Source organism: Pipistrellus kuhlii, unplaced genomic scaffold (genome assembly GCF_014108245.1).
Source record: "Pipistrellus kuhlii isolate mPipKuh1 unplaced genomic scaffold, mPipKuh1.p scaffold_m20_p_5, whole genome shotgun sequence".
In the NCBI taxonomy this organism is placed as follows: domain Eukaryota; kingdom Metazoa; phylum Chordata; class Mammalia; order Chiroptera; family Vespertilionidae; genus Pipistrellus; species Pipistrellus kuhlii.
The window spans coordinates 82,619,656-82,762,952 of NW_023425551.1; the positions used below are offsets into that span (position 1 = coordinate 82,619,656).

Here is a 143,297-nt window from a genome sequence, read left to right on the forward strand (position 1 = left end):
ACCACACCCACCTGCAAGTGCCTCACAGCTGCCCTCGGCGTTCAGCAGCTTGGCCCTTGCGCACGCCCTTGATGATGAGGACGGTCCCAACAATGATGCCCACCAGACCCACAACCAGGCCCAGGCCACACACCACATTCTCTGTGGTCTCTGGGAGGGGGGTCAGTGCTTCAAACTCTGGGGAAATAAAAAACAAAGTACAGAGGCAATGAATGTGGTACTAAGTCAAAACAATAGTTATTAATCAACCAAAGAAAAAGAAGATACAATGATGCATTAAGGGAATTACAAGTTAGAGAGCAAGGAAAGCTGGATAACGGGAGAAGACAAGACCAGGAATTTTAGCCGTTGTTATGAACTAGTGTGGTGACTCTGAGTCCCAAAGGACCAGACATATGCATCACAGAAGGAAACACATAAAATAAAGGAGGTTGAAGGATGGTCCATACCCCAGTGCTGGATAAGAGGCTTCTCCAAGCCCCAGTGCTCCACCTTGCAGTCATAGTAGTCCTCATTTGAGGGCAGGAAGGGGAGGTAGTAGAACTTGCGGAACAGGTGGTCCTGCCTGGGCAGGAAGACTGTCTCTGACACTCCGGTTGTGACGGGTTTCCCATTTCGAAGCCACGTGACATTGAGCACAGGTGGGGAGAACTTGTCAATGAAACAGATGAGGATATTGGGCTCTCCCAGTTCCACAGCTTTGTTCGGGAACACAGTCATCTCTGGAGGTACTGGGGGACACATGACAGAAATTAGCCTCCCTCGCTTAGGCTTGGTCCCTTCCTCTCTCTCTCTCTAAAACTGAAAAGATGACATTGTGCCCGATAACCTTTGCCATAGACTCAGATACCTATCTCTGACATGTTCACCCATAAACTGTAACCATTATTGAGGTAACCACGGACTTCATTCCTGGCTCCCCAAGCATAGATTCGGGGCAATAACTTTTTGAATGACAGGGGATGGCAGAGACAAGATGTGAGATCATCAGGAAATGAAAAATTGTTGGGCCTGTAACATGAGAATTTAGGGCTTGATATGGCAAGATTAGGCCCCTGGAAGGGGAAGTCATTTACAATAACAAAAAGAGCTGAAGTATCTATTTTAAAGCTACGATCCCCACACCTAGGAGTGCAGCGGGGAGAAGTACCGTTGGTATTCGGGGTGTAATTGGAGCGCTTCATCATAATTTCCAGGTTGGCTTTGTCCACAGCGATATTGGCCAATGCACCCTGAGCCTCAAAACTGGCAAAGGTGCCAAATTCTTTCAGCCGCCAGACTGTCTCCCTGTTTTGTATGTCCACGTGGAAGATCTCATCACCATCAAAGTCAAACATGAACTCGCCGGTTGAGTCAGGTTCCATGTAGAACTCGGCCTGGATGATCACATGATCCTCTGAAAGGGTAGAAAAGGGAGTTAGGGTTGGAACAAGCCCAGAGAGATGAGGAACCCAGGTCTGAGAGGCACGTGGGCAGGGGCTGGTAGGCTAAGAGGAGTGAAGGAGTGACGGAGAGTAGGAGTGGGAAGATGAGGCTGGGTGAAGCATCTTGGTGTTGAACAGAGACTGAAGGGAGGAATTAGGGGCATGTTAGAGAGGGTGGACTGAAGGAAATGGACTGAAGAGCCTGAGTCTTGTGAAGCTGTGCTTTGCCTCCAGGTCACTAGCTGAGGATGATCCCACTTTAGAAATCCAGCAGCAGCTCCTAAAAGGTTGGGTTCTGAACTCTGGAATCAAATTAAAGTTTGCATTCTTATTCAGCTATTTACTTACCTAGTGATCTTGGGCAGATAATTTCACCTCCTTACATGTACATTTTTAAATTATTTTCCTTTATGGTTTTGCTTCTTCCATGGGTTTGTTTTTTATTTAAATCAGACAAGTTAAGTGCACTGAGTGGCCAGATTATTATGATCTCTGAACGCATGGATATGGGAGGTGGTATATTCCTTTATTCCAGTGTGCCTGCCACCCTCTGCGGTGGTCGCCTGGGTGAAAGGTATTTCTTCTCAATACATCTTCACTACAGCACAATGTCTGCTCAGGAGATGGTAGAGAACATTGGCTCTTCAGTTCCTTACTCATTTTTCTACTGTCCTGGGGTAATCACTACGTAGCAGTGATCAAAGATCATTGTACGATCCAATAAGGAGGGCCTGTCACTGTCCCAGGGCAGTGAGTTAAATGCAGCTCATATAGGCACACCTGTCCTCCCCCTCCCTTGGGAAGACTGTTACCTTTCGGGGACTTTCCTTTCTGGTGATCTTCCACAAAATGCCATTGTTAAAATATTCTGACAGGATTCACATGCCAAAAAACAACTACGAGGTGTCCAGCTAAGAATCGCTTGAATTTTCTCATTTAGTCCTCACAGTATTGTGTGAGGTTTTCAATTTTACTAATGTTCTAGAAAGATAAATTAAAGCCCAGAGAGGCAGCTTGCTAATGCCTTCCAGACAAGATTTCTTTCTCAACTTAGCCTTACCTCAAAAAAATATACAACTCAGTTTTGCTCTTCTAAGCTAAATTTGACTTACTTCAAATTGTGGTGAGAAGAGAACTCTTCCATCTTCAACGTACTATGCTTCAGATTTATACCCACAGAATACCTATAAAGCATTTCTTTCACTCCAAATAGCGTCTTTCCACAATCCACCAGCTCTCAGAGCTTGTTCTCCCCAGTCAAGATTCTCTCAGCACTTACCTTTGATAGCCCATGATTCCTGACAGCACAGCAGGACCACTGTGATGAAAAACCCTAACACTGTGTCTCCAGTTATGGCCATTGTCTTCTTGGGTCCCTTGATGAGGGTCAGCAGAGCTCAAGAGTGGAACAGAACAGATAGGAGTGAAACAGGGGGACGTAGTGTGAAAAATAGTGTCGGATTGATTAAAATTTAAATCAGTTGAGCTGCAGCCAATCAACAGTGTTTTAAGGTGACTCATCTGTTGCTAAGGAAAGGACTTTTGTAAAGGGTCTGGGAAAGGAGATAGATAAAAGGTAAAGCTCTTAAACAAATGAACACAAAACAACAAAAAATAAGTTTTTGAGAATGTTAGGCAATCACTCACACTTTTCCATCCCAATCCAAGTTCTAGAAGTAGTTAGTGAAAATATAATCAATAAAAAACCTAAAGTGAGAGTTAGAGGCAGATTATGCATATGTGCTGTGACAGCTGGGGAGCTTACTAGTTTCTTACTATTTTAAGAGACAACAAATCATCTAAAAAAGAAGGTAAATTTGCCGAACCGGTTTGGCTCAGTGGATAGAGCGTCGGCCTGCGGACTGAAAGGTCCCGGGTTTGATTCTGGTCAAGGGGCATGCACCTTGAGGTTGCGGAGATATCCCCAGTAGGGGGTGTGCAAGAGACAGCTGATGGATGACTTTCTCTCATCGATGTTTCTAACTCTCTATCCCTCTCCTTTCCTCTCTGTAAAAAAATCAATGAAATATATTTAAGAAGAAGAAGAAGAAGAAGAAGAAGAAGAAGAAGAAGAAGAAGAAGAAGAAGAAGAAGGAGGAGGAGGAGGAGGAGGAGGAGGAGGAGGAGAAGGAGGAGGAGGAGGAGGTAAATTATCAGGCTAAGAAGAATCCCCAAATCTTGCAATATTGAAGGACAGCTTTACTTAAGGAGCTCCTCCTCCTCCTTCTTTTTGTTTGTTTGTTAATCCTTACTGTAAAATACTTTTCCATTGCTTTTTAGAGAGAGTGGAAAGGCAGAGAGAAACATCAATGTGAGAGAAACACATTGACTAGTTATCTCCTTCACAAGCCCCAACCAGGGCCTGGTCCAGGGAGGAGCCTGCAACCAAGGTGTGTGCCCTTGACCAGAATTGAACCCAGAGCCTTTTGGTCTTCAAGTCAACACTCTATCCACTGAGCCAAACTGGCTAGGGTTTAAGGAGCTTCTTATTGCCTCAGGCTTCTCCTTCAGTGTCCTAGACTCCAGTGGCCAGCTTCTCAAGAGTTAGGATCCCTGGCACTATACTATCCTTAGGGAACTCTGAAGGAGAAACTAAGTTTCAACACTCCCCGAAATGGAGGGGGTAGAAATGGGTAGTGATTGCTGAAAACAGTGAACTATGAAAGGGCTACATTTTACCAATCCTTGCCATCTTACATTTGGCCAGAGATGGAGTGGACTGTGGGGGACACGCCTCATTTGAGGACTCGGGTTGGTGAGTAGGCTGAAGTCGATTGGGCAGAGCTAGTTTTACTGCAAGTGATGGAGATGAGCTGCCATTACTCCCTCATGTCATAAGTTCTGATCCAAAGACTTAATTTCGATATTTACTATTGAGAAAACTGGAAGTCAAGACATGTTGGTCTTCATGTTTTTAAAAACATAGTGCAATACAAAAGGAAATGAAAACACACATAGAAAGTGCTGGAATCCAGAGACCTTCAATGAAGAGAGACCTGTAGATGAGGCAGCCCATCAGATGGTGAGCTCCCTGTTTAATATCAGTTATGATACATTTGCCCAGGGTGGACTTTCCCACTGCTGGGTTGAGGCCTTACCCTGCCCTGCAGCTGCCTCACAAATCGTGGGGCACCCACGCCATACACACGGGTGGTCTGATCACATCCAAGGGCTTTGGACATGACACTGACTTCTAGGTCACTTGGAGGAGACCCACAGCACAGCTCTGTCCTGTAACTGTTCAGGACACTTCCTGGAGGCGGGGGAATGGGCCCGAGGAGAGCTGCACAGTGTCCGCCTGCTGAGAGGTGATCCTGTGGTTCAGGCTTTGCCATCTCTTCTTTTGAAGATAAAACCAACTGTGATTTTTCTGTGTCTGCCCTTTGTTGCCCTCATGCTTCATTCTTATAAGTAGCTCAATAAACATATGGTCATCTCAGAGACATCTTACAGAAAAACATTTTACATATCAGAATAACACCTTGAATCCGAGGTGTTGCCCAGCAACTTATGACACTACTCAGACTAAAGCACTTATTGGTTCTCCTCCTGAGATTACTAAATCAGGGAGATTTTGCAAAAGACTTTCGGTTCCCTTTCTCTGCAACAGTAGAAAAGTTCCTCCCTGGACACCACTCAGGATTCCCTGGCTCCTCCAACATGATTGAGGAAGTTTTTGAGGCTCCTGGGGTCTTCATGGTGCATGGACGGTGAGGAGCCCCTGTACTCAGAGTTCAGTCGGGAAATAGAAACCCCGTAGACACCCCCAGGGCGTTTGCTACAGTTCTGCTCTATTTCAGGAAGTTTACCTTCACACTGCTAGGGTTCTGAAGGAGCATAGCCAGCAAGACCTTCCTGACGCTCAGAGGTCAGAGGTCAGAGGCCTGTGGGAGCCACTGCGGACATCTAGCTCCTCGAGAGCCCCAAGGGAAGGAATGTTCCTGAAACCCGGCGACTTGCCAAGACTCCTGTCTGGAAGCCTTTGTGTCCATGCATGAGAGGGCCTCAGCCTAGCTGCCACCCTCAAACCCCACAGCAGCGTGTCCACTGAAACCTGAGGCAAGGAGGGCCCAAGAAATGCCGAGTCCTAAGTCTGTCTCCCATAGCACAGACAAGACCATAGAGCTAAATGAGAATTAAAAAAAAAAAAAAAAAAAAGACTAAATGCAAATACTATATCCACCATAGCTCACTCTGGCTCTCCCACAGCAATAAGCCTAGACCTGAGAAAATACTGAAATATTGTGTGGGTTATAGGTCAGGCCTGGGAAATGAGAACTTTCACATGGGACCAGGCCAAGTCTGGGACCCTCGTGTTTGTGTGGCTGGAATTCTGAGAGCCTCCAGCCCCTTCTTTTTGCTCCCTGCCCTGCCCTTCCCCCTCCAGCACTAAGAACCTTGCTGCTTCTCCTGCCGAGGCAACCGGAGCTGTGGGGATTTGATCTGGGCATTCCTTTCCCAAATCCCCATGTAGGACTTTCCTTGTTCTGTATCTTTTCTCCTCCGATCCTGACAGGAGGCAGAAGCTAGGCGGCTGAAATGAGTCAACAAGTGTGGTGGGGTGGGGGGTTATGGGCCTTCCTAACGGGTCCAGCGTGGGTAAGGGCCGCATGGTGGCATGGTATTTAGGCTCACCTCCAGCTGAGAGGATGATTCATTCTCTCTTCACCTCCACCTGAGACCCAGCACTTTGAAGGCCCGAGTTCTCTCTGCACAGGCCCCAGAGGTTAAAATCGCCCTTCTTTGCTTGGATAGTTTTTGTACATATACATATATACATATGTTTACATATTTTTATATATACAAACACAAACACACACTCTTATTGTGTATGCGCACGCACAAGAGGCTTTGGAAACTCTGAATCCATGTCTCAGAGTACCTGTCCACCAGCCCATCACAGGTTCCATCACGACAGCCTGAGCACAAGAGCACAAGCTTAGCTCACTGACCCAGAGACTGTGACGGGAAAGATTGATTTAAAAATCACAGAAGGTGCCTCAGAGCTGCTGCCTTCAATAGCCTCCCCCCTGGCCAGTCAACAGCCGGAGTCGCTCTCTCGCCCAGCACCTCCTCCTGTTCTTTCCACATTCCGCAACTTGAGAGCTACTTGCAACTTCCTTTGCCATCCTGCCACTCAGAAGCCAGCACGTGCAGAGGAACAGAGGGCATGCCACACAAAGCTGCTTTTATCTTTGGGAAGCGTGCCTGCGCTCACCAGTGAGTCTCCCATTCACTCTCCCGCAACTAGGGAATGGCTTCAGTCACGTCCATGGGAGACACGGTCCAGAACCTTTAAATGCAGCAGTCTATCACAAGGCCTACGCTGCGGGTCTCACCGGGTCGGGATGCTTTTTGGAACACAGAAGGGTTTCATAAGTCCACCTATGTGTGTATTGGACTCAGGGAAGGAGAACTGGAAAAGTCTATTTTAATCAATCCAATTATATGATTTTTGTTTGCTCATCAATTTTTAAATTAAATGCTATTTGATCACACTCTGTTTTTAAGGCACTGTCTTGTTGTATTTTAGAAAACCTGAAGCATACGAATGTCACTGGTGGGTTGGATAAGCCTTAATGAGATTTTTGAGTGAGCTGCAATCCCTGTGTCTGCGATTGCTCCTTCCAGATTCTCACTGGGGAGCTATTTCCCTGTCATTGCACAGCAATGGTAGCATACCACGGGGAGCGTGCTCAGTTTTAGTTAACAGACTATCCTCTAATTCCTTTCACTTGCACAAATATATCTTAATTCAGCAACGAGGTTGTGTAGTTCTGTGTAACAAGGCCCCAGCTTAACTGAAGATGAATAATTCCCCCTTGCTGGGAGTTTGGAGGCAGGAGGGAGTGTTTCTTCTTCCGCGTGCTCCAGCCGGGGTGGGTGCAGAGAGAGGGAGAGAGGAGAAACGGCGGGCGATGTCCGTGGGAAAAGAATGTGTGTATGCTCCGGGCCGCTGGTGCTCAAAGCAGAGATTCCTCTTGTGTGCGCTTTTGTAGGCTCTTCCAATTCCCTCGGGCCTAAACCCGGGATGTAGGAAACGCTGAAGCATCGTTTGTGCCCACAAACCATAGGTGTGCAGAGCATTCCAACACAGCCACCCTTTCCAGCATCTGCCACCCTGCCGCCGGGTCTCCTGATGGGCATCAGGAGCAAAGCTCATTGTTTGCAACCACCCGGCTCTATGGCAGCTAAAGCAAACTCCTGGGTGCCCTAGAAATGATGTCACTGAGTTCCAGGCAAGTAAGTTAGTCTCTTTCCCACATGTGTTGGGGCTAGAGGTAGAATTAAAGTAAAGAGCAGCTCTGTCCAAAGATATCACAAGCCTGCCTTCTACACCTTCTGGACACCCTTTAGTCAGTGGAGAGAGTATTTTCCCATTTGTAAATTCTGCAAAAAGATGTAAGTCCATAGACGTATCTGTATGAATGGCCCTTTAGGTAAAACTGAGGGGAAAAGATACACATTAGACAAACATTATATATTAAAAAATATAAGTCACATTATATTACAGTGAAAGAATGAACATAGAGCTAGCACTTAAGCTGTTTCTTAATCCAGTTTCTCCAAGGATTAAGCTATAACTGGTTTTTCTTAGCGTAAGCCTTACACAGGGGTCTTCGTTAGGAATAGATCTAACTTTCTTTCAAACCATTTTAAAGCTACCTGTGCTTTGTTCCAAGAGTAACATTGGTATTCAAGGCATCAGCCTATTGCTCTTTTCAAAGCATTCAGCATTACAGGGACAAACTTCCAAGTTACGAAAGACATCTACTCGTGTGGGGAAGGTGCCACACAAAACTGTGTAGTGTCGAAGATCATTCTTTCAGAGGAAAGTAGTAAGCTTTAAAAAAGTATGTTTCCATTGATTTTGGAGAGAGTAAGGGAAAGGGAGAAAGACAGAAACATCAATAATGAAGATGATCATAGGTCCTCTGCCTCCTGCCTGCCCCCTACAGGGGATTGAGCCTGCAACCCGGCATGCACCCTGACCAAGAATGGAACCTTGATCTCCTGGTTCATGGGTTGACATTCAACCACTGGGCCACTCTGGCCGGGCAGACCTTTCCTGTAGTCAGGAGGACTTCAGGGGCTGCAGTATGAAGAACTGTCTGTATCCCCACCGGAGCGCGGAGGTTCCTGCCAGCACTTCTGGGTCTATGCAACATTATTGAAATGTTTACCCATTGAGCGAGAGCTCTGCTCATTTCCAAAGATTATAAAAAATGTCTATGCTGCCCTCTTTTACATTTACTCTGTACCAGTGGTTATAATTGAGGGTGAGAAACTGAAAACTTGAAGATGGTTTATTTAATGTATTTGGTTAGTAATCAGGGCTAAGAAGCTGGGTGCTAAACATACAAACCACACAGAAGCTAAGAAGACAAGAAGCATGCATGTGGGAAGAAATGTGAAGGATAAATCACTAGACCCACTAGCTGAGTGGCTTAGGATGAGGAAAATGGTAGAAAATAAATTAAAAAGTACTTAGGTAGTTAAGGTTTTAAGTCTGCATGTCCTGAGTGAAGAAATTTACAAAGACACAGAGGTCAGGGGCTCTTGTGGCACGGATTCACAGCATGGGGCCCTCACAGGACTGAGAGGGAAGTTTGTTGCATGGTTAGAGAAGAGCGGGGAGCACCAGTGGAGGAACGCCACCTAGAGAGCAGATAGGGTAATGCATGAGGAGTGGTCAAGGGAATAACCAAGTGATGACAGAGAATAACAACGTATTTGGAATTTCTTTCTTTCTTTCTTTCTTTCTTTCTTTCTTTCTTTCTTTCTTTCTTTCTTTCTTTCTTTCTTTCTTTCTTTCTTTCTTTCTTTCTTTCTTTTTCTTTCTTTTTTTAAAATATATTTTATTGATTTTTTACAGAGAGAAAGGGAGAAGGATAGAGAGTTAGAAACATCGATGGAAGAGAAACATCCATCAGCTGCCTCTTGCACACCTCTTACTGGGGATGTGCCTGCAACCAAGGTACATGCTCTTGATTAGAACCAAACCTGGGACCCATCAGCTCTATCCACTGAGCCAAACTGGTTAGGACCGTTTTTGGGATTTCTGAAATCTTGACATTTGTAACAACATGGATAAACCCAAATGATATTATGCTAAGGTAAAAAAAAAAAAGTCAGTAGGCCAGGCGCTTGTAATTAGTTTTACTGAAATTTTTGTTTTTGGTGCATTCTTTCTCCCCCACCAATTAAAAATGCTGCTAATAACAGCTAAAACATAAATCTTACTATTTAATTTGCTAGATAATAATTGCCTTTCCTTATTCTGAGAAACCTGAATTTAAAAGAACTCTAGTCCTTTGGCCAGGAGTTGAAAGTGGAAACAGTGGTATCTAAACCTAGTCTCTAACTCTGTGGCAGTAACAGGTGGAGTCCAAGAAGGAGTCCTTTCCAAGCACTAAACCCCCTTCAACCACAAATCAGCCTCAGCAGGGCTGACAGTTGTCTTACTAAGTGTGCTTATAGGCAAACATTCCAAAGGCTCAGAGCAGCCATCTCTTTCCTGGATTTTCTAATGCATAGTAAAAGTGGGACTAGACTTCCCTCTTCTGGTCAATAGGACCTTACAATTCGTTTACTATGTATTTATTTCTTGTCTTATTTTTCAGTTACAGTTGATATACAGTATTATATTAGCTTCATGTGTACAATAGAATGATTAGACATTTATATGTCTCATGAAATAATCACCCTGGCAGCCTGGTAGCCACCTGACACCATACACAGTTATTACAGTGTGTTGACTATACTCCTGTGTTGTACTTCACATCTTTGTGAGTATTTTGTAACTTCCAATCTGTACTTCTTAATCCCTTCACCACATTCACCCAGCTCCCAACCCCCTCCCATTTGGTAACCACCAGTTTGTTCTCTGTATCTATGACTTCATTTCTGGTCTCCTTGTCAATATATTATGTTGTTTATATTCCACATGTAAGTGAAATTACAATATATGGTATTTGTCTTTCTCTGACTTTTTTTTTAACTTAGCATAATATCCTTTGGGTTTATCCATGTTGTTACAAATGTCAAGATTTCATTTTTTATGGCTGAGTAGTGTTCCATTGTATATAACTATCACATCATCTTTATCCATTCATCTATCGGTGGACACTTAGGTTACTTCCATATCATTGTTATTGTAAATATAATGCTTCAGTGAATATAGGGGTGCATATATGTTTTTGAAGTAGTATTTTGAATTTATTTGGATAAATACCCAGAAGTGAAATTGCTGGGTTATACAGTAGTTCTACTTTTAATTTTTTGAGGAAGCTCCATACTGTTTTCCATAGTGGCTGCACCAATTTACAACCCCACCAAGAGTGCACAAGGGTTCCCTTTACTCCACACCCTTACCCACAATTGTTGTTGATTTATTAATAACAGCCATTCTGCTGGGCGTGAGGTGATATCTCAGTGTGGTTTTTACTCGTATTTGCTTGATAATTAGTGATATTGAGCATCTTTTCATATGTCTGTTGGCCATCTGTATGTCTTCTTTGGAGAAATGTCTGTTCAGGTCCTATGGTAATTTTTAATTCACATCATTTATCTTCCGGTGTTAAATTGTATGAATTTCTTATATATTTTGAATACTAACTCCTTATCAAATGTATCATTGGCGGATTTCTTTTCCACTCAGTAGGTTGTCTTTTCCTTTTGAAGATAGTTTCATTTGCTACACATTATTTTCAGTTTGATGTGATCTCATTTTTTTGTTGTTTTGTTTCCTTTGCCTGGAGAGAAATAGCCAAAAAAATATTGCTAAGGGTTTACTGCCTATGTTTTCTCCTAGGAGTTTTATGGTTTCAGGTCTTAAATTTAAGTCTTTATTCCACTGTGAGTTTACTTTTGTATATGGTGTAAGAACATATTTTAGTTTAGTTTTTTTTTTTTTTGCATGAATCTATCCATTTTTTCCCAACGCCATTTATTGAATAGCCTGTCTTTATCCCATTGTATATTCTTGCCTCCACTGTCATTGATTAATTAACTGTAAAGGCTTAGGACTATTTCTGCACTCTCCATTCTGTCCCATTGACCTACATGTCTGTTTTTATGCCAGTACCACACTGTTTTGATTGCCTGTTAGTAAGTTCTATATCAGGTAGCATGATACCTCCAACTATGTTATTTTTTTCTTCAAGATTGCTTTGGCTATTTGGAGTTCCATATAAACTTTAGGATTATTTGTAGTCCTGTGAAAAAATGGCATTGGTGTGTTGTTATGGATGGCACTGTATGTATTTTTTTTTTTCCTCTTCTATATCTTACTAGGGGCCCAGTGCATAAATTCGTGCACCCTGAAAGAAACTGTGGGCAGCGAGGCTGCAGTGACACAGTAGCGGGTCTCAGCCCATCCTCTGAGCCCTTGCCCAGCCCCTCCCACTATCACCCCCAGTCCTATCTGCCAGCAGCCCCACTCCCGCTGCCACCACTCCCAAGCACTGACAGCACTGTCCCTTTTCACACCTGCTGATGATGGGGAGCAACTTGGGCTGGCACCAGCAGCGGGTGTGAGCAGGGCCAGCACTGGCAGTGAGTATAAGAGGCAGCTGCTGGCCCTGATCACCCCTCAGGAGCAGGGGGAGGTGGAGAAGCCCTGAGGAGAGGTCAGGGTCAGCAGCGGCCATTCACACTTGCTGATAGCGCTGAGCAATTGGGGCTGGCACTGGGAGCTGGCAGTGAGTGTGACCACCAGGCAGGACTGTGGCATGCAGGAGCAAAGAATTTTCAGTAACTACCAGATGCTTACCCCATGACAGTGACTGGTACTCTGCATGGTCTGGCACCCTCCACCCCCTGCTCACCTGCTCCACCATTTTGCCTCAGTCAATGCCCACCATGTTCTGTGCACGCCCCCTAGTGGTCAGCACATGTCACAGAGATCACTTGTTTGGTTGTTCAGTTGTTCCACCATTTGCTCTATTTGCATATTAGTCTTTTATTATATAGGACTAGTGGCCTGGTGCAGGAAATTCATGCAAGGGGCGGGGGGGGGGGAAGGGGTGTTCTTCAGCTCTGCCTGCACCTTCTCCAATCTGGGACCCCTCAAAGGATGTCCTAATGCCATTTACAGGGATCTGGCCTAAACCAGCAGTCGGACATCTCTCTGGCAATCCGGGACTTCTGACTCCTCTAACTGCTCACATGCCTCCCTACCTTTTTGCCCTTGGCCACTCTGCCTGCCGACCTGCTTGCCCCCAATTACCCCCCACCACCAGCCTGCTTGCCCCCAAACGCCTCACCCATGCCAGCCTGATCACCCCCAACTTCCCCCCCCCCCTTGCTGGCCTGCTAGCCCCCAATTGCCCCCCTGCTGACCTGCTCACTCCAAACTGCCCCCCCCCTGCTGCCCTGATCGCCTCCAACGGACCTGACCCCCACTGATGGCCTGATGGCCCCCCTGCTAGTCTGCTTACCCTACCACCCACCAGCCTGATCACCCACAACTGCCCTCTCCTCTTGGCCTCTAACTGCCTCTACCTCGGCCCTGCCACCATGACTTTGTCCAGAAGAATGTCCAGAGGTCTCCTGGAAGGTCCCCCATTCTAATTAGCATATTACTCTTTTATTAGATAGGACAGAGGCCTGGTGCACCGGTAGGGGTCAGCTGATTTGCCCTGAAGGCTGTCCCAGATCAGGGTGAGGGTTCCCTTGGAGTGTGAGGCAGCCTGGCTGGGGGACCAGAGGTGGTTTGCAGGCCAGCCGAGCCCCTATGAGGAAAGAGTCCCTACTGGTGAGGCATGGGCAACCTGGGTGAGAAGCTGATGGCTGTTTGCAGGCTGGACATGGACCCTGGCAACCCAAGTTCCCAGACCTTTCTTTTTGTTTTTTTAGTTTTTCAGCTCCTCCTTGATCTGGGACTTACTTATCTGGCATTTATTTATCTTCTATAATTGAAACTTTGTAGCCTTGAGTGGAGGCCAGGGCTGGCCAGAGCAGGTGGGTGGGAAGCTTGGCTTCCTCAATCACCAGGGGCAGCCCAACCCTCCTGCTCACTCCAGCTCTGTGGCCACAGCCATCTTGATTGGGTTAATTTGCATACTTGCAACTGACTGGCTGATGGGGGTGGCTTGTGGGCATAGTGGGGGTATGGTCAATTTGCATGTTTCGCTTTTATTAGATAGGATAGTTGTCTGAGTACAGGTTTTATACTTCTTTGGTTAAATTTATTTCTTTGTCTTTTATTTTTTTGATGCATATTAAGTAAAATTATTTTTTAATTTCTCTTTCTAATAGTTTATTATTGGCACATTAAAATATAACTGATTTCTGAATGTTAGTTTTGTATTATGCTATTTCACTAAATTAATTTATCAGTTCTAACAGTTTTTTGCTGAAATCTTAGGATGATTTTTAAAATATATATTTTATGCCGGGACCGGTTTGGCTCAGTGGATAGAGCATCGGCCTGCGGACTAAAAGGTCCTGGGTTCGATTCCGGTCAAGGGTATGTACCTTGGTTGTGGGCACATCCCCAGTAGGGGGTGTGCAAGAGGCAGCTGATCGATGATTCTCTCTAATCGATGTTTCTAACTCTCTATCCCTCTCTCTTCCTCTCTGTGAAAAATCAATAAAATATATTTTAAAAATAAATAAATAAAATAAAATATATATTTTATTGATTTTTTTTTTCCAGAGAGGAAGAGAGGAATAGTTAGAAACATCAACGATGAGAGAATCATTGATCAGTGACCTCCTGAACCCCATCCCCTTACTGGGGATTGAGCCCACAATCAAGGTACATGACCTTGACTGGAATTGAACTTGGGACCCGTCAGTCTGAGGGCTGACGCTCTATCCACTGAGCCAAACCAGTGAGGGCCTTTGGGTGATTTTTACATAGTATTATGTTATCTGTCAATAATTACATTTATACTTCTTTCCAATTTGAATGACTATTTTTCCTTGTTTGCTTAGTGTGGCTAGGACGTCAAATTGTATGCTGAATAGAATTGGTAAAAATGGACATTCTTGTCTTGTTTTGTTTTGCTTACTTTTAAAATAATTTTTTATTTTTAAATTACATTTGACCTACAATATTATATTAGTTTCAGGTGTACAATCCAGTGATTAGATATTATATAATTTACAAAGTGATCACTTTGATAATTCTAGTACCCATCTAGACATAATTCTAGACACCATACATAGTTATTACAATATTACTGACAATATTCCCTATGCTGTATTTTAGAACCTGGGAGTATTCTGTAACTACCAACTTGTATTTATTAATACCTTAATACTTTTCTTTTTCTTTTTTCCCCATTTTTTATTAAGATATTACATGTGTACATATCTTCCCATTGCCCCCAGCCCCACTCCACTCCTATACATGCCCTCACCTCCCAGTGTCTTGCATCCATTGGTTATGCTTATATGCATATACAAGACCTTCAGTTGATCTCTTTTCTCCCCCACCTCTCCCTAACATTCCCACTGTAATTTGACAGTCTGTTTGATGCTTTACTGTCTCTGTATCTAACTTTTTGTTCATCAGTTTAGAATGTTCTTTATTATCCATAAATGAGTGAGATCATGTTCTATCTTTCTTTCATTGACTGGCTTATTTCACTTAGCATAATGCCCTCAAGTTCCATCTAGGTTGCTGCAAATGGTAAGAATTGCTTCTTTTTTATTGCAGCATAATATTCCATTGTGTAGATGTACCATAGTTTTCTGATCCAGTCATCTGCTGATGGGCACCTAGGCTGTTTCCAAATCTTAGCTATTGTAAATTGTGCTGCTATGAACATAGGGGTGCATATTTCCTTTCTGGTTGGTGTTTCTGGTTTCTTAGGATATATACTGAGGAGTGGAATTACTGGGTCAAATGGGAGTTCCATTTTTAGTTTTTTGAGGAAATTCCATACTGTTCCCCACAGTGGCTGCACCAGTCTGCATTCCCACCAGTGCACGAGGGTCCCCTTTTCTCCACATCCTCACCAACACTTGTCTTTTGTTTATTTGTTGATTATAGCCATTCTGGCTGGTGTGAGATGGTACCGCATTGTCGTTTTGATTTGCATTTCTCAGATAATTAGTGACTTTGAGCTTGTTTTCGTATATCTCTTGGCAAGAGATTCTATTAAGGTCTGTTGCCCATTTTTTGACTGAATCATTTATTTTCCTTTTATTAAGTTGTATAAATTCCCTGTAGATATTGGAGATTAAACCTTTATCAGTAATAATATTGGCAAATATGTTCTCCCATACAGTTGGCTTTCTTGTTGTTGTTGTTGTTGTTGTTGTTATTTTTTAAATAGTTTATTTTGCTGTGCAGAAGTTTTTATTTTATGTAGTCCCATTTGTTTATTTTCTCTTTATTTTCCATTGCTCTAAGAGTGGTATCGGTGAAGAAATTGCTTTGGCATATGTCTGAGATTTCTCTGCCTGTGGATTCTTCTAGTATTTTTATGGTTTCTCATATTCTGTTTAAGTCCTGTATTCATTTTGAGTTTATTTTTGTGTATGGTGTAAGTTGGTGGTCTAGCTTATTTATTTATTTATTTTGGCATGTATTTGCCAAAATAAATAAATAAATAAATTTTCCCAACACCATTTATTGAAGAGACTGTCTTGATTCCATTGTATGTTCATGCCTCCTTTGCCAAATATTAATTAAGCATAGTGATTTGGGTTGATATCCGGATTCTCTATTCTATTCCATTGATCTATATGTCTGTTCTTGTGCCAGTACCAGGCTGTTTTGAGAACAGTGGCTTTGTAATACAGCTTAAAATCTGGTATTGAGATCCCTCCTACTTTGTTCTTCTTTCTTAGGATTGCTGTGTCTATTCAGGGTCTTTTTTTAATTTTTATTCCAGATAAATTTCTGGAGGGTTCTTTCCAGGTCTGTGAAATATGCCATTGGTATTTTAATGGGAAGTGCATTGAATCTATAGATTGCTTTGGGTAGTATGGACATTTTAATGATGTTGATTCTACTAATCCATGAAAACAGTATGCTCTTCCATCTATTTATGTCTTACTCTATCTCTTTTTCCAATGTCTTGTAGTTTTCTGAGTAGAGATCTTTTACCTCCTTAGTTAAGTTTATTCCTAGGTATCTTAATTTTTTTGGTGCGATGGTAAATGGGATTGTTTTCTTAGTCTCTCTTTCTGTAGGTTCACTTTTGGTGTATAGAAATGCCATAGATTTCTTAGCATTAATTTTGTATCCTGCTACATTGCTGGGTTCATTTATTAAGTCTGTTAGTTTTTTGATGGAGTCTTTTGGTTTTTTTATGTACAATATCATGTCATCTGCAAATAAGGACAGCTTTACTTTTTCCTTTCCAATTTGGATGCTTTTTATTTCTTTTTGTTTTACTGCAATGGCTAATACTTCCAGTACTATGTCAAACAGGAGTGGTGAAAGTGGGCATCCCTAACTTGTTCCTGTTCTTAGGGGAAATGGTTTAAGTTATATCTACTATTTGTCCATTGCGAATGATGTTGGCTGTTGGTTTGTCATATATAGTGTTTATTATGTTGAGATATGATCCTTGTATTCCCACCTTGTTGTGAGTTTTTATCAAAAATGGGTATTGGATTTTGTCAAATGCTTTTTCTGCATCAATTGATATGACTATGTGGTTTTTATCTCTCAATTTTTTTATGTGATGTATCACGTTTATTGATTTGCAGATATTGTACCATCATTGCATCCCTGGGATAAATCTTTTTTGGTCATGGTGTATGATATTACTGATGTTATGCTGGATCCAATTTTCTAGAATTTTGTTGAGGATTTCGACATCTATGGTTATGAGGGATATTGGCCTGTAATTCTCTTTCATTGTGTCATCTTTATCTGGTGTTGGTATTAGGGTGATGCTGGCTTCATAGAAGGAGCTTGGAATTGTTCCTTCCTCTTAAATTTTTTGGAATAGTCTGAGGAGGATAGGGTGTAGTTCTTCCTTGAATGTTCGGTAAAACTCTCTCTGTAGCCATCTGGCCCTGGGATTTTGTTTGCTGGAAGTTTTTTGATGACTGCTTTAATTTCTTCCATAGTTATCATCCTATTGAGATTTTTGATTCTTCCTGATTGAGTTTTGGAAGGTTGTATTTTTCTAGAAATATGTCTATTTCCTCCAGGTTGTCTAGTTTGTTGGAATAGAGCTATTCATAATATTTTTTTTAACAATCCTTTGTATTTTGGCAGGATTTGTTGTTATTTCTCCTCTTTCATTTCTGATTTTGTTTATTTGGTTCCTCTCTCTTTACTTCTTGGTGAGCTTGGCTAGAATTTCATCATTTTCAAAGAACCAACTCTTTGTTTTGTTGATCTCTTGTATTGTTTCTTTGGCCTCTATGTCATTTATCTCCACTCTGATCTTTATTATGTCCTTCCTTCTGCTTACTCTGGGCTTTTCTTGTTGCTCTCATTCTAACTCTGAGTTGTAGGGATAGATCACTTATTACCATTGTTCCTTGGTTGTTGTTTTTTTTTGGGGGGGGGTTGTTTTTTGTTTGTTTGTTTGTCTTTGTTTTGTTTTATTTTGCAGTAGGCTTGTAGAGCTATGAACTTTCTTCTCAAGACTGCTTTTGCTGTGTCCCATAGATCTGGGATTGTTGTGTCTTCATTGTCATCTGTTGCCATGATGTTTTTTTATTTCTTCTTTGATCTTTCTGGTAACCCAATCATTGTCTAATAGCATGCTATTTAGTCTACAAGTGTTTGATATTTTTTGGATTGTTTTTATTGTAGTTGATTTATAGGTTTATGCCATTGTGATCTGAGAAAATGCTTGATATGATTTCTATCTTATTGAATTTGAAAAGACTTTGCCTGTGCCCTAATATGTGGTCTATCCTTGAATATGTTTAATGTGCACTGGAGAAGAATGTATATTCTGTAGCTTTGGGGTGGAATGTTCCAAAGATAACAATTAAGTCCATCTGATCTAGTGTGTCATTTAGGAATGCTGTTTCTTTGCTAATTTTTTGTTTAGTTGATTTATCCAGTGGTGTCAGTAGGGTATTAAAGTCCCCTACTATGACTTCATTGCTATCAATCTCTCCCTTTATATCTTCCAGAAGTTGTTTTATGTATTTGGGTGTTCCTATATTGGGTGCATATATCTTTACCAGAGTTATATCTTCTTGTTGAATTGCCCCCTTTAGTATTATGTAGTGGCCTTTTTTATCTCTTGTTATGGCCTTTACTTTGAAGTCTATTTTATCAGATATAAGTTTTGCAACCCCAGCTTTTTTCTCATTTCCATTTGTCTGAAAAATATTTTTCTATCCCGTCACTCTCAGTATGTGTGAATCCTTTGCTCTGAAGTGGGCCTCTTATAGACAACAAATATATGGGTCATATTTTCTTATCCATTCAGCTACCCTATGTCTTGTGATTGGTGCATTTAATCTATTTAAGTTTAATGTTATTATTGACAAGTACATGTTGTCATATTTTTCTTTAGTGTTTGTGCTTCTTTTTGCCTTTCTCTTTCTTCATTTTACAGCAGTCCTTTTAGCATTTTTTGAATTGTTGGCTTGGTGGTGATAAACTCTCTTAGCCCTTTTTTGTCTTTGAAGCCCCTGATTCCACCTTCATCTTTGAGTGATAGCCTTGATGAGCATAGTATTCTTGGATTCAGCCCCTTGCTTTGCATCACTTTGCATATTTCATTACATTCCATTCTTGCCTGGTGTGTTTCTGTTGAGAAACCAGTTGGTATTCTAATAGGAGATCCCTTGTCGCTAACTTTCTGTCTCTCTGGCAGCCTTTAAGATTCTTACTTTGTTTTTGGTGTTCACCAATTTAACTATGATGTGTCTTGGTGTAGGTATTTTAGGGTTCATCTTGTTTTGGACTCTATGTGCTTCTTGGACTTGCATGGTTTTTTTCTTGCCAGTATCAGGGAAGATTTCTGTCATTATTTCTTCAAACAGGTTTTCTATTCCTTGATTCTCTTCCTCTTCTTTTGGTACCCCAAAATATATTTTGGTACCCCAATATATTTTATTGTTTTTTTTACAGAGAGGAAGGGAGAGGGATAGAGAGTTAGAAACATCAATGAGAGAGAAACATCGACCAGCTGCCTCCTGCGCACCTCCTACTGGGGATGTGCCCACAACCAAGGTACATTCCCTTGACCAGAATCAAACCCGGGACCCTTCAGTCTGCAGGCCGACACTCTATCCACTGAGAATATTGTTTCATTTTGTATTGTCCCAAAGCTTCGTTAGGCTCTTCTATTGCTTTTTAAGACTTCTTTCCAGTTGCTGCTGTGTTTGTGTGTTTTTTCCTACCTTGTCTTCTCATTTGCTAATGTGGTCCTCAGTCTCTTGAAATCTACTGTTTAAACCTTCCATTGTGTTCTTTACTGCAGCTATGTTGTTCTTCATCTCCTTTTGATTCTTGATATCATGTTGGTGACATTCTCATTCAACTCCTTATAATTCTCATTGAGTTGTGCATAATTGTCATCTAGCCATTTAAACATCCTTATAACCATTACTCTGAATTTTTTGTCTGTTAAGCTGCTAGCCTCAATGTCATTTAACTCCCTTTTTTAGTGATTCCTCTTTTTCTTTCCTTTGGTGGTTGCTTTTTTTTGTCTTCCCCTGTCTTCCTATAATGTTTTAATTGTAGGTCCAATTGCTTTGCTACCCAGGTTCTTTTGGGGGTAATGTTACTAGTGTAATCTCTCAGTTCTCCTGGTCTTGATAATCTAGTGTACCTCCCTACTTGAGCTATTTGTGTTCTCTTGATGTAGGCCTGCGAGCTTGAGAGGCACAACTGTGGTGTCTAGAAGTCAGCAGCCATGGAGGGTAGTGTCCCAGTTTTTGCTGTCTTGCACCCTTAATTGAAATCATGTGTGCCCAGTGGGGAGTCACAGTGGCACCCAAGAATCGTCTGTTGGGGTGATGGGGTTCAGGGGTTCTGCACTCTGGAAAGGTGTGACTGTGGTGTCCAGAGTTCTATAGTTGTGGGGTGGGCAGACTCACATTTTGCTGCTGCACCTGTGGTGGATAGGTGCTCACTCCCAGTGGCAGCTCATAGGGGCACCAGCAGTACATTTGCCTGTGAGGCACACTGAAGCACTCTAAAGGACCGTGGCAGTGTAGCCACGTAATTGAGGCATCTGTGGGCAGGTCTCCAGGATGAGTGAATTCAGAATTACTACTGCTGAGAGGGGTGGTGGGAGAGTGTGCCCCTGTTTGTCCAAGGTCACACCCAAGGAGAGCTCACAGTGGCTCCCACTAATGCCCTGTGGGTAGATGGGCTGAGGGTGCCTGCATGTTGGAGATTCACATCTGTGGAGGTGCATTTGCAGGCACAGAGCTCTGACGCACTCTGAGGGGTCTGGCACTGAAGTTGAGCAGCTGGGGTATATGTGGGCAGCTATTCAGAAGGAAGGAGTTCAGAGTTTCTACTTAGGGAAAGCACGTCCCCTTCTGTACAGAATCACACCCTGCAGGGGCTCAAAGCAGCTCCACAGAGGACCCTGTGGGTATATGGGATCAGGGTACCCACCCTTGTCTGTGGCAGTGAGTCTGCCAGTGAAGAGCTCTGATGCACTGAAGTTGCACAGATGGGGTGTCTGTGGGAAGCTATTCAGGAAGAGGGAGTTAGAACTTCCACTGCAGGGCCGTGTGCCTTTTTCTGTACAGAATCACACCCGCAGGGACTCCCAGGGGCTCCCAGGTGGTCCTAGGAGTAGAGTGCCCTGGCTGCCTGAGTGCAATGTCCTGTTGAGTTCTACTGGGGAGGGGTGGTTGCACTTACTGCTGTCGAGCAGTGCACCCTTGGAGGTGGAGATCCCAGGGCCTATGGGTCTGAAGTTGGGGCAGCAAGATTTTGGCTGGAGTGTCTGTTGGGTTGTAGGGAAGATCCAAGGCCTCTCTAGGTGGTGTGCTGATGAGTTACTAAAAAAGGCCGTTCTCCCCTTCAAGATGGCGTATGCTGAAGTACCACAGTCTGGGGATTGCCTGCAGTGGTGGTAGTCTCTCTTTGTTCAAGAGAGCCTGTCTGCCAGCCCCTGCTGCTCCTGCGTGATTCAGCTGTCCCTTACTCACTCTCACACACATATCCACACACTCTCCTTTCATAATCTCACTCGCTCACTTCCTCTCTCTCACCTCTGTCCTGCCAGCCACCATCTTCTTCTGCTCTTGTCTTTTTTTTTTCTGATCTTAAAGAAAAGGATTTCAGCTTCTCACTGTTCAGTATAATGCTAAGCTATGAGTTTGTCACCCAAGAGCTTGCTCACCTAGGCAGGCAGTCACCCTCTGTCTGACTCTTACAACAAGCACAGATTTTCCTTGCCCTACCCAGAACCAGGTACCAGGCACCAGCCATGGTCTCCACAGCCCAAATCCACTGGGTTTATTCAAGCTATCCACTCCTGAGCTGCTTCCTCTGCCCTCCCTTGTACCCCACAGAAACCCCTAAAGCCTGGCCTGGGCTCTCCCCGCAGTTCCGCTCCTGCCCTGACCAAAGCCTCCTCCTGCTGCCTCTGAGGCTGTGTGTGGTGTGTGGCCCTTCTCTCTGGAAAGGGAAGTATGGCCTTCACCTCTCTGGGTAGGCTCTCAACGACCTCTGCAGGTGAAAGTCCCACAGGTACAAGAGGAATAATTTGCACAGTGAGCAGAGTGACTCAGCATGACAGAGATTATGAAGGTGTGGCTCTGGTGATGGGAGTAGTGCCCTGGTAAGAAAAGGAGTCCACACTAAAGCTCACTCTCTCCGCTATGGGAGGCCCAGCTGGAAGGTGGCTGTCTGAGGTGAGCAGTAGGCTCTCACCAAGAAACCCACAGGCTGGCACCTTAGTCTGGGCTTCTAGCCTTCAGAATTGTGGGAAATAAATGTGTTGTTTATGCCTCCCACCCCATGCCCAGTCCATGATATTTTTTTATAGCAGCTGCCTGAGAAGAGAAAGAATTACTTTGATCCGTGCCCCCAGGACTCCTGAGGAGCTTCTCTGTTTATTTGAGACTTGAGGCCCAATGCACAAAATTCATGCAAAGGGCTTGGCCCTCAAAGCCAGGGTGGCTTACCTCAGCTCTCTCAGCCCTGGCTTTGTCTGGAAGGTTGTCTGGAAGTTTATCTGGCTGTCCAGTCTAATTAGCATATTACACTTTTATTTAAATTGCAGACCACCAGGTCCAGGTGCCTGGGCTTTCTTAGTGCCACTGCTTACTGACATGCTAAGAGTCTCCACTGTAAAATCAAATTGCCACCAACAATTGCCACAAACTTTTAATGATAAAAAGCTGAAGTAACTTGTGCTCTCCTAAATGTAGACTCCAGGCCCCTGAAGAGATTGGAACACCCTAGGACAGGAGGCCACTGATCACAGCAAAGGCTATTCAAGACCACCAGGAGTTTGTCAGGTAAGCATTCAAAAATATATTAAAAAATAAATAAATAAAAAATAAAGTGGCCTCTTCATTTTGTTGATGATTTTCATTGCCGTATAGGAACATACGTTAATTTTAACATTTGCTAAAATCCACCAATTGACAGAACTCCGTGGACTAAATCAATACAAGGGCTCAAAGTATAATTATACAGGGGGATTTCACTCAGTTTCAACACTGTACCCTCTCTATTGTTTGGAAGATAATTAAATATAAAATAGAGAACAAATTGGTACGCCTTCCTTTAATTGTAGTCTTGCCTAAGTTCCCCATAGTTGTAGTACCCATTAGTTTCAGGTGATTTGTTATTTATATATTAGTTTCAGCATGATTTGTTATTTAGATACTAGTAGCCCGGTGCATGAATTCATGCACATTGAAAAGAAATTAATTAGAAGAAATATTTTTATATTGCTATTCGCTCTTTCTCTGTAAGTATCAACCAAATTCATGATAGACAATGACAGTGGAAACACACGTGTGCAATTGGTGCCAGTGAGAGCTTTATATGTATCATGCATGCCTGAGTTAACTTAGTCATACACACACACACACACACACACACACACACACATATTAGAGGCCCAGTACACGAATTCATGCACAGGTGGGGTCCCTGGGCCTGGACAGTGATCAGGTGATCAGGGCCGATTGGGGCTTGCCAGCCAGGGGGAGGGACCACAGAAGGTTGGCCAGCCATAGGAGGCTGGCTACAGAAACACACTGACCACCAGGGGACAGACGCTCAATGCAAGAGCTTCCCCCTGGTGGTCAGTGTGCATCATAGCAACTGGTCATTGTAACAGTGCTTAGGTTTTTATATATAGAGACTAGAGCCATTTAAAAATAAACAGCACCAAGGACCTGGTGCTGACAAACCAACACTCAGCTTCTCCAAAGTGGGACACAGGCCTCGCCACCACCCTGGAGCAACACTCCACCAAATTGTAGCCAATGCTACCAAGACCCCATGGCACAAAATTCGGCCCACAGCCCAGCCCAGCCCAACCCAGCTCGGAAACAGTCACTTTGGGTGCCAGGTAATGACATCACATAGCAATAACTGGCTTCTTCTCCCTTGCAACTAGCCTCCTTGCAGTTTCTTTAACCCAGAAACATAACTTGCTTTATAGCCAGGTGCAAACATTTTACACTTTAATCAAATGTCTGTGAAGAATTTTCTCATGCCTCATTTCATTTGATCCTCATAAAAGTCCTGAAGTAGGTAAACAGGAGACTTAGTGGAATCCTATTTTCTTTTCATTAGCTAGAAACAGAGATTTAGAAAGCTTAGAAACTTGACCCAACTGAAAAGAAGGAGAAATGGTGGACCTTGAAAATAACTTCAGATTTTCTCACTGTGCAGAATATAGTCAAACACTGCTGCAGTTAAATATTTTACCCTTTGTTCTCCCTGCATAATCTACAATAATAATCTGCTTTGTGTTGATATTTACTGCTGTGTTACTGACAATTACCTGAAAGAGAAGTTGGAGTGCTTCACTGGGCTGGAAAAAGTTTAGCTAAATCAGAACCCAGGTCTAATTCAACAAGTTTATTCTATATCCTATCTAATAAAAGAGTAATATGCAAATTGACCATCACTCCAACACACAAGATGGCTGCCCCATGTGGTCAAAGATGGCTGCCCCCATGTGGACACAAGATGGCCACAACAAGATGGCCAGTGGGGAGAGATGTTGGGAGTGATCAGGCCAGCCGGGGAGGGCAGTTGGCAGAGACCATGCCTGCAAGGGAGGGAAGTTGGGGGAAATCAAGCCTGCAGGGAGGCAGATAGGAGTGGCCAGGCTGGCAGAGGAGGGAAGTTGAGGGCAACCAGGCCTTCAGGGAAAGGAAGATGGGGGGACCCAGGCCTGCATAGAAGAGTAATTGGGGGGGGGGGGGGACCAGGCCTTCAGGGGATGGTAGTTAGGGGTATCCAGGCTGGCAGTGGAGCAGTTATGCATCAATCAGGCTGGCAGCTGAGTAGTTAGGGGGTGATCAGGCTGGCAGGCAGAAGTGGTTAGGGGCAATCAGGAAGACAGGCAGGCAAGCAGTTGGGAGCCAGCAGTGACTCCAATACACAAGATGGCTGTCCCATGTGGTCAAAGATGGCTGCTCCCATGTGGACACAAGATGGTCACCATAAATGGCAAGCAGGGGAGGGCAGTTGGGAAGGATCAGGCCAACAGGGAGGGCATTTAGGGGTAACCAGGATCGGGTTTAAACGGGCAGTAAGACACCTCTCTAGGGGTCCCAGATTGGAAAGGGGGCAGGTTGAGCTGAGGGACACCCCATGCATGAATTATATCGATAGATAGGCCTCTAGTCTATCTATAAAAGGCTAAGCTGACTCACACATGTGCTATACATATAAAGCTCTCACTGACACCAATCACAAGCATGTGTTTCAATCTGTCCTTGTCCATTGTGAATTTTATTGACACTTCTATTACAGAGAAAGGGTGAATACTGATATTAAAATATTTCTTCTAATTAATTTCCTTTCAATGTGCACAAATCCATGCACCGGGACACTAGTAGTGATATAGTCCTCTGTAAATTAAAACGGGGCCTTCTAGGCAATTATATCAAACCTAATTGATAAAACCTAATTAATATTATATCAAACCTAATTAATAAAAAGGTTTATTATATCAAACCTAATTAATAAAAAGGATGATTAGCCCCACTGGTTCTCCTTTGATAGACAATTTTACTTGTTCATAAACTTGGGGGGAAAAATAAAGTGTGCCTCCAAGTGGATGACTGCAGTCTTAATGCTGGAGTTCCCCCATTGAGGCCTCAGACACAGCCCTGATTGTTAACACTCAGTTAACAACCAGCAGCATTTTGCTGAATAAACTTGGCTAACGTGTTCTTTTCAGTGACTGTTTCAATAGCCTCCCAGTTGCAAGTTGGGCTTCCTCGGCACCGCCCCCCTCCACACTGCAGGTGGCTGGGCACCTGGGCAGCTTCACTATGGTGCATGGTCTTTGCAGTGAGATCTTAACTGCATCCATTTTTCCCAGGGCACAGGTGTGACATTACATAGCATTCTCCTCCAAATAAACTCCTCACTTGACCCTGTCACAGGGCACAACATCCAGCGTCTTTACCATTATCTGGGTCCTGGTGATGACACTTTCTCCATTCGCAGACTTGACTTCCAGGTGTAAGTCAGCACCTGTTAGTGCCGCAGAGACTCCTGCGCTGAAGGACATCGGCAACCTCTTCTCAAGCTGCCCGAGGCTTCCGGTGCAAGATGCTGCCCTCATTGGCCTCCCAATATACGTCATTGAAACAACAGACAGACAGCTGTGTACCAGACTCCCTGGAAAATACAGGTTTTTATCCACCCTGAGCCTGTGACCCTCTGTCCTCAGCTGCCCCTTATGCTCATGGAAACTACACATTTGGTCCAGCCACCACGTCCTTCTTAAGACAGGATCCAGCCGGAGCTGGGCCCTCACCTACAGGAAAGGGTGGCTGACTCTGTCCTCAGACCCTGGCCAGATGTCATGATGCCAGAGGTCGCCCCATCCCAGGCCCTTGGCACCTGGGAAGCCCTTTAACTGAGTGAACAGCAGTGAGTGTTCATGAACTATGTGAATGGCACTGCTAACCATCAGACACGACGGAGCTCCCCAAAATAGGGCTGATTTCCATCCTGTAGCCAGGATGTCCTTAATGAAGGATGGGGCCGAGGGAACATCGCACTTGGCCAGAGTTTAGGAAGGCATATTGGCACTGAATACCCTGGCCAACAAATGGCACCATCTTCACATTTATTACAAACTGGTTGGGCCCTTGTCTGAAAATTGCGAAGAACTCTGATAATCTTTTGTTTTACAGATACCCAAAACATAAATCAAAATCACACATCTCTCCACAAACACTAAGACCACAACCTGAGGCCTTACCAAAACACTCCTCATTCCCTTCAGAGTAACTGGCAATAACCAAGACACTCATGCCATTTTCCAAAATACATAACCCTGGGCTCTGGGGCAAGGCATTCAATGGATCATTCATGTGTCTTTGAGGCCCCAGGTAGCCAGTTTAATTGAGATACATAATGGTCTGCTCAGGCAACTCCCTTTCGAATTATAGACCAACAAATACATCCCTAAATGAGTCTGGGTCTTGCCTGTCTTTATAAATTGTTGATCTTGCCTCAACCACGGGGTTGGAGGCCAGACTGAGGATGCAGGCTGCCCTGGAACCCATCAGCCATAGACTGTTCCCTGGGTCAGGTGACTGCTCATCAGATTGAGGGGCCATTTAAGTCCAAACTTCCACCCAAACCCAAAAACCTGGCAAGTGCAGCTGTTTGCGATTGTTGATCCTATTACTAGTTTGACGGTTTACAATCCAGAGGCCCAGACCCTCCAAATAAGCTATTGTTTCAACAAACATGGCAAATGCCCCTCACCTCGAATGTGTGTATGCCCCGTGGGATGCAGAAGAGCACAGACACGAGGGAAACGCACACGGTGACAAAGGACAGCATCTTCGGTTCACAAGTCTTTGAATAATTACAAATATATTACCGAGCCCCATTCCCCGACTACATCACCCGGGCTCCACAGCGCACTCCTGGGGATGACATCACCTCAGGGCAGATCGGCAATCCAAGACCCATTGCCCTGGAGATAACTTCACCCCAGACGTGCAAACCTTTGCCCCCACAATACCCACCCCCTGCCTCTCGCAAGGCAAAGTTAGACAAAGGACAAGTTGGCTCTTCCCGCTTTGAAAGTAGAGAGTCCGTTATGTTTCTCAGCCTCTGCCTGCTTAATCCGTAACCCTCCTACCGTGACTTTCTAAAATAGAGATTGTTGATTTCTCCAGGGGCACCTGCCTCCTGTCAGTCAACCTCCTTCCCCGCCCCTTAGAGAGAGGGCCACACACTACCTTCTCCTGCTACCTCCTGCAGCTTTTCACCACTACCTCTCACCAGGCACCTCTGACCATGACCACACTGCAGCCACTTTCCCCCTTGGTTACACACAAGTGCCACTAATGTTTACATAGTCTTATCCGTTCATACCCTCCAACAACACACCTGCTGGGCCTGCCACCTCACCTCAGCATTCTTTTAACATTAGCAGCTCCACAAAAATAGAGCTAAAGAGCAGAAACAATTTCAAATATTTTCTTGGCTAATGCCATGTAAATAGAAAACCTAGTTATAGGCTGGCCAACAAGGGCTCCTTATACCTCTGCTTGCATTTCTCCTTTCTCCTTTCACAATGAAATGTTTCCTGTGCTTTTTTGGAGCAACTTATACCTACACCCTGAAAGCCACCCCAAAGCTTCCTCACATGGTGCCAGGTAACCGCAGAGCAAATGAAACGCATGGCCGGAGGTTACTGCTGGTCCCGCCGAGGTACCCGAGCCCACATCCTGGGGCGGCAGCTCCTTCCAGAAGCCAACTGGCCACTGTTTCAACCATGTGCATGCTTCTGGTTGCAGGGACCAGAAACAGCAGCATCCAGACTCCAGCCCCGTGGGATGCAGAAGAGCACAGACACGAGGGAAACGCACACGGTGACAAAGGACAGCATCTTCGGTTCACAAGTCTTTGAATAATTACAAATATATTACCCTTTTCTAATTCTTTCTCACAAATTTTATTTTTTGTGTTGTCCACACATTTAGTGGATTTTTAATTATTTTAATTACTTTGGTTGATTTTGTGAATGAAAAAAGGGACTATGTAATAAATCTGAAAAGCTCAGAGACTTAAAGTAGCCTCACAGGGTGATGTGATCATCAATAACTGGGCAGGTCCTGGTGGGAGTCATGCCCGAGGTTTATCCTCACCATAAGCAGCCCTGTGCATTGCATTGTGCATCTAGGTTAACACACCTTTTTATTTTTAATTATGTTCCCCATTCCCTGCCCCCTTTGCCACCCACCCCCAAACCCCAGCCCACTCCTCCCCTGGCCCTCACCACCCTCTGTCTGTGTGTCAGTGGGCTAAGCCTATATGCTCTTTAGCCGATCTCTTCACCGTCTCTCACCCAGCCCCCCTCCTCGCTGACCCCCTGCAGTCTGTTCCATGTATCCGAGCTGCTGGTGCTATTTTGTTGTCAGTTTATTTTGTTCACTAGATTCCACATGTAAGTGAGATCATATGGTGTTTGTCTTTCTCTGTCTGGTTTATTTCACCAGCAGTCTAACCTCCATGCTCTCGAGGTCGAGCTGTGCTATCCCCACAGCTAAGGGTTCTTCCTTTTTTACACCTGCGTAATACTCCATGTGTGAATGTCCCACAGCAGAGAAAGCTCTTTTCCAGGCCCCTCGGAGGCATAACCACCCTCAAGGGATCACATGATCCTGCTGCCTGTAATACTATTTCTATTTACTAGAGCAGTGTTTTTCAACCTTTTTTGGGCAAAGGCACACTTGTTTCATGAAAAAAAATCACGAGGCACACCACCATTAGAAAATGTTAAAAAATTTAACTCTGTGCCTATATTGACTATATATAAAGTAATTCTCTTGAATAGGAATCAAATAAACACAAAGAAAGTATTTTATAATTACTTTATTATGAAATATTAAGTAAACAAAATAGTGAATAATTATAAAATTCTTGTCTTGTCTGCACCTACGGCACACCAGGCAACATCTCGTGGCACACTAGTGTGCCGCGGAACAGCGGTTGAAAAACGCTGAACTAGAGATGTCAACTGTTAACTCTCCGGTGCCCACCAATGTAAAAGAAGTATGCATTGATCCATTTTACTCTTAAATCATAGATATTTCCCCTCCTCCCTTTCTCTCACCTCTTTCACCTACCTATGGTCAATGGATTTCATGCGATAAAATCCATTTACATTCCCTCCTTTATTCCAAATGCATAAATAGAGCTGCAAAACCCCATTCTCGGAGCCCTTTCAGTCTGTTGAGATATTGTTGCTGGGCCTGCCCTCAGTTAGGCTCAAATAAACTAACAAAATCCTAACATTTTCTATAGGTTTGGACACCAACTATTACACCAACTATTCTGTATTTAATAGAAGCATTAAAGCTCTTTATGTTGATTATACTTGGTTTAACATCTGATACAGCAGATCTTCAATGGTACTGATCAGATTTTAGCCGCTGAGTTAGTGAGCACCACTAGCATCGTGTTCTTGTTTTCCATGTTAGTGTAGGATGCCTCAGGCCACAGCAGGATAGTTCTCCCATTAGGAACAACTACAAAAACAATAATCACATTTTAAAATCCCATGTTTAATGGCATCACTGATGACATCAGAAATGTCCAAACCGGTAGAGAATTTTAACCAAGTGTTTATTTGAGCCAAACTGGTGACATTGCCAGGAAGGAAGACCCGAATGCTCTGAGGACTGACAGTTTTGCTGTCTCTTTTGCAAAGAAAGAAAAATTATAGGAAGGGGAGCTGGACCTCCGGGGGTGCCGGGAGTTGGAAGGAGACATGAGTAGCCGCATGCAGAGAGGAGAGGCTTTATTGCAGACCAAGCTGTCATTGCACACACAACAGGCCTACTGAGCCGCGCACACCGGCGGGTCAGCAACACACCTTTACACCAACTCAGACAAACGAGGCTTCTTGGCAGATCGTGGCATCAGTATCTGGGTCATAGAAGGTGCCTGCGCAGTGTGTGCAGTAAAACTGCCGTGTCGTTGTCTTTGCACATGCGTATGGCACATGGGCCTTGAACATCCGGCATTGTCTGGTCAGGGTCCCAACAACACCATAGGAGACTAATGAGCAAAGATGAAAATTTCTCAAGTTCAGTCTAAATACCCTCAGTCTTTCAGGACTGGAAAGAGGAAGACGGGGTCTCCTTGGAAGGCTGTGGAGCACGAATCTCTAAAACAGGAGGGAACAAGCGGTCTGGGCCATACCAGTTCCTCCCAGCACTGACCGCTCACTCACTGGTCGACAGTACCCCTCCTTGCCCAACAGAGGAACGTGAGAACACATCATCGGACCCTCCACATTCATTTACCTGTAATAGCCAGCATAATAAAAACTGCCATTGTATAAAGATACACGTGCATTTGGGTAATAATCAAATAAAAATAACAAAAAACAAAAACAGATCAACAAATAATTTTGTTGACATAAGAAATGTCCAAACCTTAGAGAATTTTTATGAGTTTATTTAAGCCAAACCGACAACATTGCCAGAAAACAAGATGTTAAATGCTCTGGAGAATGACAGTTTGCAGCTTCCTTTATGCCTTTGGAATTAAGTGAAGAACATAAGGAAGTTACTTGAAGGTGGGAGAAGACCAGTGGGGACCGATTACTATACAGTTAACACGATCATGTGCTCTTTTGAGCAGTGGCTCTCAACCTTCCTAATGCAGCAACCCTTTAATACAGATCCTCATGTTGTGGTGACCCCCAACCATAACATTATTTTCATTGCTACTTCATAATGTCATTTTGCTACTGTTATGAATTGTAATGTCAATATCTGTGTTTCCTGATGGTCTTAGGTGACCCCTGTGAAAGGGGTGTTTGAACCCCAAAAGGGTCATGAGCCACAGGTTGAGAACCACTGCTCTTAAGGGTGATCATTATTCACAGGTGTGCTCACCTAGATGCACAAAGCTGTGGACAGATAAATCTTTTACTAAAGAAACGACAGGCCTGGAGTGTGACTGCCCACCGTGACCTGCCCAGCTAGGAACTTATGGTCAGATCACCCTGTGTGGCTACTTTGAGGTTGATTTACACAGAATCCCCCGCTTTTCCTCCACAGCTCTTTTATCGGAATTAGCATAAAAGGACTATAATTATTATGATTAATATGTTCAAATAAAAAATAAATTTGAGAAAATAAAATAGTTTCAAAACATAATTGTAATTAAAAACCCATTAAATTGATACTTTGAAAATAAAATGAAAAAACACATCTCCAATAAAGAGCTCAGTAGGAAGATTAGACAGAATTGAAGAGTAGTAAACTGGCGAACAAGAAAAAAACTGCTACCCTAGAATTCTCTTCAACTATTAGAATGAACGAAATGGTTTTTAGACAAAGGAAGGACTTGAAAGGGTTACATTAACATGTCATTTTTATTAGGTGATCTGATAGTCTTACAAGAAAATCTTTTCAGGAAAACTTTTAGGATTAATAAGAAAATTTGGCAAGATTACCGTAACCAAATTCAGTATTGATAATTGTATTGTTTTAACGATCTATTGATGTATAATGAACCGCCCCCTTAGAACACTATTTTGTTCATGAGTCAATCCAGGCAGGCCTCGGTGTGGCGGATTCAGCATCTGCCGAGGTGGCTCAAGGCTGTGACCCACAGTGGAGGCTGGGATCAGCTGAGGCTCGCTCACTCGCTCACTCCTGTGGCTGATGCTGGTTTGGGCTGACAGGGCCTTCCTGGGTTTGGCTGTAAACACGACGGCCTCTGTGGCTGCCTGGCTTCCTCCCCCGTGGCAGCTGGCTCCGAGCATGGGCACACCTGAGAAAGCCAGAGTGGAAGCTTCGTTTCCTAAGGCAAGGCCTCAGGATTAGTACAGCATCAGGTCCACTCTTTCCTACTTGTCAAAAAATCCCAAACGAAGGGGAGATGGGTATCAATACCACCTGTGGAAGAATCCGGGAGCAATATCTTAAAACAGCCGCATCACGGGTGCTCAGTCTTGTTGCCTGACAGAAACCTGGGAGCCCTGCAGTGACACTGGGCAGGCAGGTAGCTTCTCCTTTCTTGCAGATTCCCAGTGAGACCCAGCGTAGTGGGTACGACAGGTGGAGGCAAGGAAGCCTCCGGCGTTGTCAGATCTTGTCACCACCACCACTGAGGAGACGGGGAGAGAGGTTGGCCAGCTCAGGAAGAATAGCTGAGATCTACTTACCATGCAGCCCACATTTCTGAGAGAGAGAGGGGGGGGGGGGCCTATTGGTCAGTTGCATCACATTAACCTGAGACGACTTTGAGCTGTGACATGACTGGATCCATGGGCAGTAGCCCTGGAGATGGAAAGGGGAGAAGGGCAGCTCCCCAAGACCGTTGGGTAGTGCCCTCTAAACTGACCTGAGCCGATTAGGGTTGAACCAGAGACTCCGGCCCTGGTTGTACTGCCGCCACGAGACTACAGGGGCCCAGAACTGCAGATGAGACTCAGGCAGAGAAACAAATCTCTGCCGTCGGATGAGTGGTAAGACTGTGGTGTACTCACGCAATGGACACCGTTTAGCCTTAAAGAAGGAGGAAGTCCTGCTACACATGACAACATGCATGCACTCACAGGACATGCTAAGTGAAATCAGGGAAGGACAAATGCTGCATGGTTCCACCCACAGGAGGATCTAAAACAGTCGAACCGATAGAGGCAGAGAGCAGGACGGTGGAGTCCAGGGGACAGGGGCAGGGACTGGGAGTTGCTGTTCAGTGGGCAGAGTTTCAGTTCTGCAAGGTAGTTGCAGAGACCTGCTGTGCAGGGTCACGCCTACAGTGCACAATACTGGGTGCACGTTAAAAGTCCTTAAGAGGGTAGATCTCATGGTGTGTTCTTATCACAATGATGAAAAATAAATTAACTGGAGGAAGAGGTGGATCAGAACATATAACTGTTACCAGCAAGAGGGTTATTTCATTACAAGTTACCTCACCAATACCGGAGGCCAGAACTACCCCCCGCCCCAGAGCTTTTATGACCTGTGTGAGACTCTGTTCCTTCAAATGAGAGAGAGAGAGAGAGAGAGAGAGAGAGAGAGAGAGAGAGAGAGAGAGGGCTCTGAACTTCAGTGTGTGCTAGCCCTTCCCTCGCAAGGGAGCTTCAAGATCTGGCTTGTATGCAGGGAGCGCCCACCTCGGGCCTGAGAGTCCTGAGCATGGGCAATGGGCGGAGACCTCGTCTGCCTCTGCAGCCTCGGGCCTGGAGCTCAGCCCTGCCCCCCCCCACACACACACACCAGCTCAAGAAAACGCCGGTGGGGACTCTGGTGTGAATCTGAGCCCCCACATTCCTGCTTTCTCACTCCACCCCTGTGCCACCACCAACATCTAACCTGATTCTAGCAGATATTCCTCAATCAGGTCCAAGACATCTCCTTAGCCTGAGTGAGGAATCGCAAATCCCCCCTGGATGGTGGGGACAGCTGGAGACACTGGCTCACTCGAAAGGACGGAATGTTATTTCACCCAATCCATGGTGCGTGCACAGCTCTCCCTTCCCTGCCAAGTGTGAATGTCGTGGGTCTCTTCCTTTTTCTAGCGGCTGTACTGGGAGCGTTGGGCTAACCTGACCACTCTCCACACGGAAGTCAGAATCCGTTAGTCCCCTCGTACTGTCTGATATTCTCTCCTGTTTATTTTGGGTCCTATTTTGTCTTCCTATAAGCCCTTTAAAAATAAAAACTGACACCTTTCTGAAAGGAAGATATGAGGAATGCTTTGAGAATCCAGATGAGGTCATACTTCTCTAGAGGGCATTTAGGTTTGCTGCAGTCGGGCAGTGAGGCAATGCTGGCCTCAAACCAAGGGACTCCCATCGAGATTGAATCAGTTAAAACGTGACCTCTGTCCCTGTGAGGGGTGGTCTGTGTCTAGCTCATCCTTCCATCTGGACGTCCAGGATTGTACTGAAAGCCCACTTTTATCCGAAGAGGCCCTCCTTTTCTGTGAGCCAGGAATTTAAAACGTGTCCCTCCGGCCCCTCGGACACGGACACGCCCAGAGGATACAGGTTGTGGGTGTTTTTGTGCAACGGGGACTGGGCCACGTGAAAAGGAACAGAAATCTCAGGAGCCCCTGGAGCTGCCGCAGCTTCCTGCTGGGCTTCCCCTCGGACCTCAGCTTCCTCCTCCTGTGACGGCAGCACCGGGGCCGGGAGCAGCCGCTTCGCCTCACGCTTTCTGGCCTCTGCGGGCGGACACGACTCTGTCCCACCTGGTCTTGGACAATATCTTGCTGCTCTTATGCAGGGGAGTGACGCGGATAGCAGCTACGCTGGGGCTGGACACGCACCTGGATGGTTTGGGATGTAAGGTGTGTTCCACCTCCAGGGTTAGCTGGAGACTTCCCTCCGGGCTGCCTGTGCCTGCCCCAACAGCTCCGGGAGCAGAGCAAACTCAGCCTCCTCGTACCCTGGGCCCCATGCCTGTCCACCTGGCACTTCTGCCCCCGCACCTAGCAGGTTTCCCCCTGGATGACTCGTCTAAAGAAGAGACGTAAAAAGCTGAGGCTGTGGACTTGCTTCTGAAATGGAATAACTGCCTCCTTCGTGCTGCCTGTCCCTGGGTCATAGCCTCGTCAGAAGATTGAGCATTCCGATTTCCAGCCTTTCCAAAGGCCCTCCCGTGGAACAGAGCTTCCACAACATTTCCACGATCCGGCCCATCTTTCCTGTTTTATTCACCTGCTGCCGTGTTACCTGTCAGAGAGGCTTTCCCCGCCGTCAGGGGCAGCACCGTTCCTGTCGGACTATCTCCCCACTCTGGGTTCCGTCGTGCTGCTGGTCAGTGGCAGCCACCTCGTCAGTCTCTTCACAGCACGTGGGAAAGTAACGAATCCAGAGGCATTTCCGGTGTCGCCCACATGCCCCTTCTCGTGCAGACAGATCAGTCATTGAGGATTATCCCCGAGGACTCCTCAAACTGAAAATTATCTGAGCCAAAGCTTGTTTGCAAGGACAGTAAATAAAGAAGTTTGGGAAAATCACATTAGCTTTATTAACTATCACATCCTATATAATAAAGAGGTAATATGAAAATTGACCATCACTCCAACACACAAAATGGCCACCCCATGTGGTCACAAAATGGCCACCACAAGATGGCCAGCAGGGGAGGGCAGTTGGGAGGGGCAAGGCCTCCAGGGGAGGGAAGTTGGGGGCCACCTGGCCTGCTGGGGAGGGTAGTAAGGGACAATTGGGCCTGCAGAGGAGTAGTTAGACATCGATCAGGCTGGCAAGGGAGTGGTTAGGGGCAATCAGGCAGGCAGGCAGTCAGGCAGGCGAGCAGGTGGGAGCCAGTAGTCCTAAATTGTGAGAGGGATGTCCCAGACTGGACTGAGGGACACACACACACCCATGCATGAATTTCCTGCACCAGGCCTCTAGTCTATATAATTAAAGGCCTGTGGCCATAACGCAGTCACAACCAAATGAGCAGTGACTCTCGAGGCCACAGGGCAGGGTGCAAGCTATAGCAGCAGAGAGCTACAAGTGGCAAGGGGTGGGGCGGCCAGCTGAGGCAAATGGAAGTGAGCTATTTGTGCCTCTTGTATGGTAATAAAATGGTGTGTGTAGTCTGGATTTCAAGACGTACTGAAAACCCATGTTCAGATTTATGTGAACATTTATGAAGTTACTTTCCACTCAGTTGCTTTTGATATTTAAGATACTAAGTTGTTTTCAGTGTCTTACTGTGGAGTTGTTATAAGCTTCCAACAGTTCCTCTAGGTGTATATTTAAGATCAGAACATGGTCTTTAAATTCATCTATTTTCAATGCCACTGGGTTATGTGACTTGTTTTCCAAAATGATTGTGTCCATTTACTTCCCCTCAGGTTTAGGGGAAGGGTTAGAGTTAGGGTTAGGGTTAGGATTAGAAGTTAGGATTAGGGTATTAGGGTTAGGGTTAGGGGTTAGGGTTAGGGTTAGGGTTAGGAGTTAGGGTTAGAAGTTAGGTTGAGTGTTAGGGTTAGGGGTTAAGGTTAGGGTTAGGATTAGGGTATTAGGGTTAGGGTTAGGGTTAGGGTTAGGGTTGGGAGTTAGGTTTAGGGTTAGGGTTACGGGTTAGGATTAAGGTTAGGGTTAGGGTTAGGGTTAGGAGTTAGGGTTAGGGTTAGGGGTTAGGGTTAGGGTCATTGGTAGAAATATTCTTTTACATCCTTGCCCACAGTTGCTATGTTTTGACTCTTCAATTACTTTTCCAGTGTCCTCTTGGTAAGGAAAGGTTGAGGAACGCTTTAAGCATATAAGTGTTATTTATGGATCTTTACTGTCCAATGTTTCTTCCTGTCTTTATTTCCTGTCCCCCTGCTCCCCAGATAACTATACTCCTTTACTAACTGATTTGTAGGAGGCATTCATGTAAACTGATACCATGTCTTCTAGGGTTTCATACATTGCAACTGTCTTTATCCCACGTGCTAACCTTCCCCGTAGCGAATGATTCCACCCAGCACACAGACTGGCTCTGGCATCCTGCCCCCATCCCAGCTGTGCCACCGCCCTTTTCTCCTAATTCACAGAAAAGCCCTTCCGGTGTTGGCTGCACTTGTCATTTCCATTCTGCCCCGTTTCTCCTTGAACCCACACAAATCTCCTGCAGCCACATCTTCCTCTGAAGCCCCTCTTCCATTGCCATCAGCTTGTGCGTGCCACCAAACCCCATGGTCACTCCTAAGGCAGCGACTTCTCTGTCGAGCAGAAGAGTTTCACAGCTGTTCCCGCCTGCATGCCCAACACAAGCCTCCATGGGTCGCTAAGCATCTCTCCCTTGGGATTCCTGTTACACCAGACGGACGGCCCCATCTCGGTCTCCTGTGCCCAGGCCTCTCATCTTCCCAACCGCCACCTGTCCTAGGGGCAGGCCTCACACTGCTCTCCTGTGTGTCTTTATTCCTAGGGATGTCTCCTCCATGGCCGTAACCCAGTACGATCTTCTGTTAGGTCTCTCTAGCTTACAGCACGGAACTGACATGTTGCCTGTCATTTTCAGTCTTCCTTTTGTTCATTTTCAAAATAGTTTTGGCTATTCCATGTACTTTGCATTTTCATATACATTTTATAATTGTCTATTTCTAAAAACACACACAAAAACAATTGGGGTGTCAATCAGATTGTGTCAAAGAGAATGGTATTTGAACAATGTCAGCTCGTCTATGTCTCTCCAGGTATGAGGGATTTCATAGTGCGTCCCATCAGGTTTTGTAGTTTACTCTGTAGAGACACCACGCATAGTTTGGTTAAATTCATCTCTAAGTATTTTATTGTTATTGTAATAAAATTACTTTTTTCAGCATTCTGCTGCTAGTATATAGGATTATATTTGTTTTTGTAAACTGCCATGTTAAATTCACACCCCCTAGACATTTGAATAACTTTCTTAGGGTTTTCTGTGTAAACATAAAAATGTTTTCCAGGCTGCCATGTTTATTCTTTGCCCAAAGGAGGCAGAAATGGTGTGATCTGCTTGGCCCGTTCAAAATATCATTTTGAGGTATAACCCCAGCTCACTTAAAACTTTAAGGTACATTTTAAAAATGTTTTCTCATAAATGAATGAAGCATGTTCCGCAGCAGGTTTCCACTATTCCCGCTCCCATTCCGCACAACTGGAAGGAAGAGATGGGAAGTTACCATCTGGGACGCGTTGGGACACCACTGTCAGTCCTCAGGCTCAGGGTGAAGTCAGTGTGCCTCCTGGACACCTGGTGCAGGTTCGTGGACAGGCACGCCATCTGGTGGTCACATGCGGGACTGCAACAGTCCTCTTGGCCTGGCATCAAGAGAGCCAGGCACTGTGTGTGAACCAAGGAGATGGCAGGGTGTGGGGGGCGAATACAGGAGGTTTGGTGCGCTGGGGTGCTTTTCCTTAACCTTCTTCCTCGCTACTTTTCAAAGGTTCTCTTACCTCCAGTGTGCCACCTGCCCAGCGATCTCTGTGAGTGCATTTTGGGTCCCAAGAACTGAGCTGATGGCATCACCTGAGTTTCTCTGATTCACAATGAGAATGCTGATGTCTGCCTACATTAATGTTCTTTTCTTATTTCATTTACTTTCTCTGTTGTCTCAGTCTACCTTCTCTCCCAATAACAAAACTGTAAAACTAGATTTTTGTCTCATGATTATATCCTCTCACAACCCTTTTAAGAATACTTTAATGTGAGTTGTGTACATGTACATATTGCCACTATTTTATCTTTGTTTCATTTATTGGAGTGACATTGGCTAATAAAACTATATAGGTTTCAGGTATACGAATCTGCATATGACATTGTGTGTTCAGCATCCAAGTCAAGTCTCCTTCCATCACCAGTTATCCTCCCTTTTTCCCCTTCTACTTTCTCCCACCCCCCTCCTTCTGGCAATCTGTGTTCATGAGTCTTTCATTTTTATTTTTACTTAATCCTTTCACCCTTCTCACCCACCCACTCTCCCTCTGACAGCTGCCAGTCTGTTCTCTGTATCCCTAAGTCTGTCTCCACTCTTATTCCCCATGTCAGTGGAATCACATGGTACTTGCCTTTCTCTGACTGGCTTAGCTCACTGAGCACCATGCTCTCCAGGCCCATCCATGCTGTCACAAAGGGTAAGTTTCCTTCCTTTTTATGGCTGAAGAGTATCGCTACTTTAAAGCTAAGAACATTGAAGCCCCAGAAATAAACGGACTTATCCAAATAAATCAGGTCCGAATCTATAGCAAAAGCAGAATTAAGATCTCAGACATCCTAAGCCAGGGCTCCTTTTGCCATTTACTGGCTGAGGGGTCTTCATTGGGTCACACATGACAATAGCATTTGGAGGAGGAAACACCTGTGAGTGAATCACCTTTGGAAGAAAAGTCCTGAAGGCCAGGCCGTGAGTGTGCCTCTGCTGCCCTCTGGTGGCCGTGTGGGTGCACAGGTCTCCGGTGGCTGGCCCTAAACAGAATGCAGACTCCCGGGTTCCAGTAGGGAATACGTGCAGCGGGTAGAACATTTTCACAAATCTGGTTGAAAAAATTCTGCATTTTCCTATAACGGATCCTAATTTTTAAGTCAAGCGCTGCAATGTCTTACGGCAGAGGAGTTGATCCAGCAGCTTCCAGAAACACTCAGTGGCTTTCACAGGAGTGAATAATTTAAGCCCAGCTCCCCCATGGTTGTTTCTAAGTCCTGAGCAGAGGTGCAGGGTGGCTGTGGAAGGCTCCTCTCATATTTCCGGCCTTGACCCCCAATTCCTGTCACGGCCACTTCGTGCCCCTGATGGTCACTGCTTGGTGATGACCTTCATACCCCACCATCTCTCTCCCCTGCTGCATCACTGCGAGCTGGCACTTTAGGCGGCAATCTTCCATTCCGTCCCTGAGCCTTCCCGGCCGCCTCTTCTTACCCTGTGTGTGTGGGAGGGGGCTGCGGGGGGTGAGGGGAGAGGGGTGGGAGTGGAGGAGAGGTGAAGGGGGTGGAGGTTGTTGTCTTCCCTTTGCTGTGCCCTGCAGCCTTGTGGGGAGGGAAGGCTGTGGGCACCGCTGTCATTCCGGCAACAGAGGGAAGGGGGCGCTGTGCGCCCTGGGGAATGGAGGCAGACACAGGGAGAGGAGACACCAAGGCTTAATTTTTCTCTTCACACCCTCTCCCTCCACAGGGGAAGGGCCTCTACACACTGAAAGGCGGAGGGAACACGCTCACATTAAGAGCAGCATCCTCCGGAACAAAATCTCGCCTTTTGCCACCGCGTGGATGCACCCAGGTCAGACAGGAAAGGCAAAGGCACAGGACTTCCCGCCAAGTGGAATCGAAGGGATGAAATGAACAGACTCAGACTCAGAGAACAGACGGTGGCCGTCAGAGGGGAGGGGCTGGGGGCTGAGGGAAAGGGTGGAGGGACTGAGAGTACAGGTCGGAGATAAATACAGCCTCGGGCGTGGAGTTCAGCATAGGGAACAGAGCCAGGAGTGTTGCCATCGCTAACGTGGTGTCAGGTGGGCACCGGAGTACCAGCGGGCTCACCCCTGAACGACAGCCATGCCTAACACCTTGCTGCACACCTGGAACTATTATAACATGATCCCGCCTGCCAACTGTCCTTGAGGGGAGATGGTCCCTCACGCCAGATCTCCCCATGTGGCCGACTCCGCAGGCCAGGGGGCCTTCGGGGAAAGGCCGGTTTAAACCTTATCCTCGTGTCACATTTGCTGTGTTTACATGGAAATGAACCCCGAAAATGAGGTTGTTCTGGAGACTCTTGAATCCCTGAGAATACACCCATGGTGATTAAAAAACAACAACTGACTTACGGGGAAATTCAGCCTGGACACCGCACACACATAAATGGGCCTGCAATCTGGGGCGGCCGTGGGGCCGCGGGGCCAGGGCTGAGCTGCTGGAGAAGCCACGACCCCTCCGCCGCTTTGCTGGGCAAGAGGGTGGGCAGCCCCTGCTGCCCTGCTTCCAGCTCTGCCCGTGAGCGCTGCAGAGACCGGGCCTGGGCTGGCCCTGACCTCCGGGAGGCACAGGGAGGGTGCAGGCGGGGCAGCCGTGCAGGCCTCACCCCATCCCCGGCCACTCCCTGCCCTGGCTTTGGGGACGGTGAGCCGGCTGATGCCAGCTGGAGGAGCGGATCTGTACTGGACTCAGGCAAAGTCCACGCCCGCCTGTCAGTTTCCGAGGATGGCAGCCCGGGGAGGGACACGCCTCTCCACTGGACTCTGATTTCCTGGGCTAGACGGCACTCACCCTCCCTGCCCAGGCCTGGCTTCTCCCTGCCCGCCCCGTCACCCACAGCCCTGCTCCAGCCCTGGCTCCAGCCCGGGCCACCTGCTACACCAAAGGGAGAACCCAGCCCAGTGAGGAGGGGACCAGGCACAGGGTGAGTGAGCGGGCACAGAGGTCAGTGAGCGGGCACAGGGGTGAGTGAATGGGCACAGGGGTGAGTGAGTGGGCAGAGGGGTCAGTGAGCGGGCACAGGGTGAGTGAGCGGGCACAGGATGAGTGAACGGGCACAGGATGAGTGGGCGAGCACAGGGTGAGTGAGCGGGCACAGAGGTCAGTGAGCGGGCACAGGGGTGAGTGAGTGGGCAGAGGGGTCAGTGAGTGGGCACAGGGGTGATTGAGCGAGCAGAAGGGTCAGTGAGCAGGCACAGGGGTGAGCGAGCAGGCAGAGGGGTCAGTGAGCGGGCACAGAGGTGATTGAGTGGGCAGAGGGGTCAGTGAGTGGGCACAGGGGTGAGCGAGTGGGCAGAGGGGTCAGTGAGCGGGCACAGGGGTGAGTGAGCGGGCACAGGGGTCAGTGAGCGGGCACAGGGGTGAGTGAGCGGGCACAGGGGTCAGTGAGTGGGCACAGGGGTGAGCGAGCGAGCAGAGGGGTCAGTGAGCGGGCAGAGGGGTGAGTGAGCGGGCACAGGGGTGAGTGAGCGGGCACAGGGGTGAGTGAGCGGGCAGAGGGGTCAGTGAGCGGGCAGAGGGGTGAGTGAGCGGGCACAGGGGTGAGTGAGTGGGCAGAGGGGTCAGTGAGCAGGCAGAGGGGTCAGTGAGCAGGCACAGGGGTGATTGAGTGGGCAGAGGGGTCAGTGAGCAGGCACAGGGTGAGTGGGCACAGGGTGAGTGAGCGGGCAGAGGGGTCAGTGAGTGGGCACAGGCGTGAGTGAGCGGGCACAGTGGAAGCTCAGAGACATAGGAGTGTCTGAAGGCTCAAAGGTTATGGTGAAGGCCACAGTTTATATCCGGTGCTTTTGGAAGGAAGGGCCAGGCCGGACCTTTCCTGGACAAAAGTGGGGCTGTGGGCGCCCTTTGTTCTGTGGGTGGTCGGCAGCCCCAGCTACCCCCACGGGTGCCCCTTCCCATGGGTGCCCCTCCCCACGGGGTGCCCCTCCCACCGGGACCCAGCGCTGGGCCATTGCAGAGCGTCCCCAGGAGGACCCACCACGCCCAGCTCTCCCTGCACCGGGAAGGGCAGATGCTTCCAGAAGTTCCTCCCAGGTTCTGGGTTTGACAGCTCTTTCTGAGGCGCAGCTGTTCCTCCCTGCCCCCCAAGTTAACTTAAGGGACCTAAGGGGACCCTGACCCACAGCTGGTTCCTAGCAAGGGTGGGTCCTTCCTGGTCAGTCCGGGCAGCCGGGCCGGGAGGGGCCTTGGGAGCAGGTCTCTGCCCATCTGGGGGCCCAGGAGGCCTCCCTCCTCCGGGGATGGGGGTGCCCTGCTCAGGGGCTGCTGACGGCCTGCGCTCGGACCTCAGCTCTGCCCGCCCAGCCCGGCGGCGGCTGCTCTACTGCGGGAGCGGCTTCCTTCGGAGCACGCTGACCCCGTAGAGCTGGCTCCGTGTCCCGTCCATCCTCCCGGCCGCAGTCCTCAAACCCAAGCTGCTCCGTGCCGCCCGGGCCTGGCTGACCAGCCTCTGCCCGGGCTCCTCCCCTTGGTCACTGTGGTGCCTTCACACCGACAGGTCCCTGGGCATCGCCGAGGGGGCATCTCTGAGGGGGCATCGCCGAGGGGCATCTCTGAGGGGGCATCTCTGAGGGGGCGTCGCCGAGGGGGCGTCGCCGAGGGGGCATCGCTGAGGGAGCACCGTTTTCGGACTCCTCCCTCCGCGGGCGCAGGGAGGAAGCCTCCGTAGGAGGCGGGGAAAGCAGGGGAGTAAACGTGACCTTCTGTTAACCCGGAAAGCGGTTCCTTCCCATTAGGAACCGCCTCCAGGCTGAGCGTAGCTCGGAGGACAGCACCCTGGGAGCGGCAGGAGGGGCACCAACAGAGAAGGGAGGCCGGATCCCTGTTTGCTCCCCAGGCGGTGATGGTGGCTCCTCAAGGGACCACGGAACCTAACCTTGGGAACCGGGAACCCGGGAACCAGGAACCCCAAGAACCAGGAACCCTGGGAACCAGGGAACCCTGGGAACCAGGAACCCCAGGAACCAGGGAACCCCGAGAACCAGGGAACCCCGGGAACCAGGGAACCCCGGGAACCAGGGAACCCCGGGAACCAGGAACCCCGGGAACTAGGGAACCGTGGGAACCAGGAACCCTGAGAACTAGGGAACCCTGGGAACCAGGAACCCCGGGAACCAGGGAACCCCAGGAACCAGGAACCCTGAGAACCAGGGAACCCCTGAGAATCATGGAACCCTGAGAACGGGGAACCCTGGGAACCAGGGAACCCCAAGAACTAGGGAACCCTGGGAACCAGGAACCCTGGGAACCAGGAACCCCAGGAACCAGGAACCCTGGGAACCAGGAACCCCAGGAACCAGGGAACCCTGAGAACCAGGGAACCCCAGGAACCAGGAACCCTGAGAACCAGGAACCCCCGAGAACCAGGGAACCCCGAGAGCCAGGGAACCCCGAGAACCGGGAACCCTGAGAACCGGGAACCCCGGGAACCAGGGAACCCCTGAGAACCAGAGAACCCCAAGATCCAGGGAACCCCAGGAACCAGGAACCCCGGGAACGAGGGAACCCCAAGAACTGGGAACCCTGGGAATCAGGGAACACCGGGAATCAGGGAATGCCAAGAACCAGTGAACCAGGAACCCTGGGAACCAGGGAATCCCAGGAACCAGGAACCCCAAGAACTAGGGAACCCTGGGAACCAGGGAACCCTGAGAACTGGGAACCCCGAGAACCGGGAACCCTGGGAACCAGGGAACCCTGGGAATCAGGGAACCCCGAGAACCAGGGAACCCCGAGAACCAGGGAATCCTAAGAACCAGGAAGCCTAGGGCCCAGTTTGGTGTGGGTCGGTGAGGCATCCTCACTCAGGGCTGCCCGCTCTCTCCTCTCTTCCCCAGGGAGGATGGTGGACTTCCCTGGGTACAGCCTGTCCGGCGCGGCCGCCTCCTTCCTCTTCGTGCTGCTCACCATGAAGCAGTCAGGTAGGCCTCCTCGCCCTCCATGGAGAGCCAGTCAGTCAGGCTAGAAAAACGCTTTGTTGCAAAAACCAAGTAGCATGAAAACACCTGGAAATAAACAACTAGAAGGAGAGACTTCCAGTAAACGGCTTGGAAAGCTCAGTAGCTGGATTTTGTTGTCAAAATATTGCTTTGGAAAAGGATTATGGAAATGCAGTGTCAGTGGGTAATGTCTGAGCCCTGGAGAAAGGCAGCGGACAGAGTGGGAGAAGCACCGGCCAGGGCGTCAGAAGGCGGGGCTGCCCCGGGCTGCGGGGACTTGTGGGGTGAGCCGCCCTGCGCTCTGGGTAGGGCAGGTCCCTCACCACCAGTTGGGAAGCAGCCACCAGGTGGGATGCGCTCTGGCTCCAGTGGGCTCCATCAACAGGCACACAGGTGAGCCATGGCTCCTGCAGCTCCCAGAGAGAGCCTCTACATGACCCGCAGCCATAAAGTGAGGCCAGGCTCCCGCTAAGGGGGTGGGAGCTGCACGAAGTCTGACAGCACATGTGGCAGGGGAGGTGATTAAGCACACCCACTAACACACAGAACGATTAACCTCTTCACTCTGCAGATAACAACGAAGGAGTCAAATGTGACTCAGCGTTTGATTGGAAGGTTCAAACTCTAGACAATCACTGCCCTTAACCCACCACAAATGTCCTTGTGCAAACTGCCTCTACAACAGCCCAGGGACAGGAGTCCTGCCTGCTCCAGAAAACACACACACACACACACACACCACCACCACCACCCTCACCACCACCAACAACAGCAACAGCAACAACCAAAACCTCAGTGTTTGACCCAGGACAGGAACAACTCTGAACACCACCAATAACAACAACAACAACAGCAACAGCAACAACCAAAACCTCAGTGTTTGACCCAGGACAGGAACAATTCTGAAAAGTTGAAAAATCTATTGAATTAATGTATTACCTAAATTTTATAAAAAGTGACTACAGTGTCAGTCACTTATAATATAAAGTGAAATCATGAACTATAAATCACTATCCTATATAGTAAAGAGATAATATGCAAATTGACCATCACTCCAACACACAAGATGGTCATCCCCATGTGGTCAAAGATGGCTGCCCCAGTATGGACAGCAAGGAAGGGCAGTTGTGTGGAACCAGGCCTGCAGGAGAACACAGTTGGGGGGTCCAAAGCCTGCAGGGGAGAGCAGTTGGGTGGGACCAGGCCTGCAGGGGAGGACAGTTGGGGGTGACCAGGCCTGCAGGGGAGGGCAGTTGGGGGTGACCAGGCCTGCAGGGGAGGACAGTTGGGGGTTACCAGGCATCCAGGGAGGGGGGGCAGTTTGGGGCAACCAGGTCAGCAGAGAAGAGCAGTTTGGGGCAATCGGGCCAACAGGAGAATAGTTAGGCATCAATCAGACTGGCAAGGGAGTAGTGAGGGGCAATCAGGCAGGCAGGTAGGTGAGCAGATGGAAGCCAGCAGTCCTGGATTGTGAGAAGGATGTCCCAGATTGGAGAGGGTGCAGGCTGGGGTGAGGGACACACCCTCCCCCATGCACGAATTTCATGCACTGGGCCTCTATTAAAATATAAAATAATTCAGTAATACAGTTCCCAATTAAAAATGGAGTGACATGTTAACTTACTTGGGAATGAAAACACTTCAGAGATGAAGGCAGGATTTTAAAGGTGTAGAAATTGAGATTCCAAATCTCAAATCTCACTGAAAATAATGGATTTGCCCCCAAACCACACAGCTGGCAACAGATTTGGCGCTGACTCACATTTGTGCGCTGTGTGTTATTTTCAGTGCACAGAATCGTCCCTGTCACAGCCACGCATGCACATCGCCAGGCTTGGCCTCTCCAAACACTGAAACCGAAGCCCGCCTCCTCCAGGGCCTCCATTTGGGTGGCAGGGTCTCCCAAAGCAAGCGAGTTAGCTTCTCGTTGGCATTCCCTCGTCTGCACTCTTTTGTAGAGCACTTCAGAGTGATTGGTCCCGCTCACGGCATCCTGGCCAGGGTCGGGGAAGATGCCCTCCTCACCTGTCAGCTCTTCCCCCAGAGGAGCGCGGCGCACATGGAGGTGAGGTGGTACCGCTCGGAGCCCAGCGCGCATGTGCTGCTTGCACACCAGGGCGGAGCTGAGGTGAGCGAGATGCAGACGGAGGAGTACCGCGGCCGAGTGGAGTGGGTGGAGGACGGCCTGGCCCAGGGAAGCGTGGCTCTGAAGATGTACAACATCCGACCCTCCGACGACGGGCAATACTGGTGCCGTTTCCAAGAGGGGCACTACTGTGGAGAGACCAGCCTGCTGCTCCGAGTGGCAGGTGAAATCTGGGGGAAGACCCGGGGTCTCAGAGGGAGGAGTCTGTTGATTTATGAGAAGTTCATGGCCAGTTAAAAAGCTCCCTTTCATCTTCGAGGCACTTCCAGTGCCCAGTCCTCCACCCTGATCCATCTGAGGGCAGGTGGGCCTGAGGTCTCCGGAACAGGCCCGCATGGGCCAGATCCCCAAATTGGACTGGCCTGCTTCTGACTCTTCTTGACAGTTATCTTAAATCCCTGGCACGTGGTCATTCGCAGTTTTGCTGAGGATGGTTTGTGCCACTCAGGCTGATGTGCAAGGGCAAGTTCACCCCTGAGGGAGTGAGTCCAGCTGACTGCTTAGCATCCCTATCTCAGCGGAACTGGTTGGTCTCTACCCACCACCAATATGCAGGGGCTGAGATGTGAACACCTTTCTTTGGGCAATGCCTCAGTTAGAAGGTTAGTGAAGGTTAAGACCCTCCTGCCTTTGTGGAGATTATCCGGTACTGTGTTCCCTGCGCTCCCTGTGAATGGCAGGTCCTGTCTGCCTGGTGCTTCTGTAAAGGAAAGCAGGAAGGGGTGTGGAAGAAGGGGCTCGCCAACAAAGGATCTGTCTTTAGGGAGAAAATACCTGCAAATTAAACTGCCAGGTGGTTTGCAGTCAGGAATAACTCCTCCGCATGCTGAGAACACATCAGGCAAATCCATTTACCTCGTCAGCAAGACAGTTCTTTGGACGAAGCAGTACTGGCTGCTTCCTGACACTCCCCCTTCTTTTTCTTAAACATTCCTATGTTCGAGGTGCTTCCAGATGGATGCAAGAACGTGCGTTCCTGAGATGCAGAGGGTGCACTGCACTAAGGTGTCTCACAGGCAGGGCATTTGCAAATACGCCACACGTTCTCCTAGGTTCTCGCTGGAGGAGTGGGTCTGGGTCACCTGGCGAGTGACAGGGACAGGTACCATGCAGGAAAAATACAGTCCCTTTGTCCAGCTTTGGGAGTTGTATTGAAGAGAGAAAGAATGTCAACATGGTGTAAAACTAGGATTTCACAGAAACATGTTCCCAGTGAATGGGATATTTACGTGGATGTGGGAATTTTACACACCCAGCTGCCTCAGAGCGTCCCAAACCACAGCCACCCACAGAGCAATGCGGGAGATCCCAGGGCGGGGATTTCAGACTTTTTATTAAATCGTCTGTTTAAATTGGAGTCAAGTTTCCATCCGACATGTCGGACAGAGTGATACCATTGTAAAGGACATAGTGCTATAGTCTTACTTTCAAGTGTCCTTGACAGAGAGGCCTTGGTATGAACCTCCAACCCCCCTCCCCAGCCCCCTCTCCCCCGTCCCCACACTCCACATCTCAGAAACACATGGATTCTCTCATCCATATTGAATCACCTTGAACACAGTAATATTAAGATGAAAAAAGGGGGAGGATGTGGCTAGGGCAAGTTCATGAATAAGTTATACACATCTCTGTTTACAGTACTAGAGACATAAGCCGAATGTCATGTGTCTTTTCCTCTTACTCTCCTGTCCAGACCCTAAGAAAAGCATTGCTTATCTGCAAAAATGCACCCATCCTGCCTGGGGGGCAGCGGGTGGGAACTGCCCCTGGGATGGACAGAGGACTTGGGAATGGTTTTGCTCCCCAAACCCCTAGACGTCTCTACTCTCTCCTCCCAGTGTCGCGGGGATCTCAGTCTCTATGACGTGGGACTGAATGCAGGCTGTGTCCCCTCCCCACAGGTCTGGGGTCCGCCCCGCACATCCGCATGGCGGGACCCGCGGACGGTGAGGTCCAGCTCGTGTGCACTGCGGAGGGCTGGTTCCCGGAGCCCCGGGTTCACTGGGAAGACTCCAGCGGGGAGGCGCTGCTGACTCTCTCTGAGCATCACATCCCCGACGAAGATGGCTTGTTCCGCGTGGAAGCCACGCTCGTGGTCAGGATCGCCTCCGCGGGCACTGTGTCCTGCTCCGTCCACAACCCCGTCCTCGCCGAGGAGAAGGGCGCAGTCCTCTCCGTCCCGGGTCAGCCTCCGCCCCCAGGACCACGATGCTCAGATTGGCGGGAGAGGTCCCGGATGCTTCTTTAATCAAGAAAACTGTCTAACAGTTAATAATTTGCATTGAAAGCTATAAAACATTTATGACTAGGATATATACGCTATAATTTGATTGAATAGCTATTGCTAATGGTGTTGCAATTATTTCCAAGTTCAAAATTTTCTTACTCACAAGTATGCATGACATTGTAAAGGGAAAAGATTATATTCTTTCAGCTGAAATGTTTTCTTATGTGATATTGTGCTGGCTACTTCTAGGAACTTGTCATATGCAGGTAATCAGAGGTAGAGACAATTATTTACACCATGGCATCCTAATTATAGCCTCACTGGTAAATAGCAGTAAAAACAACAGCCCAGTGAAATTACATTACAGCATCAATGAAAAGTAATATTTCAAAAAAGTTTTAATGATGGAAAAAGTTCTTTATTATGGACTGTCTAATGGTAAAGATGATATCTATTATATATCTATAAATAGGCATCTCCAGTCCTGTAAAGATTTTTGGGTTTTGGGATGCCATATATATTTAGATATAAGGATATAAGGACATCATTGTTCTTATTATAAATGAATATAGGAAGAAATTGAAGTGAATGCTATGTGTTAATATTAAAATGAGACACACTATGTTTTATCTCTCAGTTTGGAACTGTAGGTGATAATTATCTAGGTCCATATACTTTATACTTTCCATGCATTTATAAAAGGATTTGTATTATGAGGTGGTAGAACTTCAGAGCATTTTTGTTGTTCAGAGAAAAGGAAAAGCAGCTGAACCAAGAGGTGGAAAAATCAATATTTTTCTACAGTTAACTTCTTTTTTTAATGAATCTGGATTTCCAATAAAATGTAGGACTTGCTTTTATTTTTGTGAGATATCTTAACTCCTTTTCCTTAGGACAAATTGCTTACTTAACATCTTCTTGTTCTTTTTTCCAGAGAAACTCCAAACTGAGCTGGGTAAGTAGCCGCACGCCCATGGGTGTGGACTAGACAGAGGCGGAGGGAGTGGGCGCCCTGGGCCCAGCCTAGCAGGCCCCAGACACCACGTGATCCCAGGGGGCCCTCTGCCCCTGGCTCCCCCATGCCACAGCCTGCACCTGCCCCTTGCCCTGCACTCCTCACCTCATCACCACGGGAGCTGCTTTTCCAGGTGCAGCCTGGGGCCCTGGGCTGCCTGGGCCGATAATTCTCCATTTTTGTCTGTTTTGTGTTTTTCTTTCTCACTTAATAGTTGGACAGCAGGTATTTTACTGTGCCTAAGACAAGTGTTTTAAAAAATAGCCAATTGATATTTGAATGTATTTCGCTTTCTCCTTTACCTTGTTTTGGCCTTCCTCCTTTTTGTGACCTCTTCTCCCAGCCCATGGCCACAGCCTGCACCTGCCCAAATGCATGTGAATTCACTTCCCCTTCCATCCACACCCTGCTCTCCGTCACCTGCTACCGGAGTGTGTGTGTGTGGGGGGGGGGGGGGGGGGGTGGGGGGGGGAGTGTGTGCACATCAGGTGAGTGTAAGCACACTTCTATGCCCAGGCAGGAGTTTCTAGGAACATCAGGGTGGCAAACACTCCCCAGTATTCCCCAGAGTTTAGGGTGACACTTTGGACCCCAGTGGGCCATAGAGATAAAGGAAAGGGCCTCAGGAAGCTCAAAGGTAACTCCACAATCTGAGGAGAGCTGCACACCTGTGCGCCTCCCCTTTCTGTTGGGGCAACATGTGCTCAGGATCAGATGGAGCCTTCCCCAGACCACTGGTCCCTGCAGGTCAGAAGCCAAACCGGTGTTGGGCTGGCACAGGTCTCTGTCCTCAGGAGGGGTCAGGTGAAGTGTCAGCCTCTGAGCTATAGGGCCATTGGGCATGCTCACTGGGTCCCAGCACAGAGCACTGCCTGAGGCTGTGTGGTTCCTGCTTTGTGCTGGCCCTGAAACCAGAAAAGAGCCCAGCTCCCCAAGCGCCCCCCCCCAGCTCCCCCAGCTTCCCCAGCCCCCCAGCTCCCCCACCTCCTCCAGCTCCCCCAGCCCCCCAGCTCCTCCAGCTTCCCCAGCCCCCCAGCTTCCCCAGCTCCCCCACCTCCTCCAGCTCCCCCAGCTCCCTGGTGGGTGCTGGAGGAGGCCAGGCCCTCTGGTGCCCAGGGAGATGCAGGACCTGTTATCCTCAGGAATTAGGGCTGGAGACAAAGGGCGGCTGGCAGACCGAGCTCTCTCTAGAAGTCCTGAGACAGGAACCCCAGCTCCCTCTCTGGCTAATAATGTTGTTGGTTTATAAAAAGAGTGACTAGTTCTTCAAAATATTAATTATATGCTGGGCACTATGCTAAGTGCTTTACAGGAGTTTGTCCTTACGTTAATTATAAAGGTTAATAGAATTATCCTCATTTTACAGTTGGGAAATAATCTTAGAGGTGTATGTGGTTTGCTAAAAACCATGAAGAAATTGTGATGTTTGCTTTCTAACCTATGTCTGACTTACCGGTGCAAGTTCTTAGTAATTTACATGTGATTTAAGTAAAGCGTTGGCTGCTATTTTCCTCAACTTTAAAATGAACATGTTGAATTTAACCTCTAATGTGTCAGCCTATAGGAGTGTTGCTATGATATGATAGTGTATGTAGCATAGCCCTGGCTGGTGTTCTCAGTGGTTAGAGCGTCAGCCTGAGGACCGAAGGGCTGAGGTTCGATGCCTGGTCAAGGGCACATAACTCGGTTGCAGATTTGCTACCCACCCGGGGTTAGGGCCTGTGTAGGAGGCAACCAGTTGATCTCTCACATCGCTGTTTCTCTCTCTCCCTTTTGCTCTTCCCTCCTTTTCATGCTCTGAAAATCAATGGAAAAATATCCTCAGGCGAGGAATAAAATGAGACAAAACATAAATAGTACAGTATAATATGACTGAGCACCTCAGGGAGTGAGATAGCCCGGAAAATGGACACGCTGACTGGAGGAGGATTGTGTGTTGTGACCATGAGATGGTCAGGTTTCAGGGATGAGTGTGTAAGTCGGTGGGCTTCACACTCCAGGAAGGTTTAATTTTTCAGTGAATATTCCAAAGGCATTTCAGGAGCATGTGTCCAATTCTCAAAACGAAAACAAAACAGGAAGTGTGAGCACAGATTCGAAGGGAAGGGAGGGGCTGTGCACACAGCTGTAGGGGAAGGTTGTGTGGAGCAGCCCACAAGCTCTTTCCCTGGTGGAGATCGGTTCCTGACAGGCCTGCAGGACTCCGAGGGACTTAAACTCATTTCCCTTGGATTCTAGAGGAACAGGAGTTTCATGTAAAAAACTGAAAGCACAGTTGGTATACAATCTTATCCTGGTTATATTAGTTTCCGGTGTACAGTGTAGTGAGTCAGCATTTTTATACCTTACACTTGTGCTCCCCCCACTAATTCTAGCAATTATTTGTTTACTTTTTTGACTCTTATATTTGTTTTTAGCCTTTAACAGATATACATGGAATGCATACATAGTTTATATTTCAACAGATACATACTGTTTTAGGTAAAATTGAAGGATCAACCAAACAAAACAGCTGGAAGTAACTGGGGGGTCTAATTTTAGCCAGAATAGAAGGAAATAATCTGAAAATTAGAATTGTGTTGACAGTGAGTTTTCTTGCTAGAGAAATACCTGGCAGATTTTGAATAATTACGTAATGAGGATATTTTTGCTTTTGGTTGTTGATATTTGTTGCCCATTCAGACGATATGCAAATCTATACCTGTGTTTTTAATGTAAATGATCATAACATATGTGGAAGCTTTCTGACCATTTGATAGGAGAGGATGCCTCTCAATTTAGAATAGAACTAAGCTGGCATGGCCACGGCCGGAGCTGGAGGTGCAACAGCTCAGATCCAGGAGAGTCATCCGGGAACCTCCATTCTCCAAGATCAGACTCCATGTGTAGCTTCATCTTCCTGTTGCATTCTGTATTTTGCCATCTTCCCCAATTCTTGATCTTATTTTTCTCAAAATCATCTGGGGACATTGAACTTGGTGTGTGTTTAGAGCCCCACACATGTGCACCTTGGGCAACTGAAATGTGATGGCTGGATCTGACGTAGAAAGTTTAATGAAAGTGAACCAAGAGAAGGTTTCTTCACATTTCATTACTATGGTCCACCTGAAACTAACTTTCACCAAGCGCGCTGCCTGCCCTGCAAAATTACAGTTATGAAGTAGCATTGAAAATAGTTTTATGGTTGGGGTCACCACAACATGAGGAACTGTATTAAAGGGTCGGGGCATTAGGAAGGTTGAGAACCACCACGTTAAGAGATGTTAAGGTCATGCAGATTTGAAAGGATAAAGTATTATTGTATTCTAGAAGTTTTAATTGTAAAATTATCTTATTGGGCTGTAACCTGAATACAGTTATAGTTAGGGGCAGGTGAGGGTTTCCTTAGTGAATGTTTTCAGACTGACACTCATGATGGGATGGTTCGGCCTGGAGCAGGACGACCTCTATCCTGATCACACCAAATGCCCTCCTCTCCAAAGGGTGACCTTGAGCTTTGAGCTCCCCTGGGGTGCTGGTGGGTCCTAAACGCCACTTGAGATGTTCTTGCCGATGACAATTATTTTTGCTCCATTGGAGTCTTTCATTGTGTGTGTTGTTGTTTTTTTTCTGTTGTATTTCATAGCTTCCTTAAAAGTGATTGGACCTTCCCAGCCCCTTCTTGTCAGAGTGGGAGAAGACATACAGTTAACCTGTTGCCTGTCCCCCGAGGCTAATGCACAGAGCATGGAGGTGAGGTGGGTCCGAGCTCACCGTTACCCTGCTGTTCATGTGTATGTGGATGGGGACCATGTGTCTGCAGAGCAGATGGCAGAATATAGAGGGAGGACAGTGCTGGTGACTCACGCCATCAGCGAGGGGAGGCTGACCCTGCAGATACATGATGCCAGGACTTCAGACGATGGGCAGTACCGGTGCCTTTTTGAAAAAGACGGTGTCTACCAGGAGAACACCTTGGATGTGAAGATAGTAGGTAAGGGTTCTAGATAGGTGTTTGGTTCTTACTGCTTTAACATGCGGTTCTGGGAAATTTCCCCGGCATCCGAAATTTTCTTAATGTCCACTCACTCCTCAAATTAATACTGAGCCCTCTGAGGTCAGTAACTGCCATAGATCCGTAATGTCCACACACGCAAATGGACCAGATTTAGTTCTTTGGCTACAGAATTTGTACCCTTCTTAGGCTCTCCATAAAGTGACCATTTATTTAGTAAAATGTGAGAATTCTTTGCCATAATTTCACACAGGACTCGCTAGTTCACAGAATGTTATTAAAATTCTGTGCAATGTGTTGTTACTAAGAAGTGTAATGATTCGAAGATTAAACTAGATCCACATACAGACAAAAATAGTAAATATTGACAGAATTGGCAGGCTGGAGGAGGAGAGACAAAATTGTTGTCTGCCTCATAATTTGCCACAAATAGAGTGAATGAAAATGGATTTTCCAAGGCTAGCAAATGTTATTGAAGACATCGGCCAACATCCCAGGTACTGTACGTGGTTCTCCCATTGATTTTGTGTCTAAATTAGTGAACACGTTTAGGGAATATCCACAGGAGCACGTGTGGAGAAGGTGAATGGACTCCACCAATTTCTGCCATTGGACATACAGACAGGTGCCCCGCCCCCAATGTGTACATACTTGAACAGGCGATAGCTCAATTTTGAAAATGAATTGTGTTTTAATACACACTGCCTTTATAACTCTTTAAGGTGTGTGTACACCTTTTGGGGGACTTCGATCTTGGAAACTATATTCTCTTGCTTATTGACTCACATCCTGGACATGTGGTTTACTCCCCTGTCAAAATAATTTTGTTCTCAGGCAGAGAATAAAAGAGATTGGATTAGAAATTTATTGTATCCTTTCACAGGTCTAGGATAATTTCAGAAATACAAAAATAAATAAGCCAGCAAAATAAAACGGAAGCAAACCACTTCAGCCAATCTCACCCCTCAGTGGAATGTAACACACACACACACCTCCTGGCCCCCAAGCTTTGCCCTCTCCTCTCCATCTGGGTCCTCTGGGTGCTCTCCCTGCTGGCATTGCCACTTGCAGAGACTGAGGTTTGTGTCCGGATCCTCCTCCCAGGTCTGGGCTCTTCCCCACGGATCACCCTGGAGGGACCTGTGGACGGGGAGATGCGGCTGGTGTGCTCCTCGGAAGGCTGGTTCCCGCAGCCCCGGGTGCGGTGGACGGACTCGGAAGGGAAGCCCGTGCCCTCATCCTCAGAGGCGCTGGCCCAGGGCGGCGATGGGCTGTTCCAGGTGGAGGCCTTCCTTCGGGTCATAAGCAGCTCTGCTGCCAACGTGAGCTGCTCCGTCAGCAACCCGGTCCTGGGCGAGGAGAGGACGGCCACCTTCCTTCCCTCCGGTGGGTATTCCAGGTCCTCGCTCCGAGGGAAGAAGTGTGAGGCCCAGCCAGACCTTTGTTTGCTCGCGGTGGGTTTTCCTCTGGATTAGAAACTAATTTTCCTAACACCCTGCCTGGCTGTGGGCTGGCCACTGTGTCCGCCCCCGTCACTTCCCCCTCACTGTCCACGGAGCGTGGCGATGTAGCCGGAAAAGACAGGGGAGAAATGTGTGTGTGACTGTGTGCTTGTGTATGTGGGTGTGTGTGAGTGTTTGTATGTGTATGTTTGTGTGAGTATGTGTGTGTGTGAGTGTGTATGTTTGTATCGGTGAGTGTGTATGTTTGTGTGAGTATGTGTGTGTGTGAGATGAGTGTATGTGTGTGAGTGTGTGTGACTGTAAGTATGTGTGTGTGTGTGTGTTATTGTGTGTGTGACTATGTGTTTGGGGGTGAATGTGAATGTGTACGTGTGTGTGTGTGTGTGTATACACTATGTGAGTGTGTGAGTGTGTATGAATACGTGTGTATGTGTGTGTATGAGATGTGTGTATGTGTGTGACTGTGTGAGTGTGTGTGACCATGAGTATGTGTGTGTGAGTGTGTAGTGTTATTGTGTGTGTAAATATGTGTTTGGGAGTGAGTGTTTGTGAATGTGTTACTGTGTGAGTGTGTGTCTGTCTGTCTGTCTGTGAGGAGCAAACAATAAAGCAGCCTACACTTCACTCTCCTCAGCTTCTGCCGGGCGGGGAGGATCAGCCAGCTTCTTCCCCGAGGCCCAGTCCCACCTCCTCTCCAGCTCAGGGGGCTGTCAGATACAGTGGATGTTCTTGACATTTGCCCAGTTTTATGATTTAACTAGGGACCTAGTGCATGAATTCGTGCATTTTGAAAGGAACTGTGGGCCTCAAGGTTTCAGTGAACATAGGGGCCAGTCTCACCCCATCCTCCACGCCCCTGCCTGGTCCCTCCTGCCCCAGTACCCAGTCCCCTATCTGCTGGCAGCCCACTCCCTCCACTATCGCTCCCACTCACTGACAGCACCAGCCTCGCTCGCTCACACTCGCTGCTGGTGTCTGCCCCAATCACTGTGCGCCATCAGCAGGTGCAAGCAGCTACTGCTGCCCTGATTTCCCCTCAGGAGCAGGGGGGGTGCAGAAGTCCTCAGGGACAATGGGGCTGGCAGCCTCTGCTCGCACCCACTGATGGCTCTGGCACTGTCAGTGAGTGCAAGTGGGGCTGGCGCCAGCAGCAGATGCAAGCGCCCAGCAGACTGGCATGCAAGAGCAAAGAAGTTTCAGAAACCACCGAAGTCGCCCCGATGACAGCCACCAGCACCCTGACTTGGTCTGGTGCCCCCACTCACCTGCTCCACCATCCTGCCATGGCAGACTCCCACCATATTCTGTGCTCTGCTGCTTGCTGCTGATGCCTGCCATGATCTGCACTCACCCCTGCTGGTCAGCATACGTCACAGTGACCAGTTGTTCAATTGTTCAGTTGTTCTGCTGTTCTGTCCGTTTGTATATTAGGGTTTTATATAGATAGATAGATGAGATTTTTGGTTTAATTTTAGACTGCAGGATGACTTTTTCATGGAAGATACTGCTTCTCCTGGGACTGCCTGCTGTGGTGGTTGTCGGCCTGATCCAGATGAAGAGCTTTGGTAAAGGTACGAGAGGCAAACAGGCTGTGGGCACACTCCGCCGGGGGAACCTTCTCTCTTCAGGAGGCGCCTATGGCAGTCATTCACCGAACAGTCAGTAACTGATGAAACACGCGGGTCCATGACTTAACGTTCATGCACCAGGATTGGTGCTGAGTGAGGTCAGAATTCACAGTGATATAGAAGCAGAAGGATGTAAAGACAATCATCTGTGGCTATGGACATTCCCAAGTGCTGTTGTTAGGGGAGAGGAAGAAAAATGGTGGCAAGGCCAGCTGGCTTTCCAGGCTGTGAGCTGAGACACAGATCCATGGGCAGGAACATCTCACTGAGCTTTCACAATGTGGTGACTTGCTTATTGGTGATGAAAGACTTCTCATGTGTTGAGAGGCTGTTCTAAGTGCCCTAGAAAGTTCCTCTACTTTAAATTTCTTATTCACGGTAACATTTGCTTGCCTGTTTGGATGTTAATTTCACAAAATTAATATTTTTAATACTTCCATAATATTGCTTACTGTAAAATTGGAATTTCTTCCTCTACAGTGAATGAGACACTGGATAAAATACAGCTCACCCATAACTGACCCCTTCAGAGGGAAGGGAGTGTGGGACCCATGGACAGTCATGCAACCAGACGTCCCTCAGAGACCTGACAGTGTACTCCGTGCTCCGGGCCAGGAGGTGTTCATGTCAGAGAAGTTGTACTGGGAGGCAAACACTGGGGATAGGACAGGATTGGTCCTAGCTGTTGCCAAGGACAATGTGGAGGGAGTCATCGCTGTGTCACCTGAGAACGAGTTGAGGCAGTGGGTGCTATGGACATGAGTCCTGGGCTATGCCCTTTTCTCACACCTCCTTTCCCTGGAGATGATGCCCAGGAGGGGTCAGACTCTCACCTCTTTCTTTATAACATGACCAAGCGCCCTATAGTCACCTTCCCCATTTTATTCTCTGAAACTCTATGCCTCCTCTCCATTCTTTGGCCCCTAATGTAGGTTCCCCTGACACTGTTTCCTTGGACTCTGAAAACCAAAATTAGATTCCAAGCACCAGCTTGTTTTTGTTTTTATTTTTCACCAACAATTGGGACTTATGAGGTCATTAGGTATCAGATCTAAAATGCTGTAATCTCTGGCTTCAAATCTGACTTGGTGACTGATCCCTTCAGAGACATAACCATCCAAAGTCCTCTGATACTTGCCTACTGAAATCTATCTGATATTGGATGACCAAAGACCCTTAGAAAATCCAGTGGGGAATGCAATTTAGCCTAGAGAAGGACATGCAAGATATGGCCCAGTATTTGATTGGTTTCTTTAACAAGGTGACAATTAATTATCCAAGTAGGGCTGAGAAAATTATAAACACAGTTGAAAGAGAGTAAAAGAAAATATAGCTGAATATACAGAGAAAAAAAATTATCACTAAGACATAATCTAGACCAGGGGTCTTCAAACTACGGACCGCGGGCCACATGCGGCCCGCAGAGGAGTCTGATCCGGCCCGCCAGGTTTTTTGGGCAGTGAGTGCAGCCGAGGTGTTACAGTAGGAATTAGTAGTTCATATAGTCTGGCCCTCCAGCTCTCTGAGGGACCGTGATCTGGCCCCCACTTTAAAAAGTTTGAGGACCCCTTCTAGACAATCATTCGAGTGTGCAATCTCACACTTCCTCAGAAAGTTAATAGAAAATGTGGAGTGGAGATAATTTTCAGAAATTCTAGTCCACAAGAAAATTTAATTATGTAAAATGTCAATTTTTCTTTTAGAGAAAAATAAAACACAGTTTAAAAATCAATAATTATAAAATAAACTAGAGGCTTGGTGCACAAAATGCACCATCTCCAGTCTGGGACTGCTGGCTCCCAACCACTTGCCTGCCTGCCTGATTGCCCCTAACTGCTTCTGCCTGCTAGTCTGATCACCCCCTAACCACTCCTCTGGCAGCCTGATCGACACCTAACTTCTCCCCTACTGGCCCAGTTGCCCCTAACTGCCTTCCCCTGGAAGCCTGGTCTCCCAACTGCCCTCCCCTGCTGGCCTGATCACACCCAACTGCCCTCCCCTATAGTACTAATGCTGACCTGATTACGCCCAACTGCCCTCCCCTGCAGGCATGGTTCCCCCCCCAACTCCCCTGCTGGCCTGATTGAGCCCAACATCCCTCCCCTACAGGCCTAGTCCCCGCCAACTGCTCTCCTCTGCAGGCCTGGTTCCCCCCCCCCCCCCAATTGTCCTCCCCTGAAGGCCTGCCCACCCCTAGCTGCCCTTCTCTGCCAGCTCGGTCACACTTACCTGCCCTCCCCTGCTGGCCATCTTGTAGAGGCTATCTTGTGTCCACATGGGGGTGGCCTTCTTTGACCACATGGGGGCAGCCATCTTGTGTATTGGAGTGATGGTCAATTTGCATATTATCATTTTACTAGATAGGATAGATGTAAGCAATAAATGTAACAGTAAGAATATTTTAAAGTCATAATAAATTAAAGAAGAGAGGTTACATGAGGAATAAGAAATAACATGAAAAAAAGAATGTCTTGGAAAAGTCTTAACATCTTCTGAGGTGAGAATGGGGAATATCTGCAAACAGCACTGCTGCTTCCCAGGTTGGCAATCATAATTTTGCTGTTCTGTGAAGGTCATTCATCTACAGTAGGGGTGTCGAACTCAATCAGAGAAGGGGCCAAAATCTAAAATCCAGCCTAAATCATGGGCCGAATGGTTTACTGAACAGTCATAAACTGTCATTGTGATGGAAACGCAGCGGAGTGCAGTGATGACAGCGCGGTGCGGGCCACATTGCAAGGCCTGGCGGGACGGATTTGGCCCGCGGGCCTTGTGTTTGACACATGTGATCTACAGCATTCTGGAGGTTCTTTCCAGTCATGACATTCCTTTTCTGTTTAAACTCATAACTTTGTGTTTGAAACTACGTTAATTCTTCCACAGTTATGGACACATTTATTTTATTTGCTTTTAAAATTTTTTAATTGATGTAAAATACACATACCATAAAGTTTATCATTTTGACCATTTTAAAGTACACAATTCAGTGGTATGTATATTTTCATAATATCATGCAACCATCATCATTATCTAGTTCCAGAATATTTTCAATATTCCAAAAGAAACTCCATACCCAATAAGCAGGCACTACACATTTTTCCCTCTCCCCAGTCCCAGGCCACTGTTAAGCTACTTGGTCCTGATGTATTCACCTCTTCTCAATATTTTATATAAATGGAACCATGAAACATATGGATATTTTTGTGTCTGGCTTTTTATACTCAGTATAATGTTTACAAAGTTTATCCATGTTGTAGCATATAACAGTACTTTGTTCTTTTTTAGAACTGTTTGAGGTTCACAGCACAATTGAAAATCCAGAGTATTTCCATACTCCTCCTCTCTCCCCCCATAGCTTCCTTTATTATTAATATATTGCATTGGTGTAGTACATTTGTTATATTAGAATGAATATTAATGCATTATCTTCAACTAGAGCCCACGGTTTACATTGGAGTTCACTTTTAGTGTTGTATGTCCCATGGAGCTTTACAAATTACTTACACATTTTGATACATTAATATGCCCTCCATGCCTTTTAAATTTTTAATATAAATTTAGTGGTACATTTAGTAGTAAACAAATTTAGTAATAAATAGATTAACTTTGCCTTAAAATATTTTTGACATTACTCTATTTTGATTTAATGTAACTGAAATTTTTAATTTAGTATCTTGAGGTTAACTGTCTTCTTTATTTTTTGTTTTTATTTTTTTACTGTAGCCTTTCTTCCTAATCAAACTAGCTCTTTGCTTGTTAGTCTTGTGTCCTTGTGCATATTCTATATATAAATACATACATTCCTTAAGACAATTACATGAAAATGTTTGTTTTTTTTATCAGTCAAAATTTTTACTAGCTAAAGAACATATTTTTCCATTAGCTCTCCAAATCAGGGATTAATTTACAATCTCACTTCCAGTTCTAATTAAAAAATCCATAGGAAAGGAGAATGATTGAGGGCTTGGGCGAAATGCAGCAATTGGTGAGTCATTCAAGGATCTTGATGCATAGATGGTTATAGTCACATAAAGCATGACAACTCTCAGAATAGATGTAGAGATTGAATAAATCTTAGTTTCAAGGAGAGGACTGGAGGAAACAGAGAAACTAAATTTGTTAACCTCCCTGAAGGACTTTTTCATTATTAGTCAGTAAACTATAAGTTCCATTACAGCAGAAATATTTTTCTTTTTTATATGTCCTCACAACTAGAAAAAGTACCATCAAGTGGTTGATCAATAAGCATTTGTGGGATGCATGAATAGATTTGTAAGTAGGATATTTATTGAGTCCTTATTTGTAGAGTGAACTCTGGTAGGCCCTGGAGATAAAATGCTTAATAAGTTATAATTTCTGCCCCATATTTTTTTTATTCTATTGAAGCTTCTTTGTCTTTGCAATGTCTTATCATTCCTTTATAAATTCTACTCATAATGGGTTTTCCAGAGTAGTTTATCAATAAAGAATTAAATTGATGGAGTCAGACTGAATTCAAGCTCATTACTTTGCCAGAAACCATAGGCTACTTGGCGACCCTTCACTGCCTGATTTTTGCCCACACTAGAGATGAGGATGCTGTGGGTGATGTCATCCCTGACATTTCTACAACTGATTCTAAAGGACATCAATCCTCACTGATGTTCTTTCATTTAGTTCTTTCAATTATTTCTTTCATTGCCCACCTCCAACCTAAACTGCCCAATCTCTAAGCTTAAAGGACAAAAGCTCATTAAAATGAGTGGAGAAGTGAAAGATGGAAGAATCCTGTTGTAGAACAAAGTATGCATTTAGTTCCAGTAGAAGAGACACTAAAAACTCATTTGAGAACCTCATGCTGAATATCCTACATTTAGAAGGAAAGAAAAATATCCTAAACTGAACCCATTATCTTTCCTGCTCTATTTCATAGTTCCAATCTCATTTTTCTTCTGTTTTGTTTTGACCCCATGTGTAGGGTTCTCATACATGGGAATATTCTTCTTGGTTCAAATACTGGCTTTGCCACTTAGTGAACTGCGTCCAGCATGGCCAGTGGTGAACCTGAGGAGGGGTGGTGAAGGATTAAAGAAAACAGACAAGAGGGTATAGTTGGGGCCAGGCCTGAGCTCCTGGATCACAGTGACCCTGCCTGTAAGCTGAATTTTATAGTCAGATCACACAAAGCAAAACAAGGGAGTGGTCAAGATGTCCTTTTTTCCCCCCATTGCCCTCTCCCAACTCTCTCCCCACTAAGCCTTCCCCAACCACTGTCTGTGTCTAGAGACTATGAATATACACATATGTGTTCATTGGTTGATCTCTTTCCCTCTCCAACCTCCCCTGCATTCCAACTGAGGTTTGACAGTCTGTTTGATGTTTCTATGTCTCTGGGTCTCTTTTTGTTCATCAGTTTATGTTCTTTATTAGATTCCACATATGGGTGAGATCATGTGATATTTATCTTTTTCTGACTGGCTTATTTTGCTTAGCATAATGCTCTCTAGGTCTGTCCATACTGTTGCAAATGGTAAGATTACTTTCTTTTTTCTAACTTCATAGTACTCCATTTTCTAGTATTTATTTCAACACACACTGAGAGATGGAACAGAAGAGATACCATGCATTTGTTGGCAGTTTTCTGTGACAAATGGTTGCTGCTCATAAAGAGACTACATTGCCCCAAAGGTAACATTGGAGGAAATTCTCCAACCATTTTCCAGTCGGCCCAATTCCTCTTTCTGCCTCCTCTTTGAAAGGGGCTAAAATGTTAATCTACTGGAAATGAGCTACTCTCCAAACAGCAACAGCTTTCTCACCCACAAAAGCCTGAGTGGAGGCAGCTCAGAGATACCTAAGGACTGACACTTCATTTCTTACTGAGGTAACAGAGTTAGCTTCTTGGGGGACACCCATATTAGAACTCCTTGAGTGAGTCGCAGAGCTCTTTGGAGAAGAATCAGGACAATTTTCAATGTGATCTAAACCTAAGCAGATGGCCACAGATGTACCAGGACCCTGAAGGCTAAAATAAGGACGGAGGACCCCACAGAATTTGATTCTAGTGAAGGAATAGAAGTAAGATCCATCAACCATGTCCCCAGCCTCCCAGTCCAGGAACACTCCTATCCTGTGGGGGTGTTGCCTCAGCGACAGAGACTCTGACTAGGAAGTGAGAACCTTGACTTCCCCTTCCTTGTATGCCACCACTCAGAAACTCTTTTCTGAACTTTCTACAAACCACCCCTCTCTCTTCACTGTATCTGAGCAGACACCCAGTGCCCATCAGGTTCCAGGTCCACCTTCTGCTCCCACATTTACTTCTGCCTCCCAGCAATGTCTCCCTGTGGTAAAGCAATGCTGGCCCAGAACACTGAAGGTGTCCTCTTGCTCCTGCTGTGTGGGGCCGTCATTGTTCTGAGAAACATTTTCTATTGAAGAAACATGTGTTCTACTCTCAGATAAGAGATGGGTTTGGTATGAGCTGTGTCTGGATCCACAGTAACAGCCACTGCAGGTATGAAAAAAAAAAAAAAAAAAGTCATTCCACAATCAAGACTGGCTGGTTTGGGAAAGATCCAAATACAGGAAAGGGGACATGTTGGAAAAGAAAAGGGAGAGCAATGGAAGAGCAGGTAAACCATTATGTTCTATCCATATCTATTCATTGGTGATGCATGGTGTGTAGATTATAGAAGGTCAGGGCTGACAGGACCTGACAGGACCCACAGGCAGACGCTGTTTAGAGAAGAGGGCTGTCTCATCTGAAAGCCCAGGAATAGGTACTGCAGGATGGAATCTATCCAATTCCCTTCAGATGCTGGCTGTTTGCTCTTAATAATTAAGTCCTGCCATATTTCAGTCACACTGTACCTGAAGCTTCTTTGGCTTCCTTTTCTGTTTGCTTATGTAATAACTCAGGTATCCTTCTCACCTGCACTTATTATATTTCTAACAATTGAAATCCCAGGCTCTTTAGTCAGAAAGCCCCCAATTGTGACAACCACTCCATCCTTAGGAGCTTGGAAGTTGGCGAAACTGCTTTGCTTCTCTCAGCATCACTTTGCTCTCATGACAACGAACATATTATAATTCTGATCCTTCAGCATAGGACTATGGTGAGCAAGAGATGAGATAATGTGTAGGGTTTAATACTGCCTTGCCCTTGATGAACACTTGGTAAACTTTAGCTTCCAGGAGTTCTAGCAGCACTAATACTGGATAGTAAGAGTAGCCGTAGCACTAGTAGTAAGCAACCTGCTTCTTGTCAAACCCAACACGTTCAATAATTAAAGTTTTTTTAGGAATGTATGTGGGATATTATGTGTTTGGAGGATTGTGATAACTAGAAAATGGGTGTGGATGCGGGGATATGCAGAGTAAAGCAACATGCTTTGCTCTGTCTGACATTGACAATCCACTCTAACTCTGGAAAGACTCTGAGGCCAGGGCCATTGTGCACTTGCACTGAGTGGCAACAAGCTGTGCTCTGTCTCAGCATGGTTACATAGCAGACTTCCTTCCAGCTCAACTACGCTTTCAATGTTATTCACATGAATAAATCTACCCTGTCACTGGTCAGATTGGACATCATTTTTTCATGGCAGTGTCTTTAATTGCCATTTCTTCCCTTCATAGCAATTGCTTTTTCCTTCATAACATTCATCACAATTTGTATGTGCACTTTCCCATGGAGTCAGAGACTAGCCCTGCTGTATTTATTTGACACTGAATAAATAGTTGTATAGATTTAGGCTGAATGAATGATATCAGCATAGTATAAAATCTGTTAATGTTTCAGCACAAAATTGAGACTAAAGTGAAAGCCATAAAATACTACCCCAGGAGGTGTTATTGGCTGTTTATATAAATACGAGATTTTATGGTTTGTATAAAAGAGATTATGTAGGACAAAAGGATAGGACCACTCACCTGCTTTGAAATGTTCCTTTCTCCAGTCTAAAGAGAAGAAAAAAACCGGTTTGGCTCAATGGACAGAGCGTCGGCTTGGGGACTGAAGGGTCCCGGGTTCAATTCCAGTCAAGGGCATGTACCTTGGTTGTGGGCATATCCCCAGTAGGGGGTGTGCAAGAGGCAGCTGATTGATGACTCTCTCTCATCGATGTTTCTAACTCTCTATCTCTCTCCATTCCTCTCTGTACAAAATCAATAAAATATATTTTTTTTAAAAAGAGGTAAGAAAATGCCTGTATACATTTTAATAATAAATACATATTATTTAAAAAATATATGGCAAGAATGTGTCCTCTGAACTAGTAGGATGCTTATTCACTTAGCCGCTGTTTTTCTGACCCTCAGTTTCAACATAAAATCTCCAGAAGATGGCACCTTTCTAAACATGCCCTGGAAATGCTCATGAAATCCTGGGGCACCTGAAGCCCCAAGACAACATCAGTTACTCACCAGCATACAACCCAGCTTTCCTCCAGTCTGAAATAAAACAAAGAAGTTAGATATTCCCATTCAAAGGGCATGTGCTTCAGACTGAAATTGCTGTAACCACACGAAATCTGAAGGTTTATGGTAGTGCTATATTTCTGTGTTCATCTCAATGAAAATTATGGGATGTTTGTCTTATTTTATATTTCCTGTGCTATCTCTTCATACTTTCCACACCCACCAACACATCTGTGATAAAATATGAGGGTCTGGTTCTTTTGGGAGAAGAAGAGGGTTGGTTATAATTGAGAAACTGTGTTGTAAATCCTGAAATTCCATTGCTGTCTTGACATCTTTGAGCCTCACAGGAATCCAAATGCCCAACTGTGAGTGCCCCTGTTCTCACTAGATATGCTCTCTCCCCAGAAGGAAAAGCTCCACCCAGATAACTCCACTACCAGTCAAAGCAGCTGACCTTATCTGTCCTCAGCCCAATAGTGGGGTTCACCTCCCTGTCAGCTGGAAAAAGTATTCAAACATGTCGATCACATACTTCTACAGACAACAGGAGTACCTCATCCTACTGTTATTACGATCCTACCTCCCACAGCCCTGCTGGTTGACTCTGCTCCAAAGTGCAACCTCCATGTGTCCTGCATGGTGTGTGGTGCCCTCCCCCAGGATGTGAGTATGTGATTAACAATCCGCTACCTATCTCATCTGCCTGGTATTGGGTGATCTTTTATTCCTTTTTGGGTGGGGTACTCCTCTTCCCCTACAAGGTCGATAGGAGGAGGTGAAAACAGAGGGGCAGATGAGATGGTTGATCCAACAACATCAGTCTAACTCACCTTGATTATATAACTCTCCTTCTGTCTGAAAAGCAATAACAGTCTGTGAGATGCTAAGTGTACAGAATAAAGTAATGACTAGAAAAGAAAAAAGAAAAAAGAACTTACTAAGCTCTTTCTTGAAAGATTCTATAAAGGCAAGAAAATAACAAATCAGATTTTACAGAAAAATAGTCCAAGGTTTACTTTCTAGACTGTTACTGAGCCCAGATCCTAAATGCTATTTCCATCTACCTAGATCAAGAAATTTGCCTTAATTGAGAATTACTGTGGATATTTATTCTTGACTCCCTGATTACACTAGTAAGTTTCCTCTCCCCATTGGACTCTAATATCATATTTTTCTCATGACGGTCCTGGGCTCCATGTCTTCTTGAAGGTTATGGGGCTCTAACTAAGTTCTACGCCTGTCTCTGTGTCCCAACAGATGCCATCCATGTACACAGCCATGCTAACAATCTCATAAATTTACTGCTGTCCCCAAGTCTCCTTCAGTTTTACCTTTGATTTGGCTTCTTTTTACTTTTCCCTCCTTGGCTTCCTGTACTCTCTTCCTTTCCTGTTGCTCTTTCCAGGTCAAAAATACAACAGCACCGATGACAATCCAACTCACAGTGAATGCTACTTTCCAAGGAGAGGTCCTAGGGAATAAGGGCTCTGATACAGGGACCCCAAAGCCTGACCCAAAACATACACTGAGCAAGCCTATTCCACCCGGTTTCCAAACATCTCCTCCTTACTCCTGTCCTGTCCCCAAAATGGCAGTGCTGACCTGGGATAGAAATTGTTTCCACCTGCTCTTGTCTGATGAAGGGATTCTTTGTGGTGCAGGACACCTCTCACTTTGAGCTGTCTCTCACAACGAGGGATGCCTCAGTTTGAAACAACCCATCATCGTCTTGGGTCCTGTCCTCAGAGAAAGAAGGTATCTTCTCTCCCATCACATCTTTCCATTGTACCTCAGGCTGGGGGAACCATCTCTTGCCTGTGCACATCTTATTCCTTCATCTTCTGGACCCACCATGAAAATATGAGGACCAGAGCCCAGACCTGGAGAGGAAAGCCATTCATCTGAGACATGAATATGTTTTGTCCAGATGTCCCTAACATTGCACAGTAAAACCTGTGTGAGGAGATGGACAAAGTACCATAGTTCTTGGTGGAAGGACAAGGCATCTTACCTTCTCCCATGAGATAAATGGGTATATGTAGTTCAAATTCACAGGAGACTTAAATTTGATACTGGGACTTATTCTGATACCTGACACATCTTCTCTACCCAGAGATATCTGCAATTGGTCATAGAAGGATTATAGAAGCAGCATAATAAAATTTGCCAATGTTGAATTCTTTCAGAAAACAACAATATATCTCTACATCTATATCTACTGTGGCCCAGTGCATGGATTCGGGTACATTGAAAAGAAATTAATTAGAAGAGAGATTCATGAGGTAATTACATTACTGCAAAAATTACATGTCAAAATAGTATATATAATATAGTATTATAAAATTAAAATACAAAATATTTAATATTGCTATTCATCATTTATAATAGAAGTGCGTGAGTCAACACTTATTTTTAAATTGCCAGTAGATATCATCTGTACTGGCCGGTCAGTCAGGAATGGTCAGTCACTTAGCCTTTTATATATAGAGAGACCTATCTCTATGTCTATCACTATATTCATATCTGTATCTGTATCTATGTATCTATCACCTATATCTATCTATTCCATTTATTGGAGTCTCAAGAAAACTTTTTGTGCTTAAATTGAGACTTCTTATAGTCACTTCCTAGAAAAATCTCTGTTTTTTCCAAATCCTCTTCCTTGTTCTGAGTAGGGATTATATATAAGATGAAGGTATCCACGTGAATTGAGGCCATTAAGGTGTCAAGATGTATTTTGTTTTTTACTCTCATCCATTTCTTTTCCCTTTACCAACTCTCCTCTTCAACTCAGCACAGGCTGGGTTCATTTGTGGGTCCATGTCCCCAGCACCTGTAACAAAACATCGCATACCAGAATGCTAGAAGAATCCACTGTCTCTTTGAGAATAATGTGTGTCTTGACTTCTAAAACTATATGTTATTTTTTATTAATATGAATCCTCTTATGTCTGGTTCATTCCTCCTTCAATTCCTTATATGTAGAAAATATATTATGAACCTCAGCTATTCTCAATCTCTCTCTCTCTCTCTCTCTCTCTCTCTCTCTCTCTCTCTCTCTCTCTCTCTCCTTTCTTACTCTCTCGAGAATCAATGAAATAAAACAACCTCAAGCAAGGATTAAAAAAAAAAAAAAAAGCAGGGCCTAAAACAATGGTCAGCAAACTCATTAGTCAACAGAGCCAAATATCAACTATACAATGATTAAATTTCTTCTGAGAGCTAAAATTTTTAAACTTAAACTTCTTTTAATACCACTTCTTCAAAATAGACTCACCCAGGCTGTGGAATTTTGTTGAAGAGCCACACTCAATAGGCCAAAGAGTTGCATGTGCTTCACAAGCCGCAGTTTGTCAACCACGGGCCTAAAACACAAGGTTTCCTAGACTATCCCAATGGAGTAGAGAAATTTTCCCCTTTAAAGAAGAAAATGAGAGAGAACCAAGATGGCGGCCTAGGTAAGCGCCTAAACTGCCGCCTTCCACAACAATTTCAAAATAACAACTAAAAGACAGCAATGACATCATCCAAAACCACAGGAAAGCTGGCTGAGCAGGAAATTCACAACTAGAAAGAAGGAGAGAGGTTCACGGATTAGATCTGGAGCTGCAAAGCACTGAGGTAGGGAGATGCTAGAGCAGAGAGGAAGAGCGGCTGACTGCCCAGCTGGTGGGAGGGGAAAGGAAGCCCCTGGCTGCATTCAACCCCAGTTTCAACTGCACTGAAGCCCAGCCCAGGCCGAAACCCTGTGGACTCAGGTACATACAGGTGGATATAGACTGTAGAGAAAGGCACCCATAGACTCAGAGTCTGGCAGACGTGAGTGAATGTGTGCAGAGAGGTCTGACCAGACTGGGAGACTCCGGAGAGCCAGGAGTCACAGCACGTGAAGGAGATCTTGCAGAGAGGTCTGATGGCAAAGGTTGCTGTGGCCTCTTCATAGCGGAAGGAGTCAGAGGCTCCTAACTGCACTGAATCCCCAGCTCCAACTGCACTGAGCACTGAAACCCAATTCCAGGCAAGCCCCTGGGGCTTCCACACTCTTACAAGGGGAATCTGGACTGTCAGGCATAAACTCAGGGGATCCGTGGAAGGCAGAGGTCTGAGGCACACGCAGGACTGACAGGAAGCCAAGACTGACAGCTCAGCCCTGAGACTCTGCCCCATCCAAGCTGAGTTCAGAGGCTTTTGTAATTTTGCAAGTCTGATCCTATAAGACTGTCTCCAATACAGAAGGTATCCTGGTGTAGACACAGCTGATACTCACATCCAATAGGTCTAGAGGTCAGTTCCTCCCAGTGATACCAACAACAATCAAGACTTAACTACAACAAGACTGTACACGCAGTACACAAAGGGGAGCACCAAGAGTGTCTACCTCAGGTACCTGGGGTGGCTGACCCACCGGACCATATAGGACACCAAGCACAAAAAACCACCTTACCAATTCAGGGAAGCAGCGAAAATGCCGAGACAAAGAAATAGATCTCAAACAAAAGAAATGGAGGAGAACAAAATAGAGTTCAAAACCACAGTTATAAGATTTTTCAAGAATTTCCTAGAAAAGGCCCATAAATTTAACGAGACCCTCGAGGATATGAAAAAGGACCAAGTAGAAATTAAACATACACTGATGGAAATAAAACATGTTATACAGAGAACCAATAACAGACTAGAGGAATTCAAGAATCAAGTCAAAGATTTGGAATACAAAGAGGCAAAGGACACTTCTCTGGAGAAGCAAGAAGAGAAGAGAAAATTGAAGATAGTGTAAGAAGCCTCTGAAACAACTTCAAACATACCAACATCAGAATTATGGGGGTGCCAGAAGAAGAGAGAGAGCAAGATACTGAAAACCCATTTGAAGAAATAATGTCAGAAAACTTATCCCACCTGGTAAAAGAAATAGACTTACAAGTCCAAGAAGCACACAGAACTCCAAACAAAAAAAATCCAAAGAGGACCACACCAAGACACATCATAATTAAAATGCCAAAAGCAAAAGACAAAGAGAGAATACAAGCAGCAACAGGAAAACAGTTATCTATAAGGGAGCACTCATACAACTATCAGCTGATTTTTCAACAGAAATTATGCAGGCCAGACGTGAGTGGCAAGAAATATTCAAAGTGATGAACAGCAAGAACCTACAACCAAGATTACCCTACTCAGCAAAGTTATCATTCAGAATTGAAGGACAGATAGAGCTTCACAGATAAGAGAAAGCTAAAGGAGTTCATCACCACCAAACCAGTATTATATGAAATGCTGAAAGGTATTCTTTAAGAAGAGGAAGAAGAAGAAAAAGGTAAAGGTAAAAATTCTGATCAACAAATACATTTATATCAATAAGTGAATCTAAAAATCAAGTGAATTAAAGATCTGAGAAACAGAATAAACTAGTGGATATAATAAAATCAGGGGCAAAGAAAGGGTGTGGATTAATAATTATCAGGGGTAAAAGGGTGTGGGAGGTGCCGGAAGAGTCTGGACTAAAATCGTACACCTATAGATGAAGACAATGGGAAGGCGTGGTAATGGCAGAGAGTGGAGAGGGAACCAGGTGGAAGGGAGCTATGGGGGGGGGGGGGGGGGGAGAGAAACAATTGGAATAATCTGAGGAATAAAGATTTATTTAATTTAAATAAAATGAGTCTTGCTCTTGCCCAAAAAGTTGCTATGAGGCTGTATATGAAAAGTATTTAAATTATATGGACCTCACATCAATCAACAATACATAGTACAGTACTGTATATATACTTTAGACTCTGATCAGTAATATTAACATTACTTTTCCTCTTCTTATCCAAATGCCTAAATGAAAGGACAAGAATGCCTTTAATTTGTAAGCCTTGATTCTAGTCAGAGGCATTACTCTACAATTTTTTATTTAATAAATCTTTATTGTTCATATTATTACAAATGTTTCTCATTTTTCCCCCTCCATTGCTCCCCTCCACTAGTTTCCCACCCCAACCTCTGCCCTTTTCCCACCCCCCATTGTCTTCATCCATAGGTGCACAGTTTATGTTCATTGTCTTCCCGCACCCCCCACTCCCATTTTCCCCGAGAATCGTCAGTTCACTCCCCTTCCATACCTCTGATTCTATTATATTCACCAGTTAATATTGTTCATAAGATTTTTTAATTCCCTTGGTTTTTAGATTCACTTGTTGATAGTTACATATTTGTTGTTCATAATTTAGATCTTTATTTTCTTTCTCTTCCTAAAGAACCCCCTTCAGCAATTCATATAATTCTGGTTTGGTGGTGATGAACTCCTTTAGCTTTTTTATATTTGTGAAGCTCTTTATCTGGCCTTTGATTGTGAGTGATAGGTTTGCTGGGTAGATTATTTTTGGCCGTAGGTTCTTGCTATTCATCACCTTGAATATTTCTTGACATTCCCGTCTGGCCTGCATGGTTTCTGTTGAGAAATCAGCTGACAATCATATGGGTGCTCCTTTATAGGTAACTACCTGCTTTTCTCTTGCTGCTTTTAATATTCTTTGTCTTTTGCTCTTGGAATTTTAATTATGATGTGTCTTGGTCTGGTCCTCTTTGGATTCCTTTTGTTTGGGGTTCTGTGTGCTTGCTGGACTTGTAAGTCTAATTCTTTCACCATATGGGGGAAGTTTTCTGTCACTATTTCTTTCAGTATTTTTTCGGTGTCTTGCTCTCTCTCTTCTTCTGGCACCCCCATAATTCTGATGTTGGTTCTCTTGAAGTTGTCCCAGAGGTTTCTTACATTATCTTCAACTTTCTGGATTCTCATGTCTTCTTGCTTCTGCAGAGGAAGGTCTTTTGGCTCTTTATGTTCCAAATCTTTGACTTTATTCTTGTGATCTTCCATTCTGTTTTTAGGACTCAGTAAAACATTTTTTTTATTCAGACAATGTATTCCTTATTTTTAGTTGACCCCTTATTATTTCTAGTTGATCCCTTTTCATATCCTCATAGGTCTCATTTATTTCATTGGCCTTTTCTAGGAAATTCTTGAAAAACCTTATAAGTGTGGTTTTGAACTCTATATCCAGACACTTTTTGTCTTCCATTTCTATCGTTTGTGATCTGTTTCCTTGTCTCAGCATTTTTGCAGCTTCCCTGAGTTGGTAGCCTTAAAAGTCTCTGTGTTCAGCTTGGATGGGGTGGAGTTTCAGGATGGAGCCTACAGCCTTGGCTTCCGTCAGCCCCGCCCTATGAGGCTCCTGAATCAAAGTGTTCCTCAGTATCCTTTGGTACTCGCTGCAAGCACCTCTGAAAGAAAGGTGCCCTCGAGTTTCACCTGCTACCAAACAGTCTAGACTCTCCCCCAATGAGCCTGGAACTGGGGTTCAGTTCAGTTGGAAATGGGGTTGGAAGTGGGGTTCAGAGCAGTCTGGAACCTTTGTCTCCTTCCCGCTAGGGCAATCTAGCAGCAGAGTCAATCACCTGTTCCCTGTGCGCAATATGCATGCCTCCAGGACTTCCTTTCTCCTCTCCCCTGAGTTTCCGACTTACAGCCCAGGCTCCCTCCTTATGAGCCTAGGTCCTCAGGGTCTGGCCTAGAACTGGGGCTCAGCACAGTCCGGAGCTTTTGTCTCTTTCCCGCTAGGGCAATCTAGCAGCAGAGTCAACAGTCTGTCCTCTGTTCATAATGTGAGCGCCTCTGGGACTGCCTTTCTCTGCTCCCCTGAGGTTCTGCCTTACAGCCCAGACACCCTCCTTATGTGTCTGGGTCCCCAGGGTCTCCCTCAGAACTGGGGTTCAGTTCTGTTGGAACTGGGGTTCAGCACAGTCCGGAGCTTTTATCTCCTTCCCACTAGGGAACACCAGCCAGGCACTCAGCTCCCCCTCCTCTCCGGCTCCATCCTCTCCTCGCGCACACTGTGTCTCTGTACCTTAGGCTTTTACAGCTCCTCTGATTTTCCTTCTGGTTTTCTCTTTCCTTCTAGTTGTAGAATTTCCAGTCAGTCAACTTTCCTGTAGTTCTGGGTAATGTCCATTTTGTATTTTAGTTGTATTTTATTGAAATTGTTGTGTGAGGTTGCAGTTAGGTGTTTACCTATGCCACCATCTTGGTTTCTCCCTCATTACAACTCTTAAACTGTAACCTCAATCAAGTCAAATCAATTCAAAGTTACATATCTGAACTACTTCACATTATTTCTATTTTCTTACTCATAGTTTAGAATTCCTATTGTGCGTGATCAGTTTTCTAAAATAGATTAAATGTCCTTTACCCCTAACTGGAAATGTAGAGGGCCCATACATAGTATTGCTAACACATACACTATATAATATTGTGGACAATTAGATATTTTTAGCAAAGGGATGTATTAGGATCCTCTAGAGAAAAAGAATTATAAGGTATATATAAGGTAATAAATTAAATAGATGTATTTACTGTGGCTTATACACTGTGGGCATCTGGCAATCCTGGAATTTATAGGGTGGGCCAGCAAATTCATGTAAGAGTTGCTATTGCTACAATCTTGTGTTCAAAATCCACAGGGCAGGCCAAGCTGGCCAGAAACTAAGGCAGAGTTTCTATGGTACAGTCGCAGGGGTCCTCAAACTTTTTAAAGTGGGGGCCAGATCACGGTCCCTTAGAGAGCTGGAGGGCCGGACTATATGAACTACTAATTCCTACCGTAACACCTCGGCTGCACTCACTGCCCAAAAAACCTGGCGGGCCAGATCAGACTCCTCTGCGGGCCGCATGTGGCCCGCGGGCCGTAGTTTGAAGACCCCTGGATAAGGAATATTATTTTTTCCATGAAAAATCTCAGTCTTCTCTCTTGAGACTTACAACTGATTAAAGGAGCCCCACACAGATCATGGAAAGTAGCCTGCAGTAGTTAAAGTCTTGTGATTGTAAATGTTCATCACATTAAAATAAAATCTTTCACAGAAATATCTAGACAGGTGTTATAGTCTAGTCAAGTTGACACATAAAACTAGCCATCACAAGGGTAGTTTGTTTTGTTGGTTTATTTTGAGTTTGGGTTCAGATTTTATGATAGTAGTAGTGTACTATCATAGAATAACCATGTTTCCTCCATTCAAATTTTGCTGTCAGTTTACATTTATTCTATAATTGGAGAGTTACAATTCAGAAACCAGGCTGAGGTATTTGTCAATTTTATAAAATGTTATGTAATTAAGTCCTAGTGATTCTATTATGATGTACTATTACTCAAAATTATATAATTAATCATTATAATTGACTATTGGACTTATGATGGTTCTAATCACTTTGTCGTACAATAAGAATGAAATTGTGTCTTGTCGATGAGTCTACTGAAATAAATTGTGGGGTGATTGTTAAAATACTAGTAATTTAAATTTATATGTGTAAAAAAAATTAAATGACTCCTCCATCATCAGCCTAGAGCATAAAATAGACTAATTAAGAATTTCAACTATCAAAGTTGATTTTTAAAATTAAGGTAGTTCCAAGCTGCCCAGACCTGGAAGGTGCCCAGACCTGAAATTGGAGGGCATCACTGTCTCCCCAAGGCTGACTACTTAGCCTGAAAAATGCCATCATGGACAGTCAGCCTTCAAGAATGAAATGAAGTTTGGCTTTGTGAATATTGTGGGATTTAGAGTCAGAAACTGCCATTTGTTGGCTGGGTGAGTTTAGGTGGCTCAGTCTTGAAGGTTTTCATTGTGAAGGATTTTCAGGATTAAAAGAGTTTTTTACTTGTAAAGTACCTATTACAGAGCCTGATAGCTTATAGACACTCAATAAAAAGGAAAAGCTATTACTCCCCTGTTCTCCACACTGGCTATGAAACCCTGTCCACTGGCTCATTCTTCCTATCACCACAAACCTCTGACTTTCCCTTAATATCTAACCTGAACAACTCGGTTTACCCTTCATTTACTGTTTATCCTATTTAATAAAATAGTAATATTCAAATTACCAATCACTCCACTACACCCACAAGCCATGCTCACAAGCTCCACCCACAGGCCAATCAGAAGCAATTATGCAAATTATCCCAAGATGGATGTGGCCACAGAGAGAGCAGGAGGGAGGCTTGGATTTCCCTGGAGATGGAGGAAGCCAAGCTTTCTGCACACCCTGGCAGGCTCAGGCCTCCGCTTAAGGCTACAAAGTTTCAATTATAGAAAATTAATAAATCCCAACAGAAATGGCTGCCACCATGGAACAAGCAGAAGGCTTGGCTCTGTTCTAGGCTACAAAGTTTCAATTATACAAAGTAAATATCTTGAGTACCTCATTTATTTGATATCAAAGATACTATAAATAATAATCAGTTTTTCCCTTTGCACTGGATGATAGAAAGCATAGGGCAAATAGGTGGTTGACCTCCAGTAAAAATCTAGAATACTTTTGGTACCCCTTTGAGATACAAATACACTGAGTGGCCAAATTATTGTGCATTCAGAGATCATAATACTCTGGCCACTCAGTATACTTTCAAATTAGTGTTTTGGGTTTCTTCAGATATATACCCAAAAGTGGAATCACTGGGTCATAAAGCAATTCATTTTTAATTTTTTGAGGAACTATCACACTGTTTTCTATAGTGGCTGCACCAATTTGCAATCCCAGCAACAGTACAAGAGGATTCGCTTTTCTCTACATCCTTGCCAATACTTGTTTCTGGTTGATTTATTTATCATAGCAATTCTGACAGGTATGATGTGATCTCATTTTGCATTTATCTTATGATTAGTGACATTGAGCATCTTTTCATTTATCAATAGGCAATCTGTGTGTTCTCTTTGGAAAAAATGTTTATTCAGGTTCTTAGCCTACCTTTTTATTTTTATTTCATTATTATTTTTGTTAATCTTTACCTGAGGATATATCTTTGATTAAGTGTTTAGAGAGAATAGAATGGGGGGAAGGAGAATAAGAGAGAGAGGGAAGGAGAGAGAGAGAGAGAGAGAGAGAGAGAGAGAGAGAGAGAGAGATTTAAAAGACACATCAATTGGTTGCCCACACATGCCTCAACTGGGGCAAGGGATCAAACCTGAAACTCATATATGCCTGTGACTGGGAATTGAACCCGAGACCCTGCAGTGCACAGGGCTGATGCTCTAAGTACTGAGCAACACCAGCCAGGACATAGCCTATTTTTAATAATTGGATTGTGTTTTTTGGTGTTGAGTTTAATGAGTTTTTAAAATAAAATTTAGATATGAACTCATCAAATGTATTATTGGTGAATATCTATTCTCGTTTTGTAGACTGTCATTTTGTCTTGTTGATGTTTCCTTTGCTATGTAAAAACGGTATTGTTGGAAGTCTCACATAGGTCCCTGTTTTTCCCCCATTAACCTCTTCCAGTCAGCTCCCATCTCACCCACAGGTCCTCACCACACCATTGTCTGTGGCCACAGGTTATGCATATATGGATACAAGTCCATCAATTGATCTCTTCCCACCCACCTCCTCCATATTCCCTCTGAGACTGCAGTTAGTTCTATGTTTCTATGTCTCTGGATCTATTTTGTGCATTAGATTCCACATATGAGTGAGATCATATGATACTTATCTTTCTCTGACTGGCTTATTTCAGTTAACATAATAAGTGTTTACAAAGCATAAGTGTTTACAAAGGTGATAATTTCTGGTTGGATTGATCTTTTTATAATTATGTGATGTCTTTTTTTATCTCTTATTATAGCACTAAAGGCCTGATGCATGAAAATGCATCCAAGAGCAGACCTTCCTTCCCCCCACTGCTGGCACCAGCTTCCCTGAGGCGCCCAGGATCCAGGCTTTGCTCAGGCTGCCAGCAGGCACCCAGGACCCAGGCTGCTTTCCTCTGGCCCCGGCTTTGTCCAAAAGGACGTCCAGTCTAATTATTATATTACCCTTTTGTTATTATAGATTTGATTCAAATACTATTTTATATAAGTATTGCTACCCCACCTTTTTTCCATTATATTTGCATGAAATATCCTTTTTCATTCTTTGACTTTCAGTCTGTGTGTGTGTCTTTCATTCTGAGGTGAGTCTGTTGTAGACAGCATATGTATGAGTCTTGTTTTCTTTTCTTTTCTTTTTTAATATATTTTATTGATTTTGTACAGAGAGGAAGGGAGAGAGATAGAGAGTTAGAAACATTGATGAAAGAGAGAGTCATCGATCAGCTGCCTCTTGCACACCCCCTACTGGGGATATGCCCGCAACCAAGGTACATGCCCTTGACCGGAATCGAACCCGGGACCTTTCAGTCCCCAAGCCAACGCTCTGTCCATTGAGCCAAACCGGTTTTGGCAGAGTCTGGTTTTCTTATCGTTCAGCTATTACATGTCTTTTGATTGGACCATTTAAGCTGTTTATATTTAAAGTGATCATTGATAGGTACATATTTATTTTCACTTTATTTTTTATACGTATGTTCCTCTTTTTTCATTCGTCTTAAAAATTAATATTTCTTATAATCCTGCTTTGCTTTAAAGATCTCCTTTAGCTTTTTCTTTTCCAGGGCACTCTATATTTCTTCTTCAACTTTAATTGATAGCCTTCATGAGTACAACTGTCTTGGTTGTAGACTCTTGTTTTTACCTACTTTGAATATTTCATGCCAATTCCTTTTGATCTGAAATGTTTCTGTTGAAAAATCAATTGACCTTCTTATGGCAATTCTCTTTTAGGTAACTGTCTTTTTCTTGCTGCTTTTAACTTTTAGCATTTTAATTATGATGTGTTTTAGTATAGGCCTCTTTGGGTTCATCTTGCTTGGGACTCTCTGTGCTTCCTGGACTTGTGTGTTTTTCTTTCATCAAATTAAGATAGTGTTGTCATTATTTCTTCAAATAGGTTCTTAATCTGTTGCTTTCTTTCTTCTCCTTTTTAGTACCCCTATGAGGCAGATGTTTTTCTACCTCATCTGTCCTAGAGGTCCCTGTACTCCTCAGTTAGAAAAAAAAATTTGCCAATTTAATTGGTTGTTTTCTGTTGCATTGTCTTTGAAATTACTGATTCAAACCTCAGCTTCATTCAACTTACTATTGATTCCTTCTAGTATGTTCTTCATTTCAGATATTTTACTCTTCGTTTATTACTCTATTTTATGGTTTCTTTGTCCTCTTTTATGCCTATTATCTTTTTATTAAAGCTCTCACTAAGTTTATCCATTCTTCCTCTAGGTTCCTTGAGCATTCTTTTAACCATAGTTTTCAACTCCTTATCTGATGGAATGCTTGCTTCTATTTTATTTAGTTCTTTTGGGTTTTTTTTTTTGTTTGTTTTCCTGTTCTTTTATTTGGGGACATGCTTTTTGTCTTCCCATTTTTGCTGCCTCTCTGTGTTTGTTTCTGTGAATTAGGAAGGTCTGCTGTGTCTCAGTCTTGGTAAAGTGGCCTTACATCTTAGGTCTCCAGTGGAGCTAAGTAACACCATCTCCCTTATCACATGATGAAGGTGCTCCAGGAATGTCCCTTGTGTGGGTAATGTAAGGCCTGTTGTAGTCTTAATTACTGTTGGCCCCTCTATGTGTGAGGTTAACCCTCAGACTAGCTGTCTGTGAGTATCGGCCCTGACCACAGTGTATAAGCTGCTATGCTGGTGCTGATCACATGAAGCACAACTTGCCTCAACAGGGTGTGGTGCCTGATGAGATCTCCCTTTGGATGGGCTGCTTGTGGAGCTAACTGTGTCCTGATCTGGATTGTGATCTGAAGCCCCCCTATCAGAAGTCTTGGTTTGGGGCCGCTTGGGTGGGACTCTGGTATAGGTCAATGTCAGATACCGCTTGTGCTGGGCCTAGACGTGCACTGAGGGTCAAAGGTGTATAACAAGTTCACACAGCACTGAGCCCAGGGGCAGCTCAGCAAAAGGCCTGGGGCACCCTGAGATGTGCATGCCTGCTGGTTGTCCATTAGGCTCAGGCACTGCAAGGTCTGGCTGTACACCAGTAGGGTGAGGCAGGTGCTCAGTGAGTTACCAGGTAGGGGAGATGGTGTTCACTGGGTTAATACTGATTTAAATTCAGTGTTAGTGCTGGGTCTGAGACCATTCGGCCAAAGTCTCAGGTACACCAGGGTCAGCTGCCACCCACCTGGGGTCTGCAGACATTTGTGGTGGGGCAGGTCTCAGGGAGATGTCAGGGTGTGACCAGTACAGTTCATCAGGTAAAACAGGTTAGGATTGGAGGAGGGCTTTGAACAGGAAAGGTGGCGCCTGTCAAGAGTTTTACAAGAAAGACTGTGAGGCAGGCCGAGGCTGGCTGCCTTCAGCAGATTCTTCCATCAAGTGCACACTTGGCAGGGTGAGGTCTTAAAGGGTCAGCAAGGTTAGGCTAGTGCATCTCCCCAGGCTAATGGCATGTGGAGGGCAGTGCTTGACCCAGGAAAGATGAAGTTTGTGGACAGTGTGGGAGAGAACTCAGCATAGGAACATTGGCAGCTGCCCTTCCAGCCCCCTCCCTCAGGCCACACAACCCAATCTCTCCCTGTATCACTCCAGTTTCCTCCAGAGCCCAAGGTGAGTACCTGGGTACAAGGTGGTTTGTGCTGGCCCTTTAAGAAGATGCCTGTATTTCCAGCTGTCTCTTATCTCAGCTAGGGGGGTGGAATCCCTAGTGATTTCCACAGCCAGACATTCTATAGGCTCCTCTTGCCTGCCCTGCTGCTCTGGGCTGGGGATCCCAACATAGGATTCAGACCCCATCGCTCCTCTGGGGAGATCCTGCAGCTGAGCTATCTTTCTGGATTTTCAATGCTGACCTTGGATAAAGGCCCAACCTTTTTTGCATTTCTGGTTCTCCTACGAGTCAGGAGATGCTTTGTCTCTATGTTGTTAGTTATAAGACTTCGATTCAGCTAGTCTTCATATGGTTATTTATGCTGACTATTTTACAATTTAGTTGTAATTTTGATATGGTGCTGAGAAGAGGTGAGTGTAACTTCCACCTAAACTACTGCCATATGGATCTTCCACTGAGGCTTGGATTGTGATCGAATTTGTGATCTATCCCGGAGCATGTTTCATGTGCACTCGAAAAAGTTGTATATTGTTCAGTTTGGGCATAAAATGTCCTAAAAAAAACAAAACAAAAAAAAAAAAACAAAAAACATATTAAGTTAACCTAGCCTACTGTGACCTTTAAGGTCATTATTTTCTTATTAATTTTCTGTCTGGCTGAGCTCTATTGATGTGAGTGAGTTACTAAAAATCCCCTACTGTTATTGTATTCCTGCAGAATTCTCCCCCTATGTCTATTAGTAATTGCTTTATATATTTAGATGCTCCTATGTTGGGTGTGTAGATATTTGCAATTATTGTATCTTCTTCTTGGATGGATCCCTTTATAATTATGTACTGTTCTTTGTCTTTTCTTACTTTTTTTGTTTGTTTGTTTTAAAGTCTGTTTAGTGTTATATGAATACTGATACCTCAGCTTTCATTTCATTTCTATTTGCATGGACTGTCTTTTTAGCCTTTCTCTTTCGATCTGTATGTGTCTTGATTTTTTTTTTTTTTAAACACACATTGTGTCAAAACAAGCCAAAGGAAAATCATTTGGGCAAAAAATGAAAAAGGATCACAAGTCAAATTTATAGAAAATATTCCTTTATTAACTTTTGGTCAAGAATATGTTTGTACGTTTTTAGAAAACAACTCTGAGACCATATGGATTCTGGCAACAGAGAGGAATTGACAGGACTACTCTAACCATGGAGCAGGCCAGAGATGGAAGATGCCGACGATGCCTTTCCATACCAGCAGACAGCAGCTGTGTGTCACTGCAGGTTGCCCAGGACCAAACCAAAGAGAGTTGGACCTGCATTACTACCATTTGCCCACCATCCAGAACTGAAATATCATTGCTGACATGTACACATAAGGAACTGTTTGACATTGAAATTGGGTCTCAAAAGAACTGGTGGCCCAAAAAGAAACTCTCTACAGCCTGATTCATATGCCTTTCAGCATAACAATTATTGCTTGTCTCATTTTTTATTCTTACAGGTATATTTCCAGTAGGACATGATCTCACTCATCTAGAGGAAATGGTAAACAACATGACTGATGAATAAGAACAGACCCAGAGATAAGGAGCCATGGGTCAGACTGTTGGACCTCAAAGGGAGGGTGGGGATAAAAGGGAGAGATCAACCAAAGGACTTATGTGCATACATATGAGCCCAACCAGTGGTCGAGGACAATAGTGGGGTGGGGACATGAGTGGGGGTGGGGTGGGGAATTGGAATGGGGGGTTGAGGACAAATATGTGATACCTTAATCAATAAAGAAATTTTTAAAAATTCCATTAGAAAATCCTGTTTCCACATTTTTGTAGAATAAAGCAAGAGCAGTTGACTGAATAAGAGGACATGACCCTCACCCCAAAATAATGGGAAAATCCTAACGGGACAGGAGTAAAGACCTGAACGCTTTCCCCATGAAATAACAGCTATTCCAAGGCAGAGCTGTTGGGCCACAGGCTGGCTTTGGGTCCTTCCTCAGTCCCCCAGCCCCTTGCACACTTTGATTTGGACAGGAGGCCTGGTCACACTGGTGGGTTAAGTGTTGTCCAAGGCACTTTCCCTCCGTGTCACAGAGACCGCCTCCTCCAGCCCCTTTCTCCAGTGTGTTCCCGAGGTGCCCTGAGCTCAGTGACAGCATCAGGACATAAACCTGAAAACCTTTCACTCGAGTTAAATTATTGAACAACTTTCCATTTCCTTCAGTGAGTACCATTCCTCCTGTAAAGACTCACCGATTATTCTCTCCAATCAGCAGCTACCAGCCTGTCAGGTCATCAGTTACTAGGGTAAGCTGCTCCTTGAGGTGTCCCCAGAATCACCCCTTTCCCAGTATGGAAACACCTGGAAGATCACAGGGGCTCTAACTGTGAGAGGCTGTCACATCCCCAAATCTGCACCCTCAGTTGTGGTGCAAAAGGACAAAAGTGAAGGCCTCCTAACTTGCAGTCCCCTCCCTCACCCTCAGCTCCCAGTCACAAATCCAATTGTCTAAACAGCTCTGTCTGCAGAGAGAGAGATGAATGGTCCTGAAAGGCTCCAACTTGTGAGCTCATCACTGACCAGCGCAGAGCTGCTTCACAGCAGGGCCCAGTGCAGTATTTCTGCTACCATGGGATCAAAACTTTAAGGCACTAAGTTAAAACAGTTTATTTAATGCAGGAAATTCTAAGTTTCAGAAGAGGACCTTCATACTGAATCTCTGACCAGCAACTGGTGACGCTGTTCATCTCTGATGCTGATTGGTTCTCAGTACTGAGATGACCCAATCAAAGAACAAAGAAATGAGTTCCCTAGTTGGTATTACTGGGCTGTGGGTGGAGAGGGGTCACAGCCCTCCCTGAGTGAGACCTGCCTGCTCCCTGTCCTGTCCTCTCTGAGCTCCAGCATGGTGTGCCTGCGGTTCCCCAGAGGCTCCTGGATGGCCGCTCTGACGGTGATGCTGATGGCACTGAGGCCTCCCCTGGCTCGGGCCAGGGACACACCAGGTAAGTGCTCCTTGGGGGTGAACTGCTGTGGGTGAGGAAGACAGGAAATGAGCTGTGTCACCGAGTCCAGGCCATGGCCCTTAGAAAGGGGTGGATTTTCCTCAGAGGCCACCTGCCTATCACATGGACCCTGATTCTTTCCACCACAAAAGGGGCTGGTGCTGGCCACTATGAGATGTGCAAGGGCCTCCATGTATCTCAGCTGTTTCTTCTCCCCTCGCTTCTAGTAAACCTCCTTGTTCTGTGTCCCCTTCCATTGGGGTCTTGAGAGGATTGAGAAATAATGATTTCAGACTAATTCCCACCCAGAGCTCCATTTTTTTTGTATTAAATTTACCCAAGAGGAAAGTTTCTTTGAAGTTTTATGGCAGTCAAAGGGAATTAGGGGGTTTCTCTTTGAGGATCCTGTGTCCTGTCCTCAACAGAATCTCTGATGTTGGTGCTTCTCCCTACTATGTGGGATGTATTAAAGGGCCTCCCCACCATCTACTTTCCTTTCTCCCTGAACCCCAAGGTTTATAAGGCTGTGTCCATGTAATGACGTCCTCCAACAGAAGTGGGGTTAGTGCTCTCTCTTCCTCCTGTGAAAAATCCCTGGGAACTGAAGCAGAGATTCTTAGTGCTTGGAATGATCCTACAGATGAGGGGCATCTATGGGGTGGTCTTTGATGTCTTAAAGAAACTAAGGCATCTTCTGAACACCTGGCCAGGTTAGTACTCATATGGGTCTATGTTGAACCTTTCTATTCTATCATTTTCTCACATATTTGTCCTTCTCTGGCCTGAGCCCAAAGGTCTGGATTCAACTAGTAGAGATAAATTGATTGAAATTCTGGGTTTTTAAGTTAAAAATAGTCAAAGGTTAGCCATTTCATATGTTCAAATTCTACACCTTGAGCAGGAGTAGAGAGAGTGTGTAAGCATCCCATTGGGGTGAAAGTCAACAATCAAGTCAAGGGAACTCAAGGGGCCTCCGGGAGCCTTGGCCCCAATGCCGCAGGTCCCTTCATCTGCCCTCTGTTCCCCTTAATTAGCCGTGTTTGGTCGCCTCTACTTCCAGGTCCTCCCTATTCTTTCCCCAGCTATGTCAACACCATTCCTGAGGTCCCAAAGCTCACACAGACCCTCAGCCCAGGAACAGACCCACGGACAAGATAAAATGTAGTGGTATTTTCCCTCTTTCCTTACTTGTGATGTTTCTTCCAACTAGTAGGAGGAAAACCAGGAAGAGTCTCTAAATTTCCTGCAGGAAGCAGAGGGAACATAAAGTGTCGTCTGAATAAAAGGGTGTAGGAGCTTGTGCTTTTGCTGCTTTCCAGGGTCCCCACAATGATCAAGGCCCAGAACTTGGGTTCATCATTTCAGATATTTACCCGAGTGACTACTTCATACAAGGCTCTGTTCTAGACTCAGAGAAGCCTCTTTGAATATGATAGAAAGTCCCATTTTACCATGGAACTTAGCTTATGCTAGGGGAGAAAGACAGTAACCTATAACACTTAAGAAAGAAAATATTCAGAGAGCAATAATTGCTCTGAAAAAAAAAACACACACACACAACACCATGGTTACAGAATAGAATAGATTCACCTTAAGTCACTTCAAGTAGTTAGGGAGCTCACCCTGAGGAAGTGACGTGTAGAGACATTGAGACCTGGATGGTAAGAGGAGCCACCCTGTGAAGATCTTGGGGACAAGTGTCCCAGGGAGAGGAACAGGAAAAGACCACAGTGTGGGAACATGTTTGCCGTCTTAAAGGGGCAGGAAGAAGGCTAGCATGGGTGCAGCACAGGAGCAAGTTGGAGAGTGACACTGACATAGGAAGGGGCTGGAGAAGACAGGAGACACATGATATTGGGCCCTGATGGTGGGTAAGAAGTTTGAATTTTATCTGAAGAGACATGTGATTTACTGAGGATTACAAGGAGAGTCGACGTATGTTTATTAAAAGCAATAATCCCAGCTCCAGGTGGAAGTTGCACTGCAGGGCTCACAAGAAGAGTCAGGGCCATGAGGAGCATGGAGGAGTGTCCAGGTGTGGTGCTTGGGCTTCAGTGAGTGTGTGCCGCAGAGGCAGCAGGAAAGGGGAAGTGAGCAGATTGGGGGGGAAGGGGAGAGGGGAAGATATTTCCATGATGTGTTATGGATGAAATGATGGAGGAGTCACAATCCCTAAGGATTTTATATTCAACTAGTGACCCAGTGCATGAAATTTGTGCATATTAAAAGGGGATTAATTAGAGGAAATAATTCAATATTGCTATTTGCCCTTTCTCTACAATAGAAGTGTCAGGGAGAAAAGAAAATTAGTAAAATGTATATGAAAACCTTCCTCCTGTCAGAGCCTGGGGCTCACCACGGGACCCAGAGTCAAGTCCCCGCCCACCTACATGTACCTCAAAATCGCATAAGACCCAGACCAGACCGCCCCCTTCCCCAATTGGGCTAGATCCAGACCCAGCCAGTCCCACCCTTGTCAAGCCCTGCCAGGCAGGGAGCATAGCCTCAGGTCCCCTGCCCCAGTGCCAGTATGGGGGGTGGGGGGACATGGCCTGAGGTCCCCCAGCCCAGACCTGGGTTGGGGGGGGCGTGTGCCTTGAGGTCCTCCATCAAGCCCTGCCAGTGGGGGACACAGCCTGAGATCATCTGTCAAGCTCCACCAAGTGGGGGGCATGGCCTGAGATCTTCTGTCAAGCCCCTCTGGGTGGGAACATGTCCTGAGTTCCCCTCACCCAGCACTGGGGATGCACCTTGAGGTCCCCTGTTGAGCCCCACTGGATGGGAGGCATGGCCTGAGGTCTCCTGTGAAGCCCAGCCAGGCAGGGGGTGCAGCCCCTCGGGTCCCCTGGCCCAGTGCTGGGGGGGGGGGGGCAGCCTGAGGTCCCTTGTCAACCCATGGGGTGGGGGAGGACGTAGCCTCAGGTCCCTGCTGATTGGTCATTGAGGCTTCTATGGGAACTTGGCCTCATCTTTGTGATGGAGTGATGGCAATTAGCATATTCCCTCTTTATGAGATAGGATAATTTGAATAAACTTGGAGCTGTGTACTGAGATGGGAAGGACTGTGTAAGAAGTAGTTTGAAGGGGGTGGTGAGGAAGAAAGGTGTAAGTTTGAAATGATTTCTTGACATTTGTGTGGAGCTGTCAAGAGGTCAGTTGAACACAGGAGCCTGGAGTTCAGGGCTGGCTAGGGCAGGGGATGTTTGTGTTGGTGTCATTGACATATGTGCTGTGTTAAACTCCAGGGAAGTAGAGGAGGAACAGGAGGAGGAGAAGGAGGAGTTGGAGAGAGAGAGAGAGAGAGAGAGAGAGAGAGAGAGAGAGAGAGAGAGAGAGAGAGAGAGAGAGAGAGAGAGAAGAGAGAGGAGAGAGAAGAGAGAAAGAAGAAGAGGAGGAGGAGCAAGAAGAGGAGGAGAAAGAAGTCAAGGAGTCAAGGGTCGAACCCAGAGGACCAAGGGCCAATGAGTCAGCAAAGGGGACCAAGAAGGGTGCAGTGTGTGAGGAAATCCAAGAGAAGGTGATGCAGGACAGTGAGGGGAATAGATTTTTCCAGGAGGGAGTGGCCAGGTATGGGGAGAACTGCTAGAAGGCAGGGAAGTGACTGGTTACGAAAGCCACCAGTTCCACAGCCACTGTTCATCAGTGACCCAGAGCAGACAGCCAACACCTGGTGATGAGGGTGGAGTCATGGACAAGACACACCTGGTCCCTCCGGTGTGGAGCACCGTCACATGGGCAGTTATTATGCACCAGGCCTCCCTGTGAGTGTGAGACTCTCATAACCCTCCCGTCTTCCCTGCAGCAAGTACAGATGTAATGACCATGGACTCTGATTCAGAGAGTTTAAGCCACTGACCCCGAGTCACAAGGTTAGTTGTAGAACCAGGTGACATAGTCCAGGCCTCAGAATCTAGAAAGTTCTCTCTTCTACGTCAGCATAGTGCTTTCATATTAGGGGCATGTTTGTACCATTATTAATATACAGAGACCAATGTTTCTGACCTTGTGTTCAAATGATATTTCATGATAAAATTAATAAAAGACAACTGTCAAATGGTGATGAAGATACTATTTTATCTATGAAGTTAAGAAATAGAAAATTGCATTCCTAGGGATTATAAAATTAAAAATAGCGAGCTATTTATTGAGTGCTTATATGATCAGCACTAGGAAGCATCACTATGTAATTCTACATTTACAATATCCTGTGAGGACTGCAGTACCATTAAACCTATTTTGGAGATAAAGAACAAGGCCCCTGGTGTTGCCATCTGACCCAGTGGAAGAGCTAATGCTCTAATGTAGATCCTCATTCCAGAGCTGGGCTTCTACCCCCACTGTGAGCAGTGGCTTGGCTGGTCTGACTGGCTGCTGAGATTGCTGATGCTCCCAGGTGCCAGCGTGTGTCTCAGGGCTGGGGCAGCAGGGGCAAGGGCTGCTGGTTCCAATAACAGGAGGAACTTACATCCATTTTGCATTTACAACTTGAAAACTTCCATATGAGCTCACCTTGTGTTGTGAGCATGTGAGGAGCACAGAGAAGTTTAAGTCCACTCCTCTGCCTCAGATTTGGCCAGCGAGTGGGCTTGTGCCGCCAAAGGAATACAAGATGCCCAATTAAAACTGAATTCCAGAGAAACAGCAATTATTTATCTGTAATCCAAATGTAACGGGAAATTTTGTATTTGTATTTGCTTTCTCGGGCGGCCTTTCAGTTGGGCCCCTGAGCATGGCCTGATAGTGCCAACCAACCACACCGGCTACAGTGATCAACTCACACCTGTTTCTTTTCAACCTTCTCACGTGTCAGGAAGGCGCTAGAGAATTTGTGAAAAGTTATCGACAGACCTGCTCTGACCAGAGTGCCCTCCCCTCTGCCATCATTTCTACGTGACGGTCTCCATCTAAAGCTGGGACCTGCTCCTTTCTGTAACCTGTCTCTCTGAGGGTGTCATCTTAGCTGCTCCCCTCCTGAGGGACCTGCCTGTAGACATGAGAGTCCACATAGGCCAAGGCTGGCAACCTGATGCCTCCTGGTGTTACTGGGAGCAGGAGGCGTTAGAAATTGGATTAGTTGGGACTTTGAAATGGAATGAAATGGCTGTGGCTGTAGCTGCTACTGCAGACAAGCAGTGGGCCAGTGGCCAGGAGAGTAAGAAAGATGATGTGGAGGATAAATGATGACTTGGTGATTGGGTAGCAAGGCAAAGAAACAGGTATCTTGGTTCTGAACACATTTATTTTTCTAAAAAAATTACTCTGCACTGGAACCAGATTTTTAAAATATATACATTTCATACAGAGCAAGATTTTCAACAGATATATTGGTAAAACTTCCTATGTAATTCCCACCTGCTGCGAAATCAACAGTGTTTTATTTTATTTTTTCACTCCAGATTTCTCAGCTGGTTCACCAACCTTTCTCTCCCTTCCCACCCTGGGGACATCTGCGACATTTAAAGCTGTGTTTGATGTCACAGGGGCAAGAGGGGAGGGGAGGTGGAGAGGGCAGGGATGTTCTCTGACATCTGGTGGGATGCCGTGTGCAGCCCACTGTGTACGGAGCACCCACCCCACCCACACAGAACAGTGCTAAGGTGGGAACACTGCTGAACACGGGCTGTTTCTGAAAATTCTAGACTCACCTTCATACACACGCACCTTCCAATGCAGCTCTTCACGGCTTATTAAGAAAAAAACAGACAGTTACACAAATCTGCCACTTCCTTGTTGAATCCATTCAGTCACTTGAAGTTTAAAACCTTCCATCTTATTTGCCTTATGAGATGTTTGTCCAAACGCCATGAGTTCTGTCACTGCCTGTCTGCTGACCGTCCAGCCTCTCCTTATGAGTCCCCATCGCAGTGAGGCCTGTTCTCAGGAAGGGCCTCCCGTTCCTGCAGGGACTCCCCCACCAGCGAGGGGGTCAGAGCTCCCATCCATCCCCGGCTCTCTCCACGGCTGTGCTCTGGGTCTCTGTGCCTCCTGGCTGGCCATGCAGGAAAGAGAGGGCGCCCTATTGGGATTGGGGTGTAACCCCTGAGCTCCTCAGTACTCTCCGCTGCAGGGAGCAGAAGGCCCCCTCAATCACCCCCAGGCTCCCAGCACCCCGACTCCTCCAGGCTCTGTCCCCTCCGCCCACTGTCTGGGCTCAGAGCCGGGTCTCTGCTTCCCAGAGGCCATGGGTTCCCTCAGGCTTCGCAGGTGGCAGTGCCTTCCCCTGAAATGTGCCCTCCCACACACACACACACACACACACACACACACACACACACACACACACACACACACACACACACACACACCCTTCAGGCCACATCCTGTCCCTCAGGCCACTGGCCCCGCCCTGATGGACTGGGATCCTGCTGTCCCTGCTCCAGACCCCCTTCCCTGACATCTCCCTCCTGTGTGAACCGCCTGGGGTTGGCTGTGCCCGCACTTTGGTGAATTCTAAGCTCCGGGCGGAGGGCGATGCCCGGCTTCCTGCCTGGACCCGGGGCAGCTGGGCCTGGCATGGGTCCCCTGCCCAGGGGGTGACAGGAGGAGGCGGGTGTGGGGATCGGGAAAGGATGGGGCAGGGGGGGGAGGGTAAAGGGGGGGTCTAGGAGGAGGCAGTGATGGCACAGTCCTCGCCCAGCCTGGAGCCCGGAGCCCCGGGGGAAGCCCAGTGGGTCCCAGTGGCTGAGGTCCCAGGGGTCTGCCTGCCTGTGGCCTCCCTCCAGCCCAGAGGAGGGGGCGGGTGCTGGCAGTGGGTGCCGGGTCCTGTGTCCGAACCGCCTGGGCGCCCCGCACTGGGCGGCGGCGCCATCTTCTCTCACCCGCGTGACGGTCCTTCCTGTCCCCGCAGCACATTTCCTGTTTCTGACAACATCCGAGTGTTATTTCTCCAACGGGACGGAGCGGGTGCGGTTCCTGGACAGATATTTCTACAACCAGGAGGAGTACGTGCGCTTCGACAGCGACGTGGGGGAGTACCGCGCGGTGACGGAGCTGGGGCGGCCGGCTGCGGAATACTTCAACAGCCTGAAGGACTTCCTGGAGGATGGGCGGGCCTCGGTAGACACGTTCTGCAGACACAACTACGGGGTGTCTGATGGATTCCTGGTGCAGCGGCAAAGTGAGCCGGGGCGGAGGGGAGGGGGAAGTGGTGGGAGGGAGGTGCGCACCCAGGGCTGTGGGAGGAACCAGACGGGCCTCGGGGCGGCCTTGGGGGCCCTGAGGTCCTGTCCTGTGTAGGGGTGTTCCCGGGGGGCCCATCCGTGTCCAGTCCAGGAGGGTTTGGGGAGCAGCGGGGAGGGAGGTGGGGAGTGTGAGGGGGAAATAGGTCTGTCTTGGCCACCACCACTCCTTCCCCCCTCCCCCCCAGCCCTGGAATAGGGGTGCTGGGTGCACAGGCCTCTCCCTGGGGCTGTCAGGCTGGGTGTGAGGGCGGGGCCTAGGGGCCCCTGGCCTTTCTGAGCTCCTTTAGTCTGAGTGTCTGTTCCCCTCCGTGCTCCTGTGTGGACACAGGGGATGGGACCAGGCGCCACACTGTAGCTCTGTGACTTCACACACTGAGGTGACATCCACACGCGCTGGCAGTTCTGAAGTAATGACAGGTTAACGTTTCAGAGTTGTGGCAGTTTACCTCACATACATTCTATTTGGCAATAATGTTAAATCTTTTTACATTAATGCCAAATACTCAATTAAAAATTTGTTTATTACTTTTAATTCATCCTTCTTTTATTTCAAAGGTTCTTGAACATTTTTCCCTGCGTGTTGGCTAATGGCTGTTCCTGCTCTAGGAATGGCCTATTGTCTGTCAGCCCTGGGTCCGGGCCTTTTCTCAGAGATTTTCCGGGTTCTCTAGGCAGCCAGAGGGACACTTTGCTGACATGGATTCAGCATTTCTCCAGCTCCTGGCTTGTGTTTTCATTCAGTTTTATTTCTTTCCATGTTAGGAACTTAAACATCTTTAAGGGAATGAAATGTACTGCAGATTGGTTAGTAATGATTTACCAACAATCTTAAAACTATCCTTCTGGGGCACAGTAAAATGTTTCCCCAAGTTTCTTTTTCTCCTCTGCCTTCTCACCATCCTCCTCTTCTTCCTACACTTCATCCTCCTCCACTTTCTCCTTCTTCTTTTCCAAAACTGTATTTATTAAGCATGCTCTCAGGCAGAAATTACACACATTATTGAGTTCCAGCTCCTGCCCTGAGTTCTAATGTCAGATTGAAGAGAGAAACAATTATAAAACGACAGGAATCCCAATAACAGACCAGCTTCTGTGAGAAGGAGTGGGTGGCTCAGTGAGCGTCGCTATAAGTGGCATAATGGGGGCTGCCCTGCTCCTCCCTCTCCCTCAGGACTCAGCCTCAGAGCTGGGGAAACCCCCTCTTCCTGCTTCCAGGGGGACCATCTCTGTGTTCCGGGGGTGACCGCATTCCCAGGACTCCACACCCTGAGTCCCATCCTCCCAAGCCGGTCCCCAGTTTCTCCCCACTGTTTTCCTTATATTTTCTCTCCATCCTATACAATAAAAGCCCATATACCATAAGCATAATGACTGGAATGACCGCTGGACCAGTCTCTATGGGGTGCATTGACCACCTCTCAGACTCTCCACTCTGGCCCGCAGGCTCCAATTGCAGCATGGTGAACGGGGAACCATGGGGACCAGGGTGGATGGATGGGAGGGGGGGGGGGGGGGGGGGGGGGTAGTCGGGACAAATGAGTGAGCAGAACAGCCAACTCATTGACCCCCCAGCCCCCCGCCCTCCCTGAACCACAGGCTCCAATCACAGAATGGCAAATGGGAACCACAGTGAACCAGGGCGGGTGGTGGTAGAGAAGGACTTTGGACTGGCGAGCAGGCAGAAGATGGCCTTCATCGCAGGCTAGGCCTAGGGACCTACCCACACACAATCTCATGCACTGGGCCTCTAGTATATAAGACACAGCAGATACATAGTGATGGCTGTGTTCTGGCCCCCATTGTATATATGTTAGGCCAATTGCTCTTGATCTGTCCCTAAGCGGTGAGTTAGTATGATCACCCCCTTGTGGGTGAGGAGCTGAGCAGAGAGGATCTCCCAGGATCACCAGGAAGAGGCAGAGCCCAGATGTGCCCCAGGCAGCACTGCTCCAGATCCACACTTTAACACACACACTCTGTGCCTCGCACACACCTGTGAACACTTCCATTCAGCAATGAGGAGCTGTTTCAAGTGAAAACTCCCCAGATTTCCTCAGATTTCTCTCCCATCCAGTGGCCTGGGCTGGAGGCGGAGACTCAAGGCCCATAGCACTACCTCCTGCGGGGCCACCGGGCAGTTTGAGGGGGGCCTGCGAGGGCCTGAGGCTGGGACCAGAGATGAGGCCAGAAGGGGAGCACCAGGGGCTGCCTGTCTGCTCACGTCGCCCTCCGCCTCCTCTGTCCTAGCTGCGCCCACAGTGACCGTGTCCCCTGCAAAGACCCAGCGCCTGCAGCACCACCACCTCCTGGTCTGCTCCGTGAACGGCTTCTACCCGGGCCACATTGAGGTCCGCTGGCTGCGGGACGGCAGGGAAGAGCAGGCCGGGGTGGTGTCCACGGGCCTGATCCGGAACGGGGACTGGACCTTCCAGATGCTGGTGATGCTGGAAACAGTGCCCCGGAGCGGGGAGGTCTACACCTGCCAAGTGGAGCACCCCAGCAGCACCAGCCCCACCAGCGTGGAATGGAGTGAGACGCCTTCTGACCTCTCCGCTCCCCTCACTCCCACAGTGTTCTCTGTTTGTCCCTGAAGCCAAGGTCCCTTTCCCCACACCCCGTTTTCCTTTGCTGGGGTCTCTCCTCAGCACAGGCCACAGGGCAGCCTGCCATCGCTCTATGGACACCCATAGCCCTGGGAGACCATTCCTGCCCTGCTCTCCATTCCCACCCTCTCTCGTCATGGGGCCCCTTGGCCCTGGCACCGGCCCCTGTGGGCTGGGCGGGTGCTTCTGCCTGCGCTGAGCTGCCCACTGTGATCGGGAGGAGGCGTGTCCTCCACAGCGTGGGGACCCTCCTGCCCGGGAGAGCCCTTTCTGCTCTGTGTCTGCGGCTCTGTCACCCGGGCCAAGTCCCGAGGGTCACTGTGCCCGGCTCCGCAGCCCTCAGAGGCCGAAGCAGAGGCCTTGGGTCGGGAGTGAGGGCACCTGAGGCCAATGACTGGGCCTTTACCTGCTCAGTGTGACCTCAGTATCTCCCGGAAATGGCTATTCTTCTGCTTCCTCTAGGGCAGCCCTCCCAGCCCCTCTTCCCCCAGCCCTCCACCCTAGTGTCTCAGTAGAGAAGGTGCTTTGGGCTAAACCCACTGAAACCAGCCTCTCCTCCCAGGGGCTCAGTCCGGATCCGCACGGAGCAAGGTGCTGAGTGGGGCCGGGGGCTTCGTGCTGGGGCTGCTCTTCCTCGGGGCGGGGCTGCTCATCTCCTTCAGGGCGCGGAAAGGTGAGGAGCCGCTGGCAGCGAGGCCCCAGAGGGTGGGGGACGGGGCTTTGCTGGCTGAGCTCTGGGGTGGCAGCGCCCCAGAGGCCTCTCTCTCCCTGTGGGTCTCCCGTGTCCTGGAAACGCAGACTCACTAGCCCCCGGTTCTCAGGGTGGAGACATGAGGAGCCAGGGCTGTGGGCAGAGACGGGTTCACACGCACGGGCTTTGGGTGCAGATCCTGGGGCACATGGAGGAGCAGGCCCTGCGGTCACTGAGGACTCTGGATGTGAGGGCTTCGGGCCCTGCTCTGGGCTCTGCTCTGGGCTCTGCTCTGGTGTCAGCGGGTGCGGGTGCTGCTAGAGAAGCTCAGGTGGCCTGGGCGGGGACCCTGTGTCTGGGTCACACTTACCTTCCTATGTTTAAGCAGCATCTTCCTTCTCTTCCCAGGACAAGCTGGACTTCAGCCCACAGGTAAGGCTCTTTAATCCTCTTAGGGACCCATTGGCTTTCCCTGGAACAGAAGGTGCAGGGGAGGAGCCAGGGGACAGAGAGGGGAGCCTGGGGTGGCTCTGGCCCCGCCCACACGGCGGAGCCTCCTCCTGCTGGAGAGAGGCAGCTCTAGAGCAGCTCTGCCTCCTGTGGCCTCAGAGCTTCTGCTCACTTGGGAGCCACAGCAGGAGGCCTGGGAAGGCAGCGCCCCTGCTGGCCGGGCCTGGCAACTGCACTGTCCTCTGTCTGCAGGGCTCCTGAGCTGAGGCGGCCATGGTGACAGAAGCAGGAAAGACCCTTCTCTCAGCCCCTTCTCAGCCTGAAGAGGTTCCTGCTGGGCTCTCACTCCATAAGGAGAGCTGCCTGGGCTCTGGCTGGTCCTGGCTCCTGACCCCGCAGCTGCTCCTCCCTGCTGGTTCCTCCCCGCCCTGGACCTGGAGGCCCAGTGTTGGCTGCAGAGCCTCAGCTCCATCCTCTCCGTCCCTTCGTGTTCAACCCTCGCTGTCTGCTGTGCTCCTTAACTCACCTCTGCCACATTTCTTAATAAAATGTTCCTCAATTAAATACGGAGTGCCATCATCTGCTCACAGGCTTCAAGGACAGGAAGTAGGAAGAAATGATAAAGATAGGATCTCATCACAACACAACACAATAGTTTTCACTTGTTTTCCTGAATCTGGTCATGTGGTCATCTGGAAGGTTTCCTGATTCCCGTCCAGCTATTCATGAGTCTTCCATCCTGCAATCAGCCTGTTTCCTGAGCCAGGAGAGAGCCTGCAATGGACTGAACTCATGGTCTCCACGTTGGTGCTTCTCACAGACCACCTACAGGTTCCTTTCCCCAGGGATGCAGAGAGGGGACAGCAAGTGTAGGAAACACAAGACACTTGTAAGGATGCCATGCCTTTACAGTTTCATTTTAAAAAAATACTTTTATTGATTTCAGAGAGAAAGGGAGAGGGAGAGACAGCAGAGAATCATTGATCAGCTGCCTCTTTCATGACTACCAGAGATCGAGCCCACAAACCCTGGGCAGGTGCCCTGACAGGGAATTGAACTCTGCCCTCCTGGTCCATAGGCCAGTGCCAACCACTGAGCCACACCAGTTGAGCCACAATTTTTATAATCCTATTTTTTTCTGATTTTTTAAAACAAAGTATCTAAACCCGGTACCTCTTGAAGCCCCCCTTTTTCGGTGTTAGTCTCCTGATGGCCTCCACACCTCAGTCTCTGTGCCTCAGATGAACGCGTGCTGTGCTGACTCTGCCCTGAGGTGCACCTTCCCCAGGAGCCTCCCCGAGGCCACCAGGACACAGCTGCACCTCCAGTGGGAAAGGGGCGCCTCTGAGGCCTCCAGCGTGTGGGCAACCTCCCTGTCTGTCACAGGAAACCCCATGTGTCCCTCTCTGAGCACCAACCAGGGCCGCTGCTGGGCACCAGGGGGGCGGGGGGCTCCCTGCTGGGCCACCAGCATGCAAGCCTCTGCACTGAGGGAGCGGGAGAGCTCCTGTGGGGGGCCCCCCAGTGCGTGTGAGCAAGGAGCAGCAGAGTTTGTATAGCGCACACGTATGTTTTAAATAAAATAGAGGAGAATAGGACATAGAGCCATGCTTATCCTTTCTCTTTATATTTATAAGCTAGAGGCCTGTTGCAGGAAGATTCCTGCAAGAACAGGCCTTACTTCCCCTGGCTGCTGGCACCTCCTTCACTCCAGCTGGAGCCGCCTTTCCACCTTCGCTCTGGCCTGGAGCTGCCTTTCTGACTTTGCTCAGACCCTCCTCAGGCCCCAAGCCGCCTTTCTGGGAGCTGCTGGGGCAGTGTGGAACACCTGCATCCTGCCCTGTCCCCACTGCAAGGTGTGTATTCAAATTATCCGCCATCTTTTTTGGGTTAATTTGCATACTCCCTCCTGATTGGCTGATGGGCATCATAGAGGTGCAGTCAATTTAAATTTTTCTCTTTCATTAGTGCAGAAAGAAACAATAGAGAATTTAAAAATGTGATTGCCTGTTGGGCAAAATGAGGGCTGATGGGGACAGGGATAAAAGCTAGACTTTTGTTAACTTATTTAATGATCTTTTCTCGAGAAACTTTAAAATATATATTACTAGAGGCTCGATGCATTAAATTCGTGCAGAGTAGGCCTTCCTTCCTCCAGCTGCCGGTCCCTGTTTCCCTCTGGCACCCAGGATCCAGGTTTCCCCTGGCCACCGGTAGGGACGTGGGCTCCCCTCGCAGCTCTGGCTTTGCCTGGAAGGATGTCTGGTCTAATTAGCATATTATGACTTTATTATAATAGATAAAAAATTTAAATCAAAACTTTTCAAAGATTACATAAAAATGGTAAGCAAACTAAACAATTGAAATAAACTTGTCAAAAATATACAATTAAAAATCAAAGCTTTTTGATCTTTGCATAAAGCATTGTGAAACTATAACTATCAATATAAAACAGTAGATAGTTCTACATTCCATCTGCTTTAATGATATAAAGGAGTTGGGCAGGTTTCAGGGAAAGGCACTGGTGTGGCTAGAAGATGATGGGTTCTGCTCTTGTGTTTCATCTGAATAGTCAGTTTCAATGTGAATCTAAATCCAAAGAGTAAGTAACAGGTATATATTCAATTTCTCTACTGTCAGAGATAGTTATTTCATTTTTAAGCAACTTTAAATATTATGCCTCTTTTAATTACATTGAGTATTAGTTCTGTAAAACAGGTTATCATTGTGCTGGAGTTTAATGAGCTGATAGTAACATCGGTAATACGGGCAGTTGAGATAAATTCTATTTAAACCCAGGGTTCAACTTTACGCTCGCTTTGATCTCAGATACAGTGAGTTGCCTCATTTTATTATAGACGTGGGGTGTGAAATTATAGGGTAGAACAGAAGTATATTTTGATGACAATGCTTTCTTCTGCTGGTAGAAAATCCGGCCTCATCATTTTTCTTACACGTATTCATTGTACCTGGAAGACAGAGCCCAGGTGGGACATCTGCAGAGAAGGTCAGTTCATGAGGCCAGGGCATCGCCAGTGAACCTGGACTTGGCATCTCACCCTCTATTGCATGCCAGCTCAAGACATGAATCCAGGCGATTAACAGGGAGGAGGTTGTAATCTGCGCTTCAGGGCGAAGCTCGCTGGTGGATGGGCCAGGGAAGTTCGCGCCAAAAGGCGGCATAGGTGCTTCTTTTATACAGCTGTTTAGGGAGAAGAGGGTGGAGGGCATGAGAGGTGTGGAATTCCTGCCTTGGGCCAGGGGTCTAGGAAGGCCCTAGGAAGGTGCCAGCTAGCCAGCTACCTTTGTCACCATCCACCTTGCAGATGCTTGTATTGGCTCTGGGCTTCCCCCCAGCCTCGACCTAACATTCTGGCTTTTTGGTGATAAAAAAGCACCGCCATCCTTCTGGCTACTTCTTGCTGACCATGGGCGAAGAAGGTGGGGAATGTTAAAGGCCAGGGTCAGGCAGAGGCAGGTTGGAGGGCAGCCAAGTGTAGGGATGGAACAGGAGCTGGTTTACAGTCACTGGAGACATTTCAGCTATCCGGGAGCGGATGAATTTGAGGAGGCAGAAAGCTAGGGAAAAAAAGACACAGATGAGAATTAGGGGTCCTATCAGGGGTAGGATCCAGGTAGCTAAAGGGCTTCGGGGCCAGCCGAAAAGAGAGTTGTCCCGGTTGTGTCTTGCACGTAATTCTTCACTCAACTTAGTCAGGGTCTGCACGTTCTGCTCCACCACTCCGGACTCATTGATGTAGTAGCAGCATTCTTCTTGAAGGAACATGCAGGTTCCTCCTCTTTCCGCAGTAAGAAGGTCTAGGGCCCTTCGGTTCTGCAGGGCTATTTGGGCTACTGATGTTACTTGCCACTGCAGAGAAGCTAAGGAGATAGTGGTAGACTCCAGGGCTATCTGGAGTTTGTCATTGAAATCCTGAGCAGAGATTATGCTGTTACCCAGGGCCCCCCACCCCTCCCCCAGGTAGGCCTATTGAGGCAGCGATACTTACCCCCAAAGTGACAGGGAGGAAGGCTGCCCAGCGGGCCCGGGGGTGGGGTGAAGGGAACAACCAGGCGAGCTCCGACTCTCCATACAAGGTTAGCTGGGGAACTACTGTGACCATGAAGCCAGGCCCGGGGTCAGAGGAGTTTATGTGCCCGGGATGGCCTTGGTGGGACTGGCTGTGGTGTGGCTTTGGGTACAGTTCCAGGTGACCCGTCCCCCAGTTACCGGGTTGCTGGTCTGGTAGCATATCTGCAGGGACAAGCTGGGTTCTGGAGTTTCGGGTTCCCAGAGGGGAATGCCAGCCAGGGGAGGCTGACACTCACCGTGTCCTTGGGTTCCTGGAGGAGTCATGAGTGGGATGGCAGCCAGCAAAGGTCTTTGGAGAGAGACACATAAAAAGCAGTGCGAGACATTGGGCAGGGAGTAGGGTCTCATTAAGGAATAGTAAAGTGTTAGACCTAAGTTCCAACCCCTGATCCAAGTGTATAAATACCAATCTCTGCACTATATTATCTAGTTAAAAACAAAACAAAAACAAAAAAAAAACTGTTCTCCCCTCTATCCTTTTTGCATTGTTTGTCTGAAGGTTGATTATTGTGCATTTTTATGCTTTTTAGTGAAATTGTTATGCTTATTCCTGTATTGTATTGTTGCTTTTTTTTTTTAATCCCCTGTTTTTGTTTGTTTCTTTTACTTCTGTATATCATAGCCTTACTTAATAATAGTGGATATTGTAGTTTGTATTAATCTCCATGTATTGTTACTGGCATTGGCTGGGTTCAGAGGTTGTTCTATGGCAATTTTCTCCACATATATATATTGGGTCGGCAACTAAGTACTTGCGGATTTTTTAAAGAAAATCAAATACAATTTTTTCATGGAACTAAATAACTTTATTCTGTAATGTATTGCCCATTTTGATCAATGACCTTTTACCATCTTTCAGGCAGCATCATAATCCCACGTTCAAAAAACTTCTGGTTTTTATTAGCAAAAAACTGAATCAGGTACGATTTGACATCATCATCATTATTGAAATTTTTACCATTCAAGGAGTTTTGTAAAGATCGAAACAAAAAGTAATCAGATGGTGCAAGGTCAGGACTATATGGTGGATGTGGCAAAACATCCCAACCAAGCTCCATTAATTTTTGCCGAGTGACCAAAGATGTGTGTGGCCTTGCATTGTCATGATGGAATACAACACCTTTTCGATTTGTCAATTCGGGCCGCTTTTCTTCAACTGCATTGTTTAATTTCATTAGTTGTTCAATGTAGACATCAGAATTGATCATTCGGTTGGGTGGTAAGAGTTCAAAGTAGACAATTCCTTTGTAATCCCACCAAACTGATAACAAAACCTTCTTTTGATGTATATCAGATTTTGATGTTGTTTGAGTTGGTTCACCTGGCCTGCTCCACGATCTTTTCCACTTGATATTGTTGTAAACAACCCATTTTTCATCGCCAGTTATCAGTCGTTTTAAAAATGGATCATTTTCATTATGTTTCTTTAGCAAATCGCAGCTGCTAATGCGTTGCGTTAACTGTGATTCTTTCAGTTCGTGAGGAACCCATGTATCGAGTTTTTGAACATAGCCAAGTTGTTTTAAGTGATTTTCAATGCATGTATGTGATACATGAAGCTTCTCTGCAATCTCACGTGTTGTACTGTGACAGTCCGAATTGATTATTGCTTTGATTAGGGCGTCATCAACTTCAACTGGACGACCAGAGCGTTTTTCATCTTTGAGTGAAAAATCACCAGAACGAAATTTGGCAAACCAATTTTGACACTGCCGTTCTTTTAAGGCTTCGTCACCATAAACAGCACATAACTTTTTATGAGCTTGCAATGCGTTTTTCCCTTGTGGAAATAAAAAAGCAAAATATGACGAAAATGTTCCTTTTGATTTTCCATTTTTCAACGAACGCCAAACGAAAACTACAAAACAGATCAAAAAACTTTTTTCACTGATTAACAGCTGAATAGCCAACTACCATATAACAAAATGTGTTTTACATTTGTACTACGTCTGCAAACCTAAAAATTCAACTGAAGCCATATGTGTGTGAAACCCGCAATTACTTAGCTGCCGACCCAATAGTTTGTTTCCCATTTCTCTTTTAGTTTGCTGCTTCTTCTTCTTCTTCTTCTTCTTCTTCTTCTTCTTCTTCTTCTCTCTCTCTCTCTCTCTCTCTCTCTCTCTCTCTCTCTCTCTCTCTCTTTTCTTTTTTCCCGTTTTCCAACTTCATTTTGTCGTTACTTTTTTTCTTCTTTTTCTATCTTTTTATCCCTCTTTTTTTTTATTTACTTAATTTTTTTTAATTTTAATTTTAATTTTTTTAAAATTTCTCTTTATTTTATTTTTACCTTTCTTCCTTCTCTCCTATCCCCTAAGTTGCCTTTCTCTAGTGGTCACCTTTATTAGAGGTTATTAATATTGTAAATACATTCCTGTTAAGTGCCTCTTGTGTTGTACCTGGTATTGTTGTATTTTGTACCTTTAAATCAATGCAGGAGAAGGAACACCACATAACCAGACATCCTGAAAAGAGAAGCCATGGGGAGACAAAAACATAGTCCACACGTGAAAGAAAAGCAGGCATCACCAGAAAAGGAGGTAAACGAGTCAGAGGCAAGCAGCCTACCAGAGCAAGAATTCAGAGTAATGATCATAGGATGGCTAAAAAGAATGGAAGAGAAATTTGACAATAGCCAAGAAGAAATGAGGAAGAACCATGAGGAACTGAAGAAGAGCCATGAGGAACTGAAGAAGAACCAAGAAGAAATGAAAAATGACATCGCTACCATGAAGAACTCAATAGAAAGCATCAAGAGTAGACTAGATGAAGCAGAGGACAGCATCAGTGAGCTAGAAGATAAGATGGAAAAAAATATCCAAGTAGAGCAACTTCTAGAAAAAAAGATTAAAAAGCAGGAGGAGAGCCTACGGGAGCTTTGGGACAATACAAAACAAAATAATATTCGAATAATAGGGGTTCCAGAAGGAAAGGAAACTTAGGTAGACATGGAAAAAGTATTTCAAGAAATAATGACAGAAAACTTTCCTGAAATAGAGAAGAAAAAAACCACACAAATCCAAGATGCTCGCAGAGTCCCAAGCAAAATGAATCCCAGAAGACAGACTCCAAGGCACATTATAATTAAATTGGCAAACAACATCGACAAAGTAAGAATCTTAAAAGCAGCCAGAGACAGAAAGTTACATACAAAGGAACCCCCATCAGACTAGCAACTGATTTCTCAACAGAAACTTATCAGGCCAGAAGGGACTGGGATGAAATATACAAAGTCATGCAAAGTAAGGGTCTGAATCCAAGAATACTGTACCCAGCAAGGCTATCAATCAAAATTGAAAGGGAAATCAGGAGCTTCACAGACAAAAAAAGACTGAAGGAATTTATCTCCACCAAACCAGCAATGCAAGAAATGCTAAAGGGTCTACTGTAAAAATAAAGAAATAAGAAGTGAAGAAGGAACACGGGTATAGAATAAAAATGGCGTCAAATGAGCACCTATCAATAATAACCTTAAATGTAAATGGATTAAATGCTCCAATCAAAAGACATAGGGTAACAGATTGGATAAGAAAACAAGACCCATACATCTGTTGTCTACAAGAAACCCACCTCAGAAAAAGAGATGCACACAGACTGAGGGTGAAGGGATGGAAAAAAGTTTTCCAGGCAAAGGGAAATGAAAAAAAGCTGGGGTAGCAATACTTATATCTGACAAATTAGATCTCAGAGTGAAGGACATAATAAGAGATAATGAAGGCCACTTCATAATACTAAAGGGAACAATCCAACAAGAAGAAATAACCCTGGTAAATATATATGCACCCAATACAGGAGCAACCAAATACATTAAAAAACTGCTGGAGGACATTAAGAGAGAGATTAATAGCAATACAATCATAGTAGGAGATTTTAATACCCCACTGTCACCCTTCGACAAATCATCTAAACAAAAAATCAGCAAAGAAATATCAATCCTAAATGACTCACTAGACCAGATGGAATTAATTGACATCTTCAGAACACTGCACCCCAAAGCCACAGAATATATTGTACATTCTTCTCAAGTGCACATGGGACATTCTCAAAGATAGACCACATTTTGGGACATAGGCAAAGTCTCTTCAAATTCAAGAAGATAGAAATCATATCAAGTATCTTCTCAGACCATAATGGCATAAAACTGGAAATTAACTACAATAAAAATAATCCAAAGAAATCAAACACATGGAGACTAAACAGCATGCTATTAAACAAGGACTGGGTTACCAGAGAAATCAAGGAAGAAATTAAAAACATCCTGGAAACAAATGACAATGAAAACACAACAATCCAAAATCTATGGGACACAGCAAAAGCAGTTTTGAGAGGGAAGTTCATATCCTTACAAGCCTATTGCAAAAAACTAGAAAAAAGGGTAACAGATGATCTAACTCTACAACTCAAAGAGTTAAAAAAGGAGCAACAAGAAAAGCCCAGTGTAAGCAGAAGGAAGGAAATATCAAAAATCAGAGCGGAGGTAAACGACATAGAGACCAAAGAAACAATACATAAGATCAACAAAACCAAGAGCTGGTTCTTTGAAAGAATAAACAAGATAGATGGACCTCTAGCCAGGCTAACCAAGAAACAAAGAGAGAGGACCAAATAAACAAAATCAGAAATGAAAGAGGTGAAATAACAACAGACCCCACCGAAATACAACAGATTGTTACAAAATACTACGAACAACTCTATGCCAACAAACTGAACAACCTGGAGGAAATGGACATATTCCTAGAAAAATACAAACTTCCAAAACTCAATCAGGAAGAATCTAAAAATCTCAATAGACCAGTGTCTTGGGAAGAAATTGAAAGTCATCAAAAAGCTTCCAGCAAACAAAAGCCCAGGGCCAGATGGCTTCACAGGAGAGTTTTACCAAACATTCAAGGAAGAACTAAAACCTATCCTCCTCAGACTATTCAAAAAAATCCAAGAGAAAGGAACACTTCCAAACTCCTTCTATGAAGCCAGCATCACCCTAATACTAAAACCAGATAAAGACAACTCAATGAAAGAGAATTTCAGGCCAATATCCCTCATGAACATAGATGCCAAAATCCTCAACAAAATTCTAGCAAATCGTCTCCAGAAGAACATCACAAAGATCATACACCATGACCAAGTAGGATTTATTCCAGGAATGCAAGGATGGTACAATATCCGCAAATCAATAAATGTGATACATCACATAAACAAATTGAAAGATAAAAATCATATAGTCATATCAATTGATGCAGAAAAAGCATTTGATAAAATCCAACACCCTTTCCTGATAAAAACTCTTAACAAGGTGGGAGTACAAGGATCATACCTCAAAATAATAAAAGCCATATATAATAAATCCATGGCCAACATTATACTCAATGGGCAAAAACTAAAACCATTCCCTCTAAGAACAGGAACAAGACAGGGATGCCCACTCTCACCACTCCTGTTTGACATAGTACTGGAAGTACTAGCCATTGCAATTAGACAAGAGGAGGAAATAAAAGGCATCCAAATTGGAAAAGAAGAAGTAAAGTTATCCTTATTTGCAGATGACATGATATTGTACATAAAAAACCCAAAAGACTCCATTAAAAAACTAATTGACTTAATAAATGAATTTGGCAATGTAACAGGATACAAAATTAATGCCAAGAAATCCATGGCATTTCTATACACCAACAGTGAAACTACAGAAACAGAGACTAAAAAAGCAATTCCATTTACCATCGCACCAAAAAAATTAAGATACCTAGGAATAAATTTAACTAAGGAAGTAAAGGACCTATAAGCAGAAAACTACACGACACTGAAAAAAGAGATAGAGGAAGATGTAAACAGATGGAAGAATGTACCATGTTCATGGATTGGTAGAATCAATATCATCAAAATGTCCATACTTCCTAAAGCAATCTATAGGTTCAATGCACACCCCATTAAAATACCAACGGCATACTTCACTGACCTAGAAAGAACTCTCCAAAAGTTCATTTGGAACAATAAAAGACCCCGAATAGCCACAGCAATCCTGAGAAAGAGGGGTAAAGTAGGAGGGATCTCAATACCAGACTTCAAACTGTATTACAAAGCCACTGTTCTCAAAACAGCCTGGTACTGGCACTAGAACAGACATATAGATCCCGGCAATCGAATCGAGAACCAAGATATCAACCCAAATCACTATGCTCAGTTAATATTTGACAAAGGAGGCATGAATATACAATGGAGTCAAGACAGTTTCTTCAATAAATGGTGTTGGGAAAATTGGGCAGACACATGCAAAAGAATGAAACTAAATCACCAACTTACACCATACACAAAAATAAACTCAAAATGGATGCAGGTCTTAAACATCAGATGGGAAACCATAAAAATACTAGAAGCATCCACAGGCAGCAAAATCTCAGATGTATGCCAAAAGAACTTCTTCACTGATACTGCCCCTAGGGCAATGGAAGCTAAAGAGAAAATAAACAAATGGGACTACATCAAAATAAAAAGCTTTTTTACAGCAAAAGAAACCATCAACAAAACAACAAGAAAGCCCACGGTGTGGGAGAACATATTTGCAAATGTTACCACTGATAAAGGTTTAATCTCCAACATCTACAGACAGCTGATACAACTAAATAAAAGGAAGGTGAATGATCCAATTAAGAAATGGGCAATGGACCTAAATAGAATATTTTCAAAAGAAGACAGAAGGAAGGCCAAAAGGCACATAAAAACATGCTCAAAGTCACTAATTATCCGAGAGATGCAAATCAAAACAACAATGCGGTACCATCTCACACCTGTCAGAATGGCCAACATCAACAAATCAACAAACGACAAGTGTTGGCGAGGTTGCGGAGAAAAAGGAACCCTCGTGCATTGCTGGTGGGAATGCAGACTGGTGCAACCACTGTGGAGAACAGTGTGGAATTTCCTCAAAAAACTGAAAATGGAACTCCCATTTGATCCAGTAATCCCACTCCTAGGAATATATCCCAAGAAACTAGAAACACCAATCAGAAAGGATATATGCACCCCTATGTTCATAGCAGCACAATCTACAATAGCCAGAATTTGGAAACAGCCTAGGTGCCTGTCAACAGATGATTGGATCAAAAAACCATGGTACATCTACACAATGGAATACTATGCTGCCATAAAAAAGAAGGAATTCTCATCATTTGCAGCAACCTGGATGGAATTGGAGAACATCATGCTGAGTGAAATAAGCCATCAATGAAAGAGAAACACCACATGACCTCACTCATTTGTGGATAATAAAGATCATTATAAACTGATGAACCAAAAGATAGATACAGAGACAGTAAAGCAAAAAGCAGATTGTCAAATTTCAGCGGGGAGGGGAGGAGGATCTGGAGGAGATAATAGATCAACTGAAGGACTTGTATACATGCATATAAGTACAACCAATGGACATAAAGCTCTGGGGAGGGAGGGGATGTGTGGGAGGGAGGGACGGGGGAAAAATAAAATAAAATAAAATAAAATAAAATAAAATAAATAAAAATAAAAGATATATGAAAAATAAAAATAAAAAAAAATATTTTAATAAGTAACAGCAAAAAAAAAAAAAAAAAAAAAAAAGGAATAGTAAAGTGTATTGGATAAGTTGGAGCCAAGAAGACAGGACTTCTACCTAGGGGGAATCAGGCAGCTTCCCTTTAAGGGACTGTTCAGCCTGTAGGATGCTATTGGAGAACTGGATTTGGGCCTCCTGGGCCATGACATATCCCGGGAGATGTAGATGGTCCCTGAAGGGGTGGGGCTCCAACCATTCCAATACAGTTTTCCCATAACGCCCGCAATCCATCGCTGGTCCCAGGGATCCCGGACCCTGATGTTGAAGGTCCCGTCCTTCCAGAGAAAGGGGCCAGACCTGACCTCTTTGTAGGCATCATGGATGACACAACCTGACCAGCGGAAACCCCCATAGGTGTTGACTTCTTGATTACACCTGTCCGGGTTCCGCTGGTCGTAAGCAAAGCAGGCATATGGTCGGCCACCGTTGGACACTGACTGGAGGTTGACAGCAATCAGGATCTCTGCCTGGCATCCGACCAGAGGGCAGTCCTGAGATCCTACCTGCCGGTGACTTGTGTGCTGTCCTGGTCATAGGTTTCACGGACCTTGAACCTCCACACATAAGCAGGTGGGGGGGTGAGTGTAGGTTGCCCAAGGCTGGGAGGAGAAGGAGGAGAGGGAGGGCCACTAAGGCGAACCTTAGTGGGGCCCAACACCTCACATTTATAGAAGTCATGCTGCTCCGGGGTCCTCTTGAGTCTGAAGAGGTGATGCCACAATGGATCACCAAGTAGTTTGGCTGTGGTGGGGGTTGTAAGGATGACTGTGTGAGGTCCCGTCCACCTGGGCTCCAAGGCCTTCAGATGTAGATTCTTAAGGAGGACTGAGTCCCCTGGCTGGAGGGCTGGTACTCAGGAGCCTTGGTCAGCTGGTTCTGGCCTGGGCAGAAACCTGTCAGCATGTTCCCGGAGCAGCTGCCTGAGTAGGAGACAGGTATGGAAGATAAGTAGCCAGAAGAGGAGGGTCAGTAGGGAGACAATGGTTGAGCAAGAAGGGTCTCCCAAATAGGAGTTCAAAAGGGTTTAAGAAGGTGGGGTTCCTTGGTGTAGCCCGGATTCTGGTCAGGGCCATGGGCAGGAGATCCGGCCAGGAGCTGCGAATTTCTAGAGAGTTTTGTTAGATGGTCTTTAAGGAGGCCATTGGCCCTCTCAACCTTACCTGATGATTGTGGGCTGTAGTGTATGAGCAGTTTCCAGGAGATGCCAAGTGAGGTACCAACCTGCTGAATGACCCTTGATATAAAAGCTGGGCCATTGTCTGATTGTATGGAGTTGGGGAGCCCGAACCTAGGGATTATATGTGTTATTAGGGTCTCGGCCACAACCTCAGCAGTTTCCTTGCGGGTAGGGAAGGCCTCTACCCACCCTGTCAGCATGTCTACCATGGTGAGCAGATATTTGGTCTTCTTGTGGGGAGGCATATGGGTGAAGTCTACCTGCCAGTCCTGTCCTGGGAGGTGTCCCCTCATTTGATGGGTAGGAAAGTTGGGGCGCATTCCTGGGGTGAGACAGCTGCACACGTGGAGCAAGAGGAGCAGGCACTCGTGACTGCCTCTCGCAGTGTGGGCGAGGTGAAGAGGGGTTCTAGGAACCTCCAAAGCGCCAGCGGTCCAGTGTGCAAGACTGGTGGACCTGCTGGGCAATGGTCCCTACCTGAGCCTTGGGAAGGGCGATCTTGTTATTTATGAAGATCCATCCCTCAGGACCAGAAGAGCCTCCCCGTTGTAGGAGTTTATTCTTTTCTTCTGTATACTGAGGGGTAATGGAGGGAAGGGAAAGGAACAGGACCAGGGCTGGGGACCCTTCACCCTGAGTTAAGCCTCTGGCCACCGCGTCTGCTCTGGTGTTTCCCTGCGAAACCATCAAGGAGTCAGTCTGATGGCCTTGGCAGTGCACGATGGCTACCTGGGAGGGAAGCTGTAAGGCATCAAGTAAGCGGGTTATGAGTCTAGCATTAATAATAGGTGAGCCTTTAGTGGAGAAAGCCCCTCTCCCTCCAAATAACCACGTGGCAATGGGCTATCAGAAAGGCATAGTTAGAGTCTGTATATATGTTTACCCTCCTCCCTTTGGCCAGATGCAGGGCCCTGGTCAGTGCAATAAGCTCAGCCTTTTGAGAGGTGGTACCCTCCGGGAGCCGGGCCTTCTCCAGGGTCCACTCGAGCATTACTACTGCATAGGATGCTTTCCGACGTCCTTGGGGGTCTAGACACGAGCTTCCTGTTACGAAGCGAGTTCCCCAAGAGATGAACCACAGGAGCCAATTTGATTAAGCATGCAAGAGTTTATTACAGATTCGAATCCATAATCTGGCTGACACAGCAGCCGGCAAAACACCCAGGTGAGAGCCCGAATGGAGGGGCAGTCCCTCCTCTTATACCTCTTTTTCCCCACCACTCCCACCATGGGTCTGTCACTCCCAGATTGGCCCCTCAGGACAAAGACCTGGCCTTCCCCAGCTATTTCTCAGGTAGTTTACACAACCTGGCCTGTTTTTCCCTCAAGCAGAATGTCTGTTCTGACTTCAAACAGAAGTGCAGGATGCTGCTGTTTTGATGACGCCAATCTCCTAGCCAGGTCTGGAGGGAGGTCTGCATATCTTACTACAAAGGAATTCCCGGCACTGAGTTACAACTGACTTTATTTTTTTTTTTTTAACTTTTCCCCCCTGGCCTGGTCTGTCTCCAGAGTCCTTATCTCTTGGGCAGACGAGGCCAACCGTCACACTTCCATCCACAAACAGAGTTAAGTCAGGATTAGAGAGAGGGATATCTGAGAGTCCCTCCTGAGGTTGAGTGAGAGCCTCGACGACCTCGGGGCAGGAGTGCATTGCCATCCGTTGGGTGGAGGCAGCAGGAAGGAGAGTGGCTGGGTTCAGGGCTGGGGACTGGGTTAGGGAGATGTCAGGACTCTCAAGGAGCAGGAGATGGAGTTCCTGCATGAGAGAGGGGGCAAGGAGAGATAAGGATCAGTGGGACAAAAGATCCTGTACTCTATGGGCGGAGAAGACCAGTAAGGGTTGCTGGAGGCAGATCTTCTGGGCCTCCTTGGTGAGAGCAGCTGCTGCAGCCAGAGCCCAGAGTCAGGGCTGCCATCCCCGAACTGTGGGATCAAGCTGTCTGGACAGGTAGGCTACTGGGGTGAAGGCTGGCCCTAGGGGCTGGGTGAGGACCCCCATGGCTATTCCCTGTTTCTCATCAGTAAATAGTTGGAAAGGCTTAGAGATGTCCGGGAGAGAGAGGAGGGGAGATGCCAGAAGGGCATCCCGGAGCTTAGAAAAACCCTGGGGAACGAGGGAGGGTGAAAAGAGGGGTCTATTGGTGTTTCTTTAGCGGCCTGGTATAGAGGCTTAGCTAGGAGAGCAAAATTTGGGACCCAATGGTGGAAGAATCCTACCAGCCCTAGAAAGGACAAGATCTGTTCCGCAGAAGTGGGAGGCTGTAGGTCTCATATCGCCTGTGCTCTGTCAATTGTCAGTCCTTGGGAATTGGGAGTCAGACAGATCCCTAAGTAAGTGACAGGGCCGACAGTTGCGCCTTGGCAGGAGACACACGGTATCCTTTGTCCACCAGAAGGTTGAGGAGGTCAGCTGTCTGCCTTCGAGAAACGTCTAAAGAGGGGCTGCAGAGAAGGAGATCATCTACATACTGAAGAAGAGTGCTGGGTTCTAATGAGCATTGTTGGAGATCTCTGGTTAAGGCCTGGCCAAACAGATGAGAGCTGTCTCTGAATCCCTGGGGCAGAACTGTCCAGGTAAGTTGGTGGGATACCTGCTCATCTGGGTCCTCCCAAGTGAATGCAAACAGATGGTAAGAGTCTGGATCCAGAGGGATGGTAAAGAAGGCATCTTTGAGGTCAAGGGCAGAAAAGTGGGTAGTACCAGCTGGTACATGGGAAAGGAGAGTGTAAGGATTGGGGACCACCGGGTGGATGGGGACCACAGCTTCATTGATTAATCAGAGGTCCTGCACCAGCCAGTAGGTCCCATCCGCCTTCCTAACGGGGAGGATGGGGGTGTTGCAGGGAGAGTCGATAGGTATGAGGAGACCCTGCCCCAGAAGCCAAGTAATGAGAGGTTTGAGACCTCGGTGATGAGTTAGGGAGATAGGAAACTGGGGATGGGAGAGAAACGAGGCGGGGTCCTTAAGTCTGATCCTCACCGGGGTATGGTGCCTAGTAACCACCGGGGTAGAGGTGTCCCATGCTTTTGGGTTGACAAGGGACGCAGGCAGTGGGGGATCAGTGTTCCCGGGAAGGGAGGGAGCCAGGAGCGGAAGAAGCAGGGAGGCTGAAGGACTCTGAGTGAGCTGCAGAGTGGCCCCTAGTTTGACGAGGATATCTTGTCCTGAAAGGGGTACAGGGCACGAAGGCATGACTAGGAACGAGTGAGTTATAGAGCTATTGTCGAGGAGACAGGGAAGGGGCCCTGTGGCCAGTGGGCAGGCGGATTTGCCATCAATTCCCATGACTGAGATTGGGGAAGGGAAAAGTGGCCCAGAAAAAAGAGGGCAAGTCAGAAAAGGTAGCCCCCCTTATCGATCAAAAAGGAGATCATTTTACCCGCTACCTGGAGCTTTACCTGAGGCTCAGTGAGGGTGATGGGGGCTCAGGAGTCCGGGCATCTTCCGTCGGCCAGTCCCAGCATAGCCAGCGGCGGGTAATGAGCTGGAAGGATGCGGAAGGCCCTTGGCTTTTCCAGGGACAGTCACTTTTCCAGTGGCCGCTTTGACCACAGGCTGGCCAGGGCTTGGTCAGAGCATGGGGTTGTGGGCATCCTTTAGCCCAGTGACCTTCATTCCCGCACTTGAAGCATCCTCCAGGTGGCGCTCGTCTTCTTGTTGCACCCCCATCACGCACAGCCCCCCTAGGACCATGCACAGCTGCCGGCCTTAGGGCTGCTACCAAGGCTTGGGTTTGCAGATTCACCTTTTGTCGAAGGCGGGCCTCCCGATCTGATTCCGCCTGCTCTTCTCGGGCATTGAACACCTTAAATGCCATATTCATCAGATCCCGGACAGGAGTCTGAGGGCCATCTTCTGCATTTTTAAACTTTTTTCGAATATCTGGGGCTGACTGCAAAATGAAGTGAGTGGCTAGAACAGTTGCCCCGACTGGGGACCCAGAGTCCAGGCGAGTATATAAGGTCAGAGCCTCCGTCAGCCTGTTGAGGAAGACTGCGGGGTTCTCATCTGGTCCCTGAGTAACTTCCCTCAGCTTGTCCCCTTGTGGGAGACGGCATGGAGGCCCACTATTAGGCATTGGAGTATCTGGTCTCGACCTCGGCGCCCGTCTCGCCCTTCGGGGTATCTAGTTGGTACTCCCAGCCCAGTTCCTGACGAGGAACGGCCTGGGCCCCCACTGGCATAGAGGCGTCTGTAAGGTGGATCTGATCTGCGTGGTCCGTTGCCGCTCCTAAGACTCTTTTCCTTTCATCTGATGTTAGGGTGGACGAGAGAATGACATGGATGTCATGCCAGGTGAGGTCATAGGCCTGAGAAAGGTATCGAAATTCCTGGTGGGGTTGGTGGAAAAAGACCCCAGCCGCTTCTCAATCTGGGAGACATCCGACAGAGAGAAAGGAACATGAACCCTGACCACGCCCTCAGCCCCCGCAACTTCCCTGAGGGGGCAGAGGAGAGGAGGAACCCAGGAGCGGGTGTGCCTGCTGACTGGGGAAGCAGGCGGGGGTGGGAGAAGGGGAAGGTCAGCAGGTAAAGAAGGTGGCTTTGGGGAGGGGGTGGCGGAGGGAGGTCTGGGAGTGAGGATGGTGGAAGGGAGGAACCTGACTGCAGGGCAGAAGGAGGCAGGGCGATAGGAGCCTGGTCGTGGGGAGGCGGGTGAGAAAACTGGGGGCAAGGAGGTGGGCGAGTTGGAGGGGAGTAAAGATTCTCAAGGGGTTCAGATAAGGCAGAAAGTGGAGAGGTGTCGGTAGGCAGTGGGAGTTTCTCCTGAGCTAGGAGAACCTGGGCAGTGGAATAAGAGGAGCAAAGGGAGGGATGGGAGTGCAGACAGAAAAAGGCCTGGACATATGGAACCTCCAGCCACTTCCCAGCTCATTGGCAGAAGTTGTTGAGGTCAGTCAGAACGTTAAAATCAAAAGTCCCATGTTCAGGCCATTTTGACCCGTTGTCCAATTCATACTGAGGCCATGCCACGTTACAGAAGTAAATGAGGTGTTTAGGATGCAGATCCTGGGACAGGCCTCGCTTAGCCAGATTGGGGATGAGACCCCCGGTGGGGTCTTTGGACCTAAGCTCGGTGTTTGGTTGCCCATTTTGACACCTAGGGACAGTAGCAGAGGCCCAAGGATTGGCGTCCCAATCTTTGGGGCATGGCTACGGAGGGCCAAAAGGCCGGAGAGCCAAAGGGGGGGTGAGCGTCTTCGCCCAGGGCCCTTAACTGAACCTCCCTGGGAGGCCTGGAGGGCAGAGCCCAGAGGCAAACTCAGACAGACAGAGAAGCCGGAAGAATGACCCTAGAAATCAATAGGGACTGGGGCTTAACCTCTGACTCTGGCGCTACCGAGCTGGAGAGAAATCTGAGGGTTTCTGAGCCACGGGGTCACCCCAGACCGGGAAAGGTCCCACAGGGCACTTACCCCTTTCCTGGTTTCGCAGCAAGATGTAAGGTCCCAACTGAGAGATTTGTGATGCAGAAGCAAGACACGAATCCAGGCGATTAACAGGGAAGAGGTTGTAATCTGCACTCCCGGGTGAAGCTCGCTGGTCCGAGGGTGGGCCAGGGAAGTTTGCGCCAAAAGGCGGCATAGGTACTTCTTTTATACAGCTGTTTAGGGAGGGGAGGGCGGAGGGCATGAGAGGGGTGGAATTCCTGCTTCGGGCCAGGGGTCTAGGAAGGCCCTAGGAAGGTGCCTGCTAGCCAGCTTTGTCACCATCCACCTAGCAGATGGTTGTATCGGCTCTGGGCTTCCCCCCAGCCTCGACTTAACACAAACAACAAGTGCTGGTTAGGATGTGGAGAAAAAGGAACCCTCATGCACTGCTGGTGGGGATGCAGACTGGGGCAGCCATTATAGAAAACAGTATAAAGTTTCCTCAAAAAACTAAAAATGGAACTCTCATTTGACCTAGTAATCCCACTTATAGGAATTTATCCTAAGAAACCAGAAACACCAATCAGAAAGAATATTTGCACCCTTATGTTCATAGCAACACAATTCACCATAGCTAAGATTTGGAAATAGCCTAAGTGCCCATCATCAGATGAGTGGGTTGAAAAATGGTGGTACATCTACACAATGGAATACTATGCTGCTATTAAAAAACAAAAACAAACAAACAAAAAAACAACTCTTACCATTTGCAACAATTTTTAAAATATATTTTATTGATTTTTACAAAGAGGAAGAGAGAGGAATAGAGAGTTAGAAACATCAATGAAAGAGAAACATTGATCAGCCTGCCTCCTGCACACACCCCATTGGGGATGTACCCACAATCAAGGTACATGCCCTTGACCGGAATCGAACCTGGGACCCTTGAGTCTGCAGGCTGATGCTCTATCTACTGAGCCAAATCAGTTAGGGCTGCAACAATTTTGGTGGACTAAGTGCAATAAGCCAGTCAGAGAAAGATAAATACCACATGACCTCACTTATTTGTGGAATATAATGAACAAGAAGGAGGTTTTTGTGGCAGGTTGAGAAGGAGGAGGAATCTCTGGGCTGTGTGTGTGGGTTTCCCTGAGAGGATTGAAGCTGGGACCCCAGGCTGGGCTCTCCGGTCCAGAGCACCAGAGCCAAGAACAGCAGCCCATGTAACACCTGCTGTGAAAGGCTGTGGTGGGCTTCCTATTGCTGGGGAGACTGCAGCCAGTTGGAGAATAAGCCACAGTTTTGTTTTGTCTTGTTTTGTTTTGTTTTGTTTTGTTTTGTTTTGTTTTGTTTTGTTTTGTTTTAGTTCAGAGCACAGGGTTTTGTTTGCAGCTTCTCACCCAAGGCTTTGGTGGAGGGAGGGCAGTGCAGGACTGGAGTTGCCTGTGGAGATGATAAAGTAGGAATCATTGGGGATGAGACCTGCCATTGTATCTCCCCTCCCCCCCCTCCCGCCCCCTCAAAACAAAATCTCTGAACTGCCCTTTTTCTTAAAAGGCACAGACCCCTCCCTGAAGCCACAGCCCAGGAAAAGGCAAATAGTCTGCCCTCGGGGATACACAGGCCACACCCTCAGGAAGCCTGCTTGCCACCCCCTCCTCCCCTGAATTTCCACCCCTCAGAGGACATAGCACCAAAGACTAAGGCTACTGGCTAGGTAGGATCAGCGAGTGCCAGAGACTGGTTTGGGGGTGGGGCCAACAGCCTCACTATCCCAGGAACCTGACTGGGACAGCTCTGCTCACTGGAGACCTGATAGAAACTCCTGGTCTCCAGCAGATTCCATGGACTGCACTTAGGTTCTCTGCCCAGCTGAGACAGGGAATATTCTGGGACTCTCTCAGAGGAAACACACCCACCACTTTGCAGAAATCTGAATGCCACCTGACCCTCCTGGGAGACCCAGAGGCCTTACACTCCTGATTTGGCCTAAAGCCCTTTCAGAAACAGCCTTTCAGACTGAGACTGGCAGCTGCTGGCCAGCGCAAGTGAAGGCTGGTGGAAGCAGACCCTGGGGAAGTTTGCTGAGCTGGCCCTGGCCCCACGCTGTTAACAAACTGGCCTTCAAGGGCAGTTTGGCCCTTTCCACGTGCAGCCAAGTCTTGTAGAGACAGACAGACTATGGGTCACTTGAGCTTTAAACCGGTTGCTGAGAGCCAAATGTGGACAGCTTCTGACAGGGGCTAGCACCAAAGTACCTTCCGGGAGGCGCAGAAATGGCAGACAAAACAGCCAGCCTCAGCCAACATAAGAGCAGATCCAAGAAAGCTCCCAGCAGGCACTTACCCTCTGCTGAGATGAACTCCACTTCACTTTTTGTTGTTTTTTAAAAATTATCTCCTTTATTTTCCTTGTTTGTTGTTTTGTTATTATTCTTTCTCTCTTTTATCTTTCATATCTTTCATTTTCCTCTTTCCTTTTCCTACTGTTTTTTTTTTTCACTTTTCTCCTGTTTTCTCTTTTCCTTTTCTTATTGTCCTTTTTTCTTCCTTTTCTTTTACCCTTTTTGTAATTTTTTTCTTCCTCTTTTCTTTTATACCATTTTCCTTCTCCTATTCTTTATTCTTATTTTCTTTTTTCTCTTCTGTCCTTTCATGTTCCTTTTCTTTCCCTTTTTTTCCCTCCTCATAATTTTGCTTTTATCATTCTTGTTCTCTTTTCTCTTTCCTAATTCTATTTTCTTTTGTGGTTGCTTTTTTGGTTGTTGTAGTAACGGGTCTTTTGTCTGTTTTATGTTTTTTCTTGTTTTATTCTGTCAGGACCTGTACAATGGCTCACATAACATACTCTGAGGTAAGTCTGATAGTCAGCCAGCCTAAGAGAAGACATGTACAGGACAGCAATCAAGACAAAATTATAACAGGAGACCGAAAATACTCCACACATGGTACAATTCCAGAGCATCTAGCTCAGGAGATCAAAGAGACAGCAGTGCTGGGTCCCTTAGAACACTTACTGCATAATGCCACTCCACAAAGTCTGGGAGACATAGAAGTCTGATCTAATACATAGAAAAAAATACAAAGGATCGGCAAAAAATTGAAGACAAAAAACAACTCACAAATGAAAGAAAAGGAGGAATCTTCAGAAAAAGTGATATATGAAATGGAGGCAAGCAATTTATCAGACATAGAGTTCAAAGTAACGGTTATAAGGATACTCAAGGAACTTAGTGGCAATTACAAGGAACTTCTAAAGACACTACAAAGAAAAAAATTATAGGCCAATATCTATGATGAACATAGATGGTAAAATCCTGAACAAAATATTAGCAAATCAAATTTCGCAATACATTAAAAAGATCATACACCATGACCAAGTGGGATTTATTCCAGGGATGCAAAGATGATTCAATATTTGCAAATCAATAAACATGGAACACCACATAAACAAAATGAAGAATAAATGCCATGTGATCATATCAACACATGTCAAAAAAGCACTTAACAAAATCCAGCAACAATTTATGATAAAAACTCTCTCAGCAAAGTAGGAATAGAGGTATCTTTCCTCAACTTAATAAAGTCTATACATGACAAACCTGTAGCCAATATCATACTCATTATCATAAAAATGAAAAACACTCCCTTTAAGATCAAAGACAGAAATGTCCACTCTCACTTCTCTTATTTAACATAGCACTGGAAGTCCTAGCCACAGTGATAATATAAGAAGAAGAATTGAAAGGCATTCAAATTGGAAACGAGGAAGTAATCTCTCATTATTTGCTGATGACATGATATTGTACATAGAAAACCCTAAAGACTCGGCCAAAAAACTACTAGGTTTATTAAATGACTTTGGCAATGCAGCAGGATACAAAATTAATACCCAGAAATATCTGATGGCTTATTTATAATGAATTTTCAGAAAGGAAAACTAAACAAACTACCCCATTTATCATTGCAACAACAAAAATATTATACTTGGAAACAAACTTAACCAAGTAGGGAAAAGACTTGTACTTGGAAAACTATAGGATGTTAAACAAAGAGATAGAGGAAGATATAAACAAGTAGACGAATATACTGTGTTCATAAATTAGTAGAATTAACATCATTAAAATGTCCATACTACCAAAATTAATATACAGATTTAATTCAATCTTTATAAAATACCAATGGCATATTTCACAGATCTAGAAAAAAACTTAAAAAAACTCCAAAAATTTAATCAGAACCAAAAATAGACCCCAAATAGCCTCAGCAATTTTGAGAAAGAAGAACAAATTTGGAAGGATCACAGAGCCTTAAACTCTTCTACAGAGCCATTGTAATCACAACAGCCTGGTACTGGCACACACAAAGAAAGGCATATAGACAATGGAACAGAACAGAGACCTCAGAGATTAACCCACAGCAATAATGTCAATTAATATTTGACAAATTAGGTAAGAAAATACAATGGAGTCAAGACAGTCCTTTAATAAATGGTTTTTGGAAAATTGGACAGGTACATGCACAAAAATGAAACTAGACCATCATCTTACACCATACACAAGACTACACTCAAATGGATAAAATACCTAAATGTAAGTCATAAAACACTAAAACTCCTAGTTGAAAACATAGTAAGATCTCATGTAGCAGTATTTTCATTGATATGTTGCCTAGGACAAGGGAAATAAAGGAAAAAAATAAACAAATGGGACTTCATCAAACTAAAGATCTTCTGCATAGCAAAAGAAACCACCAACAAAATGAAAAGGGAGCCCATTCCATGGGAGAACATATTCACCAATAGTACTTCCAGTAAGGGCTTAATTTACAAAATATATGAAGAACTCATACAACTCAACAATTCAATCCCACAATCCAGAAAGATAAACAACCCAATTAAAAAATGGGCAAAGGACCCCAATAAAGACTTCTGCATTGAGGACTACAGACATATGAGAAAATGCTCAATGTCACTAATCATTGTAGATTTTCAAATTCAAACTACAATGAGGTATCACCTCACACCTGCCAGAATGGCTACCATCAATAAGTGAAGAACTAACAAGTGCTGTTAAGGATGTGGAGAAAAGGGAATCCTGGGATACTGCTGGTGGGAATGCACACTGATGAAGCCTCTGTGAAAACCAGTATGGAGTTACCTCATAAAATTGAAACTGAAACTTCCATTTGTCCCATAGATCCCACTTTGGGGAATACACCAATCAGAAGGAATATATGCACCCCTATGTTTATAGCAGCACAATTCACAATAGCTACGATTTGGAAACACTCCACGTGCCCATCAGTAGCTGAGTGGACAAAAATTGTGGTACATCTACACCATGGAATACCATAGCTCAGCGGACAGAGTGTGTGTAGGTCTGGTACTGAACGGTCCTGGGTTTGATTTTGGTGAAGGGCACATACTTTAGTTGCAGGCTCATTTGCATGAGGCAACCAATCAATGTGTCCCTCTAACATTCATATTTTTCTCTGTCTCTCCCACTCCCTTCTACTCTCTCTTAAAATCAATGGAAGAATATCCTCCAGTGAGGATTAACAAAAGAAAAAGAAAAAAGAAGGATTTCTTACCCTTTGAGACAAGGAGGGACCTGGAGAGTATTATGCTAAGTGGAATAAGCCAGTCAGATAAAGACAAGTATCACATGATCTCACTAATATGTGGAATCTAATGAGCAAAATTAACTGATGAATAAATAGATCCAGAGACACAGAAGCATGAGACAATCTGATGAATCTCAGAGTGAAAGGAGATAGGAAGAGATTGACCAGAGAACTCGTATGCATATATGCATAACCCATAACAGAGACAATAGAGTGGTGAAGGCCTGGGGGGGGGGGGGGGGGGTGAAGGGGGTCAATGTGGGGGAGAGGATATCTGTAATACTTTCAACAATAAAGATAAATTTAAAAAATAAGTAAATAGCCGAAACCGGTTTGGCTCAGTGGATAGAGCGTTGGCCTGCGGACTGAAAGGTCCTGGGTTCAATTCCGGTCAAGGGCATGTACCTTGGCTGTGGGCACATTCCCAGTAGGGGGTGTACAAGTGGCAGCTCATTGATGTGTCTCTCTCATCGATGTTTCTAACTCTCTATCCCTCTCTCTTCCTTTCTGTAAAAACTCAATAAAATATATTAAAAAGGGGGGGGGGGCAATGTTAAAATATGTACACAGATAATAATTTAATTAAAAAATAAATATATATATATGTTAAAAAATAATAATAAAAAAATAAGTAAATAATACAAATGTATGCCAGGTGTTGGTCCATATACATTACTTATATAAACTCATTTAATCCTCATAACAAAACAAAAAAAGGAAGGAAGAAGAAAAAGAGAAAGAAAGAAGAAAGAAAGAAAGAAAGAAAGAAAGAGAGAGAGAGAGAGAGAGAGAGAGAGAGAGAGAGAAAGAAAGAAGAAGAAAGAAAGAAAGAAAGAAAGAAAGAAAGAAAGAAAGAAAGAAAGAAGAAAAGAAAGAAAGAAAGAAGGAGCTCTTACTTTTTGAGACAGCTTGGTTGGACCTAGAAATAGCTACTGGTGTTGACAAACCTGACTTCACATCCCTGCTTTGTCAATTATGACAAATTAAATAAGTCAGTTACCAAAGGACAAATATCACATGATCTCAGTTATATGTGGAATCTAATGAACAAAATAAACTGATGAACAAAATCTGTCCTGAGGTATAGATGCATGGAACAAAATAACAGATCTCAATAGGAGGTGGGGGTGGCAGGGTACAGGAAGAGATGAACATACAGGCATGTATGCATAACCCATATACACAGACAATAGTATGAGGAAGGCCTGGGGTGAGGTGGGGGTTGGTTGGGATGGGGGGGAGAGGGAAAAAATGGGAGATATCTGTAATACTGTCAACAGATTTTTATAAAGAATGAGTTTTGTGGTATATGTCAGACCTTAAAAAAACCTTTTAAAAGTAACAGTCTTTGAAGCAAGACAAAAATATCCCAAAGACATACCAGGAAATATATTTGAATAAAATATTTATTTGCATAGAGAAAATAAAATTAAAAGAAATATGTAAAGCTCGGGGAAAAAATGCAACCTGCAAGGCAGACATTGGGCTTCTTTATTGTGTAAAATATCCACCAAATCAATAAATACATTAACAAAAAGCAACCAAAAATGGGGCAGTGCATATAGACTAACAGATGAGAACATACCAATAGTCAGTAAAAATAAAATATTTATCTAAACTCACCAATAATCTGAAAAATGCAGTTTCAAATAACAACCTCCAAATCAGATTTATAAGAACCTGTGGATTCTCTTAGATGCTACAAGGATGGTGAATGATGAATGGGTGGCAGCTTGGCAGTAACAATTGTAATTTAAAAATGTAAATGCCACATGACTAACAACAAACATCCATTTCCAGATATCCACATTAAAGCAACAGTACTACATGAGCCTAAGCAGACATAAAATTGAATTTTTGTTGTACCACGGTTTGGAACAATGAAAACATTTTCAAATTCTCAGAGAAAAACGAATACATTTGTCTGGACTTGTGCATCGAAAGACTACATATCACATGGAAGCACAGCGTGCTGCCAGATGGCACTTGGTGTTGCGCCCGGTGAGATGGCATACGTTGGCGCACCCCTCCAGAGAGTTTGGATAATCCAAAGCTCCAGCCCGGGTGTTTACACCCTCAATCACTTCTCACATACATGCCCAAGATAACATATACAAATGTGATAGAAGAGGAAGAAGCAGTCTGAATTTTTCAGATAGAAAACAGATAAATTATGAATAGCCATGCAAAACAAAAATGCACAGAGCTCTAAATAAATTACTTAGCACTCCCAACATAGCTAGGAAAAAAGAAAATCATAGTGCTAGTTGGGATGAAAAAAATTACAAGGGCAATAACTCCTACCATAAGAACAAGAAAAAAGGTAAACTGGGAAAATACCATTTTTAAAGACCTAAAAATACTAGAGATGCAAAGAAGCCTAACAATGCCAAATTCTGGAGGTGGACACCCTCTTCTTAGAGCAGGGACAGTGCCCCTTTCATTCCTTGGGTCATCTCCTGAGCATCAGCATGGGTACATATTGGCCTGGTCCAGAAAGTGAGATGATGGGTAAGTTGAAACCAACTAAGTTAAAGTAATCCTGTGGGTGCCCTAGCTGGTTTGGCTCAATGGATAGAGCATTAGTCCATGGACTGATGGATCCGAGTTGGATTCTGGTGAAGGGCACATACTTTGGTTGCATGCTTTTTGCAAAAGGCAACCAATTGATGTCTCTCTCTCACATGTTTGTCTCTCTCTGTCTTTCTCCATCCCATTCTCTCTCTAAAAATGAATGGAAAAATGTCCTTGGGTGATGATTAAATAAATAAATAAATAAATAAATAACCAACCCTATGGACTTGTGTGATGGATTGGAGTTTATAAAGCTGTGAAGTATCCTATCTAATAAAATATTAATATGCAAATTAACCATCACTCCACTACACCCACCAGCCAATCAAGAGAGGGTTTTCAAATTAACCCAACAAAGATGGCTGCGGCCACAGAGAGAACAGAAGGAAGGCTTGGGTCTCCCTGACAATGAAAGAAACCAAGCTTTCCACACACCCTGGCTGGCCCAGGCCTCCACTTAAGGCTATAGAGTTTCAATTATAGAAGATAAATAAATCCCAGATACCAGGGCCTCCACTTGGGTCACTGGGGCGTGGCCAGCCTGAAAACCACCATAGTTCCCTCACCCAGGCCATCCCATCCCTCAAGAGAACCCCAACCCTAATCGGGACACCCTTCAGGGCAAACCAGCTGGCCCCCTCCCATGCACTAGGCCTCTATCCTATCTAATAAAAGAATAATATGCAAATTTACCATCACTCCAACACATAAGATGGATACCTCATGTGGTCAAAGATCCTGCCCCCATGTGGACACAAGATGGCCAGCTGGAGAGTGTTATGCCCAGATTTCAAGATCCCCAAGGACCACCAGGAAGCCGAGTCAGATGCAAAAAACAAAAGAGCCTTTATTCAAATTCAAGTCTGGTCTCCCTGCCTCTACCAATGCAGCAACAGAATGCAAAGAGCCCCGAGCTCTGAAAGTGTGGTCTTTTTATAGGCTTTTAGGGTTGGGTGGTGGGGTGATGCTCAGACCACTTGAAGTTGGCTGGTTCTGATTGGTGGGGTGAGGGCCAGGGTCCAGTTACACTAGGTTACTTTCCTCTGTATTTCTATTGGCTGTTTTAAGGGTGGGTTGGGTGATTGATACATTTTATACAAGATGGAAGACATAATACAAAAGAGTCAGTCCTGCTCTGCCGTTGAAAGAAGGCCTATGTGCTGGGAAGGGGCCATGAGACCATATCTCAAGGCCTGGCCTGGTGTCAGCACTGATAACTCTATCTGGGTACAGTCCACGGCCTCTCTGGAAGCATGCTCCAACATTCTCACTCTCTTACAGGGAGAGCAGTTGAGGGGGACCCAGGCCTGCAGGGGAGGACAGTTAAGGGGACCAGGCTTGCAGGGGAGGGCAGTTAGGGGTGACCAGACCTGCAGGAAAGGGCAGTTAGGGACAAACAAGCTGCAAGGGAGCAGTTAGGCATCAATCAGTCTGGCAGGGGAGTGATTAGGGGTGATCAGGCTGGCAGGCAGAAGGGGTTAGGGGCATCAGGAAGGCAGGCAGGTGAGCAGTTGGGGGCCAGCAGTCCTTCATTGTGAGAGGGATGTCTGACTGCCCTGTGGGATCAGGCCTAAATGGGCAGCTGGACATCCTTTGAGGGGCTCCAGATTGGAGAGGGTGCAGGCTGGGCTGAGGGATATCCCCCTATGCATGAATTTCATGCACCAGGCCTCCAGTTCTTAATATAAATATAGAAATTTGTCTCACATTTATTATGTGCCTGTTCTATAGGAATTCTCAGATACAAACATTACAAAGCTGAATGAACCACAAGCTCTGCCCTCATAGTCTCTAGAAAATTAAAAATTATTCCAGAGCCCACGTAGAGTAAATTTAAGGTCCTCCAAAGTATTCTGAAATCTTTCCAGAGTCTTGGACCTCCTCTTACTTTCCTCTTGCCTTTCTGAAGTTCTACTTCTTTGTTATGACACAAATTCTGGAACTTTCATAGGCCACACTTCTATAGCCTGCTCAGGTCTGATCAACCAGAGGCATACAATTCCTCTGTGACTCTGCACCCATCTGCAAGGGCTTTCCCCACATCCAAGCTCATACTGCTCAGAAACAGTGAGCTTGGGGTGTTAGTTTTATCTTGACCTCCCTCTGACAAAGAAATCCAGATGACACAGAACCCATCGAGGACAATACCTGGAAAATGGCTGTCTTGGGTATGGACTGACTCCTCGAGACCTCCTCAACACTATTGGTTCAGGAGTTTTCTCTTTGGGGACCATAACACAACTGTTTTATTTTTCTTGCCTGCTCTCTTTCAAGTTTTCTTCTTTCACTCTTATTGATTCCTCTGGGAGCCTGAGTCAATTCAGCTTGATTTCTTCTGCGGTTTATGAGGTTTGAGCTGCTCAAAGAAAATAACCATCCTTCGGAGTAACGGGAAAATTCCTTAGCCTGCTATCTCATTTCCTATAATATTGCTCACTTTACAATCTGCTCAATTTGTCTTATTTTTTCACATAAATGGAGATTATTTCTATAGCTAGAGCATCTCACACATCAGTCAAAGGGAATATTACTTTCCAGAGGTTTCATCTGAGTATACCACCTGGTTATCTCTTCTTTCCCTAAGGATCATTCCACATCCGTTACAAAATTATGTCTTGCATGATAAAGGCCAAATTGATTATTTGCTGTTCATTTGGTGGTCCATGATGAGCATATTTTTGAAGGCTGATTTGACAGGAGATTTTTCTCACATGACCTAACACCTAAAAGATTCAGTAGACATTTGCCTAATCTGCCTCAATTGGAGGTGTGTCATTACACCTTGAGGTGAATTCACCTTCTGACTTTTTGCAGTAGCCTAAATTGTGGTGGAACTAGTTTTTTCTTACCTTTCAGAGTTCAGTTTTTTTCAGCAATTTTTGCTGTCACTGGCATATTTATTGTTGGTTCATTTGTTCATTCACTCATTCACTCCTCCCTTCCTTCTTCACTTCCTTTCTCTCTATTTTAGCATGTAGTTCTTCTATATGTATATTTGTAAATGTTATACATATAACTAATGTACTAATATATGCTTTAAAATGGAAAATCTAAAAATTTTATAGCTAATAAATCTAAAATTACATAAAATTGCATAGTTTTCTATTTAAAGTTTAACTCTAAAATTACATAAAAATAAAAACAATATGTTTCTGCACACCTCAGAGGATTGCTTTGCATACCTATAATTCTCTCTTACCTTCTCCCATTTGCAAGAATAAATAGCTCAGTTGTGGAGGAAATCTTTCATACTCTAAGGTTACACAGCATCCAAGGTTCTCAGTATCTCAGCAAAAGAACCTTCATGAAGGCTAACAAATGGCCAGGTGAAGAAATGTGAGGAGGGTAAGATGAGGAAGATAAGGAAAAAAAGAGTTGAGATAACAGATGGAGGTGTCTATCTGGTGACAACAGTAAGAGGGGACCAAAAGTCTCTGATAGTGAATGAGCCTAAATACAGGTGAGTTTTTGTTTCAGAAATAACTTTGGCTATCATCCTGACTCTACTGGGACTTGCTATTCTGGCTCTTTTGTTAACAAGATGGACACAACTCAAGCAAAATGGTGAGTAACAATGAATCAAAATGAAGATTCCCTGTGAAAGTCATAAAGGGAGGGATGCCAAGATGTAGTCTGAGTTCAATTCTACTTATCAGATAGCTAGAGAGACTTTGCCAATATTCTGGAAATTAATTTCAATACATGAATCAACAAATCTCTGACCTATTAGTAATATACCCACCTTTTTTAACTCCCAAAGCTGACATCAACAATAATGTCAACTAAAAACTTCAGACTGAGTTTAATTAATAAGAAGAATACTCTAAAAGAAAATTATCTGAGCTCCAAGGAAAATTACCTGAAAAGAAAAGTGAGAGAGAAGACACTGTGCTAGTAGACATCACTAGCTAGTATTTTAGTTACTTAAAATTGGGGAGATAATAAGGATAGACAAATATAGAATAGTACTTGTCAAGGAAACAGAGGTGAGGCTCATAAAGGCAATGACCTATTTCTAGGCCATGAGGTCTGGCCAGCATTTTTCTCAATATCTTTCCTACTTCATTCTAGTCAGCTGCATCCCTCTCTAGTTCTAATCCTCAGTCCCAGGGTCCTTTGGAGACTAAGTGGTGTGGAAGGATAGGAAGCACAGGGCTGGTTAGAGACAATGAAAGGAGGTCATGCATCGGATCAAAAAGGCTACCTTGAGAGAAATGGAGTTTAGAGTGAGGAGAGTTGGGACAGGAGAAATAACTTCTCTTACAAGCAGCCAACAGATCTATTTTTGCTTAATTCTTCCACAGAAATGGATGGCTCAAGATACAATTCAGAACAAAGTAAGTACTTATGCCAATGAGAAAAAGAAAGATAGTAAGCATTTATGGAATTTTCATAAGTCAGTGACCAAATTTGTCTTGTTTACCATTGTATTGGCAGTTCTAAGTTACTGAGAGAAATCCACCAGAGACTTCTATGCAGCAATTGGTTTGGACAGAATGAGTTAGTAGTGGAGGTCTGCATAATTCTGAGGCTCTCTTCAGATGCCTGTGGTCTGAGAGCAACAATGGAGACATCAAGCTATGGAAATAGCTGACTCCTCGGGCAATGAGGCAGAAAGTCTAAATTTGATGGTTACGAGTGCCTTGGCAATATGGCCTGGGAGAAGAATCTAATGTAGCTAGAAAAAATAAGAATAAGCACACTTAGGCCATTATGATTGATAAGGAACACCAAGTTCCAGAGGTGAAGCAGGCTTTCCATGGCACTGTTCAGTGAGAGGCCCAAGTTACACAAAGATAACCCAGAAATAGTAAGACAAGGAAAAGAGGAGCTAGGTGCTGGTGTGCCGAGAAGGAAAAGCAACTTTGAAGCCCCTTCTGGTTATTATTTAGCCTAGCTAAAATGAAACTGTTGACTGGCATGGTCACTTGTCATCATCTACTCCTGCTACTGGTACAGTCTCTAGTTCTTACAAAGTGAATTAATTTCCATCATTATTCACTACCAGGAGTTCATGTCTACCTTAGCTCTCAGACTATTAAAGACCCAATAATTTTCAAGAAGCAAAATCATGAACTCTTTCTCCTTTGTTCTCCAGGTGCCAGTCTTCTGGACTATGAGGACGGTAGAGGTAAGTAGATTAGAAACCACTAGAGAATTAATGGAGGAATATGTTCATTAGAGAACAAAGTAAAGGCATGTCCCTTTGAGCATGGTTTGTTAGGTCAGCACATCTTGTGGTAGAATATCCAACCGCCAATCAATTTCTCTATACATGTATATGCATGTGAAAGATTTATGCATTTCTTCAGAAGAGGCAAATATGTCCCCTTATTAAGAGCATTGAAAGAATTCTTTCCAGCCCTAGCTACTTTGGCTCAGTGGATAGAGTGTCAGCCTGCAGACTGAAAGGTTCTGGGTTTAATTCTAGTCAAGGTCATGTACAGGCTCCTCTGTTGCAGGCTCCTCCCTGGCCTGGGCCCTGGTCAGGGCATGTGCAGGAGACAGTCAATCCATGTGTCTCTCTCACACCAGTGTTTCTCTGTCTTTCCCTCTCTCTTCCTCTCTCTAAATGAATGGGAAAATATCCTCGGGTGAGGATTAACCAAAATAAAATAAAATAAAATAAAATAATTCTTTCCAACTCTTCTTTATTCCAAGATCTTGAAAGGTTAAGGAATCTCTGCAAAACAGTTTCTGATTGTGTAAAATAGGAATAAACTGCATAACTCACGAGTTTTCATAAAGATTGACTAGCATACATGAAAGATATTTTGTAAGCTATAAAGTACAATATAAGAGTGAGCACAACTTATATTATTATCTTCATTTTAGAAGATACAATTGATGCTCAAAGTTTAAGAGGTTTAGCCAAATTCATAGAAAAGAAAGGGAACCCAGGCTTGTGGACCTGAGTCCAATACTCATAACCTTACACCATATTATACCCATTTGATTTAAGGCAAAACTTTGTATACTGAATTTCAGTATTTCTTCTTAACAATAGAGTTATACTCTGACTTTCAAATTAGGACATGTGGTCTGAATGAGTAAGGAATTATAATAAAGATTATTTTAAATAAGACATTCAGAAATCTGATGATTCTAAGGAGTTTCCAAGGCACACTCTACTTTTTTGTAGGGACACACACACACACACACACACACACACACACACAGCATATAGACTGTATCTTCCTGAGAAAAGAACAGTGGCAGGTTGGTACTCTGTTTGCTGTCCATACCTCACACATATTATAGTCTCTTGATCCATTAATCTTCTTATTCAACTGTCCTGACAAACCAGAATGAGGAGCAAAGGACCATGGCAACCCCTCTTTCTTTTCTGAAATGAATTCCAAAGAAAATGAGAACATCTGGGAAAGTAGAAAAATCTCTTAGCAGTTAGCTTTAGACTAATAATGAAACATTTCTTGATAGGCTGTAGTAAACTTAATCTAGTATTTTTCCCACAAAGATTTTTCCTCTCATAGATCTGAAGGAGGAAGAGGTAAACATTTACACCTAATGAGAATATAATGTAGACATAGTGGTCAAGGTATGTCTCATTTTTTCCATCTTGTCTTTTAGGACTCCGACATTCATATTCGACAGAAAGTGGTAAATAAGCTAGATACCACGTTGTTGAGAAATTAATAAAGGAATCTGTTTATGAGAAAGTAAGAATCTTATGTTTTTCCTCAATCCTCTAGACACTTCATATGATGATCGATGTAAGTATATTTAGAGATTATGGTGAAATTCAAGGAAAATTAATGTTTTCCTGTTATAACATGAGGGGCTGTAAACCTACCCATGTGAAACCCAAGAAACCAAAAACAGTATAGAAATTCTGAGAAGTGTTGAGAAATATCCACTTTTATACAATGAGGCAACTTTTCCTCAGAGCTACAAAGTTCCTCTCCTATCCACCTCCTAATCAGTTAGCAAAAGAAATCTGAGTACTCAAGTGTAATTCAATGTTCCAGAGTTCAAAACTGCTAACAATTTGGCATGCCTTTCTCAATACAAATGTTAAGAAGTGGAGGAATAAATCCCTGTAAATATTACACAGGGCAGTGGCTCTCAACCTTCCTAATGCCGCAAACCTTTAATACAGTTCCTCATGTTGTGGTGACCCCCAACCATAAAATTATTTTTGTTGCTACTTCATAATTGTAATTTTGCTACTGTTATAAATTGTAATGTACATATCTGTGTTTTCCAATGGTCTTAGGCCACCCCTGTGAAAGGGTCATTCAACCCCCCCAAGGGGTAGCGACTCACAGGTTGAGAACCGCTGACATAGGGTATAACGTACACATTGAAATTCTAAGGGCACAAAGAAGTGCTGGTATTTTCTACTGTTGTCACTTATATCTCATGTTTTTTGAGAAACAACCTCCTCATTGGAACATGATATTTAACCAAGAAGCAACCCGAATGTGAGGAATTGAAGGATACACAGATAAGTGAAATAAAACTCTGCACACTGGGAAAGGAAGAGAATTGGCATGCACTTGGTACCTACTACCATGAGCCAGTTACTTTGGTGGGCAGTAAGTTTTATTTTATTTTATATCTATAAACAGCCCTATCCCTGTCAACCACATAAGTATGAAGAACCCAGAAAGTCCACTATGGTTACCCAAAGCTTCTGCTAGCTTATCTGATACTTTGGTGTGAATTAGAGAGGAGTTCTTCCACCAGATAGATGCAGCCCCACACCAGGGACGCCATAAAGACTTCAGTCCCCATATCCCTTTGTACAGCAAATAACCTATACAATCATTACACAATGGTCTTGAAGATGTATGAGAGGCATTTCAATCTTAACATGTCCAAAATCCAAGTCCTGATTTCTACTACACACAGGTACTGGCCCCTGTATCCACCCAATTGCTCAGGCACTTACCTTGGTATCATCCCTCACTCTTCTCATCTAATCCACCAGCAAATGCCATCCTTGATACTTTTTAATCAAACCCCAAATTAGACCACTTTGGGGCATGATGACAATCTTAACCGAAGCCCCAGCATCTCTTGCTTGAACTACAACTACTTGCTAACTGGTTTCCATGTTTCTACTCTTGCCTTCTTACTACCTATTCTCCTCACCAGTCAGGGTGAGCCTTAATGAGCAGTCCTTAAATAATCAATTAATTCTCTATAGATAGTTATCCCTAATTTATACAAGAGAAGCATATACATGAAAAATGTTAGTGACTGGCTCAACGCCATAGGGTCAGGTTGAATCATTTCCAAATGACTCAATCCAGGTATGAACATAGAATTGTCTGACTTCAAATTTCATGTCATTAGTTTATTCCTATGCAATTTAGTAACAATTCTTAATTTCCTGGTTATAGCTCTTCAGTTTACAGTCTGCAATCTTAGGTCCTTTCCATTCCAGGCTACCCTTGCATTCTTAGCAAGAATGTGCATTAGTAAACATTTTACAGTTGTCTGAATAAGCCATAATTTAAAATTCATGAAACCAAATCACAATTTATTTCTCTGACTTTCCAGTCACCTCTAAATCTCAGCCATCCTAAATCTCTCAGTTGCCAATCTCTGCTAGTCTTTCAGACACCATTTCTTGACATAGAAATAGAAATTTGCTCATCAACTTGAGATGATGGAATTCTCTGACAGGGAAATATTAGGTCAGATCATTATGTTTGTTTAGGTACATTAAACTCAGAACTTAAATCTTAGTGAATTTAGTTTAATTTAAACACAGCACATATATTAAAGTTGCTAAGGTAATTCAAAACTTTTTAAATGCACTGAATTTATTTTAATATCAATTTTATAGCAACCATAAGTATAGCACATTAAAGTATTCATCATCTCTTAATATTTACTTTTTTAGTATTTAGTATTTTTTTAAAATACCCATACAACCGTGAGAAATAAGTAACATTAATGTAAAACACAGGTTTTATGTGTTCTGCACTTAATTCCCATCACAATGGCAACCAAGTATAGGAGAAAAACACTCTTTTTCCAAAAATAAGCTGAGAAAAAAATACACCTGTCTTTACATTTCTAAATAGAGTTTAGCTATTTATATTTGCATAAACCATCAAATGCTATAATCATATAACATAACTCAAGTCACTTCCATAGTTTTTTATTTTTATACTTTAATGAACACATGACTGGTTTTCTGGAATTTGCTTTGTCCTCAGATCTTTTAGAAAGTCTGTTTCCATGACATCACTAAAAAACAAATTTTAAGTCACAGGTCACTCAGGCAATCACCATAAATATACGCATATGTATTCATTATAATTTGCCATACCTTCGTTGAACTTAAATTCTCAATCAGCTAAGTAAATATTTTACCCTCTTTCTCTTACATGGCCTCAACTTAGATTATAACTAACACTAAAGGCCCAGTGCACGAAATTCATGCACTCGGAGGGGGAGGGGTGGTCTCACAGTCTGGGAGCTCTCAGGGGATGGGTGGGCCATCAGTCAGACATCCTTAGCACTGCCATGGAGGCTCTACCACCACCACTGCGTTCACCAACTATGAGCTCAGCTTCTGACAGCGGTGCTCCCCTGTGGGAGTGCAATGCCACCAGGGAGCAGCTCCTGCGTTGAGTGGGATAGGGCCAAAACTGGCTCTCCAACATCCCCTGAGGGATCCAGATTGTGAGAGGGCAAAGGCCAGGCTGACGGACCCCACCAGTGCACAATCAGGGTTGGCGAGGGATGCAGGAAGTTGGCCAGCCAGGAAAAAGGGAAAAGCTGACGACAGAGAAAAATGTAAGCCATGAAGTTTCACAGGAATAGCACCTGTCAACTAAAAGATGAAACCCTTTATAGAGACTGAACAGATGGGCAATAGCTGGTCGGGGTGACCTCCAGGCCCTACCACCAGGTCAGTGGATCCCCTGGGCCAGGGCTGGCCTTCTGAAAGGAGGTTACAATGATTGAAGCTGATACACTAAGGTTAGCCATCCAGTTTCTGATAGTTCACCTAATGTTTCCGTGTGTGTGTGTGTGTGTGTGTGTGTGTGTGTGTGTGTGAGTGTGACCATCAGCCAACTCCTCAGGTAAGTTTTTGTGCTTTTCTTTCAATTCTCCTGTCATCTGGTTTGCAGGTCCTGTAGTTTCTGTACTTGTTTTTCTTTCTCTTAAAGAAACTATAGCTATAAAATACAAAAATAATTAACATATAAATTCACACTCTAGATTTGATAAATGATATTTTTTCATATTTCTCAAATGGCAGATAAAGTAGAAATTTTTGTTCACAAACCTAGATTCAATCTACTCTTCCAAAGACTTATGAATTTATTAAATTCTTTTAAGCTTATTTTCATATACTTACATAATCTCTATGTATCACTGAATAATATATAACATTGTTTTGTATGTATTCTTTTAAAAATTTTACTAAAATGGCATCATTCTGAAAGTATCATTGCAACTTGCTCCCCCACACACAAAAAGTTGTAATATTGTGAAATGCAGGTTATGCATCTTAATTGTTGAAAATTTTTCCAACTTATGAATATACAATATTTATTCTATTCTTCCCCTGCTGCTGCATTCTCAGTGTTTCCAACTTTTGCAGTTGTAAATAATGCTGCAAAAATGTCCTTAAGTAAGTGGGAAACAGCTTATCCGGGGTACACACCCTGAAGCGGGATTCATGAGTCACAGAGTGGCTGAACTTTATGTAAGTTAGGCACATTTTAACTTACTAGCTATTGTCTAATTGAGCCCCTGGATAGTTCCACAGGGGCACACTAAAATGCGTGGAAGTTCCCGTTACCTGGCACCTGTAACAGCCCTAGGTTTTGTCATCCTTTCACATTATTGCCACTTGGATGAGCACAAAATGTTTTCATTTTCATTTTCCTGCTCACTCCTGAAATTGAGCATCTTCTCAAGTAAACATACTCAATGTATGCCCATCACACAAAATATCATACTCAAGATCATATGCTTACTAGCTAATTCAGCTTCACTTTATACAAATTGGAAACTCCCTGCTGAAGCAGTTATGGAATTATAGTTTGCTGCAACAAAGGATTTCTCAAACAAAGAGGAAAGAGGAGAAAGAAAATTGAGAAGAGAGAGGAGGAGAAGGAGGAAGAGGCAGGATCAGAAATAGAAGGATAATAGAGGCAAAAAGTTTCCATGGACTGAGAAATTAGTGATACCCAAAACACTGTTCACCTCTTACTGAAAGAAATTAAGAAATGAGTTGCATAGATCTTACAATTGTACTCTACCAGCAGAGTATTACTGAGGAAATGTACAATCTTTGAAGTGCATACCCCAAAAGCAACCCGTAAATGGCTGTCCATCCGCCTGCCACATTGCATTGCAACTGACACTAGAAAATGAATGTGACCCTTGCTGCCCTCTCCACACCCTCTTCCTGATACAGTCGCTTATGCAATCGAAATTCTCCCTGGAAACTCAGGTCTCATTCTCATTTTGTTTCCTTTCAGCACCGTCTCGAGCAAGTATTGGTAAGTGCCTTACTGACACACAGCCCCGTTTAATCCCGGGGACATTCTCCTAAATGGCCCAGACTTCTTCACTGAGGCACAGCCCAAGCCTTGACTTTACATTTCTCTAATTTCTTTTTTCTAAATAACTCAGACACCTCGGTAATTAACCAGAAGTACAGGAAGTAATGAAACTTTCTAGTGGCTGACCATGGTGACATGTCAGCAGGAAATAGGAAACATTTCCAAACTTGTAATGCTGGGGAAACAGGAAAGAAGGAAGAGAGCAAGGAGTTAGTGAGAAAGATGAGACAGGGATGTGATACAGTCTGAGAGAAGTGGTCTTACCTGCCTTCTGAGAATTCCAAAGCTTTGTATGGCGGGTTGAGAAGAGGGCAGGAAATGGAAGTAGAAGACAGGGGGAAATTAAAGAAAACCATGTTTATTGAATCCATATTTAAAGGAATTACAGATGAGAAAATTGAAGTTGAAAGACATTAGTTAACTTGCCCTAGGGAACTTAGCTAATAAAGGTAAAACTGAGGTTCTAAATTCAGTCTTTGATGCCAAATCTTGTGCTTGTCCAACTATCCCCAGGACACCATGAAATATGTTAAATTTTCAATTCAAAGTACCTTTGTGAAATAAAAGATTTCAAGGAATTTAGGATATTATGCATATGTAAAAAAATATATTCCATTTTTAAAATATAATTTGAAAATTAAAAAGTGTAAATTAACTAAATTTAAAAATTATTTTGCTAGTTCGAATACTGTGACATAACCCAGTCCTACAAGGTTGTTTCATGTTTTATTTTTATATAATCTCATAAAGGGTGCCCTTGGAAAATACCAAGCTCAATGTTTTACTACTTTTATTGTATAATCAAAACAGGTTTTATTCAGTTTTACTTTGTTTTCATTCAAGTAAGTCATAAAAATGATAATTTACTATAGAAACAACATAAAACAATAAACTCACATCTTTAATTTCTCTTGCACTATTTTCAGGCTCTGTTGTATATGGATATGGGATCAAAAATTAGTCATTGCTCAGAGGGCTGCAAGAGTCAGTATTTCAAAGGACAGCTGGGCTATCTTAAAAAAAGATGGTGAAGAGAACAGCATGGTGTGTTGAGATTTTAGAGAGGAAGGAGGGATGGAAAGAAAATCAGAGTGAGAGTTATTAGGTCTAGTAATAATTAATGTCGTTTTCTAATACTTTTTTAAAATCTAATTTATTTAAACAATACAACAAAATTTAATCAACAATATAGTTGTCGTCATTTCAAATTAACATACAGCACCCATTTTTCATCTCCGGTAACAATTTGCTCTAAAAACGGCAAACGGTTTTGACGAGAGAGGAGTGAACTGCAAATTGTGACTCTTTGATTACGGTTGTTGTCGGTCAACTCATGAGGAACCCATTTTCCAAACTTTTGGACTTTGCCAAGTGCACGCAATTGATTGGAAATTGTTTTTTGAGAACAATTTAAAGTTGTCGCAAGCTCTTGTTGGGTAATTTGAGAATTTTGCACCAAAAGAGCTTGAAGAGCTTCTTGATCAAAATTGGACACACGGCCTCGACCACTCTTGTCATCTAACAAAAAATTTCCCTCGTGAAATTTCTCAAACCAACGCTGGCATTTTCTGGCGCTAACTGCATCTTGACCAAGAGCACTACAGATGTTTTTTGCAGCCTCACTTGCTTTTCTTCCTAATTGGAACTCGTAAAGCATGCAGTGCCGAATATGCTCTTCATCAGCCATCTTCTTAGCCCTAGTTTTGCAACAAAAACCAAACCAAACACAAACTTTTTCAAGCAAAACTTGTTAATTGCACTTCACACGTTCTGTAGATACCACGTGTTTGAAGGTTATGTCAATACAAGCAAGATTTTAAACGAATGTTTAAAAACGACATTAATTATTACTAGACCCGATATATCAATTATTATAATACTAAAATGAGAATCGCCCTCTGATGATGAAGAAGTAGAGTGTTCAGCTGGAAGTTGCAAGGGGCCACCAGGGAGCTCTTTACTCCTGAGGTGGGATGTGTAGTCCTGCCAACTGAGGGCGCCCTCTTGTGAGACCAACCTCACCGGCAGCTCTCGGGACGGTGGTAGGTTGGGAAAGTGACTCCCAAACCAGGAGCTCAAAGGGCTTAATCTTATTATTTCTTTGAAAATCTCAAGCCAGCTGAAACCGGTTTGGCTCAGTGGTAGAGCGTCGATCTGCGGACTGCAAGGTCCCAGGTTCAATTCCGGTCAAGGGCATGTGCCTTGGTTGTGGGCTCATCCCTGGTAGGGGGTGTGCAAGAGGCAGCTGGTCGATGTTTCTCTCTCATCGATGTTTCTAGCTCTCTAGCTCTCTCCCTTCCTCTCTGTAAAAAATCAATAAAATATATATATATTTTTTTTAAATCTCAAGCCAGCAGAGTGTCCAAGGCAGAGGAAGCTGTGGTCCATCCCTCCTAAGGGACACACAGATAAAGACTGCAATTTAAAACAATAATTAATAATTAATAAATATATTTGGCATATGTGCCATGCTGTCCCAAGCCCTCTACATCTTCACAGCACTCTTATGAAGTAAATATAAGTCCTCCATGTAAAATAAACAAACTTAGGTGCCAAAAAGTTAAGGAATTGTGCAGGCTCACACAGCTAGTAAGTAGAGAAACTGAGATTCACATAAAGCATTCTAACATATGGTCACTCACGTTACTTAATGAGAACTAGAGTCCCCTTTCTAAAAAGAGTTCAGTGAGAACCATATGCTTTTTAAAACAATGAACCCAGACTCTGATGGATTTTAATCTTTATTCTTCAGTGTCAATTGCAGGAGTCATATTTAAGTGTCTTTTCTATTTCTCAATTTAGGAAACAGAAAGGAGTAAATGGGTAAAAAGAAAGGAGTACAGAGGGCGACTAGAGAAAGTTTAAGCTAGACTAAGTCATCCGCATTCCCATAAAAGCTTCAGCTTAGAAAAGCTGAGATGCTAGAGGAAATGGCCCCGTGACCATCACGGGTCCTCCGTCTCTCCGGGCCGTTTCCACAGCCAAAGCACAAGATCCTTAAACCTCGGTGACCAAATCATGCCCCCGGCGGCATCAAGGATTTGGAGCTCCTGGAGGTGGGTGTAAGGGCTTCTTTCTGAGGTCTCTCTTCAAAGGGGGATTGACTTGAGTGCCTTTTAGCAGCAGCCCTCATGAATGTATCTGCATGTCCATTTAGCACAGCCCACAAGGACACTGAGCAGTGCCTGGCTGTTCTTCTACCATCAACTCTCAGTGTCTGGGAACCTTGTTCTGCCTGTCTGCTCTCTTCTAGGCAGGCCCTAAGTTTAGAATGCCAGCCCTTTTAATTCCCACGATCCCAGATTTTATTAGATAAATAAAATTTTATTTATTTATCTGAAAGGCCCAGGAATATAGGACTTCAGTTTGTGAATTTAGACTAAGTCACTCATTAAAAGTTGAGCTGATGCCGAAACCGGTTTGGCTCAGTAGATAGAGCGTCGGCCTGCGGACTGAAAGGTCCTGGTTTCGATTCCGGTCAAGGGCATGTGTCTTGGTTGTGGGCACATCCCCAGTGGGGCATGTGCAAGAGGCAGCTGGTCGATGTTTCTCTCTCATCGATGTTTCTAGCTTTCTATCCCTCTCTCTTCCTCTCTGTAAAAATCAATAAAACATATTTAAAATATCTCTCTGTTGAGATAAAATTTACCATTTAAAAAAAAAATTTGAGCTGAAAAGAGTATTGTTAAACTTGTCATTTTTGAGATTAGTTAAATAAGATCCCAAAAGATGGTGGAAATTATCAAACTTCACTAGCAACTTAACACCAATACAAGGCAACTAAGATAAATGCTCAACCTTCTCCCCTGAATACTGAGGGTGCATTTCACAGTAGTTTGCATATTACTATTATTTCTCATGATTAATATCATTAAAACTCTCAGGTCTTCCCTATAATTCACACTATATAAATTAATAAAAAGAACAGTAAAATTAGGTGAATCAAAATGTAGGAAAATGTAAATTAATATTTAAAGGAATATTCCAGAAAGAATAGACAAAGGAGAAAATTGTTTGGGGTATAGAAGAAAAGTACACTGAGCGTAGACTCAGAACGTTGGAGGCTAAAACTGCCTACAGTAGTGTCCGGCCTTATCCACGGGGGATACATTCCCAGACCCCCAGCAGATGCCTGAAGCTGCAGATAGTTCCGAATCTTTGGAAGACTGTTTTTTGTTTTTTTGCTGTACATACCTGGGATAAGATTATAGCTTCTCATAGCCAAATTGCCAGCATCACTGCTCTTGCACTTGGTGGCCATTATGAAGTAAAATGAGAGTTACTTTGAACACGTGCTCTGTGATCCCTCCACAATGAATCCGATAACCCAGCCAGCTCCTAAGTGACTGACAGGCAGGGAGTGTCTACAGCTGATGCTTTAGAGTCTAAAGTTTAGACCGGGGGATGATGCACGTCCCAGGGGCACAGGGCAGGACAGAGCAAGATTTCATCACACTCCTCAGGACAGCGTGCAATTTAAAACACCTGTATTGTTTATTTCTGGAAGTTTCCATTTGGTATTTATAACTGCTGTTGACTGCAGGTAACTGAAACCGTGGACAGTGTTTCATGGATGGGGGGAATGTTGTATGATTTTAGCACCCACAGGCCTAGGGCTTCTCCCCTCTCAGCCTCAGTTTTCTTTTATACTGATAAACTTGAACTTCCTAACATTCCTTTTCTCTGATTCTTGAAGCAATCCCATTATGGAGAAGAGACTTTCAAAATGAAAAGAGAAAGGAAAGAGAGGAGGGAATGGAAAATACGGGAAATGAATGAAATCCAGATGTTGGAAGTATAGTAAACCTGAATACTCTGCAGAAAACGTTCACTCCCTGCTAGAGTCCAAGGGGGAAGAGGACTCCACACCAGCAGGTGTGCCAACCTATGTGCCCGCTGGGCAGTGGAGAGCCTGATGCATCCTGGGGAACATTTCTGGAAAGACTCTCGGGACATGGGTGGATTATTGAAAGCATTAGCTCTAGACTGATTTAAATATTTCTTATTGTGCCTTAGCATTACTCAAGGATCTGTGAGTAAGGTTTTCTTCTTGTTGCAAAGTCTGATATTATTGGCTCCTGCACTAGACAGAGGGTGCCTCCCTGTTCTACCTGCTCCCTGTGTGTTAGAGTGACAGGGCTTGAGGCTCATGATTCTCCACCTTCCCCTTCATTACTTACCTTACCCATGTCATGACCACCTGTCTCACTTTTCTCTCTAGAACAATTTAACACCCACGTTGTTTTCAAGCAAATGCCTCCATTCCTGCTTTTGACCTCATCTCCCCACCCCACTTACCTCTTCAGCAGTCATAGCTTCTTCCTTCTATCTACATTTTCTTCATCCAGTAACTCCTAGTTGAAGTACAGAGATCTGATTTTCTTCCACCCCAAAGAGACTTCCCTTGACTCTGTGTCTACCTATATTCCACCCACAAAGGAGGAAATTATGCTGTCCACTATGGCAGTGGGCTTGCTAAAAAGTTGTCTTTTACCTTTGTTATGAGAACCAGGCATTATTTCCCCCAAAACTGAGAACAGGATAGTAAGACCTCCTAAAAGCCACCTGTAACATGTTTGTTAATTGAAGTGTCTCAGGTACACAGAGAGATGTTGACGAGCAGCTACGCACGCACCCAGTGCTGCAGCCAGGCTGCCCCGAGCTGCTTCCAGCTCCCTCCTTACCGATTCTTTGAATTTTGACAAGTTATTTGAACTCTCATTTAGGTATTAAATCAGTTACACAACTAGTTTTAATAGCCAGTTGAAAAATTAAAGAACTGGGCAGAGTAGTAAGGGAAATTAGAAGAAATAAATGGAGAAAGGGCTTCCTATGTATCATGTCATCTGTGAATAATGACAGTTTTACTTCCTCCTTTCCAATTTCAATGCCTTTCATTTCTTCTTCTTGTCTGATCCCTCTGGCTAGGATTTCCAGTACTATGTTGAATAGCAGTGGTGAAAGCCATATTGCTGTCTTGTTCTTGATCTTAGGGAAATGCTTTCAGATTTTGTCCATTGAGTATGATACTAGCTGTAGGTTTTTTATATGTGGTCTTTTATTATATTGAGATATGATCCCTCTATTCCTACTTTGTTGAGAGTATTTAACATACATGGGTGCCAGATTTTATCAAATTTTTTTTCTGCATCAATTGTTATGACCATGTAATTTTTATCTTTCATTTTGTTTATGTGATGTATCACATTTATTGATTTGTGAATATTGTACCAACCTTGCATCTCTAGGATAAAACACACTTGGACAATGGTATATAATCTTTAATGTATTGCTGAATCTTGTTTGTTAATATTTTGTTGAGGATTTTGGCATTTATGTTCATCATGGATTTTAGCCTATAATTTTCTTTCTTTGAAGTGTCTTTATTAGCTTTTGGAATTAGGATAATGATGGAAATATATATATATATAGTTGGAAGTGTTGCCTCCTCCTGAATTTTTTGGAATAGTTTGAGGAGTATAAGTGCTAGTTCTTCTTTGAATATCTTAAAATTTGCCTGTGAAGCTGTCCTGTTCAGGACTTTTATTTGTCAGAAGATTTTTTTTATTGCTGTTCTAATATAATTACCATAGTTGTTAGCAGTCTATTCAGTTTTTCTGATTCTTCCTGATTCAGTTGTGGAAGATTGTATGTTTCTAGGAATTTGTCCTTTTTCCCCAGGTTTTCCAATTTGTTGGCATATAATTGTTCATAGTATTTTCTTACAACCCTTTGTATTTCTATGATGTTAGTTATTACTTCAACTCTTTCATTTTTTATTTTATTTTGTTTGGGCCTTCTCTCTTTGCTTCTCCATGAGTCGGCTAAAAGTTCATCAATTTTGTTTATCTTTTTTTTTTTTTTTTTTTAAACATTTTTTTTTTATTTTTAAATATATTTTATTGATTTTTTACAGAGAGGAAGGGAGAGAGATAGAGAGCTAGAAACGTCGATGAGAGAGAAACATTGACCAGCTGCCTCCTGCACACCCCCCATCGGGGATGTGCCCACAACCAATGTACATGCCCCCGACCGGAATCGAACCTGGGACCCTTCAGTCCGCAGACCGACGCTCTACCACTGAGCCAAACCAGTTTCGGCCAATTTTGTTTATCTTTTCAAAGCTCCTAGTTTAAGCGATCTTTCGTATTGTGGTATATTTGTTTTAAGTTTCTTTGTCACTTATTCCTGTTATGATCTTAATATTTTCCTTCTCCTTACTCCTGGGTTTTCGTATCGTTTTCTTTCTAGTTGTTTTAGTCTTGGGGCTAGATAGTTTATTAGAGATTTTACTTGTTTCTTGAAGGAAGTAGGTAATGCTATAAACTTCCCTCTCAGAATTGCTTTTGCTGTGTCACATAGATTTTGGGTTGTTAAGTGTTTGTTTCCAGGAAGTTTTTAATTTCTTCCTTGATCTCATTATTAACCCACTCACTGTTTAACAACATGCTATTTAGCCTATTATGTGTTTGAATGTTTTGAATTTATTTATTGTAGTTGATTTATAGTTTCATGTCATTGAGATTTGAGAAGATTTTGGTATGATTAAAATCCTCTTGAATTGTTAATACCTATTTTGTGGCCTTACCTGTGGTCTGTCTTTGAGAATGTTCAATGTGTACCTAAGAAGAATGCATACTCTGCTATTTTGGGATGAAATGTTTTGTAAATATCAATTAAATTTATGCAATCTATGTGTTATTTAAGGTCACCATGTCCTTATGGATTCTTTGTCTAGAACAGTGGTTGGCAAACTCATGAGCCACATGCGGCTCTTTGGCCCCTTGAGTTTTTAGCAAAAACCAGCTTAGGAGTACCCTAATTAAGTTAATAACAACGTACCTACCTATATAGTTTAAGTTTTAAAATTTGGCTCTCAAAAGAAATTTCATTCGTTGTACTGTTGATATCTGGCTCTGTTGACTAATGAGTTTGCCGACCACTGGTCTAGAAGATCTGTCCATTGTTGACAGTAGGATTTTTAAATCCTATGTTATAAATGTATTGCTGTTGATATCTCCCTTAAAGCCCACCAAGATTTTCTTTATATGTTTAGGTGCTTCTATATTGGGTGCATATATGTTTACAAGTGTTATATTCTCTTGTTGGATCAATTCCTTCAGTATTATGTAGTGACCTTATTTACCTCATGTTATGGCCTTCACTTTGAGGTCTATTTTGTCAGATATAAGTGTTGCTATTCTGACTTTTTTGTTTGTTTCCATTTGCATGGAATTTTTTTTCCCCCCATAACTTCACTTTCAGTCTGTGTATATTCTTTGTTTTGACTTTTGTATGTCTCTTGTTTTCTTATTCATTCAGCCACACTATGTCTTTTGATTGGAGTCTTTAATCCAGTTACATTTGAAGTTATTGTTGATAGATACTTATTGCTATTTTTCTCTACACTCATGTTTCTCTATATATATATTATTTTTTATATTTTTTATTGATTTCATAGAAGAAGGGAGAGGGAGGTAGAAACATCAAGAGAAGCATTATAAGAGAAACATTATAAGAGAGAATCATTGATTGGCTGCTTGCTGCTCAGCCTCCACTGGAGTTCAAACCCACAATCTGGGCATGTGCCCTGACTGGGAATTGAATCATGCCCTCTTGGTTCATATGTTGACACTCAACCACTGAGTTACACTGACAAGGCTATATTTATCTTTTTTAAAAAGCAGTCTTCTTAACATTGCTTATAATACTGGTTTGGTAGAAATCAATTCCTTTAGTCTTTTTTGTCTGGAAAGTTTTTTACTTCCCCTTCAATTTTAAATGATAACATTGCTGAATAGAGTATCTATTTTTCATCACTTTGAATACTTCATGACAATCCCTCTGGCATTAAGTATTTCTGTTGAAAAATCAGCTGACAACTTTATGAGAACTCTCTTGTAGGTAATGAAGTGTCTCTCTCTTGGCTGCATTTAAGATTCTCTCTTTGTCTTTAATTTTTGCCATTTTAATTATGATGACTCTTAGTGTGGATCTCTTTGAGTTCATCTTGATTGGGACTGTATGCTTCCTGAGCTTGTGTGACTTTTTTCTTTACCAGGTTAAGGAAGTTTTCTACTCTTATTTCAGCAAACAGGTTCTCTGTCCATTGCTCTCTACTCCTGCCGGTACCCCTATGATGCAGATGTTGCTATGCTTCTTGTTGTCCCTGACGTCCCTTAGACTTTCCTCACTTTTTTTCATGCTCTGCTTGGGTGCTTACAGTTATCTTGTCTTCTAATTCACTGATTCAGTCCTCTGCTTTATCTTAACTAATGTTAATTTCTTCTAGTGTATTCCTCATTTCAGATATTGTATTTATCATTTGACTGGTTCTTTTTATGGCTTCTGTGTCCTTTTTAATACTTACTATCTCTGTGTTTAAATTCTCACTGAGATCATCCATTCTTCCCCTAAGGTCCTTGAGCATTCTTATAATCATTGTTTTAAATTCTGCATCTGGTATTTTGGTTACTTTCATTTCATCAATTTCATTTAATTATTTTTCGGGGGATTTCTCCTGTTCTTTTATTTGGAGTACTTTTCTTTGTCTCCTCTATTTTTTCTCTGTATTTGGTATACCTGCTGTGACTCCTTTTCTTTTTACAATGGTTTTATGATGAAGGTGTCTTGTTGGGCTCAGTATCACAACCTTCCAGATCACTTGTGCTCCAGGAATATTTCTTGTGGGTTCTGTGCATCCCCTGTTGTAGTTGAGTCTTGAATGCTGTTGGCCTTTTTGTGGGTGGAGTTAACCTTTCAGGCTGGGTGACTATAAAGTTAAACCTTGAGACACTATGCTGGGAAGATCCATGAAGTGGGGTTGTTCCAAACAGGGTCTTGTGCCTGATGGAATCCCCCTTTGGATATACTGTTTGTGTGGCTAGTTGGGTTCTGGTATAAGCTGATGGGATTCAGGTAGATTTTGTGTGTGGATGGCCTTAGGCTACCTGTCTACATAGCTGCCAAGCTGTTCACTGTTTGTGTCTGCATCTATTGGACGTTAATGTGCATGGGAGGGGCCAACATGTCCGCTTTTTTCAGCTTAAAGCTGGGGCAGATCTGTAAAAGGACCAAGGCTCCCTGGAGTCTGCCTCCACTTGTCAGCTGTTCTGCCTTCCTCTGAGGTTGCCTGGTCTTCCTCCAGAGCCTTTCAAAGAGAAGCTGTAGGTTGAGCCAAGCTAGCCAAGATAGGGCGAGGGGTTCCCTACTTTGTATCACACAGTTGGGCACTCAATGAGGGGAAAGTAGCCCCTCCTTCAAAACCAAATACTTCAGTCTCTGTTAGTGTCTCCAACTCTATTTCCCCCTGGGGGAACTTGCTGAAGGTTCAGGTTCGGTACAGCAAGCCATCCCTCTTCAGAAGCAAGCTCAGAGATCCTGGGCTCAGGGGGATAGATCTAAAGAGTCTCCCTTTGGGGAAGATGCTGCCCAGCCTGCAGGAGGGCGTCTAAGCACTTCGACCTGGTCTCAGACAATAGACTCTGAGATTCTCACACTTTGAATGTCCCCACTCCAAGCCACTCTCTCCTCCCCCCACCCTCCACCCATAGAACTGCACCCAGTAGTTCTTGACAGGGCTGATCTAAAGAGTATCCCATTTGGGAGATGCCCACTACCCTGTAGGAGAGGGGTGGACACTTTTTATCCTTCCCCAGGTAGTGCTGGCTGAATTTGCAAGGAAGCTTAGCTGTGGCTCCCCAAAATGTGACCAAGCAGCCCAGCACTCGCCCATCTGGCCTCCCTGGATGACACGGTTTGAAAATCCCAATTCTGTATGGATGCCCAATCCACCACCCACCACCAAACCAAGTAGATCAGGGTTGAAATTCAGTCCTGCATGGCAGTTTGGTCCCTTATAAGGTTGGTCTCAGCAGAGAAGAGCCAAACATCCAAGCTCTGCATGGGCTCTGAAAGCCCCAGCCCTGCACAGTTCCTCTGAGCTGTCAAACCCAGGGAAGGCCAAGCTACTCAATCGATGGGGGGAGGAGCGCTGACTATGCAACAAGGTGGAGAAAACCAGTCATCTTTCTCACATCATAGTTTAGTCACTGCCTGGGTCTCCACCAAAAGCCCTCCCACAAAATAGAGGGCCCCTTAAAGTCACTGTGGGGTGTAACAATAGACCCATCTGCAGGACCCAAGTACAGTAGCATGGCCTCACCAGCAACTGGTGTCCAGATCAAGAGAGTTCATCCCTGACATGGTGCAGTCCCAGTCTCACAGATGAACTGAATCCCCAGCAATTCCCATCGCCAGATGCTATGCAGACTCCTCTTCCATCTCTGTTGCTCTGGGTTTTGGGATCCCCACATGGGGTTGCAGCCCACACTCCTAGGAGGAGGGAGTTCCACAGCCATGATACCCCTCCTGCTTCTCAGCCTCTGCTGCACCTGCATGAGGGGCTATCCCCTTCCACGTCCCCATCCTTCTTACCAGTCTCTGTGGCTTCTTCTGTACTCTTTGGTTCTATTTCAGATCATCTAGCCTGCAGTTGTTTTCCAGGTTTATTGCTCCATAGTGTAATGGTAAATCCAGTTTGGGGTTGGGAGCAAGTGGCACATCTCAGAAACCCTCATGTTTTTTCTTTTTCCCCCTTCATTATTATTTTAAAATAGTTTCAGGTGTGCAGCATAGTGATTAGACATTTATATAATTTACAAAGTGATTTCCCATAAATATAGAACACACCTGGCACC

The 143,297-nt window shown here is 44.9% G+C and overlaps 3 protein-coding genes and 3 long non-coding RNA genes across 11 annotated transcripts in view; 3 read left to right on the forward strand and 3 right to left on the reverse strand.

Annotated features, from left to right (window-relative positions):
- Positions 1-2,870, reverse strand: part of LOC118705676 (HLA class II histocompatibility antigen, DR alpha chain) — a 4,213-nt gene extending 1,343 nt beyond the window's left edge. The window contains exons 1-4 of one of the 2 annotated variants that reach the window (XM_036414708.2): positions 2,704-2,870; positions 1,151-1,396; positions 450-731; positions 3-177 (exon numbers count right to left, since the gene is read on the reverse strand). In XM_036414708.2, the coding sequence (XP_036270601.1) occupies positions 23-177; positions 450-731; positions 1,151-1,396; positions 2,704-2,785 (765 nt within the window). In that variant the 5' untranslated portion in view covers positions 2,786-2,870 and the 3' untranslated portion in view covers positions 3-22. The remainder of the gene's footprint in view (positions 1-2; positions 178-449; positions 732-1,150; positions 1,397-2,703) is intronic. The other variant, XM_036414707.2, reaches the window with a different exon arrangement.
- A 41,317-nt stretch (positions 2,871-44,187) lies between these two features.
- BTNL2 (butyrophilin like 2) lies at positions 44,188-57,449 on the forward strand. Of its 2 annotated transcripts, XM_045572806.1 has the most exons (8): positions 44,188-44,350; positions 46,327-46,677; positions 48,416-48,697; positions 49,676-49,696; positions 53,382-53,729; positions 54,855-55,136; positions 56,689-56,784; positions 57,322-57,449. In XM_045572806.1, the coding sequence occupies exons 1-8, from the start codon at positions 44,272-44,274 to the stop codon at positions 57,360-57,362; spliced, it is 1,500 nt and encodes a 499-aa protein (XP_045428762.1). In that variant the 5' UTR covers positions 44,188-44,271; the 3' UTR covers positions 57,363-57,449. The 2 variants fall into 2 exon arrangements, with proteins under 2 accessions (XP_045428762.1, XP_045428761.1); XM_045572805.1 differs by lacking the exon at positions 57,322-57,449 and having other exon boundaries at positions 56,689-57,283.
- Positions 47,688-67,271, reverse strand: LOC118705690. Of its 2 annotated transcripts, XR_006739986.1 has the most exons (8): positions 67,253-67,271; positions 66,844-67,121; positions 66,573-66,728; positions 65,245-65,271; positions 64,753-64,779; positions 62,914-63,331; positions 54,961-54,963; positions 47,688-47,699 (listed from the first exon to the last, which is right to left on the reverse strand). It is a non-coding gene; the product is annotated as an uncharacterized LOC118705690 (long non-coding RNA). The 2 variants fall into 2 exon arrangements; XR_004983762.2 differs by lacking the exons at positions 47,688-47,699; positions 54,961-54,963; positions 66,573-66,728; positions 66,844-67,121; positions 67,253-67,271 and adding an exon at positions 66,072-66,097 and having other exon boundaries at positions 62,270-63,331.
- A 15,257-nt stretch (positions 67,272-82,528) lies between these two features.
- LOC118705670 (DLA class II histocompatibility antigen, DR-1 beta chain-like) lies at positions 82,529-94,186 on the forward strand. 3 transcript variants are annotated; one of them, XR_004983761.2, is made up of 7 exons: positions 82,529-82,688; positions 89,536-89,805; positions 92,117-92,398; positions 93,035-93,145; positions 93,572-93,595; positions 93,866-93,936; positions 93,998-94,186. XR_004983761.2 is itself a non-coding variant. In XM_036414699.2 (6 exons), the coding sequence occupies exons 1-6, from the start codon at positions 82,589-82,591 to the stop codon at positions 93,877-93,879; spliced, it is 801 nt and encodes a 266-aa protein (XP_036270592.1). In that variant the 5' UTR covers positions 82,529-82,588; the 3' UTR covers positions 93,880-94,186. The 3 variants fall into 3 exon arrangements, 2 of the variants coding, with proteins under 2 accessions (XP_036270592.1, XP_036270593.1); XM_036414699.2 differs by having other exon boundaries at positions 93,866-94,186; XM_036414700.2 differs by lacking the exon at positions 93,572-93,595 and having other exon boundaries at positions 93,866-94,186.
- An 11,126-nt stretch (positions 94,187-105,312) lies between these two features.
- Positions 105,313-108,801, reverse strand: LOC118705696. Its single transcript, XR_006740063.1, has 3 exons — positions 108,024-108,801; positions 105,789-107,506; positions 105,313-105,674 (listed from the first exon to the last, which is right to left on the reverse strand). It is a non-coding gene; the product is annotated as an uncharacterized LOC118705696 (long non-coding RNA).
- A 14,712-nt stretch (positions 108,802-123,513) lies between these two features.
- Positions 123,514-125,169, forward strand: LOC118705763. Its single transcript, XR_004983803.2, has 3 exons — positions 123,514-123,601; positions 124,342-124,374; positions 125,136-125,169. It is a non-coding gene; the product is annotated as an uncharacterized LOC118705763 (long non-coding RNA).
- Positions 125,170-143,297: the final 18,128 nt, after the last annotated feature.

Bases quoted from the DNA above. Each gene is read 5' to 3' on its own strand.
- LOC118705670 (XM_036414699.2), top strand. From the start codon at position 82,589: ATGGTGTGCCTGCGGTTCCCCAGAGGCTCCTGGATGGCCGCTCTGACG. The intron at 89,806-92,116 runs GTGAGCCGGGGC...CCTCTGTCCTAG, and splicing joins ATTCCTGGTGCAGCGGCAAA to CTGCGCCCACAGTGACCGTG. The intron at 93,146-93,571 runs GTGAGGAGCCGC...TTCTCTTCCCAG, and splicing joins CTCCTTCAGGGCGCGGAAAG to GACAAGCTGGACTTCAGCCC.
- BTNL2 (XM_045572805.1), top strand. From the start codon at position 44,272: ATGGTGGACTTCCCTGGGTACAGCCTGTCCGGCGCGGCCGCCTCCTTC. The intron at 46,678-48,415 runs GTGAAATCTGGG...CCCTCCCCACAG, and splicing joins CCTGCTGCTCCGAGTGGCAG to GTCTGGGGTCCGCCCCGCAC. The intron at 53,730-54,854 runs GTAAGGGTTCTA...TCCTCCTCCCAG, and splicing joins CTTGGATGTGAAGATAGTAG to GTCTGGGCTCTTCCCCACGG.